Source organism: Schistocerca cancellata, chromosome 8, assembly GCF_023864275.1.
Source record: "Schistocerca cancellata isolate TAMUIC-IGC-003103 chromosome 8, iqSchCanc2.1, whole genome shotgun sequence".
Taxonomy (NCBI): Eukaryota; Metazoa; Arthropoda; class Insecta; order Orthoptera; family Acrididae; genus Schistocerca; species Schistocerca cancellata.
Genome location: NC_064633.1, coordinates 90,047,783 through 90,191,961, shown reverse-complemented (window position 1 = coordinate 90,191,961; position 144,179 = coordinate 90,047,783). Strand labels below are relative to the sequence as shown.

The following is a 144,179-nucleotide window of genomic DNA, read 5'->3' as shown; positions in this document are numbered from 1 at the left end:
TTCCTGGGGTCAGATACATCACATGATCACACTGACAGAACCACAGGCACATAGACACAGGCAACAGAGCATGCACAATGTCGGCACTAGTACAGTGTATATCCACCTTTCGCAGCAATGCAGGCTGCTATTCTACCATGGAGACGATCGTAGAGATGCTGGATGTAGTCCTGTGGAACGGCTTGCCATGCCATTTACACCTGGCGCCTCAGTTGGACCAGCGTTCGTGCTGGACGTGCAGACCGCGTGAGACGACGCTTCATCCAGTCCCAAACATGCTCAATGGGGGACAGATCCGGAGATCTTGCTGGCCAGGGTAGTTGACTTACACCTACTAGAGCACGTTGGGTGGCACGGGATGCATGCGGACGTGCATTGTCCTGTTGGAACAGCAAGTTCCCTTGCCGGTCTAGGAATGGTAGAACGATGGGTTCGATGACGGTTTGGATGTACCGTGCACTATTCAGTGTCCCCTCGACGATCACCAGTGGTGTACGGCCAGTGTAGGAGATCGCTCCCCACACCATGATGCCGGGTGTTGGCCCTGTGTGCCTCGGTCGTATGCAGTCCTGATTGTGGCGCTCACCTGCACGGCGCCAAACACGCATACGACCATCATTGGCACCAAGGCAGAAGCGACTCTCATCGCTGAAGACGACACGTCTCCATTCGTCCCTCCATTCACGCCTGTCGCGACACCACTGGAGGCGGGCTGCACGATGTTGGGGCGTGAGCGGAAGACGGCCTAACGGTGTGCGGGACCGTAGCCCAGCTTCATGGAGACGGTTGCGATTGGTCCTCGCCGATACCCCAGGAGCAACAGTGTCCCTAATTTGCTGGGAAGTGGCGGTGCGGTCCCCTACGGCACTGCGTAGGATCCTACGGTCTTGGCGTGCATCCGTGCGTCGCTGCGGTCCGGTCCCAGGTCGACGGGCACGTGCACCTTCCGCCGACCACTGGCGACAACATCGATGTACTGTGGAGACCTCACGCCCCACGTGTTGAGCAATTCGGCGGTACGTCCACCCGGCCTCCCGCATGCCCACTATACGCCCTCGCTCAAAGTCCGTCAACTGCACATACGGTTCACGTCCACGCTGTCGCGGCATGCTACCAGTGTTAAAGACTGCGATGGAGCTCCGTATGCCACGGCAAACTGGCTGACACTGACGGCGGCGGTGCACAAATGCTGCGCAGCTAGCGCCATTCGACGGCCAACACCGCGGTTCGTTGTGTGTCCGCTGTGCCGTGCGTGTGATCATTGCTTGTACAGCCCTCTCGCAGTGTCCGGAGCAAGTATGGTGGGTCTGACACACTGGTGTCAATGTGTTCCTTTTTCCATTTCCAGGAGTGTATACAAATGTGATGCTAGTAATAGTATCGAAACCGAAGTGAAACAAAAATGTTATTCTACGGATTGTCTGTCCGAACGAAAAAAGGAAGAGTTGGAATCTTTATTGTTAGAATTTAGAGCCGTCTTCTCAGATGAATCGGGGAGAATCAAAGATTACGTTTGTAAACTTAAGATTAAAGGTCAAAAACCATTCTTTAAGAAACCTTATCATATTCCAGTACAGTTCAAAGACCCGGCTAGTAGAGAAATAAGTAAGATGCTAGAACAAAATATTATCGAACGATCATGTAGTGCGTTTAACAGTCCTTTGGGGGTAGTTAAGAAAGCACTGGTGGGGTACGACTGGTTCTGGATGCTCGTGAATTAAACAAAATTATAAAGATGGAAAGAGACAGACCTATTCCTATGGAGGACGTACTTCTTAAGATTGCTGGTTCTCGTCATATGAGTACAATGGATTTAACTGCTGGCTACCATCAAATAATATTACACCCGGATTCACGGCAATATACGGCTTTTCTTTTTGAAGGCAGATCATATCAGTTCCAAGTTCTACTCTTTGGACTTAATATATCAGTGTCAACTTTCATTAGGGCATTAGATTCTGCTTTGGGTCAGCAATTATTACAAAAGATTATTTTATATGTAGATGATATTTTGATAGCCACTAAAACGTGGGAAGAACACGTAACGATATTACGGGAGTTGTTTGACCGTTTAATTGACAGAGGAATTACTTTAAAATTATCAAAGTCTTACTTCGGAAAGGAGGAAGTGAGATTTTTCGGGCATATACACTCCTGGAAATGGAAAAAAGAACACATTGACACCGGTGTGTCAGACCCACCATACTTGCTCCGGACACTGCGAGAGGGCTGTACAAGCAATGATCACACGCACGGCACAGCGGACACACAACGAACCGCGGTGTTGGCCGTCGAATGGCGCTAGCTGCGCAGCATTTGTGCACCGCCGCCGTCAGTGTCAGCCAGTTTGCCGTGGCATACGGAGCTCCATCGCAGTCTTTAACACTGGTAGCATGCCGCGACAGCGTGGACGTGAACCGTATGTGCAGTTGACGGACTTTGAGCGAGGGCGTATAGTGGGCATGCGGGAGGCCGGGTGGATGTACCGCCGAATTGCTCAACATGTGGGGCGTGAGGTCTCCACAGTACATCGATGTTGTCGCCAGTGGTCGGTGGAAGGTGCACGTGCCCGTCGACCTGGGACCGGACCGCAGCGACGCACGGATGCACGCCAAGACCGTAGGATCCTACGCAGTGCCGTAGGGGACCGCACCGCCACTTCCCAGCAAATTAGGGACACTGTTGCTCCTGGGGTATCGGCGAGGACCATTCGCAACCGTCTCCATGAAGCTGGGCTACGGTCCCGCACACCGTTAGGCCGTCTTCCGCTCACGCCCCAGCATCGTGCAGCCCGCCTCCAGTGGTGTCGCGACAGGCGTGAATGGAGGGACGAATGGAGACGTGTCGTCTTCAGCGATGAGAGTCGCTTCTGCCTTGGTGCCAATGATGGTCGTATGCGTGTTGGCGCCGTGCAGGTGAGCGCCACAATCAGGACTGCATACGACCGAGGCACACAGGGCCAACACCCGGCATCATGGTGTGGGGAGCGATCTTCTACACTGGCCGTACACCACTGGTGATCGTCGAGGGGACACTGAATAGTGCACGGTACATCCAAACCGTCATCGAACCCATCGTTCTACCATTCCTAGACCGGCAAGGGAACTTGCTGTTCCAACAGGACAATGCACGTCCGCATGTATCCCGTGCCACCCAACGTGCTCTAGAAGGTGTAAGTCAACTACCCTGGCCAGCAAGATCTCCGGATCTGTCCCCCATTGAGCATGTTTGGGACTGGATGAAGCGTCGTCTCACGCGGTCTGCACGTCCAGCATGAACGCTGGTCCAACTGAGGCGCCAGGTGGAAATGGCATGGCAAGCCGTTCCACAGGACTACATCCAGCATCTCTACGATCGTCTCCATGGTAGAATAGCAGCCTGCATTGCTGCGAAAGGTGGATATACACTGTACTAGTGCCGACATTGTGCATGCTCTGTTGCCTGTGTCTATGTGCCTGTGGTTCTGTCAGTGTGATCATGTGATGTATCTGACCCCAGGAATGTGTCAATAAAGTTTCCCCTTCCTGGGACAATGAATTCACGGTGTTCTTATTTCAATTTCCAGGAGTGTAGTAGACAGTAAAGGTATTAGGCCAGATCCAGCACGTACTGAAGCTATTGCTCGATGCCCGAGTCCTAGAAATCGGAAACAACTGAAATCATTCTTAGGAATGGTAGGATTTCTGAGAAGATTTCTTCCAGGGCAGGATACTGTTAATCCTAAATTAATGGATTTATTAAAAGAGAAATCAGTATGGCTCTGGGGAAAAGAGGAAGAGGAAGTTTTTAATAAGATTAAAGGAGCGTTAACAGAAGCTTAAATGTTATACCATCCAGATTTCAATCAGGATTTTTGTATGTGTACGGATGCCTCTGATTATGGTGTATCTTGCGTAATATTCCAAGGGGATCTGACCAATGAATAGGGTTTATATCAGCCTATTGGATTCGCTAGTAGAACTTTAAATAAACATGAAAGAAATTATTTTGTAACCGAGAAGGAAGCTCTCGCAGTGGTATGGGGTTTTCAAAGATTTAGAGGATTATTAATTGGAAGGAAAACAATTGGATATACTGATCATCAAGCTTTAATCTTTTTGAACAATTGTCGGTTACTTCACCGTAGATTATTACGTTGGGTATTATGCTTGCAAGAATTTCAGTACGAAATTAGGTATATAAAAGGATCGCAAAATGTAGTTTCGGATGCTTTGTCGAGACTTCCAGTAGGAATGGAGAATATTAACATTTCAGAAGAACCAGGAACAAATTACCATGTTTATTTCCTTTTAACTCATGAGAACGAACGTAAGGTTAAACGGATAGTAACTGCTATTAGATGCAATCAGAGAAATGACGATCAATATAGGGAACTTATACAAAACCTTAAAAATGGGGACGAAACAGTTAACACCCGGGGTGCGTGGTTATATTTCAACGACTTGTTGTATTGGAAAGCACAGAGGGAACACCAGAGATGGAAAATCTGCATTCCGAAAACTGTTGTGTACGAATTAATTACTTATATTCATTAAGGTTACGGGCACTTCATAAATGTATTAAACATCTAACGAAGTATTATTATTTCAAAAATATGTCCCGTATTGTGAGAAGTATTATTAGGACTTGTGAAACCTGTCAAAAGGTTAAAGTTAATAACAAATCCAAGCGTTATAAATTATATGCTGTAATTCCTCGAGGTCTGTGGGATCTACTGTCACTAGATTTTTTCGGCCCTCTGCCTCGTAGTTCAGGAGGATTTACTTACGTGTTTGTTGTAATGGAATGTTGGTCCAAACATGTGAAGCTATATACTTTGAAACGAGCGAATACAGCAAGCGTTATACTCTGTCTTACTCGAGATTACTTTGTTAACTGGGGCATTCCTAAACGACTTATGTCTGACAACGGTAGTGCCTTTGTTAGTCAAAAGTTTCAAGATATGATTAAACAATATGGAATCAAACATATCTTAATTTCGAAATATCACCCTCAAAGTAATTTAGTAGAAAGAGTCATGAAAGAATTAGGACTATTATGTAGAACTTGTTGTGCATATAAACATACTCGGTGGGCCAGACTAATGCCTGAATTCGAAAAGATATTAAATGAATTGCCCCATCTAACGACGGGATTATCACCTATAGAAATTTTAGGCAAACGAACTATAGGTGAGCCTTTACTAGCTGCTTTACCTTGGCCACCAGTAAATGAGATCCAACAATGCATTCCAAACGAAAAAATTCGCGAACAGATTGTTAAAAATGCTGAACGGAGAATTAAAAGTAGAACCCTCATTTCAGGTAGGAGATCTTGTATTAGTACGATCTCATCCTAAAAGTTCGAAGATCAATAAGGAATGTAGAAAATTCTTCTTTATCTTTGAAGGTCCATATGTTGAACACAAGATTGTACATCCCAAAGCGTTACTTCTTATGGAACCTTCATCACGTGTAATTAAAGGATTATATAGTGTCGATCTAATTACACCCTTCATTCCTAAATAAGTTAATATTTAGTATATGTTACATATGGACGAGCGTTCATAGGTTATTCATGTGAAGTTTTTCGTGATAGTTACGTGTTATTTTAAAAAAATGACAGGAAGTTTAAACAAGTGTTCTACAATAATCTACCGGTACTTCAAAAAGGGAAAAGATAACTAAAAGGGGATTTATATGGAAGAAAGTTTTGTTATTAGGTCAGAAGGAATTTTGTATATATTATATTTACTCGGATTGTAGGAACCAAAGGGGATGGTTAATAGTTTTAGGGACCACGGGCGTCCAGAGCTATATGGCTCACGAGAACATAGCAGACTGCCTTTAATAGAGATTTGTAATAGTGTTAATATAGGACACATCAAACGGGGCTCTCTCGCTTGTTTCGTGAATTATCTAGAGGTTTGTATTTAATTTTTTTATGTTTCATGTACGGAGAGGGCGGCGCAACGAACGGAGACAGCATCTTCACTGCCGCGACCAGAGAGAAAATTGCTGGCCACTATACGCCGCGGGTCGAAAGCCAGAGAGCAAACAGAAGATCCTGAAACCGAGTTGTTGCGTCGTGCTTCTAAAAACTGGAAAAATAAGAATTTGTAATGTTTCTACAACAATGATGTCATAGAAAGTTTAATCATGATGTAAATGTTCTGCTACGGTCGCAGGTTCGAATCCTGCCTCGGGCATGGGTGTGTGTGATATCCTTAGGTTAGTTAGGTTTAAGTAGTTCTATGTTCTAGGGGACTTATGACCTAAGATGTTGAGTCCCATAGTGCTCAGAGCCTTTTTTTTTTTTTTTTTTTTTTTTTTTTTTTTTTTTTTTTTTTTTTTTTGTAAATGTTCAGTCCTATCTTGTCAAGGCTCAGGTTCACGTCTATATGTAGGAAGATAATAAACTAGTGGATACTGCTAAAGTTCAAATACGTGTTCAGAGAATTTATTTCTGAAGAATTATGTGAATGAATTGATTATTAATTTTGACAACGTTCATCGCGAGTTTGAATCTGGAAAGTTTATTCAATGTGGTTCTAATATTTGTTGAATCAGATAACTTGCATTAATATAATTTCTGAGAAGAAACAAAAGGACATCTAAATTGAAAAGGTTTGCACAAACAAATTGGAATGAGTGACGGAATTCTGCGCATGCGACTCAAATGATGATATTTTACAGTTTCGTTCAAGAACCGTTCAGAGAGAATTTAAAAAGAATTTAAGTAATTTTGAAGTGTGTTGTAACTGACGTAGGTGACGAAGTCTGCACATGGTCATATGTCAAAAGAAAATCATTTATACAAAACTTGCGTCGTTACGCTACAAGTGGAGAAGGAAATGGGCACAGAGTGGGGGAAGGGGGAAACTGACAGAGAGACAGCGAAGGGGGGAGATGGGCAGAGAAAGGACAGAGGAGGAGATAGATATGAGGTGGAGGAGGAGGAGGTGGAGGTCTGCGAGAGGCGGAAGGAGTAGACAGGGGAAGGGGAGGCTTCAAATGGTTCAAATGGCTCTGAGCACTATGGGACTCAACTGCTGGGGTCATCAGTCCCCTAGAACTTAGAACTACTGAAACCTAACTAACCTAAGGGCACCACACACACCCATGCCCGGGGCAGGATGCGAACCTGCGACCGTAGCAGCAGCGCGGCTCCGGACTGGAGCGCCTAGAACCGCACGGCCACCGCGGCCGGCCGAAGGGGCGGGGGAGGGTGAGGGGAGGGGATGGGGAGTCGGGCTGAGGAAGGAGAAGGGGGTTGACTTAGACGGATGAGTACGAGATGGGGTTAGAGAGGGAGGAGGATGTGGGCAGAGGGGAAGGGAACACATCCGCAGAAAAAAGAAGATGGACGATTATGTGCAAATTGAAGGTGGAGGGGGAAGAAATGAAAGGAAAGAGAAGGAATTACTAATGTCAACTGTATCAGGACATTACGCAGTATCAGCAGTGACGAGTGAGAAAATGTGTACCTGACTGGGATTCGAATGCAGGATATTCTGCTTCCTAGGCGGGTGGGTTAATCACTACACCACCCTGAAACAGTGCTATCGCAACTGAGCGGATTCTCGCTGCATGCCTCACGTCCGACCCACATTGCCAACCTATCTGCAGTCTGTCCATTTCTTCCATCCTCACTACTGTGAGATTCCCACATGAATTCGGACGTACTCACTGAAGAAGGTGTATCCATTGCCCATCTAGGCTAATAAATTATATTAAAGAGTGGTGGCTGCTCTATCGGACATGTCTGTGATACGTTATATGAATATTGTAGGTGGAGTGTGGGGAGGAGGGGGGGGGAGATGATATGAAAGGGATTATTGATGTCAGCTACACCAGGACATTATGTGGAATCAGCGACGAAAGAACATACACCACGTAACTGATTGGCCTAGATGGGCAGTGGATCCACCTTCTTCAGTGTGGATGAACGTCCCACCCCCTGCAGCAATGTCAGAGTAGCGAGCATGGAGGATATGAAGGAGGACTGCGGGCAGGCGGCGCTCTGTGGCAGTGTGGGTCGGCAGTGAGGCGTGTCGAGGTAATCCGAGCAATTGCGATCAACTCTGTGTTTTGGATGGCGCAGTGGTTAATGCACCTGCCTAGTAAGCAGGGGATCCTGGGTTAGGATCCCAGTCGCGTACACATTCTCACTCGTCACCGATGATACCGCTGATACAGCCGACATTAGTAATCCGTTCCCTTTCTTTCATTTATCCCCCCCCCCCCCCACCCTTCCACCATAAATTCACATACAATGTATCACAGCTTCTTCTTTCACGTGTGGTCTGTACTTTCGGACATGTTAGCATGCATTAATATGTATGAAGGTGGAAGGGTGGACAGCAGAGAAGGAAATGGACGGAAATAGGAAAGAGAAGAATGTGTACACAGAGGGGAGAAGTTGGAGGCGCACAGAGAGAGGAAGAGGAGGATGGGAACGAAGTTTTTCGCGGCGGCACTTATGTATAAAACATTCGCGGTATTCTTGCCGCGTCAGTTCTACATAAAATCTCGAGCTTTCGACGATTACCTCCATCGTCATCGTTAGGAGCTGACTGTCTCCACTGCTTTTTTTTCTTTATTGTAATTTTATACAGGCGGGCTGTCAGCAGCATAGTAATCCGCTCTTCAGCCTTAAGTGGTACAATCATGTGACAAAGAGGCGACACAGACAATACAATGAAAATGGCGGGCAAAAAAAGTAGAGACAAAAGACAATAGAGATGAAGCCGTTCACGCTGGACGTTAAAAACACTAACACTTGTTGACACGGCGCACAGAACACGGAGGACGGCGACGGCACATGCGAACAGTGGAGTTGTAACTGCGAAAGAACGCGAAACACAAAACGAAGCACACACACGAGACACTGATGGCGATGATCTCCGGCGCGCGAATGTTCACTATGCGTGTGTGAGTCCGGGGACCTGCCAAGAGATGAGGAGGAGGAAGGGGAGAGCAGAGATGCCGCGGGCAGGGGAGATAGGGGGGAGGGAGTAAGGTGGAGGGGAAGCCCGGGGGAAGAGGGGTGGAGGGAGGGGACGGGGGAAAAGGAAAGATAAGGGAAGGGAAGAGAAGGGAGGGAGGGTGCCTAAAGGAAAGGACCCCGGAAGTGGGGGGTGGGGCAGGGTCAAAGTTGATAGGAGGGGTAGATGGAGGGGAAGAGGACATCATCAGGGAGGGGGAGCTGGCGGAAGCCACCTTGGGAGAGGGTAAGGAGGGTGGAGAGATAGAGACCGGGTGGGACATAGGAATACAGGGGCGGCAGCGGATGGGGGTGGGAGAGGATCGGGGAGATGAGCGGGTGAGGAGGATCGAGTTTACGGGAGGTGTACAGGATCCGTATCCTTTCAAGGAAAAGGAGGAGGTGGGGGAAGGGGAGGAGATCGTGCAGGATCCGCGTAGGGGAGGGGAGGCGGATGCGATAGGCGAGGCGGAGAGCATGGCGTTCAAGGATTTTGAGGGATTTGTAAAAGGTAGGGAGGGTGGAGATCCAAGCCGGAAGGGCATAACAAAGGATAGGGCGGATGAGGGACTTATAGGTGTGGAGGATGGTGGAGGGGTCCAGACCCCACGTACGGCCGGAGAGGAGCTTGAGGAGACTGAGTCGGGAGCGTGCCTTAGCTTGGATTGTCCGGATGTGGGGAGTCCAGGAGAGGCTCTCCACTGCTGCTATGGTAGCCTCTATACAGCGGGAAGACGGCTTCTGATTGGTCGCCTTATGATTGGTCGGCGATTACGTGCTGCTGTCTCAGACGGTGTCACTGTGTGCGCCGGTGGCGCCACCGCTACCGTTTGAACGTAAACCTTGGAAGGAACGTCTCTGCTGCCTCTCTGCATCAAGCGCTCGTTTCCACGCACAGCTCAGATGGTATCCGCTATCGCGGTTAAAGTTCTTTTGGCTCATTCTTATTCCCACAGCCTCCTTAATAACAGAATCCCAGTACGTAGAAGCATGGGACAGAATTTTAGTTTCATCGAACAATATTTTATGTTTGTTCGTGAGACTGTGCTCCGCAATTGCCGATTTCTCCAATTCTCTATTTTTAATATGGCGTTGGTGTTCTGCACAGCGGTCGGAAACGGTACGAATCGTCTATATAACTGCTTCCGCACTCACAGGGTATATTATAAACTCCAGGGACCCTGAGGCCGAGATTGTCCTTAACAGGGCGAATAATCTCCTTAATTTTCTTAGCAGGACGAAAAATCGGTCTTATACCACGTCTACGCAGGATTCTTCCTATCTTGCGGGAAATGATGCGGCAAGAATACCGAGAATGTTTTATACAGGAAGAGGAGGAGATAGACCAGTAGAGATTGCAATAAAGACAGACCCAGGTAGCGTTGGGTGCTCAGCTAGTTATGTATATGAAGAAAAATAACGGAGATAAGTTTTCTCATCTAGAAATTGCATACAAATGTTAATTGTACACTGTCTGACAAAATTAGTGAAGCACCCAGAACACAAGGAGGGAACGAAATGAAACTTCGTAGATTGAGAGAGTAAACGACGTCATTTCAGTGACTCCAGTATCGAGTCATATTTTCAAAGAAATTGACAGTATGAGCCCATTTATAAGTTCCAAGTTGCGTCACCTCTGGTGTGAATGTATGCACTGTTTCGCTTGGGGAATTTCTCATAAAGCCTATGGATGACACAAGCTGGGCTGTTGTAACTCGTGCTTGATGTCTTGGATACTGTCAATGGGACTAAGCTGATATCCGAGCTGGCCCCACAACTTTTCTATCGGAGACGGAACTGGGGATCTTGCTAAGCACGGGAGAACTTCAGTGTCACGCAGACACTTCGTGTAGGCACGTGTCGTATTTGAACGAACATTGTCCTGTTGAAACATGCTACCATAATACTGTCAGATAAGAGGTAACACATAGGGACATAGGAAGTCCGTGACGTACCTCTGTGTCGTCAAAGTTCCCTGAATTACTCCCAGTCGTGACCTCAGTTCATAACCGACGGCTTCCCACGACAAGACGCTAGGAATGACACGGCCGTAACTCTGAAAAACCTTGGAAGAATGGGCTCTTGCTGTTGTCACCGCCGATGATCATCCGGGGTGCAGCAGAACCGCGATTCGTCGTTGAGCACAGTACGACTTCATTCATCTGCAGTCACTCTTCCCAATCCCGGCACCACGCCAGACGCAGCCGTTCATGTTATCGTGTTAACAGCAGGGTATGTATGGGATGGTAATTCCCTACTTCGGCTGTTGCTAAACTCCAACCAATGCTGCCAGGTGACTCACCACGTTCCAGAGTGTGCATTACCTGCTCACAGATGGCACTCACAGACCAGGAAAAACTAACACGTTCTTACTGCACGTTACGGCCATTCTGTCCTGTGTTCGTCAGACCTTGACGACTATTGACGGTAGGTATGCCTGCCCTCGAGCACTTCTGCCGTCCAGTAACGGGTCACTGTCACATCCGAATGCCTCATGTACTGTGCGATCCTACCATACATCCAGTTGGTCGCTCAAAGTGAGGCTCCTTACAAAATGGGTTATGAACTGATAACTTCTTAATGCTTCTGTCACTGGTGCCATGTCCCGCACTGACGCAGGGTCGCCATTGTTAGGAACGTATCTGGCAAGGTTAGTATGAAGGGGTGGCCGGATGCCCTTCCTGCCGCCACCCCGTCCCACCCAGGACAGAATTAGTGTACCCCAGCTCTCTGCGTCTACTGTAATTCATGGAATAGTGTGAATGTGTTCAGATGTCGGCGAATCGTGTAACTGAGGCGGAACGTGGGGACCAGCCTGGTATTCACCTGGCGGGATGTGGAAAACCGCCTAAAAACCACATTCAGGCTGCCCGGCACACCGGGCCCCGTCGTTAATCCGCCGGGCGTATTCGATCCGGAGCCGGCGCGCCTACCCGAGACCAGGAAGCAGCGCGTTAGCGCTTTTTTTTATTTACTTTTTTTATTTTTTGTCCGTGAGTGGAGAAAATCTTCGAGGCAGCCGTGAATCGAACCCGGGCAGTCGCCTTGACCACTTTTTTTAGTTCTTTTTACTGTTTTTTAATTTTTTTATTGCAAATTATTTCTCTGCCAACTTTTTTTTTATATGGAAAAAGGCGTCTTTCAGTTACGACAAACAAAATTATAATGTAAATCCGTAGCAACAACAGAAAAAGAGTTTCTCCTAAACTATGAAATAGAATTTGAAACCAATAGTGTGTTGATCGAGAATAAAGAAAGAAAAATGTAACCAAATCCCGCACGCCATTCCATGTGCATGGCCCATCTGCGTACAGATGCCTTGTTCCAAATTGGTACAACCTTTTGTAGCGTTAGGAGCTCTAGACGGCGGTCATCCTCTGCCCGGTACCCCCCAACTGTGAGGGGGGTATCGAAGACACTGCGCAAATAGTTCGCAAATAGTTGTCGGTATCGGGGTGTACACTCAAGTGTGGTATGACTGTCCTGGAGAAATTGCCAGTAATCAAGTACCATCTTCTCGTCATCTCGAAAGAGGCAGTATATGGACATGCCTTTAAACCATGTGAGAGCGTGAGTCTTCGCAGGTGGGGAATAAGTATTCTCTGGACAAAGGAGGAGCCGTGGCTCAACTGTGCGAGGCGCGATACGTAGGTAGCAGGCGAGGATCTTCTGCACTAGCAGCCATACCTCTAACGCCGATCCACATGTTAAACGGTGTTCGTCAGTACCCACGAGGTGGCAACGTGGGCAAAAGGGGGGGAATCCACCATCCCAATAGCGTGCAGTCTTTGTCGAGTTACAACCTTCCCGTTCACCACCTGGTACCACGCGGCTCGTACCCGCGTGGGGAGGAACGGCTTCTGGACCGCTCTGCACACTTCAGGCCATAGGGTCGTAGGGCTCTTCCTCTCAATCACATTGCGAGGGATGGACCTCAGCAGCGGCCTGTAAACGTCTCTCGCCTTGGGAGTGCGAGTGCTGGGAAGGTCTGGGTGCACGTAACTAAAGAATAAAAGCCGAGAGGTGCGAAAGTGAGGGTGTAATGCGCGCAACTGTGACAGGTGGCAGAAGAGACGCCGGCAGCAATTCCTCTAACAGACGTCCCGTGCACAAGTATAACGCTGTAGCTCTCGCTCGTCCCAGTCCGCCATCACGCGGAGGGAGGGTGAGTGCTTCGTAGTGGACTTTGAACAGGTGTCCGGGGGTAAGGTAATATCCAAACGCTGCTTGCAGTCTGTGGGCCATCGCTGTCGATATCGGTAGGACCTGGGCCATGTGGATCATCTTAGTCGCCACGTGAACGTTGAGGTATTCCATACGCTGTAGGAGGTCCATCCGTCGAAGTAGGTTCCGGCGAACTTCTGTGCGTATGGCCTGAAGTAATCGTGCATAATTCATAGCAGCCGTGCGGCGCACATCCTGTGTAAATATTATGCCCAAGAACCGGATCTTGTTAACTAGTGGGAGTGGGGCTAAAGCGTCCTCCTGTAGACCTCTCCCAATGGGCATTGCTGCCGACTTGTCCACATTCATGAGGCTGCACGCTGCCAATCCATAGCGATTGATCCATTGTATCACCGAGCGTACCTCGTCACCAGAGCGGACAAGTAATAAAAGGTCATCAGCATATATCCTGCAGTGAAAGGTGTGATCCCCCAATGACATGTCCGAGAGCCTGTTTTTCAACCCTCCGACAAGTGGTTCGAGTGCGATCGCCTAAAGGATCATGGAGAGTGTGCATCCATGGCGAACTGACCGTCGGATCGGAAAGGGACCAGCAATCTGTCCATTCACCAATACACGGGATGCAGCTCCACGGAAAATGCGCTGAAAGATGTTGAGAAAGTCATGCGGAAAGCCCATGCGGGCCATAAGGGACAGAAGGAACTTGTGGCGAACTCTGTCGAAGGCGTGGTCGAAATCAATGGAGATCAGAGCAGCTCGAAGGCGACAGGATGTGGCGATGGCTATTAAATCCCTGCATTCACTGGTTGCCGTTTGCATGTTGGTCACTCCGCCCTGTGTCGTTTGCTCCATTGAGAGGAGTAGGGGCAGAACCTTCTTTATGCGGCTGGCGAGTAGTCGGGCGAAGATTTTAGAGTCCGAGTTTAGCATTGTGATTGGCCTGTAGTCCTTGACCGTCCGACCTCTGGAAGGCTTGTGTATTGGTATAAGGAGTCCTTCCACGAATGCTGGTGGCACGTGGGAATCGGGGGTCATCAGTTCTTGGTACATGATGATCGGGGCATCATTAGATCGCGGAAAGTTCGATAAAACTAGAGCGGCAGTCCGTCTGGCCCGGGAGATTTGTTGAGGGCTCCCTTGTTAAGCGCGTCCTCGATGTCGTCCCGAGTAAGTTCAGCTAACAGCGTCGCCGCTGCTGCATTATCGAGGGTGTGCGACACGTGCTGCAGTATGTTGTGATCGTCCGCTTCCTCTGTATTCACCTCGTCGTAAAACCGGCGATAGTGATCCGCAAAGGCTTCTGTAACCGCCGCCTGAGTCATGACGACCCTACCACCTGGAAATACGAGATCCGTAATCAGCTGCTGTCGGCGTCGAAGGCTGTCGAGCACGGTGTGATGCATAGGCGGGTTTTCTCCTTCCGCTCGGTCTTGACGTCGCGATCGCACAACGACCCCCTCCAAACGTTTCCTCGTAAGAGACAATATTTTACCTTTAATTCGGCGGCTTTCCATTTGTCGGTTTGGAGATGGCGGTTGGCTGTCGAGTTCGCGGAGCATCGTGTAATAAAAGTCCAATGTGTGACGATGCCAAGCTGCGATATCTTTTCCGAATTGTTAGCACACGCCGAAACGCTGGTTTTGCACATTCCACCCACCATGCTAGAGTCGAAGGGTATCGGGGAAGACGACATTCGCAATCCAGCCATGTATTGGCGATAATCTGACGGCATTCCGGGGCTTGGAGATGTGCCACATTCAGCTTCCAGGGTCCTCGGCTGCGCCATATCCGCTGCTGCTGTAGAGTGAGTGTGCATATGAAAGCGCTATGATCGGAGAAGGCAAGCGGCCAACGTTCGGCGTCCAATACTCCCGGCGCTAGAGCTCGTGTGACGTAAATGCGGTCTAGGCGACTGGCTGAGTGACTAGTAAGATATGTCGGCCCGGGACGGTCACCGTGCACTGTCTCCCACGTGTCCGTGAAAAGCAGATCTTGAACCAGGAGTCGAAGTTCTTGACAAGTCGAGAAATGTGGGACTTGGTCTTTGGGGTGGAGCACACAGTTAAAGTCGCCGCCGAAGATATATTGATCGACACGGGTGATAAAGGGGGGGGCGATATCCTCCGAGTAGAACAGCGATCGTTCGCGGCGCTGGTCAGTTCCTGACCAATGATGTTAATGATGCGCGTGCCCAGTGCTGTGATCGCCAGCCCCCTTCCTGACGGAAGGTAAGTCACGTCTTCGACGGCAATTCCGTCGCGCACTAGTATTGCCGTACCGCTGCCATTTCGGTCCGCCGGTGACATATATGTCACATAACCGCAGAAAGCGGGGAGAGCCGCTATATACACTTCTTGCAACAGGGCAATGTCAACATCCGAAGAACGAAGCATCTCACGCAGCAACTGGATCTTCACTGCCGTTTGTATCGTGTTGAGGTTAAGCGTGGCGATACGATAAGCTTGGTGACTAACCGCAGGTGTCAAGTTATCCATTAAGACTGGAATTACCTATGACGCTTCTGACTGTATTGACACCTCCACATCCCCCAAAATCTCACCTGCAGTCCTGTCTAGAGAGCCGGCGCCAATGGCGTGGGCCCTGTTGGCGTAACTTGCACGCTGCCGTCGTCGTCGTGGTCATCCGCCCATGTCGGGGAGCTCAAAGCAAGATCGTCTTCCCTAGCTTCCTCCGGACACGGCATAGGTGCTTGCACTCCAGAAGGTGGTGGGCGGTATCTGTCCTGCATATCGGCATCCGATTTTGCCACTGTAGATATGTGTGGTTTGTCCTCAGTTCCGTTCGGTGGTGCCACACTGCAGCAAATGGCGCCTGCCTCTATGGTAGCGTCGTCATTGAAGGTGAAGTCGTCGTCCTCTGGAGGCTATGTCGCATCCCGTTCGGAAGTTGCTCTACGCCTCCGCTTCCGTCGCTTCGGAGAGCGTTGCTTCCTGGTGTATCCTTCTGTCCGCAGTTCGTGGTGAAGTGGTAGCTGCCGTGAGGGCTGCTGCGTAAGTCACGGGAAGCAGCGTCGGCTGCGACGGCGGGTCCGCGTCAGCCGGCGGCAGTTGAGTGATGCGACGCTGGATACATTCGGATCTGAGGTGTCCCTCCTTCCCACAACCAGAGCAGGTCTTCGGTTGCCCATCGTAGATAACGATGGCACGGCAGCCACCGATATTCAGATATGAAGGTACATGTCTTTTAAGTTCTATTCGGACCTGGCGGACTCCGTTCAGCACCGGATATGTCTGGAATTGCGTCCATTTTTCCGCAATATGATCATGCACCGTGCCGTAGGGGCGCAGCGCTGTCACGACGTCCTCCGCCGGTAGTTCGAAAGGAAGTTCGAAAAGTCTGATCGTGCGAAGTCCCATGCCAGGATAATCGACGTGCACAGTCCCAACATTGCCATCAGCATGGCAGAAACGGAGGCCCTGTTTCGTTTCCCGAAGGATCCGTTTACATGTTGCGTCGTTGATTATCTTGACATATAAGATACTACTCACAATGGACAGGTGAATGCCGAGAATGTCGGTCGCCGGGATTTTAACTTCTTCTCGTAGAAATCGTTCGACTTCGAGTGCTTTGGGCCGTGGAAATTCGTTGCGGAACGTAAATTTGAGCGTCGATTTTCTGTATTGGTGCGCTATAGTGATCTACACTCCTGGAAATTGAAATAAGAACACCGTGAATTCATTGTCCCAGGAAGGGGAAACTTTATTGACACATTCCTGGGGTCAGATACATCACACGATCACACTGACGGAACCACAGGCACATAGACACAGGCAACAGAGCATGCACAATGTCGGCACTAGTACAGTGTATATCCACCTTTCGCAGCAATGCAGGCTGCTATTCTCCCATGGAGACGATCGTAGAGATGCTGGATGTAGTCCTGTGGAACGGCTTGCCATGCCATTTCCACCTGGCGCCTCAGTTGGACCAGCGTTCGTGCTGGACGTGCAGACCGCGTGAGACGACGCTTCATCCAGTCCCAAACATGCTCAATGGGGGACAGATCCGGAGATCTTGCTGGCCAGGGTAGTTGACTTACACCTTCTAGAGCACGTTGGGTGGCACGGGATACATGCGGACGTGCATTGTCCTGTTGGAACCGCAAGTTCCCTTGCCGGTCTAGGAATGGTAGAACGATGGGTTCGATGACGGTTTGGATGTACCGTGCACTAGTCAGTGTCCCCTCGACGATCACCAGTGGTGTACGGCCAGTGTAGGAGATCGCTCCCCACACCATGATGCCGGGTGTTGGCTCTGTGTGCCTCGGTCGTATGCAGTCCTGATTGTGGCGCTCACCTGCACGGCGCCAAACACGCATACGACCATCATTGGCACCAAGGCAGAAGCGACTCTCGTCGCTGAAGACGACACGTCTCCATTCGTCCCTCCATTCACGCCTGTCGCGACACCACTGGAGACGGGCTGCACGATGTTGGGGCGTGAGCGGAAGACGGCCTAACGGTGTGCGGGACCGTAGCCCAGCTTCATGGAGACGGTTGCGAATGGTCCTCGCCGATACGCCAGGAGCAACAGTGTCCCTAATTTGCTGGGAAGTGGCGGTGCGGTCCCCTACGGCACTGCGTAGGATCCTACGGTCTTGGCGTGCATCCGTGCGTCGCTGCGGTCCGGTCCCAGGTCGACGGGCACGTGCACCTTCCGCCGACCACTGGCGACAACATCGATGTACTGTGGAGAACTCACGCCCCACGTGTTGAGCAATTCGGCGGTACGTCCACCCGGCCTCCCGCATGCCCACTATACGCCCTCGCTCAAAGTCCGTCAACTGCACATACGGTTCACGTCCACGCTGTCGCGGCGTGCTACCAGTGTTAAAGACTGCGATGGAGCTCCGTATGCCACGGCAAACTGGCTGACACTGACGGCGGCGGTACACAAATGCTGCGCAGCTAGCGCCATTCGACGGCCAACACCGCGGTTCCTGGTGTGTCCGCTGTGCCGTGCGTGTGATCATTGCTTGTACAGCCCTCTCGCAGTGTCCGGAGCAAGTATGGTGGGTCTGACACACCGGTGTCAATGTGTTCTTTTTTCCATTTTCAGGAGTGTTTATGCTGAGTACGGCACGCGCGAAACCGCTGAGTACGATGTAAACAACACGAGCGCTCGCCCTGCAGCAGGAACACAAACAGCGCGTCCGCACCGCAGCACAGCCAAAAGCAAACTACACTCTCGGCTATCCTGGCGGGTCGGATTATATGCTGATAACGCTGCCCCCATATAAGCACTCTCCGTGTAATTCACCGTGATCACGCCTCTTACATATCCTATCACGCGAGGTAACAACGTTAAATATGAACAACATTGAGGCACTCTGATAGATGTGCTACTTGTCACAGGGAAAGCAACTCTAAACAATTACTTATCTACGATAATGCAGTTCCTGTGATATTCTGATTACGATGCTTCGTTCCTTTGCGTATGCATGTACGTCCATATGAACTTTGCTTCGTAATCAGAATAACACAGCCACTGCAGTATCATCTTTATCTGCCGATACTGGGCACGAGACTTTCAAGTACAATTTCTGACTTGTAGAGAAGTGTACATAATGGATGTACGAGTACAGGTCGTAGACGCATGGATGACGACATATGGAGGTTTGGCGCTGGCTGTGGGCCGTGCACGGATAGCCAAGTGGTGAAACGACCGCCCGCGATAAGCGGGAAATCCGGGTTCGACTCCCGGTCACGCACAAATTTTCGTTCTCGTCATTGCATTCACAGTTGATGGTTGTCCTTATTCGCAATTGCGAACACATTCAACGAATTTCGTATGTGTCGATACGACGCTAAAGTGACTTTTAGGTCGTTTACCTTCGTTTACAAGTAGTGTTTGGCATAACAGTGCTCACTGAAATGTTCGAATTCTAAAGCCAGAACAAGAACCGTAGAGACACAGCTACAAACCTTTTCGCTGATGATGCCTTTCAGAAAAAAATGTCTAAGCCCGTGTGGCGTGATAAATATAGGGTTTCTCAGGGGCCGGCCGTTGTGACCGAGCGGTTCTAGGCGCTTCAGTCTGGAACCGCGCGACCGCTACGGTCGCAGTTTCGAATACTGCCTCGGGCATGGGTGTGTGGTGTCCTTAGGTCAGCTTTAAGTAGTTCTAAGTTCTAGGGGACTGATGACCTCAGATATTAAGTCGCATAGTATTGTATTGTATGTTAACCGGGAGAAGCTCCGTCCCCGCCGCATCGGTCCGCAACCCCACGGCGACTACCGCAGTTTCACCCCTCCGCCGCCCCACACCAAACCCAGGGTTATTGTGCGGTTCGGTCCCCAGTGGACCCCCCCCAGGGAACGTCTCACACCAGACGAGTGTAACCCCTATGTTTGAGTGGAAGTGTAATGGTGGTATACGCGTACGTGGAGAACTTGTTTGCGCAGCAGCCGCCGACATAGTGTAACTCAGGCGGAATAAGGGGAACCAGCCTGCATTCGCCGAGGCAGGTGGAAAACCGCCTAAAAACCATCCACAGACTGGCCAGTTCACCGGACCTCGATGCAAATCCGCCGGGCGGATTCGTGCCGGGGACCGGGCGCTCCTTCCGGCCCGGAAAGCCGTGTGCAAGACGGCGCGGCCAACCGGGCAGGCAAGTCGCATAGTACTCAGAGCCATTTGAACCATATTTTTTGTTTTTTTGTTTTGTTTTTTTGTTTTGTTTTTGTTTTTCAGGTTGTATGTAGACGGATCTAAGGCGATAATTACTGTGTAATCCACCAGCAAGGATCAAAATTCAACAGCTGTAGAATCTTGGTCTATGATTTATTTGTGATTTATACTGTGTCCCGTCACTTGTGACCACCTGTCAAATTCCTGACTAACCACTTTTGGTAGCTCGGACCACCGCGAGAGGTGCAGGGAAAGAGTCAGTGAGGTTTTGTCAGGGACATGTAGCTATACAGATTGAGGTGCCGTGGCAGGTTGTGCTAGGTTCTTCGGTCAAGGCTTCCATGGCGCGAATAGCCTAATCGAGGTGGTTCCACAAATTCTCGACTTTAAATTCGGAGAGCTTGGTGGCCAGGGGCTAGAGCTCTTTGAACCACGCACGTACACGGCTAGCGGCATGACATGGTGCATTGCACTGCTGGTAGATGCCGTCGTGCCAAGGAGAAACAAGCTGCATGTACAGGTGGACATGGTCCACATGGATAGATACATAAGTTGATGCATTGTGATGCCAACGAGAATGACGATATCTCCTAGGGAATGCCACGAAATTACTCCCAGACCATAACGCTCCCTCATCCAGCCTGGACCTTTCTGACGATTGTTGTAGGGCGTTTGCTTTCAAACGTTTCACCGCCTCACGCCATAAACACCAACCGTCATCTGTCCTATTGAGCATAAAGCGTGATTCATCACCTGTGCCACTCAGTGGACGTCCGGTTGTGGTATTGTCGTGAAAAGCTCAGCAGTCGTCACTGACGAGCAGCTGTCAGTTGGTAGCCCCTTGGTTCATCTGGGCGGTCAGTTGCTCGACACGTGCAAATATATTCGTCCACACATGTTCCACAGTCATCGTTGACACCCGCCATCTATTGCACGACGGCTGCCTCCGCGCCAGCTTCGTGTGGCTCCTTTTCTCTATGCACGATGTACTTTAACCACGGCGACACACGTAGCCGTTTCGGCACTGTGAAACGTCCCCTTAGAACAATTATACAAGACTGACACGCAATATTTTTAGCGCAACGCAATCTGACTTTCAAAAATCCCTACAAAAGAATGGCCCTGACTAACATTAACCTATACCTTTCACAAAACACTTACCTCACAAAAATCTTCGTTACTCTAACTACTGCAATACAGCGAGCGCCACCACTGCCAGCTAGATAAAAGATTCAAACTACGGAAGGTACTAACTACTAGCAGCAAATGAAAGGTTTTAATAGAGAACAAACATTGCATTTGCGTTAATAGTGTTGAAAAACCATAATATACATGTTCATGACATCCAGTCTTACAAATTTCCTAACTCCGCCATCTCTCTCCCCACATCCACCACTGCTGGCGGCTCACCTCCAACTGCGCAACGCTACGCGCTGTTCACATCCAGCTGCCGCTGCCCAACACTACAATGGCAGACAACAATGCAAACTAGCCACAGACAGCACACAGCACAGCCAGTGATTTTCATACAGAGCGCTATGTAACGTTGCCAATATAAGAACCTAAACAGCCTACTTACATAGCCTACTTACAATTGCTTCCACCCTAGACCCAAAAGTCAATGATCGTGATGATCATACCCTGTTTGACGTCAGGTAAATCACCCCATTTCGGCTTTACGGCAACGACTGCACTGTTTATCGCGTCACCTCCCCCCTCCCCCCCCTCCCCCCTCCCCACTACCTCTCGACGCTATATGCACAAATGTTACTGCTTCTACGTGCTGTGTGTGAGTGGTTCTTACACGTCGACGTCGAACTTACGGCGGTGGTCACATTAATGTGACTAAACCGTGTAGTTCCACGATACTGCAGTTCCCGTTGGTTAGAAACTGACGACTGCCATGGAAATATGGGATCTAATGGTTCTGGAGGGTCTTACTAGATTCCATACAGGACCTAAACAGCCGCATGCGACCAGAGCTCCTAAAGGGAGATGTGTAATTGGCTGGAACATGCAGGATCGTACAGTGACGTTACAAACAGTGATGAGGGAACTGGGTTTATTTCCAGTAAGAGAAGTGCCCAGATGGAGATTGCAATAGCGTGTGGAGCACCGCTAACTGTCAGCGAGAGCGAGACAACTGACCATTGTTCTGCCTCCGTCGTCGCGGCAATGAAGAAAAGCACAGTGGCAGTGGTTTGGCCAACTACATGCTGAACACTGGAGTGGCTCCACGTCGTCGTCTTTCGTACAGAGCCCGTTCCCGTATACAGCATCAAAGCTCCGAGAACCTTGCTAGATTACATTTACAATCGTCACACTGGCTCAGACACAGCTTGATAGAAAGGGCCCAATTCGGTGCAAAAATTAATTCGGATAAAAGCCTCTATATTTTCCACACGTTTACGCTGCTGGATGCATCCTCTGATCGAGATCTACGCGACCGTTCACCAAGGTATCGTACGGTCGGTCGCATCTTGCCCATTGGGTCCTGCAGTTCTTCGGTTCGAATGTTGCTCTCACCATCATGTCTTCCATACCTCTCAGCCCCTGAAAACATGTGGTGAAAGTTTGGCGAGAGACTGGCACACCAGCAGGCCCCAAACCTTAAAACCTGGTAATTCAGGGCTAAGGCTGAAGCATAAGCATGTAATGACGTCATCCAGCCTGTGCTCGAAGCCTATGCTGTGTCATATTTGACCCCTGTTGCTATCAATACTATATTTCACATCGTGTATACCTGCATTTCACCTGCAAATTCATTTTATTTCACACTAGTTCCGTTGGACCAAACTGAGGAGCTACTCTCCACGATCATGAACGAGTCAATACATAAAAGTGAATAATAGATAAAATAAAACAGATAAAAGTTAATAATACATAAAATAAAATTTATACGAATCCTATGGAGACGACAAGCTGCTGAATATGATTAGCGTAATCAACAACATACTACTAGACACTGCTTAATTTATTTTAAGGAACTCTCCAGTAATGTAGAAGGCGTGAGCTATCAGAAAATTCTTAAGCCTAGTTTTAAAACTGCGTGAATTACCGCTAAGATTTTTAATTTCTTGAGGTAAATTACTGAATATGAGCTGAACGGAATAATGCACGTCTTTTTTGCGAAAGAGAGAGGGAGGTGCGAGCCGAATGAGGGTTGGATAATTTGCTACTGCTGGCTACTAATTCTCCAGAAAAAGCTCATATTGTTAACAACAACGGATTTTAAGGATAATATATGTTGAGAGACCAACATCAGAATTCCCACATTCCTGAACAGAGAGGTTTGTGAACTTTCACCACATATTGCTCGAACTGCCAGTTTCTGAGTAAACAATTCCCTTTGAAATTGTGAAGAGATACCACACAAGACAGTGACGTAAGCCACAAGAGAATAAAAATATACAAAGTAGAATAATTCTCGTGTGCAGTATCACTTATTGCAGATACTGTTCTTGTGTTAAATAATGTCACGTAGAAGAAGGTGTAATTAGGTGAATGACGAACACTAACTTCACTTAACGAAGGTTTATTCAGCACTTTCACATACAAGAGCGTGGAGCGAACTGCCTCCAGCCAGCACACATATGGTATATATCCAGCTACAGAAATATTCCAGTACAATGATTCTTGACATTTGTGGATACTTCTAGAATGTACTCGAACCGAATATAGAAATTAAAATTGTACAGTCTAGGTGAATTTGAACTCAAGACCCTCCATGCAACAGTTTAGTATCATAACCATTACACCGCGGTGCTACTCAGCTTGTTCTCCGACAATGTAGTGGCATTCAATTTCTAAACAATGTTCTGAATACAACAATTTACCATCTTCGTGAACACACAGGAATTTGGATTGTCAGACTGGCTAGTCGTATGTCCATTCTGCAGAATTCAAATGTTAGTGTTAGTTTAATTGTGTGTTAGAAACTAAGTGTTAGTGATTTAGCATAATTTTATTTTCTAAAAGCAATGGATTTGTGCCTATGTTGCACTCAACATCCTTCACTGTCACGCTAGCGTCATCACAAATCAGAAACGTTTTAAAATCACCTACCATGTTATGAGGTAGATACTAGTGGTACCAGCGCTGACCCTTGAGACCCCCACCACTTCACTGTGCTCCACTCAGTATCAACGACGTAGTCGTTCTAATTAATGCGCAGAATGACCTTTTGCTATCTGTTCTTAAAGTATCAGAGGAAACAATTGTGATCTACGTTTTTTATTCCATACTGCTTCAACTTCTGCAGTAATATATTGTGTTCAAAACAATCAAAAGCCTACTTAAACCAAAGAAGAAGCCTAGTGTTCTTATCTTTTGCTTAATCCGCCCAGTGCCTCACAAAAAAAGGAGAATATAGCATTTTAAGTTGTTAAACCACTTCTAAAATCAAACTCTGTGTTTGACAGAAAATTATGTGAAGTGAAATGATAAATTACCCTGATGTATCCATTATTTTCAATAACTTTCGCAAACACCAATAGCATAGATAAAAGTCTACAATTGTGTAAATTATCCTTTCCAACATTTTATAAAGCGGTTTCACTATTTAATACCTTAACCGTTCAGAAAACTAACCATTCTTAAACGATAAATTGCGAATGTTGGAGATTAGTGTGCTAATATAGCTATGCAGCACAGTGCTTTAGTTTTCTGCTACAAACTCCACCAGTCCATGACGGCACTTAGGGTTTAGCGATTTAATTACTGAAAATAACCCCCTAATCACTACCAGTCTTGGAAAGATATTTTTAAGAATGATACACGATTCCCTCCAGAAAACAAGTTCTTATTCAGTTCACCAGCTATATTCAGAAATTAACTGTTAAACACTGTGCATGTACTTGGCTTAGCAATAATAAAAATATTTTTACTTCGTACTGAGTTTTTACATTCTACATTTCCTTGTTGGTCAGACACTTGCTTCATGACTAAACACATGGTTTTAATTTTATCCTGATAATTTGCTACTCCATTTGCAAGTTATATCTTTTTTGCTGTGCTAATAACATTTTTAAGCACCACAAAGTACTATTTTTAATGGGCTTCTGCAGCTGTCCACAGTGTCCAATTGCTCTTTCAAGTTATGTGATATCTCTGGCACGATTATAATGTCATCGGCAAGCTGCAAAGTTTTTATTTCTCCTTCCTGAACTTTATTTCCTTTCCCAGTTTATCCTTGCTTTCTTTCACAGCTTTGTCAATGAACGGACTGAATAATACTGACGTATGTATTTCCTTTCTCCGGCTTCATTAAGTGCATTTTTATAATTTCTGCTTCCATCAACAAACTTCAATCTCTCCAATATAATCCAAGGATAAGAGGTCTTGTCCTGTCCTTTTACGTATTTGACCCTCTTCTGCCTTCACTATTTCATGTCTCAAAACTAACCATTCGTCTTCTGCTGTATTCGTTTCTCGTGTTAGTCAATTGTAGCCTAATACTCCCTTTGAAACTCTCATCAACCTCGTGTTCTTTTAATTTATCCATGTATCCCCTTAAAACCCTACCTTTTTGCCAATTATTCAGTTTTAACAGTTTTAATCTACACTTTGTAACCAATAAATTGCTCTAAGAGTCCTCATTTCCACTTGGAAATATCTTGCAGTTTAGAATCTGATTCTTAAATCTCTGTCTTACGGTTATATAATGGTTATGGTCTGGGGTGCGATTTAGTATGACAGCAGAAGCAGTCTTCTGGTTTTATCACGCACGCTGACTGCAAATTTGTACATCAGTCCGGTGATTCGACTTGTCGTGCTGCCATTCAACAACAGTATTCCAGGGGGTGTTTTTGAAAAGGTTAACGCTTGCCCACATACCACAGTTGTAACCCAACAAGCTGTACAGAGAGTGAATATGTTGCCTTGACCTGCTCCAGCGCTCCAACCAAGCACAAAATACACGTCATCGGACAACTCCAGCATCATCCAGAGATAGCCTTGAGCGTCCATGTTTTGACACACCAACAGGCACGCTACTGCATCCCACAAACTGACATCCGGCACCCGCACAACGCAATGCTCTCACATTTGCAGGGTCGCATTCAGTTTTGGTATTGCGATTTTTCCCCGTCAGTGTATTTAAGTCTATGTTATCAGCGATATAAATATTCAGCTACTCTTGTTGTTTAAAGAACTTTAAAAATTCTCTGTTGCCACTGAATTATCATTTGTAAATAATTTGTAATTATATTTAACATGTTGGTGCTTAAATTCCTTTTAGCGTTAAAATTTGTACGTAATCATCTGAAGGGCCATTTACGCTTTTATTAGCGGAATGCTCCTCTAGTAATGAATAATGAATAAAAACATTGCCTGTACCGGCCGCGGTGGTCTCGCGGTTCTAGGCGCGCAGTCCGGAACTGCGCGACTGCTACGGTCGCAGGTTCGAATCCTGCCTCGGGCATGGATGTGTGTGATGTCCTTAGGTTAGTTAGGTTTAAGTAGTTCTAAGTTCTAGGGGACTGATGACCATAGCTGTTAAGTCGCATAGTGCTCAGAGCCATTTGAACCATTGCCTGTAAAGCTGAAAATAATACAATCTGCATCACATGATATGAATTTAGACCTTCCAACATACGTTTTCTTTCATAGCCACTTAAGTCACCACATACATCTGATTTTCGGTATTTCGATTCTTTAATTTTCGTTCTTTACTGCATAGAAATAGTAAGTAAAATTGCGCTATTTCGTATCTTTCCTGGGCAGTGCAGTAGATTCGCGGAACTGAAATTATTGGATCAATGAGAGGAATCGTTAGAAGTTCGAGGGGGTGAATTTGTAAATACTTCAGTATCAATGAATGTCTGAGTCAGTTGTGGAACCGAGCTTACAAAGCGTTATGGTTAAGGTGACTGCTCACGGTAAATCGCAGATTCGTGTTTGATACTCAATTTGGCAATAATTCCAGTTTGGTACGATATCTCAGAATATTAGGTACCGCAGGCGAGCAAATTGTGCACAAGCACGGACCATGTGAGACAGCAGTGTATTCAAGTTCGATATCTACGAATTGGATGAGCCTGTTTCCTACTGAAAGTGGCGATATTACAGGCGGAGAATACCCAGCGCAAGTATACGTACAGAGTGACATAAAACGCCGTTATAACTGGACTTTGTCGTAATGTATGATTATCATTCTTTTCACAAAGTTTCCAGCACAATGGAAGTATTCGGGGCAACTGGAACGGCGCCTGTACGTTCAAAAACATGCAGGAGAAGAGAGTCTTATCGTGAATATTTTGAGTTGTAGAACTAACGAGTAATTCAGGTGATACGAAAATTCACAGAAAAGAGCGAAGGAGCAGCTTGTGGACATTAAGGTACTGTGCAGCTACTGCAGTAAATGGAAATCCAAACTAAAGTACAGATAACAGTTACCCAACACGTATCTTTCGAACTGAAAGAAATTTGTAATTCAGTTGACAGAATCCAAATAACGTTGGTTTGGAAGTTTAGGTTCTGTCCCACGGCCACCGCTACAGCTGGATCTCCTACGAAACTTCACTCGTGAGATACGTTTAACCACTGTCGTCCGAAAATCCTGTAGGATGTGAAGAAGAACAATTTGCTAGCTGCCTAACTGCCTGTCTGTCTCGCTGTACAACTGACAGCGGGGAAATTTAAGGCAGAGCGGAATGAAGCAGTGCGCATCTGTTTTAATGCACTTATAGTGGCTGTTGTCTACTGAACAGCTGTTATGCGCGTAACTGTCTGTTTCAGGAGGTAAGTTGTTTAAATAAAATATAAGTATTTATATCCGACAATTAGTCTGCATCTCAACATTTGTTATCCTCTAACGACTTTTTACGTTTGACCTGAAAGTCAAGATTCCAAATGTCCAATATGCTGTAAAGACCACATACGGTCGTTCTGGATGTGTTAAAAGATATGAGCTTTTCTAAAAGTTGTAAGTCATTGTCTAGATGGAAAAGCGTATAGCAATAGGTCAACTTAATGTATCTAAAAATTTTGTGCTATGTGCCAAATCAGGAAGCTTTAAACGATGTAAAGGCAGTAAAAGCAGGCACCAGAGAGAAAGATTATACCGCAAAAGGTCATCGAGATGTAAATGCGCGATTACACTGCCTGCGTATTCTCGTTCTCTGGTGACCACGTGAACGCTTTGTGTTGCATGTGAGTCGAAAAACACAACCATCACGTACTTGAACTTCGTCGCCAGGAACATCGCCCTAAAACACAATAAGGCTCCGTCCCTAAAATACCGTGTCCAGCCAATGTCTACCAACGGCGACGTCCGTAACACAGTACCATCGTTATTAGCACTGATCTCATTATCAAAAGCAAGAAAATCTCATTCTAGTTCCACTAATTAGTAGTGCACATGATCCAGGTTATTGAAACCTACCATAATTGATAAGGTGATCTAAGGCAGTAGACCTTTGGCAATCACAACTTCAGTAAATTACAACACAGTTTAAGTAAGATACCAGATCTCAATAATAGGGCAATAAGGTATTGATTAATAAGAGTTTCAGCTAACACTAATTATAAAACAGCCCTTAATTTATTTAAAGAGGGAACAGGCAGTCCTTAATAATAACAGTTTCAGTTAAATACAGCTACCAAATAGATACCAGGCAGGTCTTCTATAATAACAGCTTCAGTTAAATAAATTTTGCAAATGCAGAACAGACAGGCCTTCAGTGATGAGAGCTTCCATTAAGCATAATTACCAAATGCAAAACAAGCAGGCCTTCAATAACAACAGCTCGAGTTAAGTAAAATTACTAGATAGAAAACAGGCCGACCTTCTCTAATAACAGATTAAGTTAAGTAAAATTACCACATGGAAAACCGGCAGGTCTTCAATAATAACAGGTATGACCTCATAATCCAAAACATCACTGGAGTTCACGAACCGAAACTGCAACTTGCGGGTTCCAAAGGCAGCCCAGAATTCAGCACAGCCAAATTGTCTTCAAGTCTGTCATCAGCGTGCCACGTCCCAGGGCTGGCTGGACAGGCTACACATGAAGACGGCACTCGAAGTCAGGAATAGATTCAAACTGTCCCACAAATATGGCCAGCAACTACTCGTCGGACTCCGTGCCCAAGACGCTTGCCTAAGTGCTCGCCTTCCTCACCGGCGGACCTCTCACACCATCTTTCTCGCTCCGCTACCACTCCCCAACTTGCCACACCACAACACGCCCCATCCCCAACAACAACGCGAGCCAAGATCTTGGTGGCCTCAAACCAGAGGGACATCACATGGCAGATCGAGTGCCCGGAATTCTAATGGTGATGCCTGCAATACCACCACGCCTCAGCCTCCTCCCTTTAAGCCATGGACCTCAGTCTAGTCCACGGAAGAAGTAGGGAAAGGTTAATTGCCGCGCGGGATTAGCTGAGCGGTCTAAGGCGCTGCAGTCATGGACTGTGCGGCTGGTCCCGGCGAAGGTTCGAGTCCTACCTCGGGCATGGGTGTTCGTGTTTGTCCTTGAAATAATTTAGGTTAAGTAGTGTGTAAGCTTAGGGACTGATGTCCTTAGCAGTTAAGTCCCATAAGATTTCACACACATTTGAACGTTTTTTTTTTTTTTTTGAAAGGTTAATTAATGGGCTTAAGCAGGTTATGGTGCACCCTGAGGGCCTTACCAGTGGCCACATGCTGGACCCAGAATTCTGATGATACAGTATGGGCCCATGAAATGTTGAATGAACTTCCCGAGCTTGGCACCACCCCTCAGCCGAGTGGTACAATTATTCCCGAAAACTTCATCTCATGCCCTGAAAAGGGCGTCTTTTCGTATTATATCGCCGTGCCTGACGATGGTGGGCTCACCTATTGTTGCCCGCCCAGTTGCCGAGCGGTCTAACGCACGGCTTTTGCGGAGTGGGAAGGAGCACCAGGTCCTCGGCACGAATCCGCTCTACGGACTTGGGTCGAGGTCCGGTGAGCCGGCCAGTGTGTGGATGGTTTTGAGGCGGTTTTCCATCTGCCTCAGCTAATGTCGGCAATTGCTGCGCAGACAAGTTCTCCACATACGCGTACACCACCATTACTCTACCACGCAAACATAGCGGTTACACTCGTCTGGTGTGAAACGTTCCCTGGGGGGGGGGGGGGGTCCATCGGGGGCCGAACCGCACAATAACCCTGCATTCGGTGTGGGGCGGCGGCGGAGGAGTGCAGTAGACTGCGGTAGTCGTCGTGGGGTTGTGGACCACTACGGCTGCGACGGGGATGGAGCCTCTCCGTCGTTTCTACGTCTCCGGTTAAATTACAATACAATAAAATACATCTATTGTTACTCCAGCACCATTCCCATTTTTCCATAAGATCTTTGGAGTAACAGATGAAGGCAGGAGGCCGCTGATATCCCATAAGTTGGACAGAGGGGAATTGATGGGATACGCAAACAAGAGAGCGGCGGGAAATACCTTGGATGCTTCGTACTGCGCAGTCTTAAATGCAAAATTGAGCCAAAGCGAGGTCGTATCCAAATTACTCAGAGGCTTATGGTGGTAAATGGTCAAATATGACTTAACGTTGCGTTTTACTCTCTCGGAAACGATCCTGGGAATAACATGGCGTGGTGGCTAGGTGCTTAACAGGGTTAGGAAATCAAAACTGCTTAAACCGTTCGTAAACAGACGCCAGAGCATTACCACTAACAAGAGCGTTAAGGGGTCGAAACGAGCTGAAGATGTGTAATGGTAATGGCCGCCTTGATCCCACGACTAGGGATTAAACATATAAATATGATAAACTCGTCAGCAGCCATGAGAATATATCGGTTCCCCTTCTTGGTACGAGGAAGAGGCCCTACGTCATCGATGAAGAGTTTGTCCATAGGGTTCTAGGAGCATGGGGTTCTGATTGTAGCAACCCCTTCGGAGGAATGTTACTGGGTTTAACCTTCTTACAGGTTTCACACATACCCACCAACCAGCTGATATCCTTATACAACGCGGTCCAGGTGAGGTGAGCCTTAATCTTTTCCAAGGTTTAGTAGAGGCGCAGATGTCCCCCCCCCCCCCCACTTGAGAACTATAAAAATAATGGAAAACGGAAGGCAGCAGATCCTGAGGCAAGTGTTAAAGGTCCTCCTACCCGAAGTTAAAGATGAAAGGGCAATATCTGGTTTAAAGATGAATGTCAGGAAGACAAAATTTATACCAACTATACCTATTGCTCCATGGCATATAGGAGTAGAAACGATGGATATTGTTTATGTTCATCTCTCGTCTACTGTATTTCTGCTGTTAGTGACGCCAGTCACGAAATCGAGAGATGCTTGTTACTCCGCAGAAACCAATGGCCGACCTTGACATTCATTCAAGGAGTCGACAGATAACTTTAAAAACAAAGGGCTATGATGTTTCCAGCTGTGATGTACGGAGGTGATACCTGGACCATAAGAAAGGTTGAATGGACTAGACTAAACCATTTTGAGTGGTGTTGGAGGAAACTTTTTAGAGTTCCATGGCCCGCAAATAGAACGAATAGCTCGGTATTACAGGAAATAATTCCAGATTGCTCACTGGAGGGCCTGATACTGAAATGAAAACCGATCCACTTCGGGCACAATATGAGAAGACATGACTGCCTGGAAAACACATTAATGCTGGGGAACATCGAAGACTCAAGCAGAAGAGGCCGGCAAAGGCTGAAATGGATCGTTGGTGTCACAGAAGTAATCAGTTCCAACTTTGATAGCCTGCGGGAGACAGGGCAGGACAAAAGAAGTTGGATTGCCGTAGTTCATGTGGTCACGAAGAGTCAGAATCGACTAAACGAATAGAGAGGGAAAGAAATCGTTTACAACGACTGCAGGAAGATGATGTTGCTTCTCTCTCGATTTTGATTACATGGCCAAAAATCTCTTTGATAGCTATATTACATGCTGTTTGATTCCTTGATATACAAGTATTTGGCAGGTATGCAGTATTCTTGTCCAACTTTCCTTCATCACCTTTATGAGTATGTCTTTTGCCACATACAAGTAACAGGAAAGGGCAGACGTTTTTAATTGGTATATCCAAGGGATATTTCTATTTCAGCTCATCGTTTTCCTTCTGGAACTGATAGTTTGTGACCTGCATTCTATACATGATGTACAATGTAAACAAGACGCCCGCGATAGAAAGTTACCAAATATCACCTTTAATTTTCTTTTCTAAATAATTGTTATTACTTCCTCTGCTGTTTCCCGTGACACAGTCACATGCGGAATATTCTCCATGATGGACGCGCGCTATTCAGTTTTCGTAGGAGACAGCAACGGAAGAGTAGAGGGTGAAAGATAGTATGAACTTGTAAGTTGTCCTTTAGATTATGGAGCCACGACAAAACCGTTACTTAATTGCAACCTTTTATTTTCAAGCAACTTGTAACTCTCACGCTGTTTCATAATCTCGAACGTTAAAATTCGTGTTCGTTATGTCATAATTTATTTTCCTCGTTGAACCCCCCTAAAGGACCCCAGGATTGCAGCAGAATGACCGTACTCTCCCTCCTCAAATGACGGCTTAATTTTCATCCAGTTTTGCAGAAGTTAATTACCGAGCGAGATAACTTAAAAACGTCGAGGCGGCAGGGCTCTCCCTCTTTCTACAGAGAGCATGAACCGACGGTGACAGGGATGAGACAGTGATAACTACAAGCGCATATATACACGAAACTTCACAGAGTGACAACTGTCGCAGTCAGTGGTTCGTGACCGTGAAAAAGTACGAAAACTACTTTCAGTGAAACGAAAACACATAAATGCGTAAATATGCTGTGAGTCAGCTTTGGACGGCAATATATTGTCACTGACCTCTGGAAGGCATAAAATAGACATTTAAAACTACACCACATATCAGAACGAAAATTTCTATAGCACAATGGTAGAGGGTTGGTACCAAAAGCTGCCTGTGTGAGTGAAGTTCTTGTGAAATACCATCAGCCCCATCACGCAATGTGTACTCAAGCCTCTTCTAGTCCATCGATCCACCGACTTGGGCGCTGTCCATATTTAAGACTTCCAATCTGTTTCTGATCAATAAATTACTTGCGGAAAAAATTATTTGCACACTCTAAGAGAGAGGGAGAGAGCAACGAAGGAACTATCAGAATGGGGCGGAAAATGGCTGATGTGATGTACTTGTACACACAAACAAACGTTTCTAATTTCACAAAAATTGAATCATTCGTTCAAGAGAAACAGCTTCACAAATTGAGTAAGTCAATAACGCGTTGGTCCAAATGGTTCAAATGGCTCTGAGCGCTATAAGACTTAACATCTGAGGTCATCAGTCCCGTAGACTTAGAAATAACCTAAGGACATCACACACATCCATGTCCGAGGCAGGATTCGAACCTGCGACCGTAGCAGTCACGCGGTTCAGGGCTGAAGCGCCTAGAACCGCCCGGCCACAGCGGCCGGCGCGTTGGTCTACTTCTGGTCCTTACGCAATCAGTTATTCGGCTTGGCATTGACTGATAGGGTTGTTGGATGTCCTCCTGAGGGATATCGTGCCAAACTCTATCCAATTGGCACATTCGTCAAAACCGCGGGCTAGTTGACTGCCCATGATGCTCCAAACGTTCTGAACTGGGAACAGATCCGGCAAGCTTGCTGGCCAAAGTAGAGTTTGGAAAACACGAAGACAACCAGTAGAAACTCTCTTCATGTGCGAGCGGGCTTTATCTTGCTGAAATGCAAGTACGCTCGATATGGTCATTGCGGGCTCAGTTCGAAGCGGGACTCAACAATGAAGACAAATTCTACTCCAGTCAATTTGACTCCAGGCTGAAAATGCAAGACACCACTCCAAACGGACTTGTTGGTGTACAGAGATCAATGGTAGCAAGCGCAGGAGGACCGTGAGCTCAAACCTCCTTTCCGTGACCCACCTGTTGTGGTCACTGACGCACCACCTGCTCGTCGGATTGACGATAATGATGAATCTGGGGCACTGAATGCTTCTATAAAGGTTGCTCAGTCCTCACGTTTTGTATTGTGTCTTCGTCGACCGTTTCCTTCCTCACGATGTGTTCGGCCACGATTCACCCATTCCTACCAATGTCGTTGAATAGTGGCACCACTCCCATTAAAAAGTCGAGTGATTCGCCGATTACTCCATCCGGCTTCTTTGAGACCAATCGTCTGTCAGTATTTACGCCTCGCAGGGAGATGCCTGAACAATATACGCAAATGTCATCATTTGAGAGAGTACGGAATGGATGGAGTAGAAAAATGTTAAACCGTGAGGTACAAAGTAAACACGTTTCTAGTTTTGCAAACATGTACAAATGGTCTGGAAACGAGCACTATAGAATTGCTAGTCTACTATGTCATCGTGTAGACTGAGCCTATCGGCTCCGCACAATAGAATCTCTGATCCAAAGCCATCGTCATAAACATGGCCCTCGCGGACCCACCAATTCATTAGCGGCGGGAGCCGCACTCCGGGTAGCCGCACCGTCAGGCGCTACCCAGGCCGTTCTCGCTAACTGCATGGGCATGGGTTGCTAGGGCGCTCTGCTACAGTTCCCTTCTCCAGCTAATGAATTCCATTAATTTTACGGGGGAGGTGGAAATCGTCGTTTTTGAACTCTCAGAGTAAAAAGAACACTACTTGCACTTGCGAGGAAGGTAAACGATTCGTGAACCGAGACCTGGCGGACCCTTTGTGAAATTTCGAGATAACTCTACAGCATGATAAAGGTCAAGACAATGTCGGTAAGGATTCGAGAACAGATCCGTTCAAGTATTATGGAGACAGTATCAACTGAGATATTACGAGTGTCCAGCTGAGTACACTCAATGAAACTGGCGTAGTCTACTGTCTCTTGGTGTCGGTATGTCCCATCTTTACTCTGTTTGCGGGAGGTCACGCGGTGGCCACAGCTTCGCTGTCTACAAATGTTTACAGTAAAGACTGAGCCACTCATTCAGGTGCAAGCCGAACCTACCACTTCTGCATCACGGAATTCTTCCGCTGCAGTACGCAGTCAGACGAACAAACTTTTGTTCGTTTAAAAGTGGAATATACGATAATTAAGTACGAGTTCGGCACTAGTAGTTCTGTTTTCCTAATAAATAAAGAAACTTCTGACAGAAACGGCAGCCCACCACTGTAGCAACTTACTTCTATTTCATAGCCTACAATGGGCATGAAATTCCAGTCCTTAGTGTTTGTAGTTTGCCAGCAACTTTTCAGGGAGTGGCAATGTGATTTTCTTTTCATGTACTCAATTCTAGAAACAGTGAAAACATATCTCGATTAGATATTATTCAACTAGTGCTTTCAGAACAAAGTGTTACAAGTCTGTGTTTCTATGCACCACACTGACATTATGGACTTGTGTAGTAAGTACAAGGAACTATTTGAACCAGCTATAGGACGGGCTAAAGACTCTGAAGCGCACATCACTGAGAAGAACAATGCACAGCAGCGAGTTTCTCACTCTAGAGCAGTCCCGCGTGCAATACGTGCGCGAGTTGCTCAGGAACTGCATGGATGGCAGACAATGAGGTATCAAACACGTTTCTGCAAACCAGTGCGCATGACCCTTGGTCAATCTGAAAAAGTCTTGAGCTGGTTTACGTTTGGGTGCTGACTTTAAGGCAACAGTAAAACCATAACCTCCAACGGGATTTATTCTATGATTCTTTAGTTGACGATATTCCGACTAACGAGTAAAGAACAGAATAATGGGAGCTGTGGTCGACACAGAAGTGGAAATGTAATATATATCACTACCCAAGACAATGAGTCACGAAACCCACCTATTCTCTGTAACTTCGCTGCGGCAGTGCCGCCAAGTGACAGCCATGGATAAACGCGCTTCGAAACGATTGTGTATCTACATCTACATCTACGTGATTGCTATTCACAATAAAGTGTCTGGCAGAGGGTTCAATGAACCACCTTCAAGCTGCCTCTCTACCGTTCCACTCTCCAACGGCACGCGGGAAAAACGAGCACTTACATTTTTCTGTGCCAGCCCTGATTTCTCTTATTTTATCGTGATGATCATTTTTCGCTATGTGGGTGCCAACAGAATGTTTTCGTAATCGCAATCGGAGGAGAAAACTGGTGATTGAAATTTCATGAGAAGACCCCGTCGCAACGAAAAACGCCTTTGTTTTAATGATTGCCACTCCAATTCACGTCTGTGACACTATCTCCCCTATTTCCCGATAATACAAAACGAGTTGCCCTTCTTTGTACTTTTTCCATGTAATCCGACAGTCCCACCTGATGCGGATCCCACACCGCACAGCAATACTCCACGATAAGGGCGGATAAGCGTGGTGTAAGCAGTCCCTTTAGTAGACCTGTTGCACCTTCTAAGTGTTCTGCCAATGAATCGCAGCCTTTGGTTTGCTCTACCCACAATATTATCTATGTGAGCGTTCCAATTTAGGTTAATTGTAATTGTAATCCCTAAGTATTTAGTTCAATTTATAGCCTTCAGATTTGTGTGTCTTATCGTGTAATCGAAATGTAGCTGATTTCTGTTAGTACTCATGTGAATAACTTCACACTTTTCCTTATTATGGGTCAATTGTCACTTTTAGCACCATACAGATATCTTATCTAAATCATTTTGCGCCGGCCGGGGTCGCCGAGCGGTTCTAGGTGCTACAGTCTGGAACTGCGCGACCGCTACGGTCGCAGTTTCGAATCCTGCCTCGGGCATGGGTGTGTGTGATGTCCTTAGGTTAGTTAGGTTTAAGTAGTTCTAAGTTCTAGGGAACTTATGACCTAAGATGTTGAGTCCCACAGTGCTCAGAGCCATTTGAACCATTTTTTAAATCATTTTGCAAGTAGTTTTGATCATCTGATGACTTTACAAGACGCTAAATGACAGAATCATGTGCAAACAACGGCTACTCCGATTGTCTCCTATGTCGTTAATATAGATCAGTAACAATAGAGGCCTATAACACTTCCTTGGGGAAAGCCGGATATCACTTCTGATTTACTCGATGACTTGCCGTCTATTACTACGAACTGTAAACTTTTCGACAGGAAATCACGAATCCAGTCGCACAGTATATGAAGAGGAAAAGCACGTTCAAAATGCATATGGGATCGAATTTTGGAGCTTATTGTGGCGTTACGAGTATCGAAAGGCGTCTTATAACATGGGATCAAATAGAATTGTTTTCCTTTTCAGGCAGTGTGGTATAGAAGTATGAACGGCAGTGAGAGAAGGAAACCCACTCTATTTCATCAAAGTGAATTAGCGTAGTCTTTATCGACAGATTTGTATAAGTAGTCAAAACTAGGAAAGGTGTAAGCCAGATTCATTCCAAACACTGATATTTATTTGTGCACTGAAAATGGAACGAAAGAGTTAAATAACTGTTGTTGGTTATCAAGAACAGGAAATATGAGCACAATAAGATTCATTGCTGGTAGCAGAAAGTGAACACGAATTCGTTTTTGTGCTAAATGTAATGGAACATGTGATAGGCGCAGCTTAAGATGGGCACTAAAATAAAAATAAAACATCAAAGATGGATGTGCTGGTTCTTGGGAGGCAGAATAGATAAATGTGATATTTACATGCAAGGCACTGTAGTAAAAACGAGGCCTAAAGGTATTTTTAAGAACAAATAGCGTTTAATATCCTAGAATGTACATAAAATTCGTGCCTAGGTTTGAGTGTATTGAAATGTGTCTGAAACGTTTAAGCAATCTCTCGGGGCAGAGCATCAGGCACGCGGGCAGACTCATAATCAGTTCCTTTTGAACTTAAAACACATCACGTCAGAATTTTTTTTTTTAGATTATACGATTACGATTAGGCCTACGATGAACCAAATACATTATATTGTACTCAGATTTTCTTATTATATGTTAACATCAGCAGAAAGTCGGGCATTGGTTTAATTACATTTTTCTATTCGTATTGGAAGAATCGCGGCCTCTTTCAGTGATTGGAAAATTTGGAAGTAGCGACGTCGAAAATGGCAATTTCTCAGTTCACATCATGCAATTCTTCTGTTACTACGTGCCAACCGCTTGGAGGGCTAGCATTGCTGCAGCTGTCGAAAGATTGTATTTTTTATCTCTACAGAGATTGGCGACTGTATGACGTAGACATTGAATATCTAAATAAATTCTGAAGTTACTATCTTACGTTATCCAAATGCAAAAACCAAATGGATACTAAATATGAAACATTCCCGAAAAGAACTTCCATACATAGTAATAATAGTTACATACACTTCATTACATATACAAGGTGGTTCATCTGAAGTCTCGGATGAGATTATCTCGAAAACATTGGGTAAAAACAGAGTGTATGACAAGTTCGTAAGCACAATGGGGGACATCAAATGATGTGTACTGAGCCATAGTTCGCAGTTTGGCCACGATAGCGCCACAGTCGGGTGAGTAATGCAATTGTGAATTACCTAACGAGATTTTAATAATACCATTCCGCCTCCCTCCATCAAAAACTGTGGCGGGTAGGATCCATTTTGTAAAAAGAAGCTTAATTTGGCGTAATGAAAGAATTGGTGCGCATTTTGTATCGATTTGAATTCGTTTTTCTCGGATCATTCTAAACAAATCGGAGTTCTTCCCCAGTTTTAATTTTCCTCGATTTCAGTGCCATCTGTCAATGGTTTAAAAATCTTTCAGACAAAACTTGAATTTTCAATAAAAATGGGGGTTTCCATTTAAGATTTAAAAGTTGCCCCCGCCTCACTCAAATAGGAGGGAGCTGGGGGTCACGTGTAGCATCATTTGATGTTCCCATTTGAGCTTACGAACTTCTCTTACCCACTATTTTTTCCCGATGTATAGTTTTCGAGATAACCTCATCCGAAACTTCACGTGGACCACCCTGCGTACACAGAAGAATTATTGTGTTCGTGGTGCGCCAGCTCACGGTCATATAAATTATACCGTATGACGACAGTCTCTCAGTGTATGAGAAGAGCGGGTGCAGATGCTTTTGTCTGCAAAAATAATTGTAAATCTTAATTTTAAAAATACTTATTCGTTGATGAAGTCTCTTCATACGCCCAGATTACTTATGACGATACTCAGATAATACTTGCAGGATATACTGCTTATGTCTTTTCTTTTTTTCTTTGTTTTTGTTTTTAGTGGTTTATTTCAGTCCTTCATTAGCTCGACGCGCGCTCTCACCCTGATAAACTTTCAGTTTGATAACTAGCCGCAGAGTGCAATCGAAATCTTCATTTTCATACCGCTGCGAACCATAAGTCTTCATGAATTTAGGACTCAGATAAAACCTGGGAAAAACATATCATTTTACAAAGAAAGAACCTTTGACTTAAAGCATTCACAGTTTATAGTACTTAATGGATGCTTACTTAAAGCTTTTTAATATTTTCGAATGATTTAATGCTTAACCTTTGATTCAGAAGAATAAATAAGATGAAAGTTGCAAAGGCTACAGAAAAAGAAAATAGTAGGAAATATTTTTCGGTTCTTGGAAAGTCACATTAGGAATATTATGATCGACTAACTGACATAAAAAATTACGGTCTCTTCTCAGTGTCATAATCCACATTCATAGCGTAACATAAACGTTTTCTAGCAGTAAGTAGCTTTCACCATATATGTTACGTAACAAGTAAAAACTATTCAGTCGCATCCACTTTTAAAGTTTCTGCAACAAAATCGAGTTTTCTTGGCATAATGGTATGCTTCACTTTTCATAGATGTTACATAACCGAAACATGCATAAAATTACTAACATTCAGTGAATAATGGATATTTCTTTTTTTAGTTTTTAATATATTTATGCGGAAAATTTATGCGTACATAAATAGAAAACCTAGTCAATTGTCAAATTTATTATTCCCTTCACTCTCACTTTTTCACACTTGCTTTGGCTAGCTCACAAAAGCTTGATTTCTCAAATAACTGGCAATCGATTTCAGGTAAGAACCATGGTCATTTCTCCAATATCTCACTGATCAAAATCTGATTATCCTATTCAATAGTAAATACCGTTAAATTATTAGTTTGTGATTCATTCAATTTTTAGAAAATAAACTATTTGTTTTCACTTATAAGCCACCGACAGTCTTCCAGCATGATTTTCCACTTCTCCCTATTTTTGATACTAATGTTCTAATTTTTGTATGGTGTTTCACAGTTAACGATCTGGGTTTCGTGCTATTTTCCATCAAATCATAACTTCACACACAGGTAGTACTACCCACATGCAATTTTAAAAGAGCAGATCTCCCACCGAGGAAAAACACCTGGCAGCAACAGCAACAGAACCTGGGTCTTCTGTACGGAAGTCAGACGCGCACTCCACTCAGCTACCTAGGCACACGACACAGGTATACAGCGTACTGAAACACATTTGGTCTATCTTCTTATAGGAGACAGTGCTGGGAAAAGCTAAAAATTAATTATACATATACGTGTGGAAGCTAATACTTTGTTTAAAAATGTGTATCATTTTTTTTTACTAATTGGTTGAATGGAGCAAGGTCCCACTTAAGGGAAACAAAAAATTTCATTGTCATTGTTTGATCAAATTAGTCACCGAATTTAAATACGGTATTAAAAATGCTGTTATAATATGCTTTGCAAAAGACATGATTTTACGTTCACGGTGTAACACAATAAGTCGAGTATTAAAGTTACGAACTGTGTACATGTCTTGACTCAGCAAAAGTCACGGCATGCAAACTGTCCAGACTATATTCATTATCTGAGAGTGAGGGCACTTAGCGACGTCCAACTTACTTTATACATAATTTCAAACCTTTCTTGCATTTTTTATCGTTGGCACCACACAGAACGTTTTGAAATGGAAACAGTTTATTGCTTACCACATATTTTCTGTTCACGCAGCAAATGTTTAGCATCAGGCGCGATTTTTAATTCATTCCTTCTTTATTACTAACGCTATCCATACAATATTTTGTAGGCAATGCCCACATATACTACTGGATCGATTTGCGAAATTACATCATATTACAATAGACAGATCAAGAGGTATAAGGTTATACATGTAAGAGCTCGATTTTTAAACTGTCATGGGTGCAGTTTCTGCTTCTTTCCTAAAATACTCATTCGAATGTTCTTTCATTGGTGACGGCAGCAATTCATGGAAGGATCAAGCCCCAGGTTCAACATCACTCGCGGTTAACATCCAGATTTATTTCGTGAAAATTTTCTTTACAACGCAATGAAACGAAAAGCTAGATAACAACAACCAAAAGAGCTTAAAAATTTCCTTTGATATTTGTCCCGTAAAAAAAATTTACAACAAGATCAATATCAGTAATCACAGGGTGCCAGAAAGCTTAGAATTTACTTTAAAATTCTCTCTAAAAATTTTTACAAGAAGATCAAAATCAATAAACACCAAGCGTTAGAGGGCTTAGATATTGCCTTGAAATTTTCTAACTTATAAGGTCATTATCAATACAGAGCCCCAGAAGGCTTAGAAATATTCGCTTTTTAAAAAAATTCAAAAAGAAACAGCTTAACAGAAACAGATCAAGATATGTCACAGTTCTTACAAAACAATTTATGAGAATAAATGTCCCACTTGATAACCCACAGCGGTGGCTACCAGGAACACAACAAATGTAAAATCAATGACAGCAAGCAGGCCTGTACGAGCTTAAACGATGGTAAATTGTCAACAATACCAAATATTTGCGGGTCGTCGGACACTTCTCATACTTATTCCGATGCTCTGCCCGAGGGAACTTCTTAATTTTCCATTCCTCATTAAATTCGCCCTTGCCTGCCTTCCCCTCCTGGAATCAAGCCTCAAAATGGCGCAAATAGGAAGTTTTCAAGCCATCAGACAGTTATCAAATTTCACCAACTTAAACTATTTAAAGCAGAGTTTAATTTGGGGAAATTTGGTAGCTGACGGCTTGAAATTTTCCTATTTGCACAATTTTGAGGCTTGACTCCGAGAGGGGATGGCAGGCAAGGGCAAATTTAACGAGGAACGGAAAATAACGAAGAACCCTGGGACAGAGGGTCGCAGTAAGTATAAGAACTTAACTGAAGTAACCGACGACCCGCAACCGGAACTCGGCACGAAACAGCGCTCCCAATGAGGTCCGAGCAGCTGCCTCCGCCCAGAACCGCACCCGCTTCATCTCCTTGCCCGGCTGGTGAGGCACACCGGAACACTCTGTTAGCCACTCAGACGACCAGGAGCTGGATGAGCATACAATGTGGCTACCTAAGCCAGCTTGCAGAGCAGACAACCTGAAATTAGTGTTAGATCAGCTTAGACAGTAACCATATAAAACACACCACTTGAACCTTCTACAGATTTGTTCCCTTCCTTTTTTTCAAAAATGACAAACACTTAAATAAGATCATAACACTTAAGCTCAAGAAATAATCAAAGGTAATTGCAATTAGCTATTATTTGTCCAAAGAACTCTCTCTCTCTCTCTCTCTCTCTCTCTATATATATATATATATATATATATATATATATATATATATATATATACTGACAAGCATTTACACAGAAGGGTAATATTTAAACATAAGATTTACCTAAGGTAATTACAACAATTACTAAGGTAATTACAAATCCAGTACTCCGATAGCGTTACGATTGACTGCTAAATTAAAATTTTCACTAGTTGCAAATACTGCACCTTATCAATGTAGGGCATTCATCAACAGTGCTCAATGTCCGCGACTTGACACCTGTCTTCCTGTGCGATTAGGGCATCCTACTGGATGGCAAATTTAATATTCTAAAACACAATTAAAAGAAAAGAGTTTAACAAGCTGGCGCAATAATTGCCCTACATATGCCACTAATTCTCCAATTAGTTGAAACCCTTCACATATCCACCAAAATACAAAACAACAAGCAACTCAAACAATTTCAAAACCAGTCACTGTGCAACAACAGGGACGAATTGCAAGCAATCTGGGACACACAGAACCCACAAGCCGCCAAAACACCCAACACACGTACTCTGCTGAGACAACAGCCCGACCAACCAGCGGACGTTCCTCATGAAATCAAAGGCAAGAGAAAACATCGCCAACTGGCTGCTTGTTACGAAGAGGTCACTTTGATGGACAGCAATACAAAGGGCGACGGTGGAAATACACTTTCAATGGAAAACCATAAGCCGTCAGTCTCTCGTGGAATGGAGCCTTTACTCACTTGCCGCACAATCGGCAAACCATCGTCCTGACTACTTCACCTCGGAGTCTCATCTTCCTTCCAATACTGTCGAAAGGAGGAACACCCACTGTGAAGTTTCAGCCCACAGGCCGCAGGACGCTGGCAGCGCCATCACTCGACCACAGGAGGAATCAAGCAGAGGACGTTGCCCGGAAGACAGATATGAGCAAACACTGCTCACCCTCACCCACTGTAACAGTACCCCTCCCCCTCCCCCCCCCCCCCCCGACACACAGCTTTTTCCTGGCAGGGGTGATGGAGAATGGAGGGGCCATACCTGACTTGTTTAACCTGACTGATCTGTACTCGGGAGGTCCTACCAGTAGCTAGATTATTGACTAAAAAGTTGACAGCACCCAGCACCCGGAGGACCTGAGTAGGTCCTACAAAACGCGACGCAGGCTTCCTAGAAATACCATCCACCCCCAGAGCCGAAATTACGAACAGAAATTCAATCCCAAACTTTCACATGAGTGGGCTGCCTCTCCTGCTTATAACGCTTGGCTTGTGAGCAGTGAGCCAATTCAGTATTTCGCCTAGCCCTATCCGGGGTGATCTTTTGTGACAGAAGGTCGTTAATGTTCCACAAACTGGACGAGGGAGTACAGAGCCGGTAAGCAAGCATTAGCGAAGCCGGAGTGGCCTTCATAGCCTCATGCTGGGCGGAATTAAAAGCAAGGTGATACCCAGTTTTTAGTATGATAGATCATGCGAGCGGCCGTAAGATTGCTATTTATTCTCTCCGCAAATGCGGCCTAGTGATAGTAGTGCCTTGTCTTAATATGTCTAATGGCATTCTGAAAACTAAAGCGCTTGAACTCTTTGGAAAGAAACGCGGGAGCATTGCTATTGAATATGGCCTTGAGCCAAATATAGAAAACATCCTATAAAGATGGTAAATAGTAACTGCAGCTGTAACTCCCCTACTAGGAATAATACAGCTGAACAGGAGGAAGCTATACATGTCAACCAAGATGTAACCATTCTTTGTCTTAGTATGGAGAAGGAGGCCCACGTAATCAATAAATAACTTGTCCATAGGATGTTGTTGTCTCTCTGACTCGAGGAGGCCCATCGGTGAATTGTGATTGGGCTTTCCTACTTGACATAGCTTGCACTCTCCTGCTAAGCGTCGGAGATCTTTAGTCTACAACGGCCAAGTTATGTGTTGTTTCACGTTAGCGATGGTCTTCTGCAACAGCAAATGGCCCCCAAGCAGGGAGTCATCAAAATAGAGAAAAATTAATGGGACAGGTTCCACAGGCAAACAAACCCTTCGCTCAGGTGGTCTCCTAACCTCATGACACAACAGTCCCCTAATCAACAGATAGCCCAGCAACTGCTCCACAGAAAGCAGGAGCTTCCTAATAGTGCTCAGCTCGGGGTCCCAGTCCTACTGAAGGCTGAGATCAGCAAAGAGCTCTGGCACCTGAGTTAACATGGTACCAGCCAATTTCTTGGATGATTTGTCACACTGTTATCTCCAGCTCCTCTTATATCCCAAAAGCGGAATGCAGATATGTGCATCGCCCACCTACTAAATCTGCCACTTTTCCTGGGGTGTGCCAGAATCCACCTTAACGCCTGATTGTCAGTATGGCCTTAAAACTCTGTATGCTCCAGGTAGGATTTAGATTTTTTGAATGCAAAGAGTACGGACAGAAACCCTCAAACTCGTGAACACAGAATTTTAATTGAGCCAGTGTCAAGCTCCTTGGAGCACAGGCGACAGGGCGCCTCTCCCCAGAACAGTCGAGCAGTAGAACAGCGGCAGCAGCGGCATTGGAGACATCGGTCTGGACGATAGAGGCCTTTTGAAAGTACAGGAGGGTCAAGACTACAGGTTTACTCAAAGCAGTTTTAATGGCATCAAAGACACTCTCCCCAAACGAAGGCCTTTCCGTTTAAGAGAGGGGCCAAGCTTATTTCTGGTGGGGGGGGGGGGGAGTAGTAGGAAGGCAAAGGTGCGCTCTTGGTCAATACTGATCCCATCCTCTGAAACAAAATGCCCCAGGAAGGGGATCTGACGTCTAGATAGGGTGACTTTAGATGGTTTGACCATTTCCCTGCTGTCCTAAGCCGTGAACACTCGCTGAATAGAACAGATGGTAGTCAAAAGAACTGCTATATATGAGAACGTCTCGGTAGTAATTATACGTGCAGATGAACTTGAGATCGCCCAACACACGGTCCAACAGACAAGAATACTAGCCCATGAGATTAGCCGGTAGGAACAAAGTGTGGTTTCCTGCCGGGAATCTTCAGTAAGCAGTATGTGATAATAGGCTTGGTTAAGATCGAACACAGTAAAATAGCTGGCTCCAGAGAACCACGTGAAACAATTGTGTAAATCACGCAACGGTACGAATTCAAAGACGACCTTTGCGTTATGGGCCCAATCCTTGTGTTCTCCCTTGGGAACGAGGAAAATGGGCGATGCATAAAGCGACATGGAAGGCCTGGTAACCTCATCCTTCAACATTTGGTTCACTTTCTGCTGCAATATCCTCATTTTGGGGGAGGACAAGCGATATGGAGTTGCCACACAGGAACAAATGGCTCTGAGCACTATGGGACTTAACGTGTGAGGTCGTCAGTCCCCTAGAACTTAGAACAACTTAAGCCTAACTAACCTAAGGACATCACACACATCAATGTCCGAGGCAGGATTCGAACCTGCGACCGTACCTGTCGCGCGGTTCCAGACTGAAGCGCCTAGAACCGCTCGGCCACATCAGTCGGTGCAGAGGATTCGTCTGCTCAAATAGAAGGCGAGAAAGATGCAGTTTCCTCGTCAGTATAATTTTTCAGTAGATAGTCGGAGAACTGCTTCAGTAATGAATCTTCTGGCATGATACTCATAACATCACAAAACGCGTTTCCTAGCTCTTCATGTTTTACGTACGTTAAAGAGAAGAAATAGTGAAGCCATTTCCCTTTTTCACACTCTTTATCCTTGTAAACTGTGCCAAGTCCAAGTGTCTGTATTTTACGCTACCTGTTAAAGAAAGAAGAAAAAGATATTTCAATACCTACAATTTTCAATACAACTGACGGACAAAAAATTCGAACAACTGGTTCGCTAGTAATTAGCACTAATGAATGCCTATTCCAGTATGCAACTTTTACTCATTCACATAATTTCGTGAGCAAAAAAAGTTTTATGGAAAATACAGGCTGTTACAATTTATCACTAAACGGTATTCATTTGAAAACTGATGAAAGTTAAGTACTTAATGCCATCCATAAATACTAACAAACTTCTCGTAATATTTTGTAATCAGTCTATTATAACATTTACTGACGCAGACAATCAGTATTTGAAAACAGATACAGAACTAATGGCTTTTATTACTGTCATGTAACCAAAGTCGAATGTAAACCCAATATTATACAGTATTTATTAGTAAGATGAATGAGTGCGTTTTTCAGATTTGTTACTACAATTCGGTGGTGGAAAGTTAAGAAAGAAATAAACTCAAACACTCAGTCATCCAGTTTTTGCGATTTGGTAAATAGTTTTAAATAATCATTCGATAACAAATGGTTCAAATGGCTCTGAGTACTATGGGACTTATCATCTTAGGTCATCAGTGCCCTAGAACTTAGAACTACTTAATCCAAACTAACTTAAGGACAACACACACATCCATGCCCGAGGCAGGATTTGAACCTGCGGCCGTAGCAGTCCCGCGGTTCCGGGCTGCAGCGCCTAGAACCGCACGGCCACCGCGGCCGGCCATTCGATAACACACTGTAGACAACTATGTGCAGACCTTAACATCTGAAAAGAATCTGTGGTCTTTTCAGGAAGAAAAACAGTCAACACTGCATGGAGTCCCAAGCGAAACTATACTGTGTTAGTATAAGATAAAAAAAAGATGGAAAAAAGGAAGAAAAGTTACCAAGCTTGGGACAGATGAAACCGGCAGCCAACTATTTCACTCTCGGGAAAGACTGAATTAACAGCTCCGTGGATTGGCTGCCTCAAAATCGAACCCGGGAACCAGGGCGCGGGAAGCGAGAACGCTACCGCACGACCACGGGCTGCGGACGGTTCGAATCACATTCATTTGTTTAAACATTACTGTTTAACACAATCCAGTGCACTGACGTACGTTGCCGTCTTGTTACCTTTCAAAAGACAGGAAACCAGTGGAATATACATCCCACAACTGTACCCATGAATCGTAAATAATTGAAAGAAAAATTTTGGAGCATAATCAAATGTGCCATCCATCAGAACTATGTCCTTTTCACATACATAACGAAGATTTGACTCCACTGAAAAAAATTATCAAACCTGAGTCAGGATCATTTTTCAATACAAATTCGTCATCTTTTTTTGTCTTCATTTTAATACAACTGACTGCCAAGTGTACCTCCTATGTTGATTTTTGCAATTTCCGATGACACTTAAGTCTTCTTCTGACAATATTTTTTCTTATGTATGATCTCGATGGTTCAAATGGCTCTGAGCACTATGGGACTTAACATCTTAGGTCAGCAGTCCCCTAGAACTTAGAACTACTTAAATCTAACTAACCTAAGGACATCACACAACACCCAGCCATCACGAGGCAGAGAAAATCCCTGACCCTGCCGGGAATCGAACCCGGGAACCCGGGCGTGGGAAGCGAGAACGCTACCGCACGACCACGAGATGCGGGCCCGATGAGTCAAGATGTTGACCAAGTGGCTCTATTGCTCTACATCCTTATTAATGAGTTTTGCCGGTCGCTCGTCAATAATACATGTAGCTTTCGATTTTATTGAATTCGACACTGATTTTCTTCCTAAGTCTTGCACTAAATATGGATCATGACTATGATTTCCGTCGTACCTCGACAAAACATGATCATCTCTAATGTAAAAAGTTTTGCATTGCAGTTATTCTTAGAGCATCTCCAGCCCCGCTCGCCAGTCGATTTCTCCTCCCTATAGCGTCTAAAGGTGATATTTTTGTAAATAAGGAGTATCTGACCCCTTTCACTAAACAATGTCTTTACACTGTACTCCATATTCAGTATAACTCTCCTACGCGTTTAACGAAACTTTATCCTGAAACTCGCCACTACGTGCTTTTCACGGGCGGACATGAACAAAATAGCGAAAACAAGGTCTAGGGAGGCGTTGCCGGTCGCATCTTTTAGGTGGAAAGCCCCAGATCTGCCCTCTCCTACCTGAGGGGAAAGTTGCTCAGTTCGTGTATGGGGATTAGTGAGGCCTGTCTATGTTGTTCAGTTCGTGTCAGATCTGCCCTCTCCTACCTGAGGGGAAAGTTGCTCAGTTCGTGTATGGGGATTAGTGAGGCCTTATCTCTACTCTGTCTATGTTGTTCAGTTCGTGTCAGATCTGCCCTCTCCTACCTGAGGGGAAAGTTGCTCAGTTCGTGTATGGGGATTAGTGAGGCCTTATCTCTACCCTGTCTATGTTGTTCAGTTCGTGTCAGATCTGCCCTCTCCTACCTGAGGGGAAAGTTGCTCAGTTCGTGTATGGGGATTAGTGAGGCCTTATCTCTACCCTGTCTATGTTGTTCAGTTCGTGTCCGGCCAACAGAACAGGCTCTGCTAACGGTATACTACGCCTTCCACATCGCTGGCAACAGACTCTTCACAACTACGATGAGCATGTTGAAGGACACTAACAGGTGTAAACACGTAACTTTTTTGTATCGGTTGTAAATAAATAGTTGCCACTATTTAAGTTCCGACTCTCGTACATTGCATTAGAGTTGCAGGTGGGAGCTGAAATAATTGCGAAAGGAAAGGAAATTGCAAGAGAACGCAATCTGAGCTCGCTCTTAGATTTCTTGCGAATGATTTCAGTTGCACTAATAAATAAAGTCTAAAGGCTGCGAATTCAACTAAATACTTCGAGATTACAACTACGACTAACTGAAACTGTAACTGTCACATAAATAATCATATGGGTGAAAGCTAGCCAAACACTTTTATTACATTTCTTTCAGTTTCCATTTTATTTATGTTTCCTTTCAATAATATTCCAAGCGATCGTTCGAACAAGGGAAAGAATAAACAATTAGTACAATGACAACAATTTCTATTGCATAGAGTATGTGTTATTTAACAATTTTGCGGGCGCGGTCACCTGTGTAAGTTGGCTACCACCTTCGCTAATATCTCAAAATTTTACCAGAATGAAGTTCGTCAATGTCCCAGACTGGAGATTGGAGCGGCGCAGCAGAAGCTGTGGACCGACAGAATTTTAGAAAATGTAACTTGCTCATCTCGATTTGATACCCGCTCTGTGCTGTATCATTGACTTGAAAATCTCGGACTTCTTCTCTGAATGATTACAGACTCTAGCCGGCCGAAGTGGCCGCGCGGTTCTGGCGCTGCAGTCTGGAACCGCGAGACCGCTACAGTCGCAGGTTCGAATCCTGCCTCGGGCATGGATGTGTGTGATGTCCTTAGGTTAGTTAGGTTTAACTAGTTCTAAGTTCTAGGGGACTAATGACCTCAGCAGTTGAGTCCCATAGTGCTCAGAGCCATTTGAACCATTTGAACTACATACTCTGACTCTACAATAATTAAAAGTGGACGTTGCAAATTAAGAATGAAATCACGTCAATGGCGGATCGGTGTCATATCTAAGCGTTGCCTCTTCCCTTGGAGAAATGCTGAAAAATAGAACCCGTAATACAATAAATACTGAAAGAAACACATGACCTGGTGAATTAATGAAGATATAATACTTCTGTAACTCTATAAGTTTGTTTATTAAGAGTCATTTACAACCACAGCGTTCGTTGCTGGCAGCTGGAGAAAGAAAGGCAAATGCGAATAGGCAGGCTACTCCTAGCAACTCTCTAAAATGTTTGAAAGCTGTCCCTTCTTTTATTAGACAGATAACGCCGATATGAACCGGCTCTTAGGTCGCAAGTCTTCACACAAAATTTTATAAGAAAAGCAATTTTTAGTGAGGGTTACTACAGAATTCCAGTGTTTTGTATTGAGTAGGGTGGATTTAATTTTCTTTTTCTTAATGTGTAAACATATTGTTGGAAGAAGGAAGGAGTTGATGAAACGTTCCTCTCTCTTTGGTGGAGTACCACAATGGACGTACAGGAAGTTATCACAGACCTGATAACGCTTCACATCGTAAATTGAGGAGTAACAAATACCGTCTGGAACCACCTGCTTAATTCTGGGTTATTGTTCTCCAGACAACCGGGTGTATTGTTAAATATTCATCGGTGGACGTTAAGACTGACCTTCGACTCAAGGGAAATACGATATGATGCGTGCAGGTTACACGAGAATGCACATGATGTGAATCTTTCGGAGAATACACAAAACGAGTATCACGTGCTAAGATTCCCATAGGAGAAATTGAGAGCACAACTAAACAAGTTGACGGCAGTAGTACCACACACATTAATCAGGAAGAAAATAGGATAGTTGTATGCAGGAGGGATGTTACTGATAACCGCACGCAGCATGTGAAGGCACACAAAACTTCAGTAACACAGTAGAATGGCATATCATGCAGCAGACATACATCGAATGAAATGTGATTAATAAAGCGAGAAGGGTAAGAGAATTAACTGTGGAATTGGCGCGGCTTGCAAGAATGATTATGTGGACAATCATTCACATCTCCTAAAAAGATCAGTCGCGGGTAAGTGTATTCCACAGGAACACGGCCACAGCCAAGCTGATACGAGCATTAGCAGTTTACTTGAACGACGCAAGACGAGAAGCGACAAAGTACAAGAAGTACACTGAAAAGGCAAAGAAAGTGGTACTCCTGACTAATATCGAATAGCGCCCCCGCGAGCACGCAGAAGTGACGCAACACGACGTGGCGTGGACTCGACTAATGTCCGAAGTAATGCTGCAGGGAACTGATCCAATGAATCCTCCAGGACTGTCCACAAATCCGTAACAGCACGAGGGGGTGGAGATCTTTTCTGAACAGAACGTTGCAAGGCATCCCAGATATGCTCAATAATGGCCTTTTACGGAGAGTCTGGTTTCCAGCGGAAGTATTAACACTCAGAAGAGTGTTGCTGGAGCCACTCTGTAATAATTCTGGACCTGTGGGATGTCACATTGTCCTTCTGGAATTGCCCAAGCCCGTCGGAATGCACAGTGGACATGAATGGATGCAGGTGATCACACAGGATGGTTACGTACGTTTCACCTGTCGGAGTCGTATCCAGACCTATCAAGGGTCCCATATCGCCCCAACTGCACAAGTCTCACACCATTACAGAGCCTCCACCTGCTTGAACAGTCACCAGCTGACATGCAGGGTCCATAGATTCATGAGGTTGTATCCATACATGTACACATCCATCCGCTAGATGTAGTGCAGTCATCAACGGTACACGAGTGGGCCTTCGGCTCCTAAAGCGTATATCGATAATGTTACGCTAAATGGTTGGCACCCTGACACATTTTGTAGCTAAGCGTTGAAATCTGATGCAATTTGCGGAAGGGTTGCACTTCTGTCACGATGAACGATTCTCTTCAGTCATTGTTGGTCCCGTTCTTGCAGGATCTTTCTCCCGCCGCAGCGATGCCGGGATGTTTTACCGGATTCCTAATATATACGGTACACTCGTGTATCTTCATACGAGAAAATCTCCACTTCATCGCTACCTCGGAGATGCTGTGTACCATCGCTCGTGCGCCGACTGTCACACTGCGTTCAAACTCACTTAAATCTTGATAACCTGCCATTGTAGTAGCAGTAACCGATCTAACAACTGCGCCAGACACTTGTTGTCTCATGTTGGCGTTGCCGACCGCAGTGTAGTATCACGTGTATTTATATATCTCTGGATTTGAAAACACATGCCTATAACAGTTTCATTGGCGTTTCAGTGTAGTTTAACATGTAACTGAGTACTGCACTGTTGCCGTCAACACAATTCCTAGCACAATTTCGGAGGGCACAAAAAAATTCTCCGTATAACTGCAACAGTTTATAACTCTAACCGAGAGAAACCTAGGCTTATTCTCTCTTGTAGGAACCGGTGAAATTAATCCTGACTGAGAAAAACTGCACGTATCCATTCAGTTTCCTATAATGGGCATGAATGCACAATACCAGTGTTTCACCGTTCACCATTCTCCGATAAAATGTGGATGCAAATAGCAACACGAGAAGTATTATTATCATAACAAACGGGAGCTTACGTCCGCAGGCCATCAGCAGAGTATTAGGAATGTATAATAGAAAGTATCACAGTTTGTATTCCCAGAATTTTCTGACCGAGATAAAGGTATGGGGGTACAGTTGTTGTTAAGGAAAATGGATGTATCAGAGTGTCAAAGGGAAGTGTTGCGCCCACCGACAGTTCTCAACATAAACTGCTACCAAAATGGGAAACCTATGACCACGCCCAAAGTCTAACTACGGAACGGTGGTATATTAATAAATGGTACAACCTGTTATACAGAGGGAGAACAGTTTCGTCTTTCAGCTGCTGTCATGGCTACGACGACGATCCAGTCTTCCCAACCTGTAATGTATAAATGCATAAATCCCAAAAACTATCGTTTTTCAACAGTACCTTAATTCCCGTCCTATTGTTCTCACAAGACGAGCTAATAAGGTCATAAAAGGACGAATTTTGGCAGAACAGGTGTTCTAGCATATTCAGAACAACAGAGATAAGCAACGGTATAATAAGATGATAAGCATTTCTACTGCAAGTACTACGATAGTTCTTCTAACAGTTTATGCATTCTACTTTCGACTGAGATGTAAGATAACTCAGACATCTGAATCACCAATCCAACAAATACCTATCAGGTGGATAAATAATAGCAATAAGAAATAAAAAAGTGTAATGTGTAGTAAGATTGCAAACTTGTAGCAGAGAACAAGGTTTTAATATTGACAATTTAGGATTGATAACGGAAAAGAAACTTGGTGAATAAGGTTTTCAAAAGTTTAAATAACAGAAAATTGTACACTGAGTAATTATTCATCCCATAAGCTTATCATCAAATTGTTTCAAAGGCAAACTAAGAAAAATTCTGAACGATTTTTTAAAGGACAAGGAAATGTACAGGAAAAATATATTACGGGTCAATGTACAATTTTCTAAAAGTCCTACCCAGACAACACCAAGTGAGGGTAACGGAAGCCAACATCCCATGTCGCAATCAGAATGACGGACAGGTAGAAAGCCGACATCGGGAATAGCAGAGCAAACCTGCAAGATATTGATTCACCTTACATGAGCAAGAGGTTTGAACCGTAAATTCTGGAATATGACTTGAGTGAGGAGAATACATGACGTCATTGAACAAGAGAGTAAACGTTTCAAAAGAACACTTACCTGCTCATATGACGGAAAGGCAAGAAGCTGAAGCCCTGAAAGCCATTCTTGCGAAACAGACGGGCGGTGGAGACCGCTGATGGGCCCAAAAAGTAAGCCACATTCGGTCATCGCCAAGCAGTCACAATGCCAATAGCCCAACCGGGCAGTAGTAAACACGCAGGCTTCCGAGTCTCCCGATGACTTATGCTGCAGTACGCCAGCTACGACGCTGCTACTACCAAAATGACTTCCGCCTTCGAAACATACCTGTCGGGTCTGCTTTACTCGGCAGCCGTGAGCTGCCGACTTCACAACAACTGGTATACTTCTGCCTCTGGCCTACTGAGCCGAACTGATGGTGCTTGGCACACCGTTCACCTGTTGCTGTATTCGGCAGGCTTGTCAACCGCTAGTGCCACCGACTAGTACCTGCAAGCAGCCACTGACATCTTCGGTCTTTCTTGGTGGAAGGGCTATGCTGTGGTCTATCTCCACACCGTTCAAATCTTCTAAGAGATCACCCGAGCACACTCCTTCGATGTCCACGAGAGGGCTCTGGTAATACGAGTATGAAATCATCGTCTTTGACAACAGTGCCTGATTTATGAGTCTACGCTGGACGACAGCGACGCCTGCTGCCCGCCAGGCGAGTTGTTTACTAATGGACGCTGCCGGAGCGACGTTCTCTGAAGATTGCTGAGACAGCGTCGGCAGGTTCCGACTAGAGTTGGGTCGTTCGCGAACTAACACGTCCAAAGAAACGGTTCACCAAGATGAACGGAACGAGCGAGAAACGAATTCTAAGGAACGGTCTATCATAGTTCACTACGTTTGCGGCTTTCACTTATAGTTCCCGGGAGTGGGAAACGGTCGGTATCGTTCGCGAACAGCATGTCGGCCGGTTCCAGCCTCGGTCCCGTTTCCGTCTATCTCGGTCTCGGTCTCGCTCCGGTGGACTTGTCTTTCTTAGCGTGCGCACTCATCGCAGTTCCACTGCCGACTGCTCATAGTTAGTTCAGTATCGAGTTGTTTTTGTTCGTTTCGTTCGCAGCGCACGCCCATTCTAGATCTGCTTCAAATCTTCTTTGAACTCTGAACTTCTGCGTCTTTTCGTATTCTATTCAACGTCTGCGACCGGTAATTAAAATGTATTTTACAATTATGTAAACTACATAAAAATTACCTTGTATGTAATACATACATCTTTTCAGGTAACAAAACGGCGTATGAGCTTACTTCACTATTTCGATAAACAGGACAAGAAATACTTGTAAAAAGGCAAGAATTTTTTTTTATTACACATGCAAAGGACTTCGGCACGGCACACACACGAGTGGCCATTTTCCTTCTTTTCTTTATCCAAGGCAAAAGAGCATGCCGCGCGAGATTAGCCGAGCGGTCAAAGGCGCTGCAGCCATAGACTGTACGGCTGGTCCCGGCGGAGCATGGGCATGGGTGTGTGTGTTTGTCCTTAGGATAATTCACGTTAAGTAGTGTGTAAGCTTAGGGACTGATGACCTTAGCAGTTAAGTCCCATAAGATTTCACACACATTTGAACATAAAAGAGCATGTTCATTGTTATCGAAGGCAGACCGACTTGCAACCGAATGGAGCCCGCGCTTCGTAATCTAGTGTATGATGTCACATTCTGTAAAGAGAATATAACAACTCCTACAATATTATTTCAGTGGTACAGGCTGGCGTGCCGGCCGAACTGGCCGTGCGGTTAAAGGCGCTGCAGTCTGGAACCGCAAGACCGCTACGGTCGCGGGTTCGAATCCTGCCTCGGGCATGGATGTTTGTGATGTCCTTAGGTTAGTTAGGTTTAACTAGTTCTAAGTTCTATGGGACTAATGACCTCAGCAGTTGAGTCCCATAGTGCTCAGAGCCATTTGAACCATTTGAACAGGCTGGAGCACGAAAAATCGGCCCACATTACTAGACTGCTCACTGCCGCCCAACAATTGTCATTTATCTCTTCGAAGTTGTTTGCATTAGCTTACTTGTTATTTCTCCACTTCCTAATTATTACATGTTCATCTATTCTGCTCGATGCGGTCAACAACTCGTGCGTAATTGGCGAGCAGTCTGTACTCGGGACCGGCTTTTCGTGCGCTACCTTATATTACATTTGACTGCCATCAGTCACATAAAGCTACAGTTGGGTAAATGAGACGTTTTTCAGAATCACAAAAATTACAAGTGTGTGAGAATTCTGTTATGAATAAAAATTCTGCGCTCCAGGGGGGAGGCAAGTGCCCCCTCTTGGCGCCTTCCATCTTCAGTCACCTATGCTACTAATTTTCAGTTTTTCAAACGAACCATACACCAAGCACAATGAACGGTGAACGAGTAAAAATGAACGGTTCCCAAAAAAGAGCGATCACCAGTGAACTAGTTGCCAAGGATGAACGACTTTTCCCATCTGCAGTTCCGAGGCCACGAGCTGCACTGTCAGCGGTGAGGGCGCCGCCACAGAGAAAAATACACGACTGTAAACTTTAAAGTGCTAATAAACTCACGTTCCTCCGTAGTTGTATCTTTAGCACCCAATGCGGCAACAGCTCTGCTCCACCACATTGCATGGTCCGTCATTGCGACCTCAGTAAGGGTCTCAAATGGTTCAAATGGCTCTGAGCACTATGGGACTTAACATCTGAGGTCATCAGTCCCCTAGAACTTAGAACTACTTAAACCTGACTAACCTACGGACATCACACACATCCATGCCCGAGGCAGGTTTCGAACCTGCGACCGTAGCAGTCGCACGGTTCCGGACTGCAGCGCCTAGAACCGCGTGGCCACCGTGGTCGGCTAAGGTTCTTGGCCCCTACAAGAGAGAGTGGGTACAGAAAAAGAATTTTACGAATATAAGAAATTTGGTAAATGAAATGAGCACGATAAACAACAGACACTGGAAGAGATGTTTTTGCTATGTCTTGCTACATAACAATGCTCAAGATTAGTTGGACAGAATAACCAGACTAAAGAATGTGGTCTGTTGTAGGACTCAACCTGAAGCGTCAAGAAATTCGTTAATGAAGAGGGAGTGAGGGACAGAATTTGCAGATGGGTTACTTACACTAAGCAGGCTCAACTGTATGCCGTAGTTATTCAGAGATGAAGAGGTTTGCACAGGGCAGGCTACATTGGAGGGCTGCAGCAAATTGAAGGCCAACAGGAGTAGTCGTATTTACTTGAACAGGCATTAGACTCAGACGATACAAATCTGTTTTCTTACTTTTCCTTCACTTTTATGACTAACCTCCGAATGTTAATCGATAATTCCCGTTATGTAACTGCATATGTTATAAATAACAATGCGATAATGTAAATTTGTTTCATATTTACCACTCTGAAGGCGATAATACCAACCTCTGCCGCGCTGTCTCATTTTATACGATCTTCATTCATATGCGCTACTGATGTCAGAACTGCATCTCTTACTTGGCCGTAAAGGTGATAACAGAACTTTACGTCGTTAATAAGGAAATATTCGTAGTAGATGCCTCGGCAACGAGATTTGGTCTTGATTTCGCAAGGGAACGATCACAACAAATAAAATACTTCGTCGCTTCTCGCACAGTGAAATCACTCATTCCGTTAAACGTCATCAGTATTCCAGCTGCGATCACATGATCGAGGACTTATCAGATCGGAAAATACAACGATTATCACAAAATGCTTTGTACGATGTTACCGCAGTATTTGGGATTGCAAAGACCATTACTGAATAAGCCGTGAAGGTAATGGAGTGAGAGTTTTAACATTTTGAGACTTTTCGTCTACTTAACACCTTATACAACGATCTGGTGGTTTGCTATTTGTTCACATGCACAGATATATCTGGGTATGAATAATATTGTTGGTATTAACATTGTGACTGGGGAAGACAGGAAAGATTAGTTTCAAGTCCTGTGCCCCAAGAATCGCGAAGTATTTCTCGTTGTTGCTGTATTTATTTTGGTGGTCATTCTAGTGATAAGCTATATCAGGCTGCACAGGCTAGAAGTACAGAACACGTTGACTAATTGATGAAACCAAAATTATTTAAGTTACATTGTTAAAGAGAGAATTAAGGCGCAAATACGTGTTCTTTAATTAATACAAAATAAATGTTACACATAAAATTATTATGAAACTACGGAACAGATCTACATTAAAAAATACAGAAGTTTCTCTTCAGTTCGTTCTGAATATTCCATTTATTGCGTTCCTTTGTCAGTGACTCTTTGCTAACTTACTTCCTTCTTTCTTCGTTAACGTTCATGCGCAACAGATACGAAAGTAGACACTGGGCTATGATAAAATACATAATAACCTAGCGTCGGGCAACAAAGGAAACAGAAGTTGTACCCTGAAACTTTTCCTGGTGTGAGGATTACTTCGTCGGCCAAATTTAGTGCACGGTGCTACATTTTTTGCATACCACATGTGCACTTGGAGTAGAAGAAGGGTAAGACTGAAGAATCTTTCTGGCACTTTTACGAATCGTGGACCATTAGGCTCTTTGGTGGAACCGTGCCAAAGCTTGCTGGAGAATGGAATGGTCAGGGTGTGTGTGTGTGTGTGTGTGTGTGTGTGGAGAGAGGCTGGGGCAGGGTTTGGGTGGGAGGAATTGGAGGAATAAAGAGCGAGTTGCCGCAGCGCCGCTGAGTCTGCAGTTTCCCAGGGGCAGAGGCGCTCAGGAACAAGTGGCCACCGCAAGAGCCACCACAATTTCCATGTTTCTTTTATTATTTGTATGCCACACGAACATTTTAATACATACATACATGCATGAATAAGCACACAATCAACATTTTTAAAGAATAGGTGCTTGATTAACAAAGGAAATCCTTTTGTACTATTAAAGAGTTAAATGTCCAAACTGAACCTTAATTTTACTTTATAATAAAATTTTCTTTATATGTGAAAATGTAGATAAGTGCTGAATGTAAAGCAGTTAACATTTTACAAGGATGAAGTACTTCACCAAAATTATTTTTGCACTGTATCCAATAGTTTTTTGTTAAACAGTGTTTTAAGTGATGAATTCCTTTCCTTGTAGTAAACAGATGGCAAAGCATGGATCTTATAAAATAGCCATTCAGAATCTTTAATATTCCTCACACCAAAGCATTATACCACAATGGCCTAATTAGATTTCAAATCTTGAAATATACTTGTTGAAAGTTATATTAGTCTTGCATATAAATGTAGGATGATGGCATTTGTAATGGTAAAGACAAGAGCTACTAAATTTCAAGCAATACCCTGCTATTGTTCACAAAATAGTGTTCTTCTGGATAGTCGTGAAACAGAAATTTCATCTTTCGTCTTCTTATATTTTTCTTACCCTTTTTCGTAACTAAAAGAAGAGTCCCACATTTCTATGAGAAGTGATATCTGTCTTCAGGTAGACGACAAGCACTTTTCTGATCATTTAAAACGTCTTCTTGTAGAAACTAAAATTGGCTCCTTGCCAAAAAAGGAAAAAAGGAATAATTATATTAACATAGGGTAGTTCTGTAAGTTTTGGTGGTTTCTCCATATTCTTGTGATACGTTGTTTTGTGATAAATAGTGACTTAAATAAATTAACTCACATCTGCACCATAATTTTCAGTATGTTATCATATATGTCAACGTAATCTCTTTGTCCTCTTATTTTAGCATGTTCATATTCCACATATGCACAGTATTCTTCGAATATGACGATGATAATATAAGCAGCGGAGTGACGTATAATCCAGATGGTGGGATTTTGCTTCATGCGGGGATATCGTACTATTTCTGGTGTATTTAATTCTATGATGTCGACGTTGCGGTCAGTTATCGCACGTCTGCTTCGCATGTGTGCCGTGATCAGTCCAGCTGCATCACAAGTGAACCTGTGAATTAAGGTGTTCACGTGACTGCATTTGGTACAGGTGAGTGTGGGGAGTTTCTGACTGGTTGAAACTTCGTCGTTGATGATTATATACCATGTAGACCATACGAGTGAAGGCAATACAGAGCAATGTGTATTTCGCCAGATGGTATTCCACTTAGCTTGCGGGTTTGTTTCAGTGGGACTCTTTTCTCTACCATCTGTTATGAGAAAACTATAGATTTTCAAGTTGGTATGAGGTGGATGGATGTTGCCAGCTTGTCGTATGTAACTGTCCGCAGCTCGTGGTCTAGTGGCTAGCGTTGCTGTCTCTGGATCACAGGGTTCCCAGATTCGATTCCCGGCCGGGTTAAGGATTTTCTCTCCCCGGGGACTGGGTGTTTGTGTTTTCCGCATCATTTCATCATCATAATTTGTGAAATTGGCTAAATTGAACCGTGTAAAGATTGGGACTTTGTACGGGTGCTGATGACCGCGCAGTTGAGCGCCCCACAAACCAAACATCATCATCATCATATGCAACTGAACGTGCAGTAGTAGAGTCTAATATGGCGAAAGGTTACTGGTATCATAACTTCGTTAATGGGTGGTATTATGCTGCATGGCTTCCAATTTAGCATGAAGTTCATACTTAAGCTCAGTGTCTCTTGTTGATAGTTGATTAGTAAGGTGCGACACCTGTGTCTGCCAGTAATGAAACCAATCCCTCCTCGTGAGTTTGGCAAGGTCAATGTTTCATAGCTAACTTTGAATATGTGGCCTCTGAGAACATATCAACGGAACGCCTGCTGTGTGCTGTCTGCTAGGTGATTTGACTTGCAGGATTTGGCTTAGGTAGTACATTCTGCTTGCTATGTATATTCTGACAGTGCGTTCTCTTTGCAGAAGATCTAATTGCTGTCAGAATAAATCTATATTGTGGCTCTGATTTTGTGCATCATGTCTGTCCAGGTTTTGTCGCCACCAAGTCTGGTACTGCACCCCAGTAGACTCCGAGTGATTTGTGTGGTGGCCTCGTTCCACACCAATTGAGATGAGTAGCATCACCAATGCCTCCTCCTAAATGGATCAACGTCGTCTTTCTCTTGTTTAGCTTCCCACCAGTGACCGTGTTGAAGTCGTTGACGATGTTCTCCACTTCCGCCAGATTTGCTATGGATGTGATGATAAGCAGACGTCGTCAGCATAAGCATGCAAGCCACTTTCTCCGTTCCGATGTAGATTCCAAGTGATCCCTGGGTTATGCGTACAAGTAAGGGTTCTACAGCGATGGCGTACAACGCCATAGACCGGGGGAACCCTTGTTTGATAGATCTCCTAATTACAGTTTTGTTTGACAAGTGACCATTGATGAAGGTAAGTGATGTGCATTGGAAACTGCAGCGAAACAAGCGCTGTATCGTTTGAGAGGTACAGAGGCGAGCGAATGTGCCGGACTTACCCCAGTCAACTGCTAGTAACGCCGCGTCACCATAACGCATCTGTGTATAGCACACAAGTATTACACCATAATTAAGAATAAAATTAAAAGTTAAAATTGTTTTTCAAACTTTGCCAACATATACTATAATATAATAATGTTTAAAATGTCAAGTCTCAGATCGATTAGGTCAATATTTTACCTAAATACATCGTTTTAAGAAAAAAAATATGTGGCGCTAAATAATAAAGCTAGAAAGCCAGAAATTGGTAATAATGTGCAAATATACATCAAAATTAAATGGTGCAAGTGGCAAAAAGATGAAACAAAAATTGTGCTTAGAATTCACGTTTTCAAGAAAAATTGAAGGCGCTAAATATTAGACTTAGAAATGTGAAAATTTGTATCATGCGTCAGTTCAACATAAAAATAATAACTGCATGACCCCGTTAAGCTACCTCTAATAGTTTTCAAGTAATTTAACTAAATTTCGAAACTAAAACGTCCATAAGTGTAACAGATTAAGTATCTGTTAGATTAATGTTAGAAAGTTTTGGTTACAGCAAATGATAAAACCTATTAAATAATAGAGCTATAACAAGTTTTAAGACCGTGATGCTGATAACAACGACACGAGGTCTCTTTAAACTTGTAGTTCTGAGTTATTGATCTACTGTCAGTTCCGTTCTAAAAACTCGTTTTTATGCAAGCGAGCTAAAACTTTTTCTGTGTTTCAACCAACTTACTACATGCGCGCAAAAACTAAGAAGTTTCTAAACTGATTTCTAACATTGTTATTAAATACTGTGTGTCTGAGTAAGCGGCCATTTAGTGCCTGCTGCCGTGTGCATAACGCGGATGACTGCAGGTGTTCCCTTCGCCGGCCGCTGCGCCACGTACATAAATACAGCCCGAGGGACAAGAGGAGGCTTTACTTCGCACCCAGTCACTGTAAGATCGGCGTCAGTTAAACGCCGGAGTGCGCTCTGCCTCGGATGACGTCAGAGATAGGCTGTTACAAAACGCTTATTTTGAGTAGTAATAGTAAACTCGCGAGGACTGTGCACCGTCCTGGATTGCTTACATTTCGCAAAAGTAGCTGTTCGTGTGCCGTCCGTTATATTTACAGATCCGCGTGGTAAGTGGTGACAATTATTATCCACTTTTGTGGCGAGCATCTGTTTCGATCATCAGTAGTCAGAGCGAAAGACAATTTAGCAGGAACTTACCGTAGAGGTGGCCTCTGAATAGCTGATAGTGCTGTTTAGGATAGAAAGATTTACTATTAATATGAACAGAATGAATATTACAATTTTTCTGCGTGTGAAACTTTACCAAAAACATGTACTCTAAATCTTCATTTATAATCAAAATCCTGATATCGCTAAGCAAATAGAGAGTAGAAACATTTCTTTCAATGGGCTGGACAAGAACGTGGACGTGCAGACCGGATACTATGGCCAGTATGGTTCAAATGGCTCTGAGCACTATGGGACGCAACTGCTGTGGTCATAAGTCCCCTAGAACTTAGAACTACTTAAACCTAACTAACCTAAGGACAGCACACAACACCCAGCCATCACGAGGCAGAGAAAATCCCTGACCCCGCCGGAAATCGAACCCGGGAACCCGGGCGTGGGAAGAGAAAACGCTACCGCACGACCACGAGATGCGGGCTATGGCCAGTATGTCTCCATCGTTTTCTGGCTGACCACAAGAATAGTCGCCAGGCTTTCGTAAAAGGCGGCGGACAATATTCAACAAAAATTTACAACGATTCTAGATCCATATAACATATTATTATTATTATTCACATGAACCCGCCACCCCACAAAATAAAGTGCTGCATTGGTTTGACGAAACGGTGGCCGAAACCCATCATCGTCATTACCTTTATCAGATAAAGTTTAAAAATAGTAGCGCGCAGGGGTCGTTATTGTCCTCCAGAGTACAGATGACATCCCGTAGATCAATGGCAGATGATATTACAATGCGTCGTTGTACCGCACCATATTGGTGGTTTCCTAGTATTCTGTGTAACGCCGGTTGCATCCGCTGTTTCACAGTCCGTATTATGGATTTTGAAGTTTGAGTTAAGTAAGGCGATAAGTCGCATTTCATGTGTCCTTTTGCTGTTTCTTTTTTTGGGTAGTGAAGCCTTCTTAGAGTTCCTCTGGTACAGATTCAAGTCGCCACAATTCATTAACAAGTTGAGTTAATGTTGCGGCCAAGAGATTCCAGTAGTGTTGATAAATTCCGCGCCGATACCGTCGGGTCCAGGAGATTTTCGGTTCGTGGCGCTGAACACGGCCTGTTTTACATCTCCTTCACTGAATGGGGTCTCAAGCGTCTCACGGTAATCACGAGACAATAAGGAAACTATTTCACTGAGTACTTCGCGCAAAGAGCGTCACTGATCTCCTGCCTTTCGTAAAGTTCTCTGTAGTAGTTATACACTTGTGACGAGGTATCGCGTTGTACTGTAACTACAGTCCTCGTCCCATGAGTAACCTCTTCAATCAGCTTCGCTTTCTGCCGCCGCAATGTTCGTAAAATGTGTTACAGTGAAGCTGTTTCTTCTGACCCTATGTCCTTTGGTTGGGATCGCGTTATCGTGCTTTCCATTTCAGACCAAGATGCGTCCCTAGAGAGAATAAAATTTAAAGAACCGTCAGAAAACATCATCACCACGAGTGTGCCGGAAGTGAAGAGGCAGTAACAGAGATGATAATTTGGTGATAGACTGAATGGCAGTAATACTGCGGCTTCAAGCAGGTGGAATTTTTTCTTGGATTTGTTCCCTACTTTTTCATAGTTATCGTACATTAATGTTGTTTACTTTGTCTGCGAAATGAAATTTTTATGAATATGAGATTTTGTATATGCATACTTCATGTAATTTGTGTGACACGTTCAGAGAGAAAATGTTGTACATCTAAATTCAGCAAAGACGAAGGGGAAAACAGTCGAAAGAGAGTTTTTGTTATTGTAGTCTTAAGTCAGATTTGATACAAATCTCGAGGTTAAAGTCTCTTTATTGCTGCGTAGCTATTGTAACCTACATGCATACCAACTATTTACTGTCACCAAGTCTTGATCTTGCTTTAGAATTTTAACCCTCAAACCCTACCCCTCCCAACACACACACACACAAACACACACACACACACACACACACACACACACACACACACACACACAACGCACTTCCTTCCATCACAAAACTGACGAATCCTTGATGTCTTAGGATGTTCCCAAACAACCGCTCACTTCTTATAGTCAAGTTCTCTAATAAATTTAATAAATTCTAATGGCTTATTAAACTGTATGTGTGCAATAGCGTTTCGGTGCATGCGATGAACGAAAATCAAACTCATGCACGAAATACCAACTAATACCATAATAACATTCCACTGGCACTAAATTCATTAAAATTTTTAAAAAAATCGTCCCTATAGAATATTGATTAATAGCTTGTACAGCGTTGTCTGAAAGTAGGTACACACAGTCTCAAGAAATCGTCATGGCAATCAACATCATCAAAAACAATAATACCTCTGCTGTCTATTTTACGTGGTAGAAAATAGAAACCACACAACTGGGCATTCCTTATATACGTGATGTATCACTCTATTGTCCCTGTATTTTTCTTCTGTTTCCCTCAAAATTTGGAGCAATAATAGTAATAATTTCCATTAGAAATTCTCGAAACCTTTTGAATATCAACGACAACAATACACGTATTATTTTCTATCCTCAGACATTTGAGCCAATTGAAGTGAAATAGCGCCGAATACCAAGCATTTCTGGAGCTGCCATAACAGAACGAATGTCCACTTGTCAATAACGAGTCTAGATGAGAGTGTTTACATGGGATAATGAGTGATTGTAGTCAAAAGTAACATCACGCATACTATAGTTGATGATGCTATTGTGGTTGATTACGTAATCGTTATTAGTTGAGAACTAACAATAACTCCTATCAGACACCTGCAGCGAAAGGGAAAGTACACAGCGCAACACAGTTAAAGGGTCGCTCTTTTGAAGCCCCATAGTCGTCTCTGATTGCGACGCAGAAGTTTGAAATTTGGCTATAGAGAGCCCACTAACTTCTACATCTACAGCTCTGCAAGCCACCTTGTGGTGCGTCGCGGAGGGTACGTTGTACCACTACTAGTCATTTTCCATACTGTTTCACTCGAAAATAGAGCGAAGAAAAATACACTCCTGGAAATTGAAATAAGAACACCGTGAATTCATTGTCCCAGGAAGGGGAAACTTTATTGACACATTCCTGGGGTCAGATACATCGCATGATCACACTGACAGAACCACAGGCACATAGACACAGGCAACAGAGCATGCACAATGTCGGCACTAGTACAGTGTATGTCCACCTTTCGCAGCAATGCAGGCTGCTATTATCCCGTGGAGACGATCGTAGAGATGCTGGATGTAGTCCTGTGGAACGGCTTGCCATGCCATTTCCACCTCGCGCCTCAGTTGGACCAGCGTTCGTGCTGGACGTGCAGACCGCGTGAGACGACGCTTCATCCAGTCCCAAACATGCTCAATGGGGGACAGATCCGGACATCCTGCTGGCCAGGGTAGTTGACTTACACCTTCTAGAGCACGTTGGGTGGCACGGGATACATGCGGACGTGCATTGTCCTGTTGGAACAGCAAGTTCCCTTGCCGGTCTAGGAATGGTAGAACGATGGGTTCGATGACGGTTTGGATGTACCGTGCACTATTCAGTGTCCCCTCGACGATCACCAGTGGTGTACGGCCAGTGTAGGAGATCGCTCCCCACACCATGATGCCGGGTGTTGGCCCTGTGTGCCTCGGTCGTATGCAGTCCTGATTGTGGCGCTCACCTGCACGGCGCCAAACACGCAAACGACCATCATTGGCACCAAGGCAGAAGCGACTCTCATCGCTGAAGACGACACGTCTCCATTCGTCCCTCCATTCACGCCTGTCGCGACACCACTGGAGGCGGGCTGCACGATCTTGGGTCGTGAGCGGAAGACGGCCTAACTGTGTGCGGGACCGTAGCCCAGCTTCATGGAGACGGTTGCGAATGGTCCTCGCCGATACCCCAGGAGCAACAGTGTCCCTAATTTGCTGGGAAGTGGCGGTGCGGTCCCCTACGGCACTGCGTAGGATCTGACGGTCTTGGCGTGCATCCGTGCGTCGCTGCGGTCCGGTCCCAGGTCGACGGGCACGTGCACCTTCCGCCGACCACTGGCGACAACATCGATGTACTGTGGAGATCTCACGCCCCACGTGTTGAGCAATTCGGCGGTACGTCCACCCGGCCTCCCGCATGCCCACTATACGCCCTCGCTCAAAGTCCGTCAACTGCACATACGGTTCACGTCCACGTTGTCGCGGCATGCTACCAGTGTTAAAGACTGCGATGGAGCTCCGTATGCCACGGCAACCTGGCTGACACTGACGGCGGCGGTGCACAAATGCTGCGCAGCTAGCGCCATTCGACGGCCAACACCGCGGTTCCTGGTGTGTCCGCTGTGCCGTGCGTGTGATCATTGCTTGTACAGCCCTCTCACAGTGTCCGGAGCAAGTATGGTGGGTCTGACACACCGGTGTCAATGTGTTCTTTTTTCCATTTCCAGGAGTGTATCTTTGTGTATGCCTCCGTACGACCCAAATTTGTATTATTTTCGTGATCCTTACGTGAAATATAGGTTTCGTACCGCAGTCACTTTCAAATGGCGGTTGCCCGAAATTGCTGTATAGCGTTTCCGAAAAGAACTCGTCTTTCCTTCAGGATTCCCGCTTGAGTTCCCGAAGCTTCGATGAATTCCGTTAATCCGACCTGGTGGGAATCCCAAATACTCTAGCAGCACTCGAGAATGGATCGCACTAGTGCTCTATATGTGGTCTCCTTTGCAGATGAAACGCACTTTCCTAAAACTCACACAATAAACCGAAGTCGAACATTCGCCTTCCTCACTACAATTCTTACATCCTCGTTCCTCTCCACATCGCTTTGCAGCCTCACTCCTAGGTGTATAATTATGCTGTGTGACATAGAACACTACTAGCGCTGTATTCGAACGTTTTTGGCTTGGTTTTTCTACTCATCTGCGTTAACTTACATTTTTCTATGTTTAGAGCAATGTGTCATTCATCACACAAACTGGAAATTTTGTCTAACTCAACTCACATGCTCCAACTGTCGCTCAACGACGACACATTCCCGTACCCCACAGCATTGTCAGCAAACAGCCGCAGATGCTGCTCTCCTTTTCAGACAGATAGGTTATGTATACAGATCTTAATAGCAGTCCTTTCACACTTAGCTGGCGCACTCCTGACTATACCATTATCTGCGATGAACACTCCCCGTCAAAGGCAACTACTGGTTTCTATTACTTACGAAGGCTTCACATATTTGGGAACCTTTTCGATATGCACTTACCTTCCTTCGCAATTGTGAGAAACGTGGCGCCTTGCTACGTCACACTCTGGTTCAGCAATGCTTCAAACACCAATGTGTCGACACATTCGGAAAAAAAAGCCAGAGCCCAGGTCATGTAAGCTCTAAGGCGGATTAATAATAAAACTTTTCAAACATACCGTCACTCAAAATGGACAAGAAAAAGCCTCAGGAGGTGGCATAAAGTGCGTCAATGAAATCACTCCCTGCCTAGGGGATGTAGCGCTCTAAAACTATAGTTGCAATGCACCTACAACAGGACGACGTTTTTGACAAACTTTGCCACTGCTGACATCCCCAGGATTCTTCAGCGCTTTTATAAGGACATCGCAGAGCTGCAACCGCAGTAAATGTGATCTCACCCCTTTGGAGAGCAGTGTAATGACAAATTTAACTTTACTATACAGGGTGGAACCACAAGGAACGGTTCAAAACCATTCGACGAAATCTGAACGTGATCCGAAGCAGCAAGGATATTTACGCTTTTTCACTCTTCCATTTTCACGATACACTTTGACGGGTCTGTGGGGAGGGGGGGGGGATGTAACATTGAAATGCAGTTGAAGAAATCGGGAAACGATTCCCCATAAGACCCCCCGCCCCCGCTCTTACCCTCTGGCCACAAGGCAACCGTTTCGACACGCCAATGATTTCTCATGCGTCCATCCTGCACTAACGTGAGCGGGTTGCCTGTATCACCTGCGAGGTAGGATTTGCTGAATGAGTTGCTCCATACAGGGACATTTTTAAAGTGTCAGACAAATACAAATGTGCTCGACTGGGAGGTGTTGCCGAACTGGGTGGTGGTGGCGGCGGGGGGGGGGGGGAGAGAGTGGGGGGGGGGGGTTCTGGCGAGCCACCCCGCCATCTCATTCACATGCTTGTCAGTGTTTTACCACCCCATGTACATACTAGAGAAGGGCACGAAAAAGCATGGATGAACAACTATAAACACCCTTTTCTGTTCCGGATCAAATTTCGTGGCCTTCGATGTCCTAAGAGGAGGGTTGAATCGTCCGGGGGGTGGGGGGGGGGTGGCTTCATAAGTTGTCAAGAGCATCGTCCTATTTCTGATCGCACTGCGAACTGTCATTTATAATCGCGAAACGTATGGTAATAAAAGTCTCACGAGAATGGGTGCTGGGTGTTCCCATTTACGCCACATAAGTCACCCCTCAAGGCACTCTCATTCCTGGAATGTTTTTCTCGGCCACCTATAAGAAATCCGCAGGATATCAACCCTGGACGTCGCGGTTCTGATCTCATTGCAAAGGCGTCATACAGTGTGAAATGTGGACAAGAGCAGGTGTGACGATCTTCCCGCCGTGTGACACATGCACAACGCCACTGAGCAGAATTATGGTGAAATTTGGTGCTACTTTGCCATTAACACATCTTACAGATTTCTTGAACTTCTCAGCTTTGACCTGTTTTTCGCATGTGTCAACTTGCTGTTCGAAGCGTAGTCGAAACAGAGGCTGACATCAAAGGACGCCACGGTTAGCACCGTTACAGATGAAGGCTGTTGGCATCTTTAAGCCAAATTTCAAACTTCTGGTTCGCCATCAAAGACGATTACGGGGGTTTCAAAACAGTGACCCTTTAATTATGTTGCGCAGTGTATATACGAGTTACCCCACATGAAAAATTCACTACATAGAAGTGACATGTAGTATACAACACTCCATGTTATTACCTGTTGCTGAGTAGTTTTATGACTTGTATCGTTTCAAATTGGCAAGCGTTTCTAAAGGAATTTGAGATGTAAGTAAAACACTTGCTTTTATGTTAGTACTACAAGAAAGCCCTGAATATATCACACTTTACAACAGAGAAAGTTGATTAGTCCTAGCTGGACCTGATTAGATTTATTAATTCAAAACTCTATTTTTATAAACAGCAACAAGGAATAGAATGGTCATGTATGTTGAGTCGGAGGTAAATCAGACGGAAGACTTCGGTTCATTTGTTGAAAGCTAGAGAAAATGCAGTGAGTCTACAAAGATCTCACTCGATGCGTCATATAGTTGTTCTAGTTGTGGTCTTCAGTGCAAAGACGGGTTTGATGCAGATGTCCATGCTATTCTATTCTGTGCGAGCCTCTTTATCTCTAATAACTACTGCTACTTACATCTTTCTGGATATTCTTACTCCATTCATCTGTTGGTCTCTCTCTACGATTTTTACCCTTCACACTTTTCTCCAACACTAAATTGATAACGCCTCAATATCCAATCAACGGATTTCTTCATCTAGTCAAGTTATGCCACAAATTTCTTGTCTCCTCAATTTTTCTCAGTGCCTCCTCATTAATTAAGTGATCGACCCATCTAAACTTCAACATTTTTCTGTAGCACGACACTTCGAAAGTTTCTTCTTTCTTTTCTCTAAACTGTTTATCTCCCATGCTTCGATTTAATAAATGGCTACACTCCAGACAAATACCTTCAGAATAGATGTTTTAAGACTTAAATCTACATTCGATGTAAACAAATTTCTCTATTAAGGAAATATTTTCTTGGCATTGTAAGGCTACCACTTATATCCTCTTTACTTCACCCATCATTAGTTATTTTTCTGCCCAAATAGCAGAACGTATCTACTACTTTAAGTGTCTCGTTTCTTAATCTGATTCCTTCATCATCACCTGATTTAATTATATTACATCTACTTTCCCCTGTTTTCTTTTTGTTGATGTTCTTGTTACATCCTTCTTTCAAGACACTGTCCATTCCGTTCAACTGCTCTTCCAAGTCCTTTGCTGTCTCTCAGACTACTACAATGCTTTAGGCAAAAGTTTAAAGTTTTTATTTCTTCTCCCCGAACTTTAAAGCATACACCAAATTTTTCTTTGGTTTCCTTTACAGATTGAATAACATGGGCGTTAGCTTATAACCATGTCTTGCTTTCTTTTCAATCAGTGCTTCCCTTGTATGCCCCTTGTATAACCGTCGTCTGGTTTCTGAACACGTTGTAAATAGCCTTTCGCTCACTGTACTTAATCCTTGCTATTTTCAGAATTTCAATGACGGTGTTCCAGTCAACATCGTCAAAAACTTCCTCTAAGTCTGTAAGTGCTATAAAAGTAGGTTTGTCTTTTCTGACCTATCTTCTAAGATAAGTCGTAGGATCAATATTGCCTCGCGTGTTCTTACATTTCTCCGGAATTTAAACTGATCTACCCCGACGTCGGCTTCTACTAATTTTTCCAATCTTTTGTAAAGAATTTGTGTTAGTATTTTGCAATCATGACTTATTAAACTGATAATTCAGTAATTTTCACACCTGTCAGCAACTTCCTTCTTTGAAATTGCATTTACTACATTCTTCTTGAAATGTGACGGTATTTGTCCAGTCTGCTATGTCTTTCACACCAGATGGAAGAGTTAAGTCTGGATCTGCCAAGCTTATTCAGTATTACACCTCCAGTAAAATTCCCTGCGCCCTAATTGCTGCTGGTTCAGTCTCACCATATCGTCTGTTCTATGCCAAAGCGTGAGATGCCTGCAGGTTGTGAAGTATTATGCCGTCTGATGTCAAAACGGTAGACAGCTACGGTAGGTGTCGCGGAGCAGCGCTTCTCGGACTAGGTCAGCAGCAACAGTCTTACTCGAAAGCAACAACAAATGGTTCAGATGGCTCTGAGCACTATGGGACTTTGAGGTCATCAGTCCCCTAACTACTTAAACCTAACTAACCTAAGGACATTACACACATCCATGCCTGAGGCAGGATTCGAACCTGCGACCATTGCGGTCGCGCGGTTCCGGACTGGAAAGCAGCAACAAGTGAGTCTTCTGGAGTTATGAGATTTACTTACCCGGTATGATTTATGGGCCGGGGGCCGGGGGGGGGGGGGCGGGAGCTGCCTCTCGTGTTAGGTGGGGTGAACTTTAGCGAACCAGAATTGTTGCTACATTTACGAACCTCTCTTCCTATACCGGTACCTTTATTTATTGCGGTTAACGACTGGTGTTTAGGAGTGGAACTGTCTTCTCCACTTCACTGTCTCCAACCAGTAGTAGGGCTAGTTTCAAGTTCTAACATTTACTTTCCTCTTTACCTCCAATCCTCGCGCTTACACTATTTTCCGTCTCACTCTATCTCCATCGCTGTCTACTCGACAGCTGTTACCAGCTGTTAACGAATTAGAATCGTGAATTTCCAATGGAGAAAACCTCGGGATTCTGGTTTCCTTTTCACTTGACTAAAACAGCAAAAATCTCGTGCTTTGGGGGATCGTGCTCTCTCAAAGGGCGTCAGATGTGTACGTCTGACATCCTTCCGGCTTGAGCATTTCGTTAAAATAAATTGGGGAATCGAGCTTTGCTTCGGACCAGAATAGTTCCCCGAATACACTACTGGCCATTAAAATTGCTACACCAGGAAGAAATGCAGATGATAAACGGGCATTCATTGGATAAATATATTATACTAGAACTGACAAGTGATTACATTTTCAATTAATTTCGGTGCATAGATCCTGATAAATCAGTACCAAGAACAACCACCTCTGGCCGTAATAACGGCCTTGATACGCCTGGGCATTGAGTCAAACAGAGGTTGGATAGCGTGTACAGGTACAGCTGCCTATGCAGCTTCAGCACGATACTGCAGTTCATCAAGAGTAGTGACTGACGTATTGTGACGAGCCAGTTGCTCGGGCACCATTGACTAGCCGTTTTCAATTGGTGAGAGATCTGGAGAATGTGCTGGCCAGGGCAGCAGTCGAACGTTCTCTGTATCCAGAAAGGCCCGTACAGGACCTGCAACATGCGGTCGTGCATTATCCTGCTGAAATCTACAGTTTCGCAGGGATCGAATGAAGGGTAGAGCCACGGGTCGTAACACATCTGAAATGTAACGTCCACTGTTCAAAGTGCCGTCAATGCGAACAAGAGGGGACCGAGTCGTGTAACCAATGGCACCCCACACAATCACGCCGGGTGATACGCCAGTATAGCGATGACGAATACACGCTACCAATGTGCGTTCACCGCGATGTCGCCAAACACGGATGATACCGTCATGATGCTGTAAACAGAACCTGGATTCATCCGAAAAATTGACGCTTTGCCATTCGTGCACCCAGGCGCGTCGTTGAGTACACCATCGCAGGCGCTCCTGTCTGTGATGCAGCGTCAGGGGTTACCGCAGCCATGGTCTCCGAGCTGATAGTCCATACTGCTGCAAACGTCTTCGAACTGTTGGTGCAGATGGTTGCTGTCTTGCAAACGTCCCCATCTGTTGACTCAGGGATCGAGACGTGGCTGCACGATCTGTTACAGCCATGCGGATAAGATGCCTGTCATCTCGACTGCTAGTGATACGAGGCCGTTAGGATCCAGCACGGCGTTCCGTATTACCCTCCTGAACCCACCGATTCCATATTCTGCTAACAGTCACTGGATCTCGACTAACGCCAGCAGCAATGTCGCGATACGATAAACCGCAATCGCGATAGGCTACAATCCGACCTTTACCAAAGTCGGAAACGTGATGGTACGCATTTCTCCTCCTTATACGAGGCATCACAACAACGTTTCACCAGGCAAAGCCGGTCAACTGCTGTTTGTGTATGAGAAATCGGTTGGAAACGTTCCTCATGTCAGCACGTTGTAGGTGTCGCCACCGGCGTCAACCTCGTGTGAATGCTCTGAAAAGCTAATCATTTGCATATCACAACATCTTCTTCCTGTCGGTTAAATTTCGCGTCTGTAGCACGTCATTTTCGTGATGTAACAATTTTAATGGCCAGTAGTGTATATCCGGACACGCGTTGTGTCCGAAGGTGCTAGGATGGGCCGGCCGACCTCGCGTTTCCAACTTGAGCCCAGGGGATATAAGCGTTCACCACCGCACAGCGAAAATGGGTTTACCAGCATAAATTAACAGCCTACTGCTAACTATAACTTTATGGGAAATTAATGAATCGAAACACCCTGTACTCTAACTGAACTCCTGTCAAGTTAGAGAGCATACCATTCATTTCAATTTCGTATGACTTCATAAAACTGGGTCGCAATACCACACCCTGATTGACATTCTCTTAGTGATTTGTACATTTGGTGACTGTTAGGAATAATCGTGAGTCTACAGATGGAGGTACTGGAGACATGCTGATCATACGTCCCACCAATGCAGATCGCTGCGCTATCACACTGAACCGGCCTAAGGTGTAACCTGCGAATGATGTTCGCATTTCCTTAGCCTTGTTCTCTCACATTCTGTTATAAACAATTTTTGATTATCCTTCATATTTATAGTTAGTGGCCGGCCGGAGTGGCTGTGCGGTTCTAGGCGCTACAGTCTGGAGCCGAGCGACCGCTCTGGTCGCAGGTTCGAATCCTGCTTCGGGCATGTGTGTGATGTCCTTAGGTTAGTTAGGTTTAATTAGTTCTAAGTTCTAGGCGACTGATGACCTCAGAAGTTAAGTCGCATAGTGCTCAGAGCCATATAGTTATTGCAGTGTCTGTATTCTACAGTGTCTGTGTAGTTCGACGAAAATACGCTTCAGACGTGCAACCTGACGAACAAATCATTGTCTCCCTGTGCGGCAATCACATTACGTGCGAGGCGTAAGGGTCGAGACACTGCGACATATGGGCGTTTGGGTCGCTCCTGGAGCCGTGCTCTGACAGTGGATAAGGCTATCACTCCCTATAAGCGAGAACTGTTTGTTCGAATCCCGGCGGGGCACAAATGTGTTTCTAGCAAATGCTAGAGCCGACGTCTAATTATATTCGCAAACTGCGAATACATTTGAAGGGCTTATTTCAGTAGTGATACAAGTCCATTTATGTTCATTCTGAGGTACAGAGTCCTAAAGTTAAATGAGCGCTGAAAAATCTGCAGTTGAGATACCAGAAAGCCGGCCGGAATGGCCGAGCGGTTCTAGGGGCTACGGTCTGGAAGCTTGCGACCGCTACTGTCGCAGGTTAGAATCCTGCCTCGGGCATGGATGTGTGTGATGTCCTTAGGTTAGTTAGGTTTTAGTAGTTCTAAGTTCTAGGGGACTGATGACCACAGCAGTTAAGTCCCATAGTGCTCAGAGCCATTTTTGAGATATCAGAAATATTCAAGGATATGGCTTCTTGCTAGATATGAAACTTCCTTTCTGTTTGTTTGGACGATTAATTTCAGAAGCATTATAGACAGAAAAGTGGAGGTAATGGACTTGAACCACTATTGAAATAAGACCTTCATTTAATGTATCATAATTATGGCAGTCTTGAGAACCACATAAAAATCGCCTGACACAAAGGCCAAACCTGGAGGTGAATCCAGTAAAGTTATGAACAGCAGTTGGAGCGGTTTTTCATTAATGTACCAAACAGTTCCTTGTTTCATATTCTTAATTTCCTACATTTGCTGAAATTTCTTTAGCTACAATCTGCAGTTCTTAGTCAGCGTACTAGAATAGTAGAGCACAAATAAATAATTCTCAGTTGAAATCTGGATTCCCAATCGTTTTGTTACCGTTATGTGATGTGTGGCCTATCTGGAAACTTTAACAGAGTAGCATATTATCATATGACACGTAGCACTGTGTAATAAGGCATCTAAACATCATAGCTAAAATGGTAGTAAGCTTATTTACTTATTTGCTGAAATACTCTGGGCATAATAGAGCCTTCACGACCTCCCTTATGAAGAACTAGACACCTCATTGTTTACAATGCAGCCAAATATATTTTTACTTAAGTACTGAGGACTGTATAATTATAAGAAGGTATAAACTATTTAAAAATTTCAATAATTATCTCAGTTACACTGTGATATTTATCTCATCTGCAATAATTCTAATTTAGTTAAGTCTCAAAGAGGAGAATCTCAACGTTGCCTAGGCAGTAAGAATCTAGTATCTAGTGAATACTGCTGAAGTAGGGATGTTACACACTAAAATAAATGTTTAGGTTTCTGATTATACGAGGGTGACTCCAAAAGAAATGCACACTGTTTTTTTTTTAGAATACTTTTTTATTCTACATGTTTGAAAGTTTTACAGTGTGTAGATACATCCTTTAGGAACAATATTTTCATTTCTCCACATAATTTCCATCCCTCTCAACTGCTTTACGCCATCTTGGAACCAGCGCCTGTACATCCGCACGGTAAAATTCTGGACCAACCTGTTGGAGCCACTGTTTGGAAGCTTGCACAAGGGACTCATCATCTTCAAACCTTGTTCCACGGAGAGAGCCTTTAAGTTTCCCAAAGAGATGATAGTCACATGGAGCCAGGTCAGGACCGTAAGTCGGGTGTTTCAGTGTTGTCCATCCGAGTTTTGCGATCACTTCCATGGTTTTTTGACTGACATGTGGCCGTACATTGTCGTGGAACAGCAAAACATCCTGCTTTTGCGGATGTGGTCAAACACGACTCAGTTTAGCTTGAAGTTTCTTCAGTTTCGTCACATATGCATCAGAATTTTTGGTGGTTCCAATTGGCATGATGTCCACAAGCAAAAGTCCTTCGGAATCGAAAAACACCGCAGCCACAACTTTTCCAGCAGAAGGTGTGGTTTTGAATTTTTGTTTCTTGCGTGGATTTTCATGATGCCACTTCACTGACTGCCTCTTCTGAAAAATTATGGAGCCATGTTTCATCACCTGTCACAATTCTTCCCAAAAAATTCATCTCCACCGTTCTCGTACTGTTCCAAAAGTTCACTGCATACTGTTTTTTGAGCCACTGCTAAACATCCTGGGAACCCACCTGGCACAAACCCTTTTTAACACCAACACTTTCAGTATTCTGCAAACACTGCCTTCCCCTATCCCAACGTAGCGTGACAATTCGTCACTGTGATGCGGCTGTCAGCAGTCACCAATTCGTAAATTCCCTGCGCATTGTCTGGAGTGTGTGAAGCACGAGGCCTGTCGCTGCGCAGACAATCCTCAATATTGCCGTGCCCGCTTTCATCAAGTAACCTGCTTGCCCACCAACTAACTGTACTGCGATCTACAGCAGCACCTCCATAAACCTTTTTCAACCTCTTGTGGATGTTTCCCACTGCATCGTTTTCACAGCACAGGGATTCTATGACAGTACGTTGCTTCTGACGAACGTCAAGTGTAGCAGCCATCTTGAAGACATGCTGTGACGGCGCCACTCACGGGAACAGGCTGAACTAAGTTTGAAAACAAGTGGGAAGGATGTATCTACACACTGTAAAACTTTCATAGATGCAGAATGAAAACTGTATTTTTACAAAGATAGTGTGCATTTCTTTTGGAGTGACCATCGTAGATGATTTGATGAAGCACAAGTTACGTTTGGTAGTTATACACTGCGAACAGCAGGTAACCTAGATTACTAACTGTAGTATAGGATAATGGTAATGCAACACAACTAGGCCTTTAAGGCAACGAATTGCGTCCCCGAGATGTAACCATCACTGATGATATTTATTGTCAACAACTCAGTCGTCTTACAGACGCAGTCCAAGAACTGCCTGACTTCATGCTACGCTAAGATTCCAGCATTCTGCTGGAATAACAAAAAACATGTACAGGAATTGTGTTGGGTTATCATTCCACTCTCATCTCATTCACCTGATCTTGTTCCCACAGACTTCCACATTTTTCGCCATCTACCGAACAACGTTCAAATAGCTTACTTTCCAGATTCGCTCCGAACATTTGTCGACGAGTTCTTCGCCTCAAAATCGCGTGACTTCTACAGTCGCGCAATCGATAAGTTACCGCTGTGTTGGCAGACTTTTGTAAATAGTGGAGGAGAATATATTATTGATGACTAAAGTCTCTCTTATGCGTATCTGTTGTGTTAATTGATGGTCTAGGGAATAGTACATTACTTTTACAGAAGAAATATTATGGGAAAAGATTTTCTTATTTCTAGGCTACGTATTTTTTTCTTCAATATTCCTGCTCTAAGACCACTTGAAATGTTCAGCAGTATTTAATTTTTAGGGGATACCAGCTGCATTGCTAACTTACTTTTTGACAGAATAGAGCTGTTAAGTGGCCAGGAGATGTTCGTATGCAGATTGTTTTCGCAATAAGCTATGTGAAACACTCTGATAGTTAGGTGACAGTTCATTCTTTCTAGTACTGACGGTCAGTTTCTTTCTGTGCGTCATGTGGTCCATTTCTTTCCCGCAGTACCGTGGCGACCACAGCAGCAAGTGGCGTTTATTGTCTTCGGCAACGACGACTTCTGAGGCGGAAGTACCGGGCCAGCGGTGTTTGCCGTCGCGGTCGCAATATCTGCCTGCACGGCGGCGACCAGCTTTGAACTGGCGGGGCGGGGTAAACACGGCCAGCGCCCGGTCACAGCCGGGAGGCGTGCGTCCGAAACAGCCCGCGAGCGAACACCGCCGAGCCACCGAGTGCAGCTCAATGCCGCTCGTCTGCACTTATTTCATCTCCCTCAGCGTTACTCCACTACCGTAATTTCATCGTCCTGCGCTTGCACAGATGGTAAGGTTCGTAGTATTATCGTGTGTACTACATATACCTGACGTGCCCTGACACGAGTGCCGTAGAACTAAGGTTCTCTGCACGTTTCCAGCCTCTGCCACACCACACTGTCTGAGCGCCAGGAGGAAAGAGAAGGGGGAAAGGTGTGAACGCGCTGCATTTAAACGGCCATGCTGTCGCACTGCGTACCACTTGGTTTTACATTTGGAAGACGCCATTTCTATTTTGAACAAACTGTCGACATACGAACAGATACAGACAATTTCACAGATTATCGCACTGAACCGACACTTAATCATGACTTATATATTTGTTTTTTAAATAAAACGACTTTTTCTTGCTTCACAGTAATTTAATCCTCCCAGATACGTTTCGCCTTTTTTTGTACTCTAAGGTATCTTCAGTGGTATCTAGAACGTTACAGTTTTGCTTCGATGTGTGTTATGTTTAGATTACAAACAGTTCTCGTCACATCTTTTTTACATAAATAAGAATTATTTATAGTTTATTGGCATCGACGTTTCCTCTCATCTAGTGAGGAGGTCGCACTACCACTTCATTTTCGAAACAAAACACATTTTCATACTCCGAACTTCTTCCTTCACAATAAAAAATTAAGTGGTAGTGCGACCTTCAGAGCACATGTGAGGACTCGTAGATGCCAACGAACTGTAAGTCATTACTTAAAAACTAAACTAAACTCCTCCCGAATAGGCCATGAAGGCCCAACGGTACTGACCGGCCGCCGTGTCGTCCTCAGCTCATAGGCGTCACTGGATGCGGATACCCAGGGGCACGTGGTCAGCACATCGCTCTCCCAGCTGTATATCAGTTTCCGAGACCGGAGCCGCTACTTTGCAATCTAGTAGCTTCTCAGTTTGCCTCAAAAGGGCTGAGTGCACCCCGCTTGCCAACAGCGCAAGGCTGACCGGATGGTCACCCATCCAAGTGCTAGCCCAGCCCGACAGCGCTTAACTTCGGTGATCTGACGGGGACCGGTGTTACCACTGCGGCAAGACAGTTGGCAAGTAATTAATTATTTACAAAAAAAGGAAACGAAAGAAGTAAACGTGACGTGAACTGTTTTATGATTTAAAAAGAACCCATATCAAAACAAAACTGTATCGTTCTAAATACCACTGATGATGCCTCAGAGAAGAAAAAGACGAAACGCCAACCACGAGTCAAGACGCTACTCGTAGTTTTACAGAAATAAATAATTCTGAATCTTCTTTCACTGCACTTACCGCCGACCTCAGGTCACTACCATCCTTCTGAGGAAAAGTAGCAAGGGACGAACAGAGACAACGCCACCTCACACACAACCAGCTCTTCTTATGCCCTTGCGGCAGATCAAAATCGTGTGCTAAATAGGGACTAGAACCCAGAAAGTATTTACTTTTCTGGAAGATACTCTGTTGACTAAGCTATCCAGACACAACTAAGGTAGCTCGCCTCCCTTCGTCACCTTTCCGCCTCATCCCCTCCCTTCGTCCGCAAAATCGCCATCCTGCTACCAGTTTCAGTTTGTCAGTAGCTCTCTCCTGATTTTCAAGCTCCACACACTCCTCTTGCATACAATACGGTACTAGCACTCACGGAAAAAGGGTCTGCTGGAGAACTTCCGTGAAGTTTGGAAAGTAGGGGAGAAGTACGACTCTTGAAATTTTCGTGGCGTACTCAATATGCAGTGAGGTTTTGGGATTGCCGCTGGTTGACAGCAACATATGGGCTGACAATCATTTAACAGTTTTCAGTTGACTTTACGCTGGAGATTGCTGGTGCACGCAGTTTATATAGAGAATTTGAGGGCTGGGTAATCGTATCCAGGACGAATTTTTCACTCTGCGGCGATAAGTGCTCTAATTTGAACGTTCAGGTTCCAAATCAGCGCACATCCGGCTGCAGAGTGTGAAAATTCATTCTGTGCCTTAGCCAAGTCTCCGCAATACCCTATCTCCCAGGAATGCTAGTTCCACAAGGTATGCAGCAGAGCTTCTATGACGTTCGAAAGGTAGGAGATGAAGTAGTGGTGGAAGTGCAACTGTGATGGTATGTCGTAGGTCGTGCCTGGATGGCTTAGTCGGTAGAGAACTTTCTAGCGGAAGGCAAAGGTCTCTGGTTCAAATACACAATCAGATCATTGATGCAACTGCAAGGTGTTTGCCCACAAACTTACTATGAGGCATATGTTTTGCAACCATTAACATATTAAACTCCATGACAATGGTAATGTGGTGCTTACACTTTTCCAAATCTATTAGGGATTTTTCCATACTAAACTTTAATCTATTGAAGTACAAGTTTCATGGGACCAAAGTTAGCGGATGTACTCAAGCATGAATCATATCTCACGAACCCTACGTAGGATTATTGTAAACAAAAAGTTCGAAACAGTAATAGAAACAATTATAATCCCTACTTTTAAAGTTACTATTATGCATTAAATGTCTGTTTCCTCGTTTATTTTCCCTAAATTTTAAGTACATGTCACTGGACTTCCATTTCAGCATCACATTCCTAAGACAAAAAGACAGATTATGACGTATTCGGAAAAGTGAAAAGACAATGGTTAAAATTCTCATGAGTATTCAATTTCATCGACATCTTATGACGTAGTAGAATGTGGATGGTGACTTTTATAAAAATATGTCATTTATGTGTTTTATTTATTTACTTACAAGTTTCCCTTGGACAACGTGGAAAACAGCTACTTTACCTTGGAAGGAGTTTACGGAATCCTGAACACAAAATTTATGAATAAAGGAATCACAGAGTTAAAAAAGCGCTAATAATGAAGTGATGAAGTGATACAAAAATAATTACCACACTGTATGCAAAAATTCTGTGTTACTGGGACGAACTGCGCAGAATGGAAGAAACGTCCCTCGAGGAAACCTTTGAAATTGAACGTGAACACTTGGGTTCTTAAACTCATTTTGTTTTGTCAATTCCGCTGGTAGCAAATTGAAAATGAAACCTGCTGAATATTGTTCTTCATTCTCTAAAATGCTTAAGTAAATTTTATCCAACTAGACAGTGTGCCCAGGAAGACTGTTCAACGTTAAGAGAGGTGACAGGAACGCTCATTTGAAGCGAAAAACTTCATATAGACGTATGCCATATTGTTTCCGTGACAGAACACACTTTATGTAGATTTGTTTCTGGACTAGTGGCGCGCACTTACCTGTTTTATCCAACCTGTCTCTTTGAAGTTTGACTGTAGCGTAACATACTTCGTTGCTTTCAACCCCTTTGCTCCGGATGTCCTTCTGCCATTAAACTAGCCCATTGAAAGCGCAGTTTTCCATGGTGTGTTGTGATTGAAGCAGTATGAGGGATGGAGAGTGTATGAGAAAGAGCGTCGGTTAACTGTGTCTGTACAAGCGCAGGCTGTAATGTAAAATTTTGTGGCGGCGTTCGTAGCGACAAACACTTCGCTGTAGAAACGGCTTACGAAGTCACCGCCACACTTTTAATAGCGGGCCGACCGGTCCGCTGGAACAGTGAACAGAAAGATGAAAACCCAAACACTCTGATTAAATAAAAGTCGGTACTTATCTTTATTAACGAAGATACAGAAACACAGTAGTGAACTCCGTGTCTACAGAAATCTGTCTAGTTCGAGTCGGAGCGGCTAGGTCAGCGTCGGCTGACGACAAACAACAACTCTGCTGCGATGAACACACAACTGACTAGCAAGTACACAAATCGGTGGCGAGTATACAACTGAGCGGCGAATACAGAACTGTCCTAGCGCTCGCGACTCCAGCGCTTAAGAAGCCAGAAGCCAGCGGTGGCGCGCGCAGACTTGCGGCGATTTCCTGTATCGCTGGCGCTGCTTATGCGGACGGCGTCCGGACTTTGATGCTGCCAACCTTTTGGCAGCGGGCTCGGTTGGCATTACTGGCTAGGATATAACATAAAAAATCGACGATACTGAATAATGTGCAGGCATTGTGTATGATTATGGCTTCTGCGATGATAATACTCCAGGAGTGTAGTTGATTATGAAGACCACAAGGTTTTACTATCATTTCATGAACTTGCTCGAATTTTAAATTATTCCTGATTGCTTCACTGTTGTTCAAATCAGTAAAAAATTTTCAGTACGTTCACTGCTTCTACCCCAGGAATGTGTCAATAAAGTTTCCCCTTCCTGGGACAATGAATTCACGGTGTTCTTATTTCGCTGAAGACGACACGTCTCCATTCGTCCCTCCATTCACGCCGACGGCCAACACCGCGGTTCCTGGTGTGTCCGCTGTGCCGTGCGTGTGATCATTGCTTGTACAGCCCTCTCGCAGTGTCCGGAGCAAGTATGGTGGGTCTGACACACCGGTGTCAATGTGTTCTTTTTTCCATTTCCAGGAGTGTATATTCCGTGTTAACAGTGCAGTAACATCGACAGAATGTCTACATGTGAAGACCTGTTTTGATTCTACAGGAAAGGAACATAATGAAAATTAAAATTAAAGGAATTTGACGTTTCTGACAAACCTTTATTGTGTAGAACTGTACTTCAGTACTGTGACAGAGCGGAGTAACCGATTGCTAGAAAAATACAGTGATCCCCGTGAGAAAATTAATTACTCGACTCATAGACCTCAGTTCTTTGTCTTCTCCGCACACTTAGTTTTTGATTTGGAAATTTTTGATGGACTGCAGAAATTCTGGTGCAGCAAGAACGAAGTTTTGTGTAAAATACATGTAGTACGTGCTAAAGGCAATATTCTTGTAGTATATTTCGATAAAAGTTATAGTTTCACAAAACACACGCAAAAATACATTTTGCTCGACTTAAACGGAAATACTGCCCTGGAAGTACCAATTGCTATTTTTATGCAGCTTATATCGGCGTTTTGGGTGATGGGTTCAGTTACAAAGTGTCAGTAAGAGCTGAAAATAAAAAATTTTCGGTAGGCAGGGAATATTATCGATAGCATTTGGGCGAGCCATCGGAACTAAAATCTTGGTGTCGGCAAGCAAGTAGTCGCACGCTGTCGCGTACTGAGTCTCTTATAAATAAAATGTGTTTATACGAGACATGAAACGATAATGTCAGAGATGTTGCCAAAATTAATAACATACCTTTCTTGAGAACTTTCTCGCTCGAAATTTCTACAAGGTACAACAGAATGCAGATTTATCAGCGACGACATTTTTTGTTACACAGACGGAACACTTTCACACCTCGTACGGTTTTTATGTTTTATCTCCGAATAATTTATCGTTTACACGGTCACATAATTCTGCAGGCCGATTTTTTCACACTATACAAACTCTAGGGATTGTTCGATGAGAGGATATGGAACAAAGAAAGTCTGATGACTTATGTCCGGAAATGCATGGTTTGCATGCTAGACACCATTTATTCAGACATAGATTATTACAAAGTCTGCATTCAAATACGGGCTGTACCATGCATCCACAGTTACAGTATGTGTTGAAAATAGTTTCCGTGCGCCTCAACGCATGCGAGAACGCGCCGTAGCATATTATATCTCACACGTTCACATCGGCAAGGCTGCATACGAGCAGTGTTACAAGCAGCATGAATACTCTGCTCCAGCGTCTCCACGTCTGGAATGGTCACTGAATACAAGATGCTTTTGAGATGGCCCCTCAACCAGAAATCGCACGTGTTGAGACACAGTGAACGAGCAGGCCATGCAGCTGGAGCGCCTCGTCCGATTCATCGACCAGGGAAGGCACGATTGAGATGCGTCCGGACCTTAATGGCGAATTGGAGTGGAGCACCATCATGTGGCAGCCCCGTCTCCGTCTCAGCAAAGAACTTAAACCAGAGGGCCATCAGACGGCAGATCGAGTTAGTGGCGCCAGGGCTCCCAAAGACGACACAACTACCCCGCCACGGCTCAAACACTACACTTTTTCATTCATCTACTCTCCAGTTTCCTTGTTTCTTGGTCCACTCAAAATGTGGAGATTGATCTAACATCGTGAGCAACTGCGTTTGGTAACTACCTGCCTCCAGATGTCCAATGATTGCTCAGACACTGGTTAGGTAGAACTGGCATTCACTGACAGCAGCAGTTCCTACCAACTTTGAAACCGATTATCATCGATTAGGAGTGCCGTCAGAGGATCATTTGGAAAATGGATGGGCGTACCACGGTCTTCAACGATGAAAGCAGATTCAGTCGGCACGCACATAATGGTCGTTTGAGCGTACGATGTAGATATGGTGAGCACTGTTTCATATAGTGCATTCGTCCAAGATCCTTCCCTGACCTGCAACATTTCCGAATCTGTCTCCGATCGAGCTCATGTGAGGTATGATGGGACAAGTGCGACGTGTCAACCAACAACTCTTCCAGAACGTGTTGAACAGGTCGAGCAGGCCTAGCATAACGTACCCCAGGACAGTATTTGCCATCTCTACAATCGACTGGATACTAGAGTCAGGGTCTGCGTTGCGTGTGGACGATACATGACGTATGAGTACTGATACGGGTGTTGCAGCATTAGTCGATACCTGATACCGATTGATCTGTAAATGTAATTGTTTCTTGTACTCCATATGCACTGTTGCAGCGATGGATCTTGAGTGAATTGTAAATCTCTAAACTCCGCCAGAGCAGGCCTCGGAAGGCCCAACGGTATCGACCGACTGCGGTGCGATGCTCAAGGGATGGGCGTCACTGGATGCAGATACAGAGGGTGATGTGGTCAGCACACCACTTTGCTGGCCGTTGTCAGCTTTCGTGACTGGAGCCGCTACTTCTGAATCAAACAGCTGTTCAATTGACCTGACAAGGACTGACTGCACCCCGCTTGCCAACAGCGTTCGGAAAACCCCTTGAGTTATGCTTCCAGTTGTCATTCAACGACGACAGCGCTGATCATTGGTGACATGACGGGAACTGGTGTTACCCACAGCAGCAAGGGCGTTGATGGAAGGCTGTAAAACGGTGCACTAATCTTTTACTGCGATGTAATATATAGCTCTCATCGATTTACGAGCACAGGTGTTTGCTTTTGTAGAACTACCACCAACGGCAACGGCAGCGAAAATCTCTTCATTTAACTATCATGCTTATACGGTGCCGGTAGACTTGCAATTGCCAGTGTTAACCAAGTGAGCTTACCAGCCGAGTTGTTGATGACACCAGAAAAGAGCAGTCTAGTCGCTTCTAAGCGATGTAGGGGGAGTAGAAGTGAGGCAAAACGGTCATGTCAGCCTCTGCCGATGATCAAAGTCATACCATCATTTGAGTGTGTCAGTATATGTCTGAAAAGAGAGCAGTCAATTGGGTCGACGTGGAGAAGTGTTATAACGGCAGAAAATAAAGAGTTATAATGCTTAGACGTGCCCATGAACATAGCGTCAATGAAGCTGCACGACTTGTTGCTGTATCAACATGAACTCTCCAACGTTTCTACACGGAACGCTTAACCACCAGAAGCCATGTTACAAAGTGATCATAAAAAGACAACAGAGTCTTCTGCGTGGAGCCAATTTGTCGGCTGTCATTTTTCAGAAAACACACTTGTGCGATAATCTCGTGACCCTAGGTTTCATACACTGTTGGGTACTCTTAATGACGATAGCTGGCTTTTAGATTCCGTAGAAGCTGTTTCCACTCTCTTGAGATCACATTTCTTATCATCAGAGGCTGTTGCCGCTGACGGCAACAGAACACTGCAAATAATTGGATAGGTCTCTGCGCCTTTATTTGAGCAAGAAGGTCAGGAACATCGTAGACGAGGCATAGGGATAAGACTGTAGAGATAAATATCTGCCAATCCTTAACCACATGTCTTGATAACTCCGGGAAACACAAGTGCGGGAATGTGCATCTGAGAAGGTTTATTAATACGTATGTTTGATAAATGTTGTGTTGTCCAAAGTCGACTGTTGATGATGTGGCGTCGAACATTAGCCGCGAAGGAACGAGCACAGCTGAACCAAGACCAGATGTACGGTGAGCGACAGGCGCTGCGGCAGATGCTCGTAAAACCTTCCGGGGGATCAGCGGAGGGAATCATTTGTGAGTTACAAAGTGCAACCAACAGTCCAGCTAGAACAATGACTGTTGGTCGGGAGTTAAGACCAATGGGGTAAAATGTTCAAACAACTGCCCATAAACCACACGTTTCTGTAATCAGTGGTAAAACACGTTGAAAGTTTACCGTCAAACCTCCTTGCCTGGGGACGCCAGATGAAAGTTGATGTCGTCAAGCCGTGAATGAAAATTGCGCAACGGATAACTGGGGAGGGTAGCGTGAGAGCGTGCCCTTTTTGTACGATACTATGCAAGGGGCTGGAGGGCTCACACGCTGATGTGTGGGTCCGTGCATTCTGTATCTTTTATTTTAAATGAATTCCTTTAACTTGACTCCTTTCTGATTTTTAAGGTATGTTAAAGATTGATGACAATTGGTTACCTATTTATTTTGAACATTATCACTCGACTTTACTGCGACTGCAGCAATTGTTCCAGTTTACAGATATTACAATTTTACAACTTATAGCTCGGGTATATTATATACTAATCTGCACACACATTTCTACGGGCAAGAATGAATTGCGTTGGCCAAATACACTCCTGGAAATTGAAATAAGAACACCGTGAATTCATTGTCCCAGGAAGGGGAAACTTTATTGACACATTCCTGGGGTCAGATACATCACATGATCACACTGACAGAACCACAGGAACATAGACACAGGCAACAGAGCATGCACAATGTCGACACTAGCACAGTGTATATCCACCTTTCGCAGCAATGCAGGCTGCTATTCTCCCATGGAGACGATCGTAGAGATGCTGGATGTAGTCCTGTGGAACGGCTTCCCATGCCATTTCCACCTGGCGCCTCAGTTGGACCAGCGTTCGTGCTGGACGTGCAGACCGCGTGAGACGACGCTTCATGCAGTCCCAAACATGCTCAATGGGGGACAGATCCGGAGATCTTGCTGGCCAGGGTAGTTGACTTACACCTTCTAGAGCACGTTGGGTGGCACGGGATACATGCGGACGTGCATTGTCCTGTTTTAACAGCAAGTTCCCTTGCCGGTCTAGGAATGGTAGAACGATGGGTTCGATGACGGTTTGGATGTACCGTGCACTATTCAGTGTCCCCTCGACGATCACCAGTGGTGTACGGCCAGTGTAGGAGATCGCTCCCCACACCATGATGCCGGGTGTTGGCCCTGTGTGCCTCGGTCGTATGCAGTCCTGATTGTGGCGCTCACCTGCACGGCGCCAAACACGCATACGACCATCATTGGCACCAAGGCAGAAGCGACTCTCATCGCTGAAGACGACACGTCTCCATTCGTCCCTCCATTCACGCCTGTCGCGACACCACTGGAGGCGGGCTGCACGATGTTGGGGCGTGAGCGGAAGACGGCCTAACGGTGTGCGGGACCGTAGCCCAACTTCATGGAGACGGTTGCGAATGGTCCTCGCCGATACCCCAGGAGCAACAGTGTCCCTAATTTGCTGGGAAGTGGCGGTGCGGTCCCCTACGGCACTGCGTAGGATCCTACGGTCTTGGCGTGCATCCGTGCGTCGTTGCGGCCCGGTCCCAGGTCGACGGGCACGTGCACCTTCCGCCGACCACTGGCGACAACATCGATGTACTGTGGAGACCTCACGCCCCACGTGTTGAGCAATTCGGCGGTACGTCCACCCGGCCTCCCGCATGCCGACTATACGCCCTCGCTCAAAGTCCGTCAACTGCACATACGGTTCACGTCCACGCTGTCGCGGCATGCTACCAGTGTTAAAGACTGCGATGGAGCTCCGTATGCCACAGCAAACTGGCTGACACTGACGGCGGCGGTGCACAAATGCTGCGCAGCTAGCGCCATTCGACGGCCAACACCGCGGTTCCTGGTGTGTCCGCTGTGCCGTGCGTGTGATCATTGCTTGTACAGCCCTCTCGCAGTGTCCGGAGCAAGTATGGTGGGTCTGACACACCGGTGTCAATGTGTTCTTTCTTCCATTTCCAAGAGTGTATGTGCCACTAAAGTCTCCCAATATTTTACGTGGGACATCCACCATGTGAGGAGGATAACGGGCAAACTGGGGACCAGATACATCAACACAGGGGGTCAAATTTCCGAAATTAAACGAGAACATTTATTTCCTGATACAATCCAAAGCTGTAAATAAAAGAATTAGCTCAAATATTCAAATACCTCTCTTCCATGTGTGAACTGAGGGCTTGTCCTCTCACTTACCCGTCTTCTGTAACACTCCCAGAATATCGCGGGCACCCAGAGGTCTTCCTGGGCGCCGGTGGAGGGGATGGTCGAACCACTTGGCCGTGACCAACCTCTCCACCCCAAATCTTGTGACACTGGAACGTCTCTGACTTTGACCTGCCTGTGCTGTCTCTCTGATCCCCCACCCAGGAGTAAGGCTGGCACTACTATACTACAGAACTACTTCTCAACGAAGATTTGGCCACGCTTTATGGCAAGGTGTGAGGAGGATTAGCAAAGTTCATGTGCAGATTCACATTCACGTACAAGAAATGCATGATACACGACACATATAAATACGTGTTATGAAGCCTGACATCTTTCTTTGCACCCGTCCACATGGGTTCTGTTGCGCCCGCGGCCGGCTGCGTAGTGCAATAAAATTGGCAGCGGAGCCGCCTCTGTTTCTATTTCCCGGTGCGAGCGAGCAGCGAAACCGGCTGCTTATGGAGCGGAAATTACTGTACCGTTTCAATGATTCACGTGATGTAAAGAAGTACGCCACTGGACAGTAGGTGACTGTATACAAGGGATTTGGAATGATTTATCTCGCTGTAAACCATGGCAATCAGGGGGAAGGATTTGGGTTTGGCGAATGTCTTCATGACCTTATTTGCCATCATGTGTAGTTGCAATTGTGAAGCGGAGAAAGTGACGTTACGGTATGGCAGTATTTATCGTGGGTAAGGTCTCGTCCGTCTATTATGGTTCATGAAATGCCATCATACGTAGTTGCAGCTGAAAATTATGGAGGAGATGACGTTGTGACAGGGGGTGTTAATGGTGGACAAGCTCTCACTCCTCTGTTACAGTTCATGAAATACTTAATGTGGAAGGATGTGAACACATTTTCCGTTCAATAGAGGAACAGTCCGGTGGCTATGACTGTATCAGTACGACAATGCACCCTGTCGCAAAGCAGCGTCAGTGAGGTAACGGTTTGTGGACTGCGAGGTTCCTGAAACGGTCTAGCCTGCCCATGGTCCCACATGAACCTCATGGAAGGCCAGCATCCAACAGTAAGTTGGCAATGTACTTTCTGAACCGAAGTGACGTTGACGCCGTCATGAAGGTGATCAGGTGCACATCACATGAAGACCGATGGGGTCTAGGCCATATCAAACCATTCCCTTCTCCCACTACACCACTACGCTCAACAGTAAATATCAGCGTAGCAGGTAGTGGAGATATGCGTCGCTTTTGTAGCATTCTGAAATGTTGACTGGTCCACGAGGCGGTTGTCCATAATCCACATTGAGGCTGAACCGATGCAGCTGATTCTGTCATAAAAATTGACGATAGTGACCCTCATAAATATGGCTTTACCTGTAAACAGGATGAATGAGAGAAATCCGAGCAGCTTGGTGGCCTGTGCCATGAATCAGCAACAAAATCGCCTCGGTGAAGCCAAGTCCCTAGGGAATAAGACGTACATGCATTGTAAGCAATATGGACAGTGGCAGTTGTCGTGGAGCATATTCCTTGTCGTCTGACTAGCTCCATGCTGGCAGGCTACCTGACTGGTACTGATACCTGGGGAACTGCCTAACATCTCTGGTCTGTTCACACAAGTGAGAGGACTTGCCATTGTATCATGTATCAATAACACCATTTCTGTTTTGGTAACGGAATGGCGAGTTTCTGCGTGGCGCCGACAGCAGTTGCACAGGATGTGGCGGACCCAATGGTGTACGCCTCTGAGCCATGCGTCGTGTGACTCCAGATTATGACCGCCCTCTGCCGCCGAGATATAGGACGGCTGGCAGCAGCTAGTCCACCCTATTTGCTCTTGAAGGCTCATCGCTGCAACACTATTTTTCATACTTCGTCCAGTGAGCCTCATCCCAGATACTATTGTATGAGCTGGACAATATTTCTCGCTGCCTTATTTGTAATGAGTCTTCGTTCACTTGGAGAAATACAAGTCAAGTAAATCTTCTGTTTACTGTTTTTTTTTAACTACCGAAAACAGTGTTGATCACAATTTATTTGTTACGGTAACCGGTTTCGACCACTACTACGGTCGTCTTCAGACCAATGAGTAAGAATCTCTTTCAGTAGTGATTTAGCACCGGAAGGAGGTTCTTACTTATTGGTCTGAAGATGACCACAGTAGTAAACGAAACCGGTCACTGTAATAAATAAATTGTGATCAAGATTGTTTTTGATACTAAATATTTGTAACACATTTATCACTGTTCACTCCCACAATGTACTCAAAAGTAATTCTGTTTACTGTGTTAATCTTTTCGCTAATTATTTCTGCCCCTGTCCAACATCCCTACAATGACAGTTGCCGCACCATTGTGTAGCCTACCTCTCCTTACTTTTGTCTGCGAAACGATACAAAACACCTCCCTTGGAAAGCATTTCTGGCACCTATGTGGAAGCTTACAGCTTTCCCCCATTTAATAAAATGGCCATCTACATCTTTACGATGATTACGCTGTGGTTACCTCTAAAAGGACAGTTTGTGGACTCTGACGGCCTGCAGCATCTCGACTGGCCCGCTGAACGGCCCCCTCCCACTCCGATACAAAATCTGTGCTACTGCTTGGAGGAGTGACTGGAAACTAGCATCGACTATCGCTGCAGTTTGATAGATCAACAGGATCTTGTCGTCAGTGCATGGCTCCAGCAGGATGTGCATTTCTGAGAATACTTGTAGACACTCTTCTTCGCAGAATGGAGGATGTTATCTGCTGGAGACAGTGTTACACGGTGTTGCCTGGCATGGACACAGCGAATAATTCGTCCAGTGCGCTAATTTACATCTCATAACTGTGTCAGTCTTCTTTAATTGTTAGTTTTCTGTATAACTTACATTTCACCGCTCTTCATTCGCAAAAAACAACGTAAGTTTTCTCACTTCCAGATTATTTGAACAAAATATTGCGTTTTTGGCGTACTGTGGTTTTGTTAAAGGTTGTTCGTGAGACGCTATAAAAAGTTCTCTGTTCGCTGCCGCTGCACACTGCTGTGACAAATGGCATGGGACAACGATACTCACATATACATAAGGTGGTACTAATACGTACACAAGGTATAAAACAACAATGCATTGGCGGAGCTGTCAACTGTACTCAGGTGACTCATGCTGACTCGATTAATGGCCACAAAACGGAAATTGACAGACTTCGGATGCAGAATGGTACATTGAGCCAGACACACGGGACATTCCGTTTTGGAAACCAATAAGATTATTGTCAACAGTGTGCCGAGACTACAAAAATTTCAGGCATTGTGTATCAGTACGGATAACGCAGTAGCTTCCGGTCTTCACTTAACGACCGAGAGCAGAGTCTTTTGCGTAAATTTGTCAGTCCTAATACACAAACAACATTGCGTGAAATATCTGCAGAAATCAATGTGGGACGCACGGCGAACATATCCATTAGGACAGTGCATCTAAATTTGGCGTTAATGCCTTGTGGCAGCAGACAACCGATGTGAGTGCCTCTGGTAACAGCACGACATCGCCCACAGGGCCTCTCCTGGGCTCCTGACTATATTGGTTGGCCCCTACACAACTGTAAAACAGTGGCTTGGTCAGGTTTTCAGTTGGTAAGAGTTCATGATAGGGTTTGAGTGTGGCGCACACCCAACAAAGTCATGGAACCAAGTTCTTAAGGGCCTCCGGAAAGACTCAAAATCATGAAAAGTTCAATTTTTACTGTTTTGCCTTTCTGAATCTGCAGACTATTACCTTTTAATAGATATATAATTTATTCAATTCCGAAGACTATAACTATTTTTAAATTTTTTTTTGAAATGTGTTCTACATGGGCGTGACCCACTGTGGCGCTGTTAAACTGCTGTCAAATGGTGTTATTATTAACGTCCGTGTTCATCAGGTACATTTTAGTGATGTGAGATAAAGTATGTGTTGTGGCTAACCTGTGATGGTTCAATATATATCGCTGGTGTGATTGTCGATTGTTTCATGTTTATTTACTCTGTCGTTATCTCGAAAATATTCGTAATTAATTCTGTTTCTTGAGTCTCTGTTTTGTTGAAGTATAATAATGAGTAAAAGTAAAGTTGCTGTTGCGACTTTCAATGATGGCAACATTGTAAGGTGAAAGGTATTTAGAAATATGGGAATGAAGATAGGTTCTAACATGGTACGAGCGATGCTTGCTTTAGACAAGGAACGCCTTCGAGCTGCAGACAGGGCTGTAAAGAGTCTAGAAATACAAGCAAGAGTAAACAGGAGGAGGAACAAGAGGAAGCTGGAGGAGGAGTTTGCAGAGGATGAAGATAATCCATCCTATGGACGTGGAATGCACTAAAAAGTTAATCCAATCTTTGTCGCTCGATTCCCAAAACTTTTATTTTCTCATACTAATTACATGTTTTCTAAGGATCTTCCAAACATATTTGTTTCAAACTTTCAGTAAATTTTACACAGTACCTTCCGCATAATTTAACACAGCCTTTTTCCAAAAAACTGTATATTTTTGAATATATAAATAAAAAATTGCAAAAAAATGTTGTGAATTTTCATTACAATTGAAAAAAAAATCATCTTTAATAACTGAACTAAAATTTTGTATAATCCCTGTGTTAAGTTGTAGCCCATATTCCAATAAATAATCTGTAAAAAGTTCAACTTCCTACCTCAAATACTTTGTGAGGAAAGATGTAATTTATAAGCGTTATTTTAACATTGCAAGTATAGGGCGTTCCGGAGCCCCTTAACAAGGCACTGTGCAAGCTGATCGTGGCTCCATGATGGTGGGGCTGTGTTTACATGGAGTGGACTGGGTCCTCTGGTCCAACGGAAGCGATCATTGACTGGAAATGTTTGTTCTGCTACTTGGAGACTATTTGCAGCCGATCATGGACTTCTTGTTCCCATATAACGATGGATTTTTTACGGATGCGAATGCGCGTAGTAACCGGGTCACAATTGTTCGCAACTCATTTGAACATTATAACAATTTGAGCGAATGGTTGGGCCACCAGATTGCCAGACATGAATCTCAAAAATGGTTCAAATGGCTCTGAGCACTATGGGACTTAGCATCTGTGGTCATCAATCCCCTAGAACTTGGAACCACTTAAACCTAACTAACCTAAGGACATCACACACATCCATGCCCGAGGTAGGATTCGAACCTGCGAACGTACCGGTCGCGCGGTTCCGGACTGAAGTGCCTAGAACAGCTCGGTCACACCAGCCTGCCAGACAAGAATCTCATCGTACATATATGTGACATAATCGACAAATCAGTTCGTTCAGGAAATCCTTCCCCGGCAACACTTTCGCATTTGTGAATGGTTATGTAGGACGCATGGCTTAACATTCCTGCAAGGTACTTCCCACGAAGTGTTAAGTCCAGGCCACGTCGAGCTCCTACACTATGCCGAGCAGAAGGACGTCCGATGCAACATTAGGAGCTATGCCGTGATTGTTGTCACTCCAGTGTATTCACAGTTACACTAGCAGCTAATGGTTTACTTTTTCCACCAAGAGAACACACAGTTTTCGCAAGTACTTTGTCATGATAATGTACAGGGTGGCAGTTATTGAACTATATGGAAGAAACGTAAATTAGTTACAAACTACGGCGTGCACACACTTTATTCAGCCTCTAGAGGTCACTACAGATATTCGGAATTAGGTTATGACATGGTCGATATCCCTGCCATCATTGGCGATGATGTGGCACAGGCGAATAGCGAAATTCTGCATGACCAGCTGAAGTGTCGGAACATCGATGCTGTCGATGACCTCCTGAATATCTGTTTTCAGCTCAGTAATTCTTTTGGGTTTTTTTCTGTACACCTTGTCTTTAGTATAGCCCCACCAAAAGGAGTGGCTTGTTCAAATCCGGAGAATATGGCTACCAATCGAGGTCCATGCCAGTCACCCCTGGATACCCCAGAGGCAGACTGTAGTCCCCAAAGTGCTCCTCCAGGACATCAAGCACTTTCCTCCTTCTATGGGGTCGAGCTGCCACTAACATGAACCACGTCTTGTCGGAATCAGGGTCATTTTGGATAACGGGTATGAAACCACCATCCAAAACCATTACGTACCTTTCGGTAGTCACTGTGGCGCCAAGGAATATCGCATCGATTATTCCGTGACTGAACATTGCACACCACACGTTCACCTGTTGAGGGTGAAGAAAATTCTCGATAGAGTAATGCGGGTTCTGGTTTCTCAATCCCCCAAATTCGCCAGTTTTGCTTATTGACGAACCCATCCAAATGAAAATGGGCTTCGCCACTAAACCGAACCATAGTATGCGTACTAATTTCCACGGTGACCCGAGCCCAACCATGCAGTTTGAACGTCCTAACGCAAACCGTTCAGAAGTTAGGACGATTTTAATCCATATAGTTCATGCCACCTCGTATCTAGTTACATGCTTTACTACTCGATTAAGGGAGGGTGTTAATAACTGAAGTGCATAGTGAATGTAGTTGACGGTAACGTCAGTCGCTTACTTTGTTTGAACCAGTGTAGTTACAGCGGTGCCTGCCCTCCTGCGGAACATCGCCAATAGCCGCAACGCAGACAGCAGGGCCCTCTGGCGACCCAGCTGTTGCCATGGAGACGGATCGCTTCGCGGCTCTCCGTTGCTTGCGTCTGTCACACGAAATGCTCTGCCTGCGTCCGCAATGGACCGTGCGTCAGCCGCCGGGGAGAAGACGATGCGCCCCGTCGCCTGGGTCAGCGACCTGCAGGTCAAAGACGAACCCTCCGGCCGTCTCGTCTCAGACACACGCTTCTCCGCAGGTGAACCGAGGAACAGCCCTTTGCTAAGCTCCTACAAAGCATTTTGTCCATTTGCGTAGGTGGTAGGTGTTCGCACTCTTACAGAGGCTCCTGTGCAAATAAAACAAGAAAGAAGATTATGAAAACAAGGGATTATCTTTTTATTTTAATCTGCTTTTTACATCAGTCAGGATGCTATGAGACTGATTTTAACAATTTAGCTCCAACGGAATCTGTAACGGCGCTATATCAATGTCTTTTCATTACAAGAAATGAAATCGTTACAGCGATTGTTAATCCCAAGGAGAGCTGGAAACTATAGCATCTCAGAGAACTCGTTTCAAATATTTAATGTTTGCGCTGGCCTCATAATTACGAAAGAACAGAATGACTTCAATATACTGAGGTGACAATAGTCATGAGATACCTCCTAACATTGTGTCGGGCCTCCTTTTGCCCACCCTACTGCAGCAGCTCGACATGACATTTCCTCAAGAAATAGTTATAGTTGGAAATCTTGTGCAGAAATACTGAGTCATTCCGCCTCTATAGTCCTCCATAACTGCGAAATTGTTGTCGGTGCAGGATTTTATGCAGGAACTGATCTCTCTACCATTCCCATTAAATGATCGATGGGATTCATGTCGTGCGATCTGGCTATCCAAATCATTCTTTCGGACTGTCCAGAATGTTCCTCAAGCCAATTGGGAACAATTATGGCCCGGTGCCATGGCGCATTGTCATCCATAAAACCTCCACAGTTCTTTGGGAACATGAAAGCCATAAGTGGCTGCAAATGGTCTCAAGTAGTCGAACATAACCACTTATAAACAATATCGGTTCCACTCCATGTAAAGAAAGCCCACACCATTATGAAGCCACCACCAGCTTGCACAATGCTCTGTTGATAACTTGGGTCCTAGGCTTCATGTGGTCTGCGTAGCACTCTGTCCCCACCAATAGCTCTTACCATCTGAAATTCGGACTCAACCGAGACGCCACGGTTCTCCAATGACCTAGGGTCCAACATGTGATCACGAGCACACGAGAGGCGCTATTCGTGAAGTAGTGCTCTTAGCAAAGGCATTTACTAACACAAAATTTCGCCGCATTGACCTAAGGGATACGTTCGACAATCGCCCCACATTGATTTCTGTGGTTGTTTCACGCAGGGTTGTTTGTCAGTTAGCATTGACAGGTCTATGCAAACGTCACTATATCGGTCGTTAAGCGGAAGCAGTCGGTCACTGCGTTGCTCTTGGTGAGAGTTGATGCCTGAAATTTTGTAAAAGATGGTTGAAATGGCTCTGAGCACTATGGGACTTAACTACTGTGGTCATCAGTCCCCTAGAACTTAGAACTACTTAAACCTAACTAACCTAAGGACATGACACACATCCATGCCCGAGGCAGGATTCGAACTGTAAGTAGGCTGTTTATATTTTCTTATTGGCAACGTTACGTAGCGCTCTATATGAAAATCACTGGCTGTGCTGTGTGCAGTCTGTGGCTAGTTTGCATTGTTGTCTGCCATTGTAGTGTTGGGCAGCGGCAGCTGGATGTGAACAGCGCGTAGCGTTGCGCAGTTAGAGGTGAGCCGCCAGCAGTGGTGGATGTGTGGAAGGAAATGGCGGAGTTTTGAAATTACATATATTATGACTTTTGATGATATTAAGGTAAATACAGTGTTTGTTCTCTATTAAAATCTTTCATTTGCTAACCATCCCTATCAGTAGTTAGTGCCTTCAGTAGTTTGAATCTTTTATTTAGCTGGCAGTAGTGGCGCTCGCTGTATTGCAGTAGTAGTAACGAAGATTTTTGTGAGGTAAGTGATTTGTGAAAGGTATAGGTTAATGTTAGTCAGAGCCATTCTTTTGTAGGGATTTTTGAAAGTCAGATTGCGTTGCGCTAAATAATATTGTGTGTCAGGTTAAGCACAGTCGTGTATAAATATTTCTAAGGGGACGTTTCAGAACCTGCGTCCGTAGCAGTCCCGCGGTTCCGGACTGAGCGCCTTAACCGCGAGTCCCCCGCGGGCGGCTGAAATTTTGTATACCCGGCACACACTAGACGCTGTCGATCTCGAAATATTAAATTTCTAAATGAAATGCCCCATACCCGTGTAGTTCCAACTACCATTCCACGTTCAAAGTCTGTTAGTTCCAATGGTGCGGCCATAATAACGTCGGTAAACTTTTCACTTGAATCATCTGACTACAAAAGACAGCTCCGCTTATGCACTGCCCTTTCATACCCTGTTTACGCAATACTACCGTCAACTGCATATGTCCACGTCGCTACCCCATGACTTTTGTCACCTCTGTGCATCTGAGGAGTTTAATCATTTCCGGTGGTGTCGGTTATAAAATGAAACAGAGAACCTTGGTAACTGAAACTCTCTGGACTGATAAAACTATTCGTTATTACTCTGCATCAGCACATCCAGCTGATTTCAACGCACGGAGCGTTTATCAAAAACGCAAGTAGAATGACGTATGTAACTATCTTCGTTAAAAAACAACTAGCCACACAGTATCCCAAATTTCACATAACTAGCCCCAAACGAGTAAACATATAAGGATAATACATCTTACACTCGTGGGTAATTTAGTGGCTCAGTGCTACAAATTAATTCCTCGAAACACGTTTACATTTAAACATTTCTTAATGTCGGGCTTAAATCATATCTGGACAATTTAGTTGTACAGGCGATTTCCCGTGTTTTCTACCTTCCTGTATCGGCTCTCTTTCGGCGTCGCGCCATGGAGTAGAAAGAACTGTATGGAGCCTGTAGTGTTTTGCTTCGCTGAGTTGTATGCGAATGTCAGGATTGCAGCATTGTATCCTATTCTATACGTTCGACATCAATACACAGAGTCCATGTCTGCCAGGGTGTTATTAAACGGTTCTGTAAGGCCATTTGTCTGTTGACGGTAGGCAGCTGTTATCCTATGAATGATGTCGCAAAGTGAAGTATCTCTGATATCAGTCTCGTATGGAAGACGTTCCGTCAGAGATCGTCATCCACAGGATGAAAACTGCCTACCACGACTGGTCTTACACAACGATTTAATAAAACTTTCGTAAATATCCTATCGCTGTACTTTGATGTTGATGAGAAACATACATAGTGCTCGTCTCAACCGGACGGTTCTCAGGATGAAACACTCTTCACTAGGATGAAAGAAGCAAGACAGCTGCCTCACTTACTGGCCATGGACGTTCTCGTGGAGGACCGAGAGCGCTATAACTTCAAGAACCGGCCAGTTAGATACAACCCGGGACACTTGCATGGATTTTTCGGCCTCTGCGGAAGCCTAGTACTGTAGAAAATGTACTAAAACGCTACTTTGGGCGCTGTCATATACTTGGTCGCTTCTCGGACGTCACGTATGAAAATAGAGATTATGACACTTCATTGTGAAAAAAAAGCCACAGACGCGTCGTTCAAGCCCCCGTTTGAAGACATCTTACAATCCTCAGGCGCAGGTCGACGGTGAGTGACGCCTTCGCGTTCAGGGAAACTAAAGCTCACTCGATGACTGCGAAGCTTCGACGGGAGGCGCTCAGCGTGGTGAAAACGATGTTACTCTTATTCTCTTCTCTTCCTTTCAGTATGTACTGCGAATTTTCGTCAAGCCCAATCGTGATTTGTTGTCAAAATCTGCATGGATCACAGCACCCACTAGTGTCGCGTTGATCAAGCTCAGTGATGAGGAACTGCGGGGCTGCTGCGCTGCTGGTGTTGTTTTCGACTACTGCCCTGTAAGTCACTGCAGAGACGTTGTTTCTGTAAAATACGTTTACTCTTTTTTTTCATGTAGTCGCCTTTAAAATTAATATTTTGTTACACACATCAGAACCTACCCCAGGGGCTTCAGTTAGAAGTACGCGGTTGGCGACCGCGGGGACCCGAGCTGAGACTGACATTGCTTCCACTTACTTGTGTCAGACTCCTTCTTTCTCCTTCCCTGTCGGCCTCCCGTGGCCAACTCTTGCTTTTTCGACACCAACGGTATTAGGTTTCGAGGCCCGAGGGCGTCTTTCCAATTTTCTTATTCCTACTTATAACCCAACTCCTGAGGGGAGCCCACCCCTTAAGAAAAGCCAGCAGTCCTGTAAGCTGTGAGGGTAATACCGCAGGTTGGACGGGAGGCCAGCACCCTCTCTCCGTAAAAAATTAAACATGCTTTCAAGACTACAAGTAAGCCTCGGAACATTACTGACAAACATAGACGACTTCAATGGCAAAGAAACGGTATGCGATTTGGAACGTGGAATGTAAGGAGTCTGTACAAGACAGGAGCTGCAATCAGTGTGGTCAAGGAAATGCAGAGGTACGAACTAGACCTAGTTGCACTGCAAGAAATCCGGTGGGACGATGCTGGGAGCATGAAAACTGTACAATTCTGTATAGAGCCTGTGAACGAGGTCATCTGTTAGGCACTGGTTTCTGCGTCAGTAAGACGTTGGCCGCTAATGTTTCAGAATTCGTTTCAGTCAACCCAAGAATATCTGTTCTAACACTGGAAGTAAAGCATATTAAGGCGACTTTTGTGAACTGTCATGCTCCCACGGAGGAGAGCGAACGTGAAGTGAAAGACGAGTTCTATGCACAGCTAGAGGCAGTGATGGACGAAATACCAAATGGACACCTGAGGATCCTCCTTGGTGATATGAATGCCAAGGTTGGGAAAGAACGAATATTCCAAGACACAACAGGTAGGCACAGTCTACAGAACCTAAGCAATGACAATGGAGTTAGGTTCATCAGCTTCGCTACATCATTAGGGTTGTTCATCTCAAGCACAAACTTCCAGCGGAAAAACATACATAAAGGAACCTGGGTATCACCAGATGGGAGAACTATAAATCAAATAGACCATGTTGCCGTTGATCTCAGTGCCTAGAGATGGGTGTTAGACGTTAAGACAGCGCGGGGTGCCGAACGTGGGAGTGAACATTTCCTGGTCAGAGGCCATTTAAACATACAGTGTAAAGGAAGAACGGGGCCTAAGTTAAAAAGAGTGGAAAGGTACCATGTGGAGAAACTAAAAGATGAGACAACGAAGACCAGATACCAGTTGCAACTTAGTAACCGCTTTGAAGCACTCAGTGACGTGAACGCGAATCAGGACCTCGAACTTATGTGGGGAAACATCCAGAGTTCAGTTAGAGATACAGCAAAGGAAACACTCATGGGAAACCCAGTGGGCAAGAAGATCTGGTTTGGAAAGGAATGTACAGATGCCCTGGAAAGGAGAAAGGAAGCCAGGAACAAATGGCTGAATGGGACAAATCTGGCACAGGCCAAAGCACAATTTGAGGAGGTCCGAAAGACTACGCAAGCTATTCTGAGAAGAGCAAAGAGGAAATACATAAGGAATATCATCACTGAAGCAGAAACAGACATCAGAGGACAAAAGACGAGGGAAATGTTTCTGAGGGTGAAGTACCTCTGCAAAGGTTACCAGACCAAGCAGAAATTTGTCAAAGATTCCCGTGATAAGATCCTGACGAACGATAGGGACATAGCTCAGAGATGGAAAGAGTACTTTCGACAGCTGCTAAATTGTGATGAACCCGAACTGCAGTTTGATTTCCAGTACCCAATTACAGCCGACGCAGACTATCCCCCACCTACCGTGGATGAGATAAAAACCAGAATCAAACAGAATAAGAGTCCAAGTGAAGATGGAATACCGGCTGAAATGATCCTGGCAGGAGGAGAGAAACTTGCAGAAAAAATACACCGACTGATACAGGCAATATGGACCAAAGAAGAACTACCAGCAGAATGGTAAACAGCTGTGATTTGTCCAATACAAAGAAGGGCGACAAACTGAAATGTGACAACTATCGAGGAATCGCTCTGCTGAACGTCTGCTATAAGATCATGTCCAATTGCCTAATACATAGAATTCAGCCAGTGGCAGAATCGGTGACTGGGGAGTACCAGGGAGGTTTCCGGCCAGGACGGTCAACAGTAGATCACATCTTCAGTGTCCGGCAGCTCACTGAGAAACTGGGTGAATATAGTATAGATTTGCATATTTTATTCGTTGATTTTAAGAAGGCCTATGATTGCATATATCGCAAGAGCCTGCTCAACTGTTTAAGGGAGTTTGGCATAGCAGAGAAACTCATCAATCTCATAAAGACCTGTCTGAACGAAACACATGCAAAGGTGAAGATGGGAAATCGCGTAACTGAGGAATTTGAAATTGTGACAGGACTCAGGCAAGGAGATGGGTTGTCCCCTATCCTCTTCAACTTTGCCCTCGAGAAGATCGTACGCGAGACCTTCCAAGAGAACGAAGGGATTGAAATCGAAGGAAAGAGACTGGCATACTTAGCCTATGCAGACGACATCTGTTTACTCTCTAGGTCGGAAGAGGAGTTGGAGCAAATGGCCAAAGCACTAAAGGAGGCTGCCAGCAAATTTGGGCTAAACATAAACGAAGCTAAGACAGAGTACCTCGTTATGACGCGTGATCATAGTCAGACTGCTGATCATCTACAATCACTGCAGGTTGGGGACCATTCCTACAAGAGAGTGCAAGAATTCAAATACCTAGGGGTACTTTTCACTGAGAACTCGTCATGTGAAGCAGAGATCAATGCCAGAATACAAGCAGGAAACCGATCTTACCACAGCCTAGCACAACTGCTTCGGTCCAAATCTCTCTCCAGACAGTTCAAGATTCGACTGTACAATACCCTGATCCAGCCTGTTGTTCTATATGGCTGTGAGACATGGAGTATCCGGAAACAGGACTTCCATAAGCTCCTTGTCTTTGAGAGAAAAGTGCTTCGGAAGATCTTCGGTCCGGTTCTGGATGCAGATACAGTGGAATGGAGGATCAGATACAACCAAGAGCTTGAGGAACTATACCAGCAGCCCAACATAGCAGGAGTTGTCAAAGCCAAACAAATGCAGTGGGCTGGCCATGTGGTCCGGATGGAGGATCACAGATGGCCTCGGAAGCTCCTGGATTTCACACCTACAGGAAAGAGACCGCCAGGGAGACCCAAGAAGCGTTGGAGGGATGGACTCCATGAAGATTTAAAACAAATGTCAATAGATGTGGACGAATGGCGGATAGCAGCAATGGACAGAATACAGTGGAGGAGGAAACTTGTAGATGCGTGCGGTCCACTGGGCCTGATCACGTAGTAGTAGTAGTAGTACATTAGAACCAATATCGACAAATATTTTGCTCCGTGATGTTGGCACCTCAAACAATATTTTGGGCAGTATTCAACTACATTTTCAAACGATGGATATCATTGTTCATGCATAGTTTCTTTGACATAAAGAACAAAAAAAGTTGTCAGGTGACATAGGGTGACTGCGGGAACCGAGACATTTATTCATTGTTTCAAATGGCTCTGAGCACTACGGGACTTGACTTCTGAGGTCATCAGTCCCCTAGAACTTAGAGCTACTTAAACCTAACTAACCTAAGGACACCACACGAATCCATGTCCGAGGCAGGATTCGAACTTGCGACCGTAGCGGTCGTGCGGTTCCAGACTGTAGCGCCTAGAACCGCTCGGCCACCCCGGACGGCTATTCATTGTTTCCCTCCGTCAAATAATCAGTTTCATATGCTGTGTAACACTGTCACGATAACGTACTGTACAAAGTTTTGACCTGTTGTACCTAATTTTATTGGTGACTTACGTCAAGCAAATTATAGAATTCCAATCAGCATGTGTGGGATCCGTACCAGATAGGGTTGATAGAAGAGATAGAGAAGATCCAACGGAGAGCAGCGCGCTTCATTACAGGATCATTTAGTAATCGCGAAAGCGTTACGGAGATGATAGATAAACTCCAGTGGAAGACTCTGCAGGAGAGACGCTCAGTAGCTCGGTACGGGCTTTTATTGAAGTTTCGAGAACATACCTTCACCGAAGAGTCAAGCAGTATATTGCTCCCTCCTACGTATATCTCGCGAAGAGACCATGAGGATAAAATCAGAGAGATTAGAGCCCACACAGAGGCTTACCGACAATCCTTCTTTCCACGAACAATACGAGACTGGAATAGAAGGGAGAACCGATAGAGGTACTGAAGGTACCCTCCGCCACACACCGTCAGGTGGCTTGCGGAGTATGGATGTAGATGTAGATGTAGATGTAGTCGATTATTTTTAGCAATTCTTGTGATGTGTATAAGGTACCCAACGAAGCAGGCGATCATTTTGTGCGAAGGGCTTTTACTGGTTTCGTTTTATAACGAGATATCAAAACTCTTGACTGCTACTTAGATTCCTGACTATACGAATATATCCAAGTTTGATCGGCTGTCGTGATGTTGTAAACAGATTTTGCAATTCCCTAGTCGAAAGTTTCTGGAGTACATTCTTACATAAATTGACACGAGACTGTTTTTCAACGTTCTCTGGAATTATGCGCAATATTTCGTCATCATTTTAGAAATTAAATGTTATTGAATCGAATTCAGTACTCCCCGCAAAAAGCCTAAGCCTCTGTCCTACCGTAAGTTCAATCAATGATTCTGTGCAATAGCGACGCGCACGCTGTTCCTGTAAACGCTACCTGTCCACAAATGACCTAACCAGCTTTTGAGCCGCCTTTTTTTTTTTGACAATGAAAAATGACACATTTTAGAAAATGCAGCTGTCACAAGTAAATAGGTCCTTTTTAAGAACCCATTTTATCTCTTCTCCACTCTCTGGCGCTACTAAGTGAGTGTAGTGCATTTCGTGATACTTATTTAATAATCGCGAATTTATTATTTCCGCCTTTATGTAACAACTAGTTCCCACGAAACACCTTTCTTGAGAAACTCAAATCTTGAGCAGTACATACATACGCCAATTTTCTGCTGGAGAACGTCCTTATTTCTTATCTTATCAACTCACTTAATTGTCAGTATTCTTCTGTAGCATCCGGTCTCAAATGGTTTGAGTCTGTTTTTGTTTTTCATAGTCCATGATTCGTTGTCACACAATGTCTAACATTCTGCGTGGTGTCTGTTTGTTCTATATCGTGTCTCCCTACCACTTTCGCGCAACGACGCTCTGAGCGTGTTTTTTAGGGGATTGACTAGTTTGAACCTGGGACCTGTTGCTGGTAAGGAGACGCCAGACCACACATGACATGTAGAATTCAGAAGAATTCAGTGAGACTAGCGATGATATAACCAAATACTTAATGATTTCAGTGTCAGCTCCACTGCACTCCCTGTAAAAGAATCTTAATACTAACTAAATTTAGTGGAAGAGGTTCAAGGTTTTCCTATTTTTAGTTAGCTGGTAAAATAGCATCGAAAAAGCAGTTAAGTTTACCATTGGAAATTTTATTCTACTCACAAAACATTGTTTATAAATTGCACTATTGATAAAAGGAAATGTTTTAATACAGGATGGTAAAATCCAATGTGAACGAATATTCCGTGAGTGGGTTTCCAAGTTCTACAATGGATCGAAGGATGACCTATGCCATATCACATCTATAATCTAGGTTTAAATTAAGTTTCACAAAAGAGAAAACTATCAAAATGGTCTACAGTGACCCGAAATTATCTTTAGTTACTTATATAACTTGTTGTAAATTATAGTGGCTGATGTGGCTTCTCAATAACTAGATAACAGAAAAATCATCGCGTCTCAGATTTTAACTTATGTAACAAATGTGAATACCATCAGCTTCAATTGACGATCGACACTAGTATTACGTAAAAAGGGGATGTAACAGATGAGACTTCTGCAGTTCTGAGTGAAGCTTTATGTGCTGTTATGCGGCATCGCGTGCGTTCATTACCTTGTCGGTGTTCGTCAGGCGGCGGCGGGCAGCACAGCTCCGCTCACCTCGCCGTCTCAGAAGCAACTCTTGTCCTAACTTCTCCTTACTACAGTTTACCGAAGTTGGTTTAAAAAGACTATCTGGCTGTGTTTTCATGTGACCAATCAGGGTCTCAGTGTTAACCTTAAGCTCCGCCTACAAAAATTCTGTCTATCCAATGAGAAACGTTATACTTTTCGTGGTGGGGCAATGTTTTTTAAATTTTGCAACGTAACAGAGACACGAAAAAGTCTCACGTTAATACTTGCAGCTGGTGTGGTCCTTTAGTGTTATCGTAAGATCTATACTGTTCTTCTGGAGGGCTCTATCTTTTAACATGGGCTGGGGGATGGTCCTAACATAACAGAGACGCGAAAAAGTCTCACGCTAAAACTTGCGGGTGGTGTAGCCCTTTTTGTGTTATCGTAAGATCTACACTGTTCTTCTGGAGAGCTCTAGCTTTTAACATTGACTGGGGGTGGTCCTGACGTAACAAAGACGCGAAATAGTCTCACGCTAAAACTTGCGGGTGGTGTGGTCCTAGCGGTTAGCTGGCGACGTGGGTGTCCGTCCGTCTCTTATCGTAGGGCCTTCCAGCTTAACACGGTTCTGCTCTCGGCTTCCGTTCTCGTTTCTCCCCTCGGAACTGCGTCTGTCTCACGGTGGGAAGGTATGACATGCATTTAGGCATTCTTGTGTTAGTCTGTGGTATTCCATTTGCTCACTCGTTACTCGTATTACTTTGGTTAATTTAATGTCACGATTTATTCGGAGCTATGTGACATACTACTGGATTTGCTTATCATGTAAGGGTTTTCATGGAAGGTGTTGGATTTGCCTGACACCTTACAAATGCTGCACTCCAAATCCACATTCTCAAAAATTTCTCTTTCATTTTAAGGCCTATGTTTCATACTAGTAGACATACTCTTGGCCAGGAATACCATTTTCTCCTGTGCTGCTGTGCGTTTTACGTCTCCCTCGCGTCGTTCGTCACGAGTTATTTTCCTCCAGAAGTAGAAGAAGTCCTTAACGTTGTGTCTACATTGTTATCACCTATTTTGATGTTAAGTACCTCGCTACTGGCATTTTTCCTACTTCTAGTTACTTTCGTCTTACTCATAATCCATATCCTACACTCATTAGACCATCCTGTTCAACATATCCTGTAACCCTTCTTCATCTCCACTGAGGATAGCAGTGACATCAGTGGATATTATCACTGACATCCTGTCACCTTGAATTTTAATCACAGTCTTGAACATTTCTGCTATTTCTGTCATTTCTTCTTTCGAGTAGGGTCCAAAGACTGCATCACACTCTTTTCAGTCTGCAGCTCGTGGTCTAGTGGCTAGTGTTGTTGCCTCTGCATCACGGGGTCCCGGGGTCGATTCGCAGCCGCGTTGGGCATTTTCCCTGCCCGGGGACTGGGTGTTTGTGTTGTCCTCATCATTTCATCATCATCATTCGCGACAGTGGCTCGATCGGATTGTGTCAAAATTGGACTGTGTAAAAATTGGGACTTTGTACGGGCGCTGAAGACCGCGCAGTTGAGCGCCCCACAAACCAAACATGATCAATCCAAGCACTTCGCTCTTGATCCTCTGAACTTAGTTTTTCCTCTTGATTCTTGTACATATTGTATAGTATCCGTCTTCTTCTATAGCTCCTATGATGTTGAACCATTTAAATGCGTTCAACGCTTCTTCCAAGTCGACACTCCAGTGAACGTGTCTTGATTTTTTGTCAGTCTCACTTCCATTATTAAGTGCAATGCCACGACTGAGTATTTGGTGCCTTCACTTGTTTGACAGATCCTTAAATTTATTTTCCAATCTTCTGCATATTATTCATATTTTTCCAGTCAGCAACTGGGACACATGAAATTTCAATCTGCTTGTTTGATACGTCTCTCACTTATGGGCTCTTGCTATCTTCGGGAGAGTTTGGATGACATTTTTCCGTATCTCTAATCATATGTTACCAGTCTAACAGATTCTGCATAGGATAGCTTGCCGCTTATCCCAGTTACTTTCGAAATTTCAATGAAAAGTTGTCTATCCCTTATACACTACTGGCCATTAAAATTGCTACACCAAGAAGAAATGCAGATGATAAACGGGTATTCATTGGACAAATATACTATACTAGAACTGACTTGTGATCACATTTTCACGCAATTTGGGTGCACAGATCCTGAGAAATCAGTACCCAGAACAACCACCTCTGGCTGTAATAACAGCCTTGATACGCATGGGCATTGAGTCAAACAGAGCTTGGATCGTGTGTACAGGTACAACTGCCCATGCGGCTTCAACACGATACCACAGTTCATCAAGAGTAGTGACTGGCGAATTGCGACGAGCCAGTTGCTCGGCCACCATTGACCAGACGTTTTCAGTTGGTGAAAGATCTGGAGAATGTGCTGGCCAGGGCAGCAGTCGAACATTTTCTGTATTCAGAAAGGCCCGTACACGACCTGCAACATGCGGTCGTGCATTATCCTGCTGAAATGTAGGGTTTCGCAGGGATCGAATTAAGGGTAGAGGCACGGGTCGTAACACATCTGAAATGTAACGTCCACTGTTCAAAGTGCCGTCAATGCGAACAAGAGGTGACCGATACGTGTAACCAATGCCACCCCATACCACCACGCCGGGTGATACGCCAGTATGGCGATGACGAATACACGCTTCCAATGTGCGTTCACCGCTATGTCGCCAAACACGGATGCGACCATCATAATGCTGTAAACAGAGGCTGGATTCATCCGAAAAAATGACGTTTTGCCATTCGTGCACCCAGGTTCGTCGTGGAGAACACCATCGCAAGCGCTCCTGTCTGTGATGCAGCGTCAAAGGTAACCGCAGCCATGGTCTCCGAGCTGATAGTCCATGCTGCTGCAAACGTCATTGAACTGCAAAAGTCCCCATCTGTTGACTCAGGGATCGAGACGTGGCTGCACGATCCGTTACAGCCATACGGATAAGATGCCTGTCATCTCGACTGCTAGTGATAGGAGGCCGTTGGGATCCAGCACGGCGTTCCATATTACCCGCCTGAACCCACCGATTCCATATTCCATATTCTAACAGTCATTGGATCTCGACCAACGCGAGCAGCAATGTCGCGATACGATTAAATCGCAATCGCGATAGGCTACAATCGACCTTTATCAAAGTCGGAAACGTCATGGTACGCATTTCTCCTCCTTACGCGAGGCATCACAACGTTTCACCAGGCAACGCCGGTCAACTGCTGTATGCGTATGAGAAATCGTTTGAAAACTTTCCTGATGTGAACACGTTGTAGGTGTCACCACTGGCGATAACCTTGTGTGAATGCCCTGAAAAGCTTATCATTTGCATATCACAGCATCTTGTTCCTGTCGGTTAAATTTCGCGTCAGTAGCACGTCATCTTCGTGGTGTAGCAATTTTAATGTCCAGTAGTGTATGACCATAAATTTTCCGAAGCACTTTTAAATCCGACACTAATACTCAGTATCCTATCTCTTCCACGCAGTTCGAATTACTTCCTCCATCTCGTCGTCAGGCAGTTCTTTACTTTCACAAAGACCTTCAGTATATTTCCATCAATTCACTCTCTCTCTTACATTTAACTGTGGAATTACCACTGAACTCCAAGTGCTGCCGCCCTTGTGCAGTCTGGAACCGCGAGACCGCTACGGTCGCAGGTTCGAATCCTGCCTCGGGCATGGACGTGTGTGATGTCCTTAGGTTAGTTAGGTTTAACTAGTTCTAGGTTCTAGGCCACTAATGACCTCAGAAGTTGAGTCCCATAGTGCTCAGAGCCATTTTTTGCTCCCGCCCTTGCTTTCAAGTGCTTTGACGTATCTACAGGGTGTTTCACAATTCATGTTACATAGTTGTAGAGGTCGCAGAGGGGATGTAGTACATCACGTTTTACCTAGGAGCCCACGTCCGGAACGTAATCGAACGACGCTACAGAGCGTCAAAGCTACAGATTCCGGCGCTTGTAAACGTATGCATATGTAGAGCGATTCCTTGATGACATTAAAAACTTTATAGGATGATAGAGAAAGATAAATGTGTCAGTTTGAGGTAAGGGTCCCCGTACCGGAAACGAGCGAGTGGAAAGGTATGAGCGAAAACCGTTCTGATACCTCTGACAGTGGAATGCATGTACTGATGCTGTTGTTGTTAAAAGTGTAGGATAGCCAACTGTAGAGGTGATGGTATGAACTAAAACAAAACAAAAATTTCGTTGAACATGAGCTCCAAAATAAATACCTGAGGAAATATGAGCACGTGTTCATCTTCGCTATTGTGAAACATATCTCCTCTCCTGAACAAGTCCTCACAGCTCCTAAAGTATGCATTTTAGAGTCCGTGTTTATTGTCGATTTTTTCCATAATTTGGTGTATCTCTGAATGTCGCCTACATACAATCTTAGCAACAACAGTACAGTGCATGTATTCCACTGTCAGTGACATCACAACTTTATATCTTTCGACTCTTTCGTTTCCGGTAGCGGGACCCTTACCTCAAACCAATACGTTTATCTTTCTCCATCATCCTAAAAGGTTTATAACATCATCACGAAACAACCCTGTTTATACATACATACACAGGGGCGGCGCCTATAGCTTTGACACTCTGTAGCGTCATTTGATGAGGTTTGTGAACATGGGTTACTATGTAAAACGTGATCTCGACGTACCAGCTTATTAATACCATTACGTGGCAACTCTCTTCCACGATTTATAGCTCATACATTACGCTCAGTACCGTCGGCAACACCTCATCAGACTTTTACCATTCGACATTTCACAGCCTGTACGCCCTTCGTTTGCTACCGACTTAACATCCTTTAGCATTAGAACCGTTCCAACCAATATTTCCGAATATCCTATATTCAGTCGATCCGAAGTGAACAACAGCTCTAGCCAGTCTGTTCCTTCCTCCATTCCTTCCCTTCCCTCGTTAACTGTTTCAGCTGTCATACTCCAATGATCTCTCTTTTCCACCGATTTTACGATAGTACAAAGGTGTCCAAACCTAAAGGAAAAAACGGAAATTTGGCAAATTTGCGTTATTTTGCCACAGAACAGTATAAACAGGTGATAGTAGAGTAGAAAAAAATGTAAAGAATATAATATGTAAACAACTGCAACATGCATAAGGTAGACAAAAATGTTCTTTGTTTTTTCCAACTTAAAGGATTTGCACACACATGTGCTCAGTATGGGATGTGACCCCTCTCGCAGCGAAACAGGCCTGACAACGACGGGACATGCAGTGAATGATGTCATCAATCTTATGTTAAGGCAATAACGCCCATTCTTCCTGGAGAGCTGCTCGCAAGTCCTCGAAAGTGGTTAGTGGATGCTGAAGTGATGCAGTCAGTCTTCCTAGTGCACGCAGACATGCTCTATGGGATTCAAATCGGCCACGCCATGCGTGCAGTATCTTCCATTTCCAAGAAAACAGCAACCACCCGTCCTCTATGTGATCGAACATTATTGTCCATCAACACAAGGTCTAGGCCCACAGCACCTCGTAATAACCGCACATTAGGTCCCAAGATCTCGTCAAACTACCTGACAGCAGTTAAACCTTACCGATTCACCCGTACAATTGCGTGAAGAGCTGTCCGAGTGGCCAGTATAATCCCTGCCCACACTATTAAGGATCCTCCTCGATATTGGTCTCTTTCCTCTATGTCTGGGTCCCGAAATCGTGTTACACGTACCCTCCAGAGCCGCACCACTCTCCAGACCAAATCGGGTCTCATCTGCAAGAAGAACATTAACCCATTGTTCGACCGTCCAGGTGGCATGTTGGCGACTCCTTCCCTTCTGTGAAGACGCGTCAGAGCTACACATACAGCAAGTCTCCGACAGTAAAGGCCACTCTGCCGAAGCCTTCTTGACACCGTCTCCCTCGATGCAACACGTCCAGCGGATGCTGCGAGGTCAGATGCCAGCTTCCGTGCAGTACTAAGGCGGTAGCGTCGTGCGCTTACGGCCAAATGACGGTCCTCTCCTTTTGAAACCACACGTGGTTGGACCTGCCCTAGCCCTTGGGGTACTGTTTCGGTCTATGAATTGTTGCCACATCCTAGAAACAACAGAACGATTCATATTAAGCCATTGGGCCTCACTAGTTTGTGACTGTCCTGCTTCCATTGTTCCTTGGGCTGTCCACTGCAGAGAATCTGGTGGGTGTCTTCCCTGTGCCATAGTGCACCATCTGCGACTGTGTACACAGCTATTCCGTATGTGGGACTACCTGACAAATACTAGGCCGTACATCATCGACTGTGCGGCTGGTCCCGGCCTAGGTTCGAGTCCTCCCTCGGGCATGGGTGTGTGTGTTTGTCCTTAGGACAATGTAGGGTAAGTAGTGTGTAAGTTTAGGGACTGACGACCCTAGCAGTTAAGTCCCATGAGATATCACACACATTTGAACATTTTGACAACATCGCTGGTGGGGTTGTCCGTTGACCGGAATGCCATCCTCCGTACAGAACGCGATCGTACGGACACTGTTGCCAGGTAGTATGATTATAACGCGACACAGGACGGAGCAAATGCGGTTTGTTGCTTTAATTTTGGACACCAGTTTTTTTTTATTTCTGTGGGTATAACATTTTTACACTAAATATTAGAAACAATTTTTATTATAAAAATTTACATTTTTCTTTGTGCAGGAGTATATACACAATTATCTGTTACACTCATTTACGCTTAACGTGCAGTAGCGAACTGGCCGTGGAATGGGACGGTGCTGGGATCACAAGATAAAGTATTCTTCAATAACAATTTATTACTAACGCCAACTAAATTCTTTACAATTAGCAAACACAGACAGATAGATGCCTGCAGGTAAAGTGATAAATAAAAAAAGTAAAAAAAAAAAACAACAAATGTCGCTACACGTAGATGGGCCCAAATGAAATTATCATGTAATTCAAGTACTGTGCATTTGCTAGCAAATGATAACCAACCTGCGGAGCTGCTTATTAATAGAAAATAAATGAAAATCTATTGACTATGCTTAACAACTTCAAAGTCAATTAAGGCCTAATAATAGGTGTGTTTCATTAGTAAACCCAGATAATTTAATGAAATTGCAATTAAATCAATACCATTAGCTGCTGACGGGCGCCGGCCAGTGTGGCTGTGCGGTTCTAGGCACTTCAGTCTGGAACCGCGTGACCGCAACAGTCGCAGGTTCGAATCCTGCCTCGGGCATAGATGTGTGTGATGTCCTTAGGTGAGTTAGGTTTAAGTAGTTCTAAGTTCTAGGGGACTGATGACCACAGATGTTACGTCCCATAGTGCTCAGAGCCATTTGAACCATTTTGCTGACGGGCGTTGATATACATCAACGGGTACAGTTGAAAATGCGTGCCCCGACCGGTATTCGAAACCGGGATATCCTGCTTACATGGCAGACGCTCTATCCATCATTTTTTTAATCTTATTTTGTCCTATACGGTTCGTTGAATTTGTTCGTGGCGAACGTCCGATGACACCCGTTCAGTTTTTTTATTACAGAGCGTAGCTAAACCCTCTGACCGAACACGCTGAGCTACCGTGCCGGCATCCATCTGAGCCACCGACGGGACAGAGGAGACTGCTTGTAATCTCCCCACGGAAATTTACCCTCTACCACGCAATAATTAATAATGGTCAACCAAATCATCCACATTTATTCACTTTTGGAAAGTATCTGATCGGATTTCTAGTAATATATGCGCCGACAGCTCGTCGACGCCAAGGTATTTTTCTAGTAAGATTATTCTTTGGAATAACAGAGATAAATAGATGTATTCTGCATGGTTATTATAGAGGGAGAAGGAGTACAGCTTCGGAAGTATCTGTTGGAAGATTGTCGGGTTGCTAAAAGAGACATATTTGCTCTTCTTCTCGCTAAAGCGAGCTATTAAAGTTTGTGCCACTAGCGGGTTATTGGTGGATAGAGAAAACGGTAAACGAAAATTAAGTAAGACTTGGAATCAACAGAAAACGGAACATGTAATGGAGATGGATTGAATATACTATTTTCCTCAGAAATAAGGTTTGTGACTCTTTTATTCTAGAGTGAATGACGAATGAGTTCTCTGTCTGAATCATTGATGATTGCCTTGGCCCTGTAATTAGTGGGGAAGTTTCAGCTGTGACGAAGAGAGCCTGCAGTCACCGAGTTTTGATAAAATCGTCCAAAAAGGCTTCGTCCACATCTGAAATTCTAAATCTGTCGTAAAAATGAACGAATGGTTCAAACGATCGATTTTTCCCAACTGAATGCAGCGCTTAACATTAATAACAAATGTAAAGATCTTTTCCAACAAACCAGCCGCTGAATATTAAGACGAAGGGCTCCACCAGAGATTCTATTGGGCTGATTCCACGTAAATGAAATAATATATTTAAAACTGTACACAGATAAAGGACAGAGAGAGAGAGAGAGAGCGAATGAAATTCTAGAAAATACTCAGAATCCTCCATTAGCATAATTGTTTGCCTGTCTTATCACGGATCAGCCTCAAGATAAAACAGGAGGCCCTAACTGTATTGTACCGATTTGTGTGTGAGAGTGAAGGGGTAATAAAGGCGACAGATACACCTCTGTACAGACAAAACATTACACCAAGTTAGCGGCAAGCTGCATTCACATACTTTCATCAATTACAGTAGAATTCATTATATGCTGCTGCAGGGATTTATCGCCGGCACGCTCCCCGTGAGACCCACGTTCTCAGCTTATGGTCCACACATTACATTCATAGTGCCACTGCCATTAAACCCATTACTCGCGGCAGACAATGCACCGAGTCCCGTAACAGTTCAGGCAAATCTTGTGCATCCGCACTGAAGAAGGTCATCGGCCGGTTAGCCTTAAACGATATGAAGATGGCATCTGTTCTTTCGGACATGTCCGAAGCACTAACGGCTTAAGGTCCAACGATAAAGGCCTTCCTCAATGAGACCAAAATAATTTAAAGTACAAAGCGCTTGCCGAGAAAGTATGAACAAACAAATATAGAACATCACTTCATGAAACCAATAATTACAATTAGCAACTGAACAAACTACTTAAGACCTAATGTGAAACGCTAACCACGGTGAAGCCAAAACAAAATTATAAAGAACTAAAATTTTGCATACAGCGAAATTAATTAATATTTACGAAGAAACATGTACAGCATAAGCTGAGTTAACAGCCGGCTGCTATCCAAACAAGGTTTATAGTTGGTTAAGGTGCTTTAAGATTTGCATGAAATTTGAGGTACAACCCAAGAAGTCCATAAGTAATTATTCAGAGACTTCACGGTAAAACGGTCAAGCATAACGGTAGGTAGAACTCAGATAAGCTTAAAGGTTTGAAACAAATCTTTTACACCAAACCACATACATTTTAAGTAACTGAAAAATTCCAAGCGATGCAGACGCTGAACCTCAGGTACACCAGGTAAGCAAACAAAGGCAGAAGGCGATCTTATACACAGCCAGAGTGGGCAAGGCCCTGAGGGTGCATGGTAAATAAACGAATGACAAACAATTATCACACAGGCAGCTAGTTTGGAGATTAGCAAATGAAGAGTAATACGGTCCTGATGCAATCTACTGGTCAGCTGCCCTTACCAAAATAAATGTATTTTGAGTGGTGTATTAGATAATGCTTGTAGTGAATGTCACCAGATCTACCTAGGCATAAATGGAGGTCCCTGATAAACATCACATTAAAATGACTAATCTGTCCTGTCAATACATGTATGGTCCGAATTAAACATTATTGTATTTAAACGTAAAAGAATGTATACCAAAAATAGGCTTCACAACCACTGAATGCATTAAACAGAGTTTAAGAGGCCAAAATATAAATTCAAGTGTGCGTTATTAGGCGCTAAATAGTAATCAAACGAAATTCCAAAATGAGTAAAAGCTAAAGAACATTGACTAAACTCATTTTCATTAAAACACAAGGCACTAGATAATACACTTTAAGAAAAAAGGAAAAAAGAGCGCGAATGACTTGCAGTGAACGGAAATCGGTAAATGTGATGTACATGTACAGAAAAGCAGCTGATTAAGTTTTCTTGAGATCTGAATGATTTATTAAAGAGAGAGAACTTCGTAAATTGAGCAAGCCAATAACGCGCTTGTCCACCTCGGACCCTTAGGCAAGCAGTTATTCGGTTCGGCATTGATTGACAGAGTTGTTGGATGTCCTCTGAGTGATATCGTGCCAAATTCTGTCCAACTGACACGTCAGTATATGAATATCTCGAGACGATTGGAGGTCCCTGTCCATAATTCACCAAACTTTCTCGGCTGGGGAGTGATCTGGCGTCATTGCTGGCCAACGTATAGTTTGGCAAGCAGCAAGACAAGCAGTAGAAGCTCTCACCTTGTGCAGGTGGGCATTATCTTATTGAAATGTAAGCCTTGCGTGGTTTTCCATGAAGGGCAATGAAATGGGGCATAGAATATCGTCGACGTAACGCTGCGCTGCAAGGTAGCCTCGAATGGCAACCGAAAGGGACCTCCTATAAAAAGAAATGGCGCCCCAGACCGTCATTCCTGGTTGTCGGGTCATGTGGAAAGACAGACTGTGGGAGTTACTATGTCTGTCAGATAGGCTGCAGGACTAAGTAGCCTGTGGGTAGTCCTTAGGAGTAAATAAGACTGACAATTAGGCTGCAGGAGTAAGTATGACCGACGAGAACGCTGTGGCAATGACCGGTAGACTGCGTAATTAACTATGGCTGGCATGTAGTGGATGAATTAACTATGACTGCTGTGTAGTGTACAGGAGTGACAACGACTGGTGCGAATCTATTTGGTATAGTTATGAACGGCGGATAATTGGCACGTGTAACTATGACTGACAGGCAAATGGTGGGTGTAGTGAAGACTGGTACGTAACAGGTGGATGTAGCCATGACCCGCATGTTACAGCACGAGTAACAATCAGAGACAGGCAAAAGACACAAGTAACTACACTCCTGGAAATGGAAAAAAGAACACATTGACACCGGTGTGTGAGACCCACCATACTTGCTCCGGACACTGCGAGAGGGCTGTACAAGCAATGATCACACGCACGGCACAGCGGACACACCAGGAACCGCGGTGTTGGCCGTCGAATGGCGCTAGCTGCGCAGCATTTGTGCACCGCCACCGTCAGTGTCAGCCAGTTTGCCGTGGCATACGGAGCTCCATCGCAGTCTTTAACACTGGTAGCATGCCGCGTCAGCGTGGACGTGAACCGTATGTGCAGTTGACGGACTTTGAGCGAGGGCGTATAGTGGGCATGCGGGAGGCCGGGTGGACGTACCGCCGAATTGCTCAACAAGTGGGGCGTGAGGTCTCCACAGTACATCGATGTTGTCGCCAGTGGTCGGCGGAAGGTGCACGTGCCCGTCGACCTGGGACCGGACCGCAGCGACGCACGGATGCACGCCAAGACCGTAGGATCCTACGCAGTGCCGTAGGGGACCGCACCGCCACTTCCCAGCAAATTAGGGACACTGTTGCTCCTGGGGTATCGGCGAGGACCATTCGCAACCGTCTCCATGAAGCTGGGCTACGGTCCCACACACCGTTAGGCCGTCTTCCGCTCACGCCCCAACATCGTGCAGCCCGCCTCCAGTGGTGTCGCGACAGGCGTGAATGGAGGGACGAATGGAGACGTGTCGTCTTCAGCGATGAGAGTCGCTTCTGCCTTGGTGCCAATGATGGTCGTATGCGTGTTTGGCGCCGTGCAGGTGAGCGCCACAATCAGGACTGCATACGACCGAGGCACACAGGGCCAACACCCGGCATCATGGTGTGGGAGCGATCTCCTACACTGGCCGTACACCACTGGTGATCGTCGAGGGGACACTGAATAGTGCACGGTACATCCAAACCGTCATCGAACCCATCGTTCTACCATTCCTAGACCAGCAAGGGAACTTGCTGTTCCAACACGTCCGCATGTATCCCGTGCCACCCAACGTGCTCTAGAAGGTGTAAGTCAACTACCCTGGCCAGCAAGATCTCCGGATCTGTCCCCCATTGAGCATGTTTGGGACTGGATGAAGCGTCGTCTCACGCGGTCTGCACGTCCAGCACGAACGCTGGTCCAACTGAGGCGCCAGGTGGAAATGGCATGGCAAGCCGTTCCACAGGACTACATCCAGCATCTCTACGATCGTCTCCATGGGAGAATAGCAGCCTGCATTGCTGCGAAAGGTGGATATACACTGTACTAGTGCCGACATTGTGCATGCTCTGTTGCCTGTGTCTATGTGCCTGTGGTTCTGTCAGTGTGATCATGTGATGTATCTGACCCCAGGAATGTGTCAATAAAGTTTCCCCTTCCTGGGACAATGAATTCACGGTGTTCTTATTTCAATTTCCAGGAGTGTATGAATTTTAAGTAACTTATGGTATGAAGTATGACTTATGGATAATCTACAGAATGAACTATGACATGTGGATAACTTGAACAGTAAACTATGACTTGCAGGTTCATTATGGGAGAGACTATTAATGTGGGAAGCTTCGAGGTAAGTGTTATTTTGATGGAGTAACCACGACTTCAAAAATGGTTCAAATGGCTCTGAACACTGTGGGAATTAACATCTGAGGTCATCAGTCTCCTACAACTTAGAACTGCTTAAACGTAACTAACCTAAGGACATCACACACATCCACGCCCGAGACTAGATTCGAACCTGCGACCGTAGCAGTCGCGCGGTTTCGAAGGGCCTAGAACCGCTCGGCCACAGCGGCTGGCAACTACGACTTCCTGGAGTATCTATGAACTACAGGTAATTTTTGGAAGTAATTAGAACTTGCAGGACTAAATATGATAGGAGCATTGTCTGCTGTACTAATTAAAGCTTGCTGGAAAGCTGTGGAAATAACTATGACTTACCGGAGACTGTGGGAGTAGCTATGAAATGCGGAAGGTTGCAGTGTTAACTGTAACTGGTGGGTAGACTGCACAAAGAATTATGACTAATGGGGAGGCTGCACAATTAATATAACTGGCTGGTAGACTGCAGAAGTATGTATGGCTGGCAGATAGGATGCAGCAGTAACTATGAGTGGTGCGTACGCTGTGGGAGTAACTACGACTTGCGAGTAGGCTCCAGTAGTAACAATGGACGGCAGGTAGCTGCAAGAGTATCTATAAATGGAAGGTAGGCTGCAGCAGTAGCTATGGCCATTCGGTAAGCTGCATGCATAGCTATGGCTCACGGGTAGCATGCAGAATTAAATACGAATGGCTTGTAGTGGGCACGAATAGCAATGACTTACATGTAGTGAACAACAATAACTTGCAGTTATCGAGTGGGTGTAGATGTGTCTGGCGGGTAAATGGCGGATGTATCTGTTGCTGGCAGGTAACTGGTGGGTTTAGCTATGCATGGATGAAGAGTAACGTATGGAGATATGACCTTCAGGTATAGGGCAGTTGTAGTTATGGCTGGTGGGTAACGGACAGGTGTAAAAACGACTAGTGTTTAGCTAGTACCTATAGGTATGACAGGTAGATAACTAACAGACTAGCTACGACTGATGATAACCATTGGTGGCAGCTATGAGTGACATGTAACTGGCATGTGTGGCTATAATTGGCAGGAGAACCTATGGCTTGTTGGTAACTTGCAAGAGGAACTATGATTTGCTGGTAACATGTGGGGCAACTGTGACTTCTGGGTAACCTTTGGTTGTGTGGTGTCACCGCCAGACACCACACTTGCTAGGTGGTAGCCTTTAAATCGGCCGCGGTCCGTTAGTGTACGTTGGACCCGCGTGTCGCCACTAACAGTGATTGCAGACCAAGCGCCGCCACACGGAAGGTCTAGAGAGCCTTCCTAGCACTCGCCCCAGTTGTACAACCGACTTTCCTAGCGATGGTTCACTGACAAAATACGCTCTCATTTGCCGAGACGATAGTTAGCATAGCCTTCAGCTACGTCATTTGCTACGACCTAGCAAGGCGCCATTACCAGTTACTATTGATACTGAGTCATGTACAGTCAAGAGCGACGCTCATCATTACTGGGTTAAAGTTAAGTATTCCACCAGCTTCGTCCGTTTTTCTAAATTCTAATTTCCTTGTCCTGTTCCAGACCTCACGCCAGCCTGCGTGAGCTAAAACGCGTGCCTTTCGGCTTCCTCTAATAATCACGGTGTTGGCTCTCCTGCCAACCCACAACAGTTTGTACCTATGACTTGCAGGTAAGTTGTGGGAGTAACTACGACTTGTGTATAACTTGTGTATAACTTGTGTAGGTAACTGTGACATGCAGATAGGTTGCTAGAGAGAATCCATGGCTAATGCACTAGCTGCAGGTATCACTGTGACTGTGAGGTAAGCTCTAGGAGTAACTGTGACAGATCGGCAAATTGTGCGAGTAACTATGACTGGTGTGTAGGCTGTACGAGTACCCATGACTGGAAGGTAGATTGTGGGAGCAACTATGACTGACAGATTACCTATGGGAGGAACTAGGATTGTTGGGTAGGCTGTGGAATTACCTATTACTATCAGGTTAACTACAGGAGTAACTGCAACTGTTGGGTAGGCTGCTGGAGTAAATAAGATTGGCAGGTAATCTGCAGGAACAACTGTGACTGTTGGGTAAGCTGTGGGAGTAACTATGAGTTGCAGGCTATAGGAATGACTATGATTGGCGGCCAGGCATTGTGAGTAATTATGACTGGAGGGTGATCTGCTACACTTAATATGACTGGGGTACAGGCCGCAAGAGCAGCTATGACAAATGGTTATGCAGCAGAAGTAATGGTGACTGATGGGTGGGCTCTGGCAGTACAAACGAATGGTGTGGGTGCTGCGTGAGTAACTATGACTGTCGAGTAGGCTGTTGGAGTAACAGTGACTGGTGGATGGTCTGGATGGAATATCAATGACTGGGGGGTAGACTGAAGAGTGGGCTGTGGGAATAACTCTGGCTGGTGGAGAGGGTGCTAGAATAACTATGACTGGTGGGTAGACTGCAGAGGTAACTACTGCGGTGTCATAAGCACAGCATGCACCAACAGGCAGCAACATAGGCGTCGATATGTTGACAACCCACTGAAGAATGCAGCCCAGTAACTGCCGCACCAAGAAGTAGCACCAGAGAAGTGATATGTGCCGACGCCACGGCAGAGCAGGCATTTCCAAGTCAGATCGACTACCAGAAGACTACCTTCTACTTGTGTACTTCACACAGCATAGTCTTCTTGTGGCGAGTCCACACAAGCTCTTCTTCCGTGAACATTCTAGTGGGACAAGAACTATTTGCCATCCTGCCTTAGAGTCTGGAACAGTAGTTAAACTTCAGGATTTGCTGAATAAGTCTATTTGTAAAGTATTGATTGTTGTTGTTGTGGTCTTCAGTCCTGAGACTGGTTTGATGCAGCTTTCCATGCCACTCTATCCTGTGCAAGCTTCTTCATCTCCCAGTACCTACTGCAGCTTACATCCTTCTGAATCTGCTTAGTCTATTTATCTCTTGGTCTCCCTCTACGATTTTTACCCTCCACGCTGCCCTCCAATACTAAATTGGTGATCCCTCGATGTCTCAGAAGATGTCCTACCAACCGATCCCTTCTTCTAGTCAAGTTGGGCCACAAGCTCCTCTTCTCCCCAATTCTATTCAGTACCTCCTCATTAGTTATGTGATCTACCCATCTAATCTTCAGCATTCAAGTATTGATTATTCGTCCATAAATGTACGTGTTCTTGCCACTAATGATTATCAATGTTCTCCTCGTTCTCCTCTCATAGTGTTTCCCTCAGTGTACTGTCATCAGTTGTGGGTGGCTACGAGGAAAATATCCTTCTGTGAGCTGAATCAAAAGTATAATACAGCAACTATTTCTGATGGATGGACTGTCCTATTATCTGTGACTGGTGGGTAGCCCAGAGGAGTAACTCTGGCAGGTTTTTCTGTATGCTAACTCTGACTGGTGGGTAGGCTGCAACAGTAATTACAACTGGTGGGTAGGCCGCAGGAGTAACTATGACTGGTGGGTACACCACTTGAGTGGCTATGACAGTTGGGTAGGGCACTTGATAACTACGACTGGTGGGTAGGCTACGGGCTGAATAATGACTTGCAGGCAGGCTGCAGGAATAATTATGAATGGCGGGCAGGCTGCAGGAATAACAATGACTGCTGGGTATGCTGTGGGAGAATCTATGACTTTTTGGTAGTTGCAGGAGTAGAGTTAACTTCATTGGAACGTTTTCTTAATCTGCACAGACTCATAAATCGGCCTGCGGCCAACCGGTACCAACTTTGTTCAAAAATGTGTGTGAAATCTTATGGGACTTAACTACTAGGGTCATCAGTCCCTAAGCTTACACATTACTCAACCTAAATATCCTAAGGGGAAACACACACACAGCTATGCCTGAAGGAGGACTCGAACCTCCGCCGGGATCAGCTGCCAACTTTGTCCACCCCTTTCTCACACTGGGCAGTTCTGCACCAAGTGTCCGATTTGGATGTTTGGTCGCACCAAAAATATGCCCCCATGTATTAGATCTGACGGTGGTTTTATCATACCTTGCGTTCTAGAAATAGATGGTGCCAGACAGTGCTTGTCTTTGCTATAGCAGACACTTACGGTGCTGGACACCAATCTATCCAGTACAAAAGATTTTAGACCTTACTAGAAAACAAATTCCCTGATCTGTCCTCTAGATGCAACCCACCCAAAATGTTAAAATCAGCTGCTGATTCAGAAATATCAACATACAAATCCCTCATAGTCATGCAAAAATCTATCATATAACGCACCAAAATTTCATCATGTCGTTGCAGCCAATTGAAATATCTACTTGATAGGTCATTGTGACACCTACTAGACAAGTTTTTCGCTAACAACCTCTGTCAGAAAGCACTGGGTCTTCCGCCCTCACCAAAGGCATATGAAACAGTTCTGTTCAGCTTCCCGTAACTCAGGGGGGTAGATAAACTGAAAAACTATTTAACCGACAATGCAGAAGGTGTCCACTTGGCCTTGCAAGTGCACAGTTAACCATAATAGTCTACCACTTGTTCATTAGTGTCAATAGGCAAACTGGCGAGCCCCTGCATCACAGATCAGAGTGGGATACGTAATATTTTAAATATTTCCACACTTCTGCCTAGTCTCACCTGGTGGGCTGTGACGTATGTTGCTGATCAGCCACGGAAAAAATCGGCTTAAGGCCATGTAAGAGGTGTATTTCGTGCATGTTCGCCACAATTTGCAAAAACGTGCGCAGCATCAAAATGCAAACGAGTGCCTTTATCTCATTACATCAGACTGGACTAACGACACAAATATGAAATCTGTGCGAAAGGAACTAGGATGCAGTTCTTGAGCTCAGAATTAAGGTCTGTTACCTAAAGGTCCCTTTGGCAAGCGACAGTTCCCCAAGCGCACCCGCTCTCTTCAACGGTCGAGTAGCTGACACTTGAACTCCCAACTGGCTTGTTGGCGCCGACAGTACTACACAGGCCAGGCCAGCGCCCTCCAAAGAAATAAAGCCATTGTTGTTTTGAACAATGCAGTGTCTATTTCTGTGAAAAGGAAGTAAGTGGCCGTGCAGGCCATTGTTTGTTCCTGTAACCAAATCATTTTGTATAATAATTCACTTTTTCTCAGTTCACTCGGTTTCTACGTTTGCAATTAATATATTTTATAAGCTTTTTCTCAAGATAATGGCATCTTTGGAAAATGATGAAACACCAGGCATAGCGATAACATATCTGATTACGGTAAAGTAGTTTTGCAGAATGAAGATCATGTTTCGAAATGCAGTCCTTCATCTTCATTAGAAGGCACAGACGATAGACCAGAATAGCAATGGTAAGCTGCGCAGTTATGTTGTCAAAGCATAAATCAGTTGAATGGAAGACAGAATCCGTACCTCAACTGGACGGCGTGCAGCATGTGTTGCATGACACCAGGACCAACGAGCTATGTCACTTCGCACATTACGAATGAATACTCAGCTTACAAATTATTTCTTCCTCAATCAATTGAAACCATTATACTCACTCATTCGAATGCTGAAGGAATGCGGTTATATGGAGACAAGAGGAAAAATTTAGATGGTCTTGACCTAGATGCTTGTTGTTATTAGCAGGAGTTCATAAGTCACATAATGAGTCTACTGAAAGTTTATGGGATAAGTACAGAGGTCGCTCAGGTTTTAGAGCTACAGTATCACTAGAAATGTACAAAAATACATCAAGAGTTATTCGCTTTGATGAGGCAAGACTACAAAAACTTCAACAAGGTACGTTTGCACTTATAAGGCATTTGTGGAAGAAACGGATAGAGATATTACCTAAATGATCCAATCCTAATATGTTTGTTGAAGTAGACGAACAACTTGTTGCATTCAAGGGAAACGTCTCTTATCGCAAGTACATACCTGGTGAACAGGCGAAGTACGGAATCAAGTTTTGGGTACTTTGTGCCAATGAAATATTCGACAATTACTGTAAAACGACCATGTAATGCCCCGGAAAAGAACCAAGGTTTTTCATCTCCTACGAGCTAGGACAAATGTTGATATGTCACAGTGATACGTCCCAAAGAAAAACAAATGTGTTCTTGTCCAAAGCACTCTGTACCACGACAGCAAGAGCAAACATTGAATTATTATAGGCTACAATGCTACTAAAGAACCTGTGGACACATCAGACAAGATGGTCGTGGATTATACAGTAAAGATGAAGACAAACAGCCTACCGTATTGTTCTCAAACATCACCGACATATTTGCATATCTCTCTTACGTGATATACAAGGCCAGTTGCCCCCAACGAAAAGTAAACACCCTACAACGAAGAAGACTACCCTTGGCGAGCAGCTAATTGATGGAGATATGAAGAGACGAGGACATCTTCTAACACAAAATGTTGCAAGATAAGCCGTATAGAGAAAACATCGTATGAATCGTCACCCTCCACATCGGAAGAAAATTATGTCAGCAATAAGGCGAGAGGCAGATGTCATGTACGTGGAAAGTTTAGTGAAATGTGTTAAGTATAAGAAATTCACTGCAAGAAACACCTTTCACACAAATGTAAAAACTACCAATAAAAGGTACGCGTAGTATAGTAAAATCAACACACACATAATTATAATATCCTATTTTTGTATCATTCCATTATTCTATCACGAAATTTCAATGATTAATACATTGAGCTATCTAAATTACAACCTTACACTATGCGATCAAAAGTATCCGGACACCCTCAAAAACATACGTTTTTCGTATTAGGTGGATTGTGCTGCCACCTACTGGCAGGTTCTCCATATCGTGAGAGAGCATAATGGGGCGCTCTGCGAAACTCACAGACTTCGAACGTGGTCAGGTGATTGGTAGTCACTTGTGTCATACGTCTGTACGCGAGATTTCCACACTCCTAAACATCACTAGGTCCGCTGTTTCCGAAGTCATAGTGAAGTGGAAACGTGAAGGGAAATGTACAGCACAAAAGCGTACAATCCGACTTCATCTGTTGACAGACAGAGACCGCCGACAATTGAAGCGGGTCGTAATGTGTAATAGGCATACACCTGTCCAGACCATTACACAGGAATTATAAACTGCATCTGGGTCCACTGCAAGTACTATGACAGTTAGGCGGGAGGTGAGAAAACTTGGATTTCATGGTCGAGTGGCTGCTCATAAGGCACACATCACGCCGGTAAATGCCAAACGACGCCTCACTTGGTGTAAGGAGCGTAAACACTGGGCAATTGAACAGTGGGAAAACGTTGCGTGGAGTGACGAATCACGATACACGATCCGATGACAGGGTGCGTGTATGGCGAATGCCCGGTAAACGTCATCTGCCAGCGTGTGTGGTGCCAACAGTAAAATTCTGAGGCGGTAGTGTTATGGTGGGGTAGTTTTTTTCATGGAGGGTGCTTGCACCCCTTGTTATTTTGAATGGCACTATCACAGCACAGGCCTAAATTGATGTTTTAAGCACGTTCTTGGTTCCCACTGTTGAAGAGAAATTGGGGGATGGCGATTGCATCTTTCAACACGATCGAGCACCTGTTTATAATGCACAGCATGTGGTGGAGTGGTTACCTGACAATAACATCCCTGTAATGGACTGGCCTGCACAGAGCCCTGACCTGAATCCTATAGAACACCTTTGGGATGTTTTGGAACGTCAGCTTCGTTCGAGGCCTCACCAACATACAACGATACGTCACCGCAGTGCAGCACTCGATGAAGAATGGGCTGCCATTCTCCAAGAAACCTTCCAGAACCTGATTAAAAGTATACCTGCGAGAGCGGAAGCTGTCATCAAGGCTAAGGGTGAGGGAATACCATATTGAATTCTAGCATTACCGATGGAGGGTGCCACGAACTTGTTAGTCATTTTCAGCCAGGTGTCCGAATACTTTTGATCACATAGTGTATATATGATTTAACTACAGAAATGTGTAAAAGTATACGTACAGGAAACAGAGAAACCGGGACTTTTTTGAACCGAATATCTTAAGTCTATGTGTAAAGTAAACACCGTAGTAAGTTTAAGAAGATATTCATCGAAGATTTTCCTGAAGTGGGTGGTCCAATAGTGTGGTTACCGACGCATACCGTTACGTTAGCCATTTCTATGACAGGCGTATTATATTACCGGGGCTTCTAGCTTCTGCTACGACCTTAAACGCGGCACATGGAATACGTGGTGCAATCAAACAACAGGAAAAAGTGAAACCCTCATTCGCTCATCTAAAGTGAAATTCGCTGCTGCATACAGTTAAATGTGTAAAGCCCCCATTAAAACCTTTCAACGTGTTACAAATTTACAATCGTCCAATTCCGTGACTTTTACTACGATACTTTTTTATCATTTTTATAACGCTTAGGATGGTCTGAAATGAGTGCTTGATCTGAAGTTAGTTAATTTACGCAGTGGTAGCCGTTAGATTTTGCTTTCACATGCGACTCAGTGTGAGGCACAATGAAAAAAAATTAAGGACCTTTCTTTTTATTTTGGACGGAATATTGATTATTCCTCGACAGAAAAATTACCTCATTCTAAATATTTTCCATTATGCTATCGCTTTTTCCAATTCCCGAAACACTTCTGGAACTCACTGTTCGTGATAGCTTTTAGCTGTCACCAATGCGTCTTTAACGCATCTGGGCTTGTTAAACGACAGCCCTTTAAGGTTTTTCTTATTTTTTACAATAGAAAAAAGACTAGTTGTCATAAATGGCGAATATGTGGTCCGGGCATCAATATGCTTTATTTGCCTAGAACTTCACGAACGAGCTACGAAGGCTGAGCAGATGCATTAATGTTGGCCAAAACTCATGATTTGTACGTCACAAATTTGGGAATTTTCAGCGGCATTGCTTCATACCATTGGAGCTGGCAATTATTGATCCTTATTGACAGTGCAACCCGTGTTATGAACTCATGGCGCATTATGCCTTTGAAACCGAACGATCTTCACATTCGCCGCACTTGACATGTTGTAAATAGGCTGTTTAGGTTTTCTTATTCGTAACGCCACGTAGCGCTCTGTATGTAAAATCACTGGCTGTGCTGTGTGCAGTCTGTGGCTAGTTTGCATTGTTGTCTGCCATTGTAGTGTTGGGCAGCCGGATGTGAACAGCGCGTAGCGTTGAGCAGTTGGAGGTGAGCCGCCAGCAGTGGTGGATGTGGGGAGAGAAATGGCGGAGTTTTGAAATTTGTAAGACTGGATGTCATGAACTGCTATGTAAATTATGACTTTTCAACACTATTAAGGTAAATACATTGTTTGTTCTCTATTAAAATCTTTCATTTGCTAACTATGCCTATCAGTAGTTAGTGCCTTCCGTAGTTTGAACCTTTTATTTATCTGGCAGTAGTGGCGCTCGCTGTATTGCAGTAGTCCGAGTAATGAAGATTTTTGTGAGGTAAGTGGTTTGTGAAAGGTATAGGTTAATGTTAGTCAGGGCCATTCTTTTGTAGGGATTATTGAAAGTCAGATTGCGTTGCGCTAAAAATATTGTATGTCAGTTTAAGCAGAGTCATGTATAATTTTTCTAAGGGCGCATTTCATATGTCAACCCTTAGCCGAGGATACCTCACTGGAATCTTCTGATTTTTTCTTGTAGTTTGTGTAATTAGTGTAGATTTTTTTTATTGCTAGTGCGTAATTGTAGAGAAAATCTCCTTTGTAGTTGCAGTCTTTCATTGTTGTACAGTAAAACAGGTGTGGCACGCATGTAAATTTGCACCAAGTATTTCACAGCTGCGCTTGCAATTAACTAGATATTATTTTCATCGCTATGTTAATGTGTTCTCTTATTTTTGCTCTACAAATTGTGCTTTTCTGTGGTATCGTGTGAAATATTGTGACAATAATGGCGAGTGAAAAACATAACACTAGGCTCCAAAGTAAACTGAGAAATAATAGTGACGACGAGCGTAGCTTACCAGCACCACTGTGTAATGAATTAACACACATTCAAAGTAGTAATTTGGTAACTGTGCATAGGGAAATGGAACGGGCGTCAAATAATGGTGTAGACAATGAAACAGGTAGTGAACTGGGAAGCATTATCGATCGATCGGTCGGCAAAAGCTCGCCTCAGGAATCGGGAATGACAGAACACAATATTGCAAATACTGTAGACTCAGGTTTTGGGTTCTCACCGTCTTCTCAAATGAGTCAAGACACATTTTCCGCTTGTCAAAATGTGAATGTTGCCGGTGCAAATTCACTGCCGAAAAGCATAGAGGAACAGATTCCAGACACAAATACATTATTATTGCAATTAATGCAACAAATGAAACAAAATCAGAGACACAGCAACAGACACAATGGAAAAAAATCTTCAAAAGTTAGACACAGTGGAACAAAATCTTAAAAAGTTAGAGATAGTGGAACAAAATCTTCAAAAGTTAGACACACTGGAACAAAATCTTCAAAGGTTAGGCACCACACTTGAACAAACACGTGAAGATTTAACTACTGAGTTACATAACATCGAATCGAAATGTCAAAAAGTCTGTAATGACGTAAAAACACAAATTTGTGAGCATTTCCAACATATTTTTTTCGCGTCATGAAAATGCATTACAGAATCACGAAGCAGCCATAAAAGAACTGCAAACTATTGTTCATGAAAATCACGACACCTTGCAAGCTAAAATTGACTCAGTTGCATCTACCGATTCGGTTACGCAACTTGCAGAAACTCAGGAAAACTTAAAGGACACAGTAGATACGATTTCAACACAAATGGACACTCTGAAAGTTGGTTCAGAAAAACACACAGAGGAAATAATTTCAATATCAGATAAAGTAGCCGAACTTTCAGATCAGTTCACTAACTTATCTACAAAGGTAGATGATGATCTGAATGACACAAGACCTGTAGCCTTCAGGGACACTGAAGAGTATAAACAAATTAGAAAATTCAAACTAAATCGAAATTAAATCAATACACAGTACAAAAGAGAAACCTGGGAAGTACAAGATCAGTTGGCACAAGTAATACAAAAAATTACATATTTCAGAGGACACTCGCGCTCCAGTACGGGAAGAGGGACATATAAATACGGAACAACCACAAAATAATAACACAGGACACTTCGGAAATTATGAAAGAAATTGGCAAGGCGCATTGGATTTTGAGATGGAACCGCCGAAACGAAGTAACAATGAGCGATGTGCTACTCGCCGACGCGATGATTTTGACTATAAGCTGTTCATTACTACACGTACATTCATAACATTTAAGAATTCTGACAACGACATTCATCCACAAGCATGGCTTCATCAATTCTCTCATTGTTTTCCTCCCAACTGGTCATTGGAGCACAGGTTAGAATTTATGTGTGGCTACTTGGAGAATGAACCACCTGTAAGAATGCGATCGGTCATTCACGATTGTCACAGTGAAGGAGAATTTTATCATGCATTCCTCTCAGCGTATTGGTCTCAAGCTACACAAGACCGAGTAAAACATAGCATCATAATGATGAAATGTTTCGAACAATCTGAATTTTCCAGTCTTATGAAATATTTTGAAGACATGTTGCATAAGAATCAGTATCTTTCAAACCCATACAGCCCCTCAGAACTCATCCGCATTTGCTTAATCAAATTGCCTGAACATTTACGACATATTATTTTAGCAGGACGTTGCAAAGACGACATTGAAGCTTTTCAGGGACTGTTACAAGAACTGGAAATTGACACTGACAATCGCGGAACGCGAAAACAGGAGCAAAACAATTACAGGTCACATCTGTCACAATTCCGCGATGACAGAAATAATACATGACAAGGCTATTCTTACAAAGTAAATCGTGAACAAAACAGACACCACCCGTATGACAAGCGTTGGCAGAATAGTAATAATTACAGGGAAAGCTCACCTCTCCGCAGTAATGACTATCACAGAGACAATCAGAGAAACAGACAATATGGGAACCAAAATAATTATTATCAAGGGAGAAAGAATAACTTTAGACGGAACGGTCCAGTACGCAGTTACGATTCAGGGAGAAATTCTGCACCACGTGACCGACAAGAAAGAAACTATGGAATCTACCGACATGATGACAGACGATATGATCGTAACGATAGACCTGAATTGCATCAGAACTGGCGGGATTCAAACTGAGCAGGGCCCTCTCGACAAGGTGAATTTGTAGAAGTTAGGTCTCCTAATCCCAATAACGACACGCGCCAACAAAGAGACAGACAATGACTCGCACCGCAGGCAGCCACGTGCGCCGGCTGGCTCAGCGAAAAATAACATAGATGCTAACCTTGAGAAAAACTCCAGTATTCTTTACCGACATATACCACATGATAATTGCGTTAAAGTTGAAACTCTGCGTACTAGGAAGAGCAAATGGTTACACCACATTTCACATGGAAAACCATTTCTTTGCTATAAAATTTTTCACCTCACGTTACTAGTATTCTTTTTTAACCTTAGAAACTGTTAACATGCAACAATGTTTGAAGTTAAATATCCAGACAAGAACCAAGAGAACTTATTTAAACAGAAATTACAAATGCATTGTTATACTGAACAGACGACACAGTGTTATTGTGTGTGTACATTCTTGCTTGTTAATTGCACAATTACATAACGACTATAAGGCTTACATACTTAGAACATATACTGCTAATGAGATTTTAATGCAACATTTTGGTTTACTTGAAAATACATGCTGGAATTTAAAGTACTTTCAGTGAGATACCAGATGACACAGTAGTTAGTTTATGTGACAGCTACACGATTTTATTACGACGCTACTAATGAGTGACAATTTACAATGTTGCTTTTGCAGTGTTTCTGTTTCATATCTGCACAGTTTTTATGTATTATTCTGGAAAGTAAAACACGTTTTAGTAGTAAGTTTTGTGGTATAGCTACAATGAGACAGCCTTTTCTGTAGCACAACAATACGTTACAGCACAGTACTTTCCTCATCACGGTAATAAGCGTAATAACTAAGATATCTATACGCAAAGCATTTCACTTTTGTTTATCATGAGGTAAGTATATTTCCTTCTGCAGAACTTAGCTTTCGGAGGACGTTAACTACGACAGTTCCACAGAATTATCTTACAGCAAGGCACACATTTAGCGCTACTGGACACGCATTTGAGTGATTAATTTTGTACTTAAAACATTTATTTTTAAAGATATTTGAAGTACAATGATACAAAGGTTTCCCATGATACATTTCATTCCATTCTGTACTCTGTAACACCTGATGGTATAATTACATTAATCCTCAGGGGGTACATGCCTACTTTGTGTACCATGTGTTTGGCAAGCACAAGGAGCCCTAGCTAATATGGTATTTGCTTATACAACTTTACACATCGGTACCATATTTCTCTAACACACAAATTACACAGCTATCTGATCATTTAACTGAGAGGTAAACATTTTTTTTACTACATCAGGGACACATGTTTACGCAATTACACAGTTGGGTAACTTCACACTTATGAAATTGTATTTTGTCTGTACTTTGTGAACTGTTCATATTTTTTCGCAACCATTGTGATACTATGAGAGCTTTGAATGATGTATTTGGTAAGGGAGCATGATTTTAAAAGTACGTTTGAGTTAGATGACACTCTCGAAATGAGCAGAGAATTTTTTTTAGGTTTTGACATTATTGCAGAAAGCTACGACGTTTTTGAGATTTGACTGAGGTGTTATGATGTTATTTTTACGACGACGGTGTGTATTATGCTGTTGAGGTATGTTTATGTTCAATAAGCTGATGTTATATGAGGAATTTGATTATGCTACGTATTTATTATGATGAAATATTGAAGAAGTGTCTACGAATATATATATGTGTAATAAAGCAAGGAATAATGAGTAGTGGTTAGGGACTCTGGTTTGTGAAAAAGGATGTTGGAAACCGAGAATCGTACTTTAAGAGTTATGAAATATGTGTATATGCGTGACTGTATCACTATGCTGGCGAAAATTTTTTGGACACTGTTATATTTACAGGATTTTGTTTATACAGATTTGAAACGCAAATTTTCGACCTGGGAAATTTTTATATGAGACTGTCACTGTAAGCAAACTGGTGTCCTAAATATTTCAGTAAGAAAGTTAAGTGACCTCCTGCACGTAATGAGTCGTGGGCACTATAAAGGCACATTTGCATGCCGAGCGTGAGTTTCCTCGGAAACTCGAAATATTAATTAAATAAATAATCAGTGACAAATAAATAAAGCCTATGGCACACAACTGCAGCGCTGTGTCGCTGATAAAACAAAAGCACAATTACGTTACTCTTATGTTTGATTAAGAAAAGAGAGAGCTCTGGTAGAAGTGGTGCGAGAAGCACGTATTTTATTCTATTGTCTGGCACACCGCCATATTTCATGTTATAGAAGAATACTGCGAGTTGCAACCAGACTAGGCACTCGATTCTGTAAAGAATTTATATTTATAAAAGTAAGTAGGATTATGAACTGTAGGCTTATTCATTGAATATATCTGATTTAACTAACTGTGTAATTTTTTATGTTTAGTAGACAATCACCTCTGTACAACGTATTGGCATAGCTGGCAAATTATTGAAATATTGAGATTTAGATTATGAGTCCGCACCTACCGCAGCAGTCTTTGGAAACGATTTATTTACGAAGTCCGATTATTTCAGTTTTATTTCACGGTCAACTACGAGTAACATTGCCTTTATGAGAAAGCCATTGTCAAGCGTCTGATACCGAATAATTAAACGTCCACGTTCCAGATAAGCAAATATTTATTACAATTACAATCACAATCACCATGATACAGATAGAAAAATTAATATTTAAATAATATTTTTTTATTTTATTTATTTTATATTGGCGACTGCGTGTGGGACTTGTTATTTTGTCATTTGTTACATTGTTCTCTTTGTTTCATGTGAAAAATCAACTTTCTGGACCTGGACGTGAATGTATGAGAGATAACAAAAAATCTGAAGATATTTTCCAATTCTAAAATTTTTGCGGGAAGACGCAATGAAACTTCCAGCAAAATAAGGTAAGACGCAGCATCTTTGCATTAGCAGGCTTGACCAGACGTATAATTCAGTGTATTAGCTTTTCAGTAGATTCTGTAGTGTTTCTTTCGTGCATAACAGTTTTCAGTGATAAATTTCATTCTCACTACTTTTCCTTAAACAATAACGTATGCAACAATACCAATACACGAGTGTACAATATGGCCGACTTCTGTACGATACGTAGTAACATGGACAGCAGCCATTACCAATAATCTCAAATTCAGTTTATATTTTTAAATTAACAGACAGCCATTGTTGCTACGAGCGATTCATGCTTAACTGCATTTTATTTTAAAATCAGTGTCAAATATTTTCTTGAAACATATACCACGTGTGGCATGGTAATAACTAGAAATCAATACGCAAAAATGGAACAGCAAAGACGTACTATTCAGACGCAATCCGACTCGGACGAGAGACAAATGTTAGAAAATGACTTTACGACAGCAACCGGTAGTGACGATTTATCAAACATTGACGCAAGTGTTGACGGAAATTTTGGCAATAGGCCGTCCACTACAAAAATTTCAAAGTCTCAGTCAGAGCCCATGTTGATGCATGACGTCACGTCTAATGACGCGACGGGGGCACAGACCTTGCAAACAGTAAACATTGCCGACATGTTACAAATGCTAATGAAACAAAACGCCGAAAACATGGCAACCTTACAGACACAAAATGACGCAATTAAATCTGACCTCATAGCACTCAAGACAGGTAATGACACTTTATGTAAACGTGTGGAACTTATAGAGGCCACACTGACCAAACAGATGACTGAACTCAGTACGAAATTTTCCCAGCTTAATACGAGACAAGAAAAGACTACAACTGACGTAGCACTTTTACAGACACAAGTAAAAAACCTTAATGTCACGTGTGAAGTTCTTACTGAACAAATTCAAACATATCCTTCAGTACATGACAACCTTGAAAAACGAATTACTGACGTACAGAATAAATTTGACAATGTTGAACAACACCTGACTGACATCTTACAATCTGATGCCACAGCTCATTTTCAAAATATTAATAAAGAATTTCATGATTGGGTAGTGAACAAAGACAAACATTTTGATAGATGCTTACGTGAAAATTTACCAACAATTGTGCACGACTCCGTAGCGCAATACATTACTAATAACAAACAGCTGATCAGTGACGCAGTACAATCCGTCATTGCACCCATGAGACAATTCACCGATCGACCACAGTCTGAATGTAACGAAAATATCAGTCAAAATGCACAGTTCAGGAACCAATATACATTCGAGTATGACACACACATACCGCACACGACAAACACACAAGAACAAAACACACCACGACTACAACACATACCACGATGTGCAAACACAAACACAAGCTATTATCATGGTAAACAGCAACATTATCGTAATTACTCGCCAGCTGAACATACCAGTAATTACAGTGGAATAAATCCATATCACAATGCGAAGGAAGAAGAAAGCTTAATGAAACACAGGCAATTTCAGATTTTTATCCCAGAAAAACGAACCATTCATCCGGTGATTTTTCTTAAATCTTTTAGTAACGCATTTCCACGCACTTGGAGTGACCGGAAAAAGATTTCATATATTGTCGGTTACATCCAAGGCGATGCAGCTGTCTGGGCATACAGTCAAGCTGACGTATGTACCACGTACAGTGAGTTTGAGCGTGCTTTTCTGAACAAATTCTGGTCGCAATCCGTCCAGGAGCGACTCAGAAGACAAATTTTAGAACCTGAAACTTTTAACAGTAAAAATGGCAACTTACGCAGATATTTTGAAAAATACTTGAACATGGGACACTTTTTAGACGAACCAGTCGCAACGCGTGATATACTCCGTGCGTTGAAGGCGAAATTGCCTTTCAACATTAAAGAAAAACTCCTATATATCCCGGATGACGATTCAGATTATTTTTTAACAGCCTTAGATTCGGTTGACATGTTACTTGAAGATCAGCGCTTCGCGCGGCAAAACAGCAGCCACAATGTTTACACTAGTGGTATGCAAAACATGCAGGCTTGCCAACTCAATTCTGGCGCGCCCACAGTTGGATACGCGGTACAGCAAAAACAGCAAACTCACATGCCGTTTCAATACGAAAATCAAAATCAACACGCGTATTCCAATACAAACAATAGTTACAACAGTAATAACACTTCATGCGGCAATCCATACAAAAGGCACCGCGGTAATAACTACAACGGTAACAACGGATACAAAGGCAACAACAAAAACACAAACAGAAATAGAAATAATAATAACTACGAGCCAAGACAGCATCAAGGTTGGACTCGTAACGATCAGTACTTCCATTCAAACTCTGCTTTACCACAGCAGCCACCAGGACAAAATTGGAGCATACCTTACGACCGACAGGTAAGTTATAATGCGCAACAGCAACAACAACCGCAAAAGTTTGGAGATCATAATAGGCAATATCCGAATGTGAATATAATAGAAATGACACCTGATGCACAACCTCAATCTGTGTCAGTACCTAGTACAAATGCTAATCCGACAAACTAGAAACAGTCACTTCTATGCCACAGGTCGTGGCTGAAGAATTCTTGCGGGGCGACTGCAATGTTAATCAGTTATTTGACACCACACTTGAACAACAGAATAATGATATGCCGAATAATTCTAAACAAAAATTAGCTGTTTTATTTATAAGATACAACCACAATGAGAATATATCAGATGAACTTTTACAAGACAGTACACAATGTCGTTCAAACACAAATGAAATTGTTTTAGCATCTACTACTGGTGTAGTAGGTGGGATTCCAACTACTATTATCCTAGATACAGGTGCAGCTGTGAGCGTTTTGTCTTTTAATTTCTATAAAAAGATGTGTGAATTGGAACCTGTGCCTGAGTTTCCTGCCCAAAACTGTAAAATAACTACTGCACTAGGTAATAAGTCATGTAGGGTTATGAAGCAAGTTTTTGTAAACATTAAAATAGGTAATGGAACCGTACAATGGCCATTCCTGGTTGTACAAAACCTTGTAACAAATTGCATATTAGGAATAGATATTATGAGCGAGAAGCACTCTATTATAGACTTCTCCAAAGGTATATGTATTTTAAATGATAAAGGCAGTGTAATTATTATTGATTTGGACAGGAGAACTCTAAAGCATGACAAACACTGTACAGGGTACAAGGTTCAGTTAGTACTTGACAATGAAATTGAAGACATGCAAACACACTCATCTGACACCGAGCTAATGGACTTGAAAACATTGCTTGATCATAAGATAAGTGAAGCTACAGCTCTCAGTGTACATGAACGTATAAAACTACAGGAAGTGTTATCCAAATATTTACAAGTTTTTACCAAACGATTAGGTGTTATCAACACGTATGTATACAAGATTGAAGTTAAGCCTCACAAGATCTTCTACCACAAGACATATAACGTACCGTTATCTCAACGACCTGCTGTGTGGCAAGAATTGAAACAAATGTTAGACTGGAAGGTCATTGAACCATCCACCTCACCTTATTGTAGTCCTCTACTTGTTGTCAAAAAATTAAATGGAAGCATTAGGTTAGTGTTAGACGCACGAGCAATTAATGAAATAATTTTACCGGTTCACACAAAACCCGAAAATGTAGAAGAGCAATTACAGAAATTTCTAGATGCAAAATATTTTTCCACAACAGATCTCGCTAATTCGTTTTGGCAGGTGGGTATCACTCCTGATTCTCGGAAATATACTGCATTTATGTTCGGGGGGCGAACCTATCAGTTTTGTGTTCTACCTTTCGGACTGAATGTCAGCTCTGGGGTATTCATTACAGCCCTGGATACCGTGCTTGGCGACGAGTTAGTTGAGACAGTCACACACTATGTAGATGATATACTGATAGCTACACAGTCTTGGAAGGAACACGTTGACACACTTCAAAGAATTTTAGAAAAATACGCACACCGAGATCTAAGAGCATTTCATGCTGAATAATGTCAAAGTCATACCCATCAAAATATTGCTAAGCAACTCGAAAAAGTCTGTTGTTACAACACAGATAATAAGTGGTGTAGAAATTTTCATTTCAGCGGTTCCAGAGTCGCAGTTGAAGGGAGAAGAACTCTTCTTTCAGCGCGCGCCACCACCTGGAAGACGGAATATCAAAATAAAATTTATGATTACGTAGCAGTGAATGATATATTAATTTTTCACGGAACATTTGTTATTGTGGGTACCACTGACTTCGTATGACACCTGACGAACCGACAGACGTCATCTGTGAAGCGATCTTTTACTTTGAGAAATAGATTAGACGCACATCTCTCAACACGAAAAGCATCTGTCAGTAGTCAAGGCCACACAGACACTCTACACACACGCACAAAACGCGAGGAATCGAACATTTTCTCTCTCTTACTATTTTGAATATTTATTGAGTAGTGAAAACGCCTGGTCTTGCCTACTGATGTAATGAATGTTGTGTCTAACCTATCTTAATTTCAAATGACATCACGTGACACAATGTAATAACCTATAGCTATGTAATGATGATGCAAACATGTTTATGTGCAACTGTATTATGTTTATGCTAAGAAAATATGTGACGTGTGTATGTATAATTACTTATTTTTTTAACTGATGTATCATGTAACTGTTACTATGTAAAAATTTGAACAAAACGAGTGCCAAAAAGACATTGCATAGTGAACCTCTGTTCACGGACATTAACGAACATTACTAACTCTGCAACTACGCAGAAACCTATGTGAAAGAAACGGTTAATGCCATTCATTATGCAGCGTATCTATGTAAACGCGATGAATGATTTCTTTGATTAATAACTACGAACATTTAGGTGAGCTATATTCAGCAAAAAACTGAAAATGTGAAGGGCATAATTCGTGCATCGTCTAGTGACATTACTACAGTACCTAACTGCAAGATGTTAACTGGATTAAATGGACACAAAGTGCCTGTCCAGAAAACAACACGACGGGTGGAAGAAGTTTGGTTGGAACTTCAGGGAATGAAATGTTCTCGAAATGTGACAGACACTCTTACCTGGACTGTCCAAGGATCGACGCCAGCTATGTGCCGTCCGAGGTTCTGCAACCAAGCTTCCACGGAATGTAAAAAAAAAAAAACGAACTGCACGTGGACCAATTACTCGATGGGTCACGTCTGATCAGTAATGAGCAATGCCTTTAGTCACAATGAACTGCATCACAACGACTATAATGGAAATGGGAAATGGACACGCTTATGTATTACTCACGTTGTTATACAACGATGTTACTGTGATCAAAAAAACTTTACCACGACGATACTAACCTGTAAAAAAAAATTATTGTGCAGCAGATGAATATGAACTGTAATAACGACACGATGTGTATAACGCACCTGAAACATACGGACATTTTTCTTTGAAGTATTTCAAAACAATACTACGTAACTAAGAACATTCAACAATCTAAGTTGTATTGTGTTATAACAAATATTGTAAATTTAAAACTAAGTTACCTGTCATAGAATGTAGTCTTCATATGTAATCTTGATTGAATATTTTCTTTGTGCAACGACTGAGAAACGCGTGCACACGAACAATATGAACTGCAATACTGTGCCGCGTGATCTAACTGTACGATATAACGGCAGTGCCGGAGTCACACAGACGCTTCTGCGCATGCGCGCACTCTATCTGCCAACATAAGAACTTTTACAGCGCACCCGCGTCATTCAAATTTTGTATATAATGTGTATAATGTAAGTCATGTAAATAGTTGTAGATAACTTAGATTTTCTTGTGCCTTTAGGTGAATTGCTCACCTGCAGGTGTGTCCTTTCGCCTCGCAATTCAGGGGGCAATATAAAGGCACATTTGCATGCCGAGCGTGAGTTTCCTCGGAAACTAGAAATATTAATTAAATAAATAATTAGTGACAAATAAATAAAGCCTATGGCACACAACTGCAGCGCTGTGTCGCTGATAAAACAAAAGCACAATTACGTTACTCTTATGTTTGATTAAGAAAAGAGAGAGCTCTGGTAGAAGTGGTGCGAGAAGCACGTATTTTATTCTATTGTCTGGCACACCGCCATATTTCATGTTATAGAAGAATACTGCGAGTTGCAACCAGACTAGGCACTCGATTCTGTAAAGAATTTATATTTATAAAAGTAAGTAGGATTATGAACTGTAGGCTTATTCATTGAATATATCTGATTTAACTAACTGTGTAATTTTTTTATGTTTAGTAGACAATCACCTCTGTACGACGTATTGGCATGGCTGGCAAATTATTGAAATATTGAGATTTAGATTATGAGTCCGCATCTACCGCAGCAGTCTTTGGAAACGATTTATTTACGAAGTCCGATTATTTCAGTTTTATTTCACGGTCAACTACGAGTAACATTGCCTTTATGAGAAAGCCATTGTCAAGCGTCTGATACCGAATAATTAAACGTCCACGTTCCAGATAAGCAAATATTTATTACAATTACAATCACAATCACCATCATACAGATAGAATAATTAATATTTAAATAATATTTTTTTATTTTATTTATTTTATAGCACCCAGCTGTGCAACAGTCGCCTGGAAAAAAGCCATTAGTGTGTGCCTTTCAGAGGCACAGGTGGAAAAAAAGGGGGCCATTAGCCTCGCTATTGACATTTCTTTGTAGAAAGCATCGCAAATACGACACACTCAAACTTGAAAACATATGATAACACTGTGGATCTCTTAATTTATGATATTTACTGAAGTGCCTAATGAAATGACGAGAAATATTTTTATGTCTATACACCTGATTATGACTACTGTCTTTCTAGTTGAGAGATTTTTTTTTAACTACCTTATGAAATGCCATATGGCTAATGAATGATGTTTCATGCCTTCCTTTGTCCATATTTGCTCATTCTCTTTAATATCTAGTTTCTAGCTGCGCTGCAGCATTGGTTATTACAAAACTTAATAGATGTACTAATATCACTATTTTCTGTGTGCAGACCCAGTAAAGAATACATTTATGATATACTTTCATAGAGAAGAGATCACAAATTGACATTTCCCTTCACAAGAATTGCATAAATAATTTTTTAATGACTTGGTAACTTTCTTGCAGAGTAAGTTTTTGTGATGCATCACTCTAGTGTTAAGATGTGACATAGGTATTAAAAATGGCCATTTTTACTGTAATATTTTTTCTGCTTGAGCTGTCATGTTAAGATATAAGTTATTGCATTTGCTGCTGCTTGCTTTGCCAATTTGCATTTTTTTGTCATTGCTGTTTGTGTTATTTGTTTTGTGCTGCTGCATTACCTCGTCCCTTAGTTTAGCATCTGAGCTCAGTAGATTTAAGTTAGCTTAAGAGGGGGTAGACTATATAAGAGAATGAGTTGCGATGAATTGGAAGAAATGCTTTGAGAAGTTATACGAAAAAAGTACAGACAGCAGGTATAGGTAAGATTTTCTTGGAAATAAATGATGAGGTAAAATACTGAAAAATAAATAATGAGGTAAGAAATATGTGAACATATAAATACAGAAAGCATGCTTGGATAGGATTATTTTTGGTGGAAACAAATGTTGAAATAAGACGAAAGATCTATTTCATGAAGTTTTGGGTTGGACTGCAGTACCACATGTTACACTGAAAACAAACCCTGTCCTGTATTTTTGTGTTATTACACTATGTAAATTTCTGTTTTTCCCATCTGTATCTGTACAGCTAATAAGATTTATGTTGTAGAATTTTTCTGATAATATGTTATTTACCTTGTAAAGATGCTTAGACATTATTTATTCTGTTTTATTTTAATGCTCATGTGTGAAGTAGATGTTTCAAAAGTTATTCTGATCTTTATGTATGTACTTATGTCATAATTTTTGTAACACTGATGTTTATGTTTATTTCTATTCTTTTGTAAAGCCCCTATTACTATAAATGTTATCTGTATTGTTATGTTCTTTAATGATGTATTTTGTACCTTTGTTATTGTATTCTTATGTTATAAAATTGTAATTGACAGCAGTTCATCAAATTAAGTTACTTGTAAGTTACATTTCACTGCAGACGTTTCTGTTGGTCATAGTATATGGACAATGTGTGAGAAGTAGGGACTGATAGTGTTACAATTCAGCAAGGGATTGGATAACAGCATTGCTGGTTCTAAGGACATTTCAAAAAAAAATTGTGGGTTCACAAGTGGTGGTTCATGGACTTGCTATATTGTCCACAAGACTCTTCTATAGTGATTGTGCACCTGCACAGTCGCAACGGATGGCTGTTAGCCATCTCTACAAGGACTACAGTGGGTTTACACCTTTGATGACTCACCAACACCATTATTTCTACAAGGACTGCAGTGGGTCTGCCCCTCTGGTGGCCCACCAATAACGTAATCTTTAACAAGACTACAGTGGTCTGTTCTGTGATGACGTACCTACCAATATTCTTCAAAACTTCGACTGACTCTGTGGTGGGTTTGCTCTGTTGTGGCCCATTATCTGTCAGCATGTCAAGAGTCAGCACTGTCTTTCCGTTGGTAGGGCAACACTACTTCTTCAAGACTGCATGGAAATCCACTACTTCCGTGTGCATTGTCTTTTACTGCTCAGACTTTGATAAAACAAACGGCAGTTTTACTGTGATGAATGATCACGACTGTCTTTATGGACTGTGAGAAAATTTTAGTTTTGACCAACATGTATTAATAAGTGTGTGCATTTGATATCTTTCTTATTGTAATTATGAAAAATTTTTTTGAAATCTGTATTGGCCAGTGCCCAAAACAATTTGTAAAATTTTTTTGTGGGGAGCATGGGGGCTATGTAAGTAGGCTGTTTAGGTTTTCTTATTGGTAACGCCACGTAGCGCTCTGTATGAAAAATCACTGGCTGTGCTGTGTGCAGTCTGTGGCTAGTTTTCATTGTTGTCTGCCATTGTAGTGTTGGGCAGCTGGATGTGAACAGCGCGTAGCGTTGAGCAGTTGGAGGTGAGCCGCCAGCAGTGGTGGATGTGGGGAGAGAAATGGCGGAGTTTTGAAATTTGTAAGACTGGATGTCATGAACTGCTATGTAAATTATGATTTTTCAACACTATTAAGGTAAAAACATTGTTTGTTCTCTATTAAAATCTTTCATTTGCTAACTATGCCTATCAGTAGTTAGTGCCTTCCGTAGTTTGAACCTTTTATTTAGCTGGCAGTAGTGGCCCTCGCTGTATTGCAGTAGTTCGAGTAACGAAGATTTTTGTGAGGTAAGTGGCTTGTGAAAGGTATAGGTTAATGTTAGTCAGGGCCATTCTTTTGTAGGGATTATTGAAAGTCAGATTGCGTTGCGCTAAAAATATTGTGTGTCAGTTTAAGCACAGTCATGTTTAATCTTCCTAAGGGGACGTTTCAATGTTTTTCGGGCGAGGCGATTACAACCTTATTTTATGTGTAAAAGCCGGCCGGGGTGGCCAAGCGGTTCTAGGCCCTACAGTCTGGAATTGCGCAACCGCTACGGTCGCAGGTTCGAATCCTGTCTCGGGCATGGGTGTGTGTGATGTCCTTAGGTTAGTTAGGTTTAAGTGGTTCTAAGTTCTAGGGGACTGATGACCTCAGAATTTAAGTTCCATAGTGCTCAGAGCCATTTGAACTATTTATGTGTAGATCCCTTAACGCTTGAAAAGAACATAAATTAATAACAATACAAATTCTGAACCACTCTGTATTCATTACAAAATAATATATAGATATTCTAATGTCTCAGTATCGACGCCAGGCAAATGACACAGCGGGACAATATAAAACAGGCTTCATGTAAGGAACTGTATCTGTGACAATCAATGACGCTCCAAGAGTGTTTTGGAATTGTCGCTCTTCTCTTTCTGTATGCCCCATAGAGTAGATGTTACGTAGCCTGTTCTCTTGGAAATAATAATAATTGTGTGAGCTAAAACTCATTTTACTTCCGTGTTGTCAACATTCCCTTCGTGATAAAGAGAATACGAAGATATAATATCTGGCCTTCAAACTAAGTTAGAGCCGGCACGTTTGATGAATCTACTATCAGTGCGCCATCGGCCAATATTTATGGTTAAGTATTGTATTGTTTAAGTTGGACCAGGATTAGTAACGAAATCCGATAATCTCTTTGAAAAGCATTTTACATGTGTACGTTAATGTTAGGTAACTTAGGCGGTCAAGAGTCACCGAGCGTGCTGCCGAGCAGAATTGCACTTTGGCCTGTATTATTTGGATCTGATAAAATTTAGCAGAGTAGAATAACTTAGCAGACAACATTAAAATCGAAATCCTACATCTAAACGAGCCTACCACTCTGTTAAGCAAAGGAAGTGAGTGCAACAGAATACTTGAAGTGTTTTCTTTCGAAACTGTATTAAAAGCTAATTAAAGGACGAAAGGAACGCTTCAACTGTCGAGCAAGGTTCCAGGGCTCTGTTTATGACAACTATTGAATTATATGTATGTAAAAGAGTTTTTGTGTTACGTGAAAATGAATTTCGCTTTCTTCTTCATGTTCTACCGCCATATACTGAAACGAACTATGTGGTAAAGGTAAAACGGAAATAAAGAACAATGTAAAAATGGAGCACCAAGGAAGGAAGGAAATCGGGAAAACATAATAAATCCATTTTTCAAGGATTTTTTAAGTGAAACTTTGCAATACCGAAGTTAAGGGAAATTATTATTGTGTGCTTACCTTCGCGTGTTGTGATTTCATGTCAGTTTTCAAAAAAAATTTACTCGGAAATTGTCATTAGTAATTATCGTATATTGCACCTATCCAGAAGATCGCTGACTTTGTGTGTTGCATGTTCAACACGGAACCGCATTGTCAGTGGAAATTAATAAACTAATATCCACCAACTAGGGCATCGTCAATCAGGTAAAATTTCAACCATAGAATCTATAGAACGTAGTGATAACGGTTCACAATGCGACGACAGCGAATCCGCTATTCCGGCGATAATAACCCGGAACTTTTAGCTGGTGAAATGGAATCAGAAGAGAAAGGTGACGGAATAATTCCGCGAAAGAGCCATAATGTGAATCTGTTTCGGGAATTATATCAGCGTCTAGAGGCTATGTTGTAAGCTAATTTCAATAGTTTACCATTAAAACAATAATAATAATAATAATGAAGTATATCTTTGAAAATTCATCTGCAAAACAAGACGAATTTATTGAAAGACGTCATCTTTACGCCAGTGTCTGTTAAACGTTTTATTTCCACTATTGAAATTTCGGACTTAGGCCATTATCAAAGGCAGATGTTTTGGCTTTAAGCCATGTCAACTTTATACAGGCTGACACAGTTTTATGTCGTTGTCATTTGCTGTTATATACATTCGTAACGTTAACATGGCTTAAAGCCAAAACACCAGCACTTGATAATGGCCTAAGGCCAAAATTGCAATACTGGAAATAAAAAATTTAACAGTCAATGGCGTAAACATGATGTCTTTGAAAAACTTCTACATGACTGTGAATCCCAGTTATGAAAAGTTAAGACGAATTTAATTTAAAAGAATACGATGGACAAACCTAGATGCGGTTAAGATTCATTTAAATCAGAACAACAGGAATTGAAGCTTGTCTTGGATTCATTTAAACCAAACAAAGACGTATGTAAATCCAAGCTGGACGATATTCAATCGAAACAATGTGCATTAGAATCTAAGTTGAATGTCATTTCGGGTGTAATTAAAGAGTTAAACGAAGACATGGGTTCGGTGCGGTTAGAGCAGACTAGTTTACAGCATCTATCAGAACGGGTTAACCACTTATCTGATTAACAGGAAGAAAAACTAAAAGAGCGTTCCTAAATATAGCTTAAGCAATATTTAGATGATTTTTCGAAGTGGACTGATCAAAGAGATAAGCAAATGAATGAAAAGTGGACTCTTAATTGAATGATGTGGTACAGCAAACTAGTGCTGAAGTTTTATCACAGGGAGGGGCTTCAGAGCAAGTTATTCCAAAGTAATTAAATCAGATAAAAAACACTTTGTAAAGATATCCCAAATTACGTAATGAAGCAACCACACAGACTAATGAAGACAGAATAGAATTGTTGTTGTTGTTGTTGTTGTGGTCTTCAGTCCTGAGACTGGTTTGATGCAGCTCTCCATGCTACTCTATCCTGTGCAAGCTTCTTCATCTCCCAGTACCTACTGCAACCTACATCCTTCTGAATCTGCTTAGTATATTCATCTCTTGGTCTCCCCCTACGATTTTTACCCTCCACACTGCCCTCCAATACTAAATTGGTGATCCCTTGATTCCTCAGAACATGTCCTACCAACCGATCCCTTCTTCTGGT

The 144,179-nt window shown here is 43.8% G+C and overlaps 1 pseudogene; it reads right to left on the bottom strand.

Annotated features, from left to right (window-relative positions):
- Positions 1-78,384: 78,384 nt before the first annotated feature.
- LOC126095938 (5S ribosomal RNA) lies at positions 78,385-78,502 on the bottom strand (annotated as a pseudogene).
- Between the last annotated feature and the right edge of the window lie 65,677 nt (positions 78,503-144,179).